The sequence below is a fragment of the Trachurus trachurus genome (genome assembly GCF_905171665.1).
Source record: "Trachurus trachurus genome assembly, chromosome: 14".
NCBI classification, from domain to species: domain Eukaryota; kingdom Metazoa; phylum Chordata; class Actinopteri; order Carangiformes; family Carangidae; genus Trachurus; species Trachurus trachurus.
This window is the reverse complement of record NC_139903.1, coordinates 9,914,897-10,056,682: the sequence shown is the minus strand read 5'-3', so window position 1 is coordinate 10,056,682 and position 141,786 is coordinate 9,914,897. Positions and strand designations below refer to the sequence as shown.

General features: G+C 41.5%; 3 protein-coding genes across 3 annotated transcripts; 1 reads left to right on the top strand and 2 right to left on the bottom strand.

The window, feature by feature from the left end:
- Positions 1–3,956: 3,956 nt before the first annotated feature.
- Positions 3,957–15,753, top strand: p2rx1 (purinergic receptor P2X, ligand-gated ion channel, 1). The gene is made up of 14 exons (XM_083986634.1): positions 3,957–4,226; positions 7,754–7,898; positions 10,239–10,310; positions 10,677–10,746; positions 12,011–12,098; positions 12,283–12,363; positions 13,306–13,447; positions 13,560–13,705; positions 14,478–14,568; positions 14,652–14,717; positions 14,808–14,903; positions 15,281–15,370; positions 15,505–15,549; positions 15,634–15,753. The coding sequence occupies exons 1-14, from the start codon at positions 4,090–4,092 to the stop codon at positions 15,637–15,639; spliced, it is 1,275 nt and encodes a 424-aa protein (XP_083842760.1). The 5' UTR covers positions 3,957–4,089; the 3' UTR covers positions 15,640–15,753.
- Positions 15,754–20,428: 4,675 nt separating this feature from the next.
- On the bottom strand, positions 20,429–74,526 carry camkk1a (calcium/calmodulin-dependent protein kinase kinase 1, alpha a). The gene is made up of 17 exons (XM_083986517.1): positions 74,249–74,526; positions 53,229–53,683; positions 45,227–45,274; positions 43,930–43,983; positions 40,761–40,812; positions 39,472–39,605; positions 35,003–35,039; positions 34,586–34,607; positions 32,230–32,318; positions 28,479–28,678; positions 27,213–27,266; positions 26,929–27,002; positions 25,146–25,233; positions 23,706–23,834; positions 22,636–22,739; positions 21,103–21,150; positions 20,429–20,705 (listed from the first exon to the last, which is right to left on the bottom strand). Exons 2-17 carry the CDS (start codon positions 53,559–53,561, stop codon positions 20,633–20,635), a joined length of 1,539 nt encoding a protein of 512 aa, XP_083842643.1. The 5' UTR covers positions 53,562–53,683; positions 74,249–74,526; the 3' UTR covers positions 20,429–20,632.
- A 9,474-nt stretch (positions 74,527–84,000) lies between these two features.
- On the bottom strand, positions 84,001–111,840 carry atp2a3 (ATPase sarcoplasmic/endoplasmic reticulum Ca2+ transporting 3). The gene is given in 19 exon segments (XM_083987223.1): positions 84,001–84,434; positions 84,770–84,887; positions 86,601–86,718; positions 87,494–87,627; positions 87,982–88,067; positions 88,861–89,063; positions 89,159–89,379; positions 90,333–90,668; positions 91,290–91,607; positions 91,609–91,740; positions 93,698–93,829; positions 94,541–94,643; positions 95,575–95,663; positions 101,017–101,481; positions 101,768–101,853; positions 102,075–102,155; positions 106,643–106,781; positions 107,172–107,276; positions 111,762–111,840. Coding segments are annotated over 17 exon segments (2,754 nt in total). The 5' UTR covers positions 106,731–106,781; positions 107,172–107,276; positions 111,762–111,840; the 3' UTR covers positions 84,001–84,390.
- Positions 111,841–141,786: the final 29,946 nt, after the last annotated feature.

Here is a 141,786-nt window from a genome sequence, read left to right as displayed (position 1 = left end):
AAAAACGTCCCCACGTGGTAAACCTCGGCGCACATGTTTGACGTCATCGAATGTGAGTAAAATTTAACCCGAGTCAGGACTGTCAGGTACAGTCGCTCAAACCACGGGCTACTGTACATTCATGTTTTAATTTATTTGTCATTGTGCACTGTGCTTCAGTGCATTCATTTGAGTGACATATGTTTTTCATACATCGTGAAAATCAAATCTCAAGACTGTAAACAATAAGTGAAAAGATGTAGGCTATATTATGCCAATACAATAAGTAGAAAGCAGTTTCATACATTTTCAGTTTTTTTTTTTCAATTGATGTACAATCCACCCTTCTTATAGCCTAGAAATCTAGACGCACCCTAGCAGCAGCAAAAATATAATGATATAGTCTGGCTTGTCAGGCTACCCTTCTTACAAAAGTTTAAACAATACTAAGGCAGATGACTTCTAAGTTGTAATTGCAGCAATACAAACTCAGACATATTCCATACCCTATAACCAACTAATTAAATAGTGAAAAAAAACAAATATGGACACATCACAACCCCTGAAAATGAGAAAGCACAAGCATAAAGGGAAACACACTCAAAACACAAAAACAACACCACCATGAAAACAGACACAAAAATTTGATACAAGAGTCATGAAGTGCTCTGAAAACGAGCTTGGATATCTTCAACGTTGCAAGATCAGTTGAACAGGTTCTTAATTAACCTTGACATTTACTGTGACGTTACAATGGTAGCCTATGTTCTGTTTCCCCTCCAGTTTTGCCTCCAGCAAGCCCTTTGGTAATCTGAAACAGGCTCCGATGTCATTGTTTGATTCCTGGGAAATGGAATCTGGTCTACCAAGTTGAGATTTGTTGTCTAAAACTAAAACTAAATGCTTTACAGTTTAACAACAGTGCTGCTTCAGTGACCTGTATCACTACATTTGAGATCAATAGAAACAGAAACAGAAGCATTATGGTTTATTAGGCTCTAATTAGTGATATATAGGCCTACCTATCACAAAATAGATAATGGTGTAGGTATACTCACTGTTAGTATGAGAGCGTAGCTGTCACTCTCATTACTCCCCCTGGCTACTTGTGGTGTAGTGTAGCATACAACCAACTCACAATTGAGTTACTACTGTAACATCCCATAACTCTTATGATGTGGATGCAACATTATCATCACTGACATGAAATAATGGCAGCCATGACCATGAAGACAGCCTTTCAACGGTGTGTTTTGACAGCTTATTAGTGTTAGTCAGTTCACTCAAACACACTGAGCTGTTTGAGGGGGCAGTATGCTAATGCTAATATATTGCCAAGGCAGATACTGTATCTACTGTAGAATTGCCTGAAGTGAGACTAAAGGATGCAAATTAGCATAGCATTACATTACTTTATCTTTATTTTCCACCATTAAAGCACTCAGTGTTCACAGCAAGCTGATACTCGCTGACTCTGACACTGCCAATTCTTAGAAAGTTCCTGTAAGTTTTTATTTATTTAACCATGGCAAATTCAAATCACACATAAAAAAGAAAACATGATACAGTCACTTTGTTTGTTTGAGTAGATTTTGTATCAAAGGATGTTAAATCCTCCTTAATGTTAGTGACATGTTGGTGCTATGGACTCTACATTATTATTATTTATCTTTATTTTTTATTCAGCAGGTCCCATTGATAAACATATCATGATTCCCAAAATCATAAACCTCCTGAACATTTCACTTTCATAAGCCACGTGCGAGAACATTTAATTGTCAGGAAATTAGTGGGTCAGATTTAAAGCTGTTTTTTATGTGTCATTTTTCAGGTTCTTGAGCTTTACAGAGTTGGAATTTGACACATTTTGTGTAATCATAATTTATCTTCCTCTTTAATCATTAGCAATTAATCTTATTACTACCACCCTCTCCACCCTGTGGTCAGGGTGTCGACAGTTTTGATTTTGAGAAACAGCACTTACATTTAGAGCTGGAGGGAAGACACTGTCATCAGATAACTCAATATAAGCCTTTAAAAAATAATAATAATCAGGGTAGGGCAACAGGGAAGAATGGGGCAACACACACCTGCATGGCATCATAAACATGACCTGCCCTTTGAAGACAATCATTTTCAGGGTTCTCAACAAGAACCAACATGTTATGGATGCGTTGTTTGGCAACAAACAGGATGTTATGCAAATTGCAGAGGAATTGAGTCATCATGAGTTAAGTAATATGATTGGTATATAGCAATAGTGCTGTTCTACAGAGGTCTGTTCGTTGGTGAGACAATGAGAGCCTTGACCACATAGCTGATGTTCCTTTTCTTGTGTATTTTAGCAGAAGCTGCATCTCCCACTGCAATAACTCCAATAACGCACAGTTCTTCATTACAGAGGAGAAATCCTCTTTCAAATGTAATGAGTGACAGCTATGGACAACCTGTCAGCTTGATGCTGCACCGCTTGGACAACGTGAAAATAAATTAAGATAATCACCAACTTACTTGCTTCATTGATGCATCTAACACTCCATCAACATCGGCCTAAATCCCAAATTCACCACTTTGGTCTGAGATATAATCTCAACTCAGCAATCGGATGGATTTCAAATTTCTACAACTAATGGCTAATGACTGCCCCATCGGCCTCAGCTGCATTTGGTGTTTAGTGCTAATTTGGAAATGTAGCATTATTATCTAAAATGGTGAATATGGTGGTGAACATTATCTCAAATCACTGCTGCACACAAGTACAGCCTCACACGGCTCATAGCATAACTATATGTTGTTGAATTATCCCATAGCTGCATTTGAAATCACTAGTATTAGTGCACTGCATTTACTCTTTGCTGAAATGTATCCATAACATTGGCCTAGTGCCCCAAAAATATTCAAAATCAAATGAAGTAAGCAGTGTGATGTGTGCCCTAACTCTTTTTCCCGTCATACTGATGAAACAAATAAAAAAAGATGATTAGTAAGTGTTTAAAATCATAATATACTGCTCACTCCAGGTAGTCAGGTGAACAAAACAGTAATTTCAGACTGTTTTTTTTTTTTTGTTAGAGTGCAGACATGGCTATTTTATGACAATCTCCAATGTATATTCCTCTCTCTTCTGAAATGCGCTCAAACAGATTTAGATTTGGGTTTTAAACATGATTCAAAAATAAGATGTTCCATTCACTAATCTCTGCAGATTAGAAAACGCTGCACAAGTGAGAAAAACAGTTTTCAGACGGAAAAACCTTTTATGTAATATCCTTATATTTCAACGTATTCATACCGAAATGAAATGGTTCACTTTCATTTTAATTAGGAGTTCTCCACTTCTTCTCCTTCAGGAGTGGAGATTAGAAATGCAAAGCACCTCAGAGTATATGAAAGGGGAGAGTGAATTGTTGAGTGGGGTGAGAAACCTAAACTGTGCCCCCTCACACAAAATGACGATAAAACATAAGAAGGCTTAATGTCTGCATGTCTGGTGACATGAGAGTAGGCAAAACAAGCTGAACTGAGGTATAAGCACTGTGTGTTTATGCTAAGCTTATGTACTGTCTATCTCTGCCTAGCATGCAGGAAGAGAGTGTCAGAGGAGATGATAAGGTTTGATTGCACACACACACACACACACACACATAGAGAGAGAGAGGGAGGTCCGGTGCTTGTATGGCAGCTGTTGAGCTATTTGAACTTGCAACTAAGTCCAGAGTGAATTCCTCAAAGTCCAAATTTAATGTTTAAGAACAGAGAGAAGAGGGGTATAGGCTGCAGTGAAGAGGTGAATAGGAAGGTGCACAGTGACCCTGTGCATTGAGGGAAAGAGAGAGAGAGAAAAAAGAGAGGGAGGAGAGAGTAAGAGAGAGAGAGAGAGAGAGAGAAACATAAAGCAGCGGGGGAAGGAGGAAGTCCAACACTTCAGGACTTTTCATGAAACGCTTCAGACGTCACTTATGAGAGGAGGCAGAGGACCCTCGCCATCACCAGTGAGGAGCCACGCAGAGGCGACCAGGGGGCGAAGAGGAATTGGAGTCTGGGTGCTTATATGCGAGTGGGGTGAAGAGAGAGAGACCCTCCTGTCTGTGGGTCAGCTGGTGAGAGAAGATGAAGAGCCAAATCACCAACGCTCTCTCTGACTTCTTCTTTGAGTACGAGACCCCGCGCCAGGTGCTGGTGAGGAACAGGAGGGTGGGAGTGGTATGCCGTCTGATCCAGCTGGGGGTCCTGGCTTACATCATTGGGTAAGTAAGACTTTTACTTCTTTTTTTTAAATGTTTGTTTTGCTGTTCATTGGGGGCAACAGGGAGATTTGTTTGTGGAGAAGATATGCACGGTCTTACATGTTGCAGCTTGCTTGAAGGGACACAGGCTGATGCAGGCGCGACCCTGCAAATTCCAGCAACTTCTGGCCGGTTCATGTTGTTGTAGTGCATTATAAACAACATTAGAAAAACATCTTATTTGGCCTTTGGAAGCTGCCAAGTTTGATACAATACAGGATACAATCATTTTCCTGATAGTGTTACATAGAAATTACAATTGCGAAATCTGGTTGACGTGATGGTGCAAAAGCATCATTTTTATAATCTGTCCTTCTCAAGTTGAGACAAAAAAGCAGCATGCTTGTTAGCTTACGTACAATGACTCACTCTCTCATACCGTCCACTCCACTCACTACCTCCACACTCTTGCTTTGACATGTTGGAGTCAGTCACTGAGAAGTCCCTCCCAGAGAAGGAGGCATATCTTATCTCACTCCACAGCGCAAAATCTAGGTTTATCTTTTTTTTTTTTTTTTTTCCAGATCAGTCATAGGCTGTTTGTGCATGAGGATGAGTGTGTGCGTGTTTTGTCTTTTTTTTGTGTCTCTGCACCTCTGAGCAGCAGAACCTGAGGAGCTGTGTGTGATGAACACGCTGAGGCATATGCTAACATAGATAACAATCAACCGCTGCCCAATTCACTGCCAAACAGCATACAGACGTGTTACCTTCTGCTGGTGATGTTGATGGTGACAAATGTAACAGAGAAAGACAAATTTAAGACCATTCCCTCTTGCTAATGGCAAGGTTGTCTTTTTTTTTCAGAGGAAACAGCTGTTGATTTAAAACGGTTTTGAAATGTTGACTTGTCTTTGTGGTTCACATTGCATTAATCTCAACAAACTCTGAAGCCAGAAAAAGTTTGTTACGATCATATCTTTAATTTTAAATGTAGAAAACTGCTCCTGCTGCGATAACTGTAATGTCTTTTTAATTTGAACTGTGCACTGACAACGGGGAAGAAAGGGAAGAGCCGCGATGTGCTTTCAAACACTCTCTTTCTTCTGCTATCAAAGCTCTGTGAGCATGACAGAGCAGCCTCCTCTGCCTCCTGACCCCCCCAACCCCACCATCACCTGCCTTTTTCAGCCATCAGGCCACATTAAGGTTGGGCAGTGATGGGCATGAGAAGAGATATGATTATAAAACTGTCCAGATTCTCCTCTTTGGGATGGAGGCAGGAGGCTGACAGGTGGGAGCAGCACTCAGACTGTGTCCCTAAAGGCAGTGAACCAGTGAACCACAGAATCACTGGTTGTCCTGTCAGTGATTGTACATTTCATTTCAACCATAGACTTGTCAAATACGCATGTATTATTTCAGTTTTTGTAATGTAAGTCAGTAAAATAAATTAAAAATTATTGTACACTAATTTTGTGCTAAAAAAAAAGAAAGAAAAGAAATCACATCAACGGCTTGAAAATATGTTATATATTAATTTAAAGTTAATCTCTTAATGAAGCCAAAAAGCTGACTGAGTTAATAGAGATGAGCAGCTTCAGGAAACCATAATGACTGTTATTCAATTCCCATCTTCCCACTTTTAAATTGGCAAAAATGCTGGTCCGCTGTTTGGGTTTTTCAGTGATTAGTTAGAGGTTGATTTTTGTCATTTTAATTTGTGTTCACAAAACGAACACTAATCTCAGCGCTACAATATGGTGGGAAGAAAAAGCCCTGCGCACATCAAGGAGCCTCCTCCCTGCCTCCCCATTCTCCTTCTGTCGGAGAAGATACAGATCTCACTTAGACTGCTGTTTCTGAACATCCCTGCATTATTTCATGCTGGTGGCTTTCTTTATTCTGCTAATGTGCTCTATTTTTCTCCACCTCCCCTTCAGTGTAAGCTCCAACTTACATAATTTGATTTTCTTAACTGATAGAAGTTGTGGCTCTTAGCTCATTGTGCACCTTACTTCACTCTGCAGTTTGAACAATGTCCCACTTCATGTGTTGCTGTAAGGTGCTTCCATTGTGTGCTGACAAATGTGCGCTGCAGTACATGTTGTCCTGTAGGCTTTCTGCCAGGGGATAATTGCTTTTCACACCCTACAGCATATAAAATATTTCACTGTGTGTGTGTACATTATCTGTCAAGTGCATACCAGCTGTTACCCATACCCCCTGGCCGAGCACACAGATTGAGTAATACAATGAGAAGCCTCATTCTGCACAAATCAAAAAGTACTGTGCCCGACTCTGAAGCTGCTTTCTGCTTGATGGGAATCCTTTTATGCGATGAAGGATTCAGGCACTTCTACTTAATTTAGTCAACTGCAGTTTTTTTTTTGCCAGTACAAAGCTGGAATGTGTGATATTTTGGTGAATGATGCAAAATGTCTTAAAAGCAAGAGTTGCAGTAGCTCTCCATTGTATTACCACTTGTCGGACATATTCAGGTCCTTCTCTTATGTAAACATCTTGCATTTATAATCCATATAAATTTACAAGGATCTAATGTAAACACACTGTGTTAGAGATTGTGAATGCAGACACATGGAGCCTCATTTTACCACTACTGCCTTGATTATGTAATAAGACTTCAATACAGGAGGTTAAAACCGCTTTGTAGTGTCTGGGCAGGCTATACGCTACCAGTGACCTGATACTGGAAAGTGACAAGAGAGAGACAGACTGGGCCAATGATAGCTGGTTAGCAGTAGACCTAGCAATGGCAAAACCTACAAACAACTCATTTGAACTTATAATTATTTTTGCTCTGTTGTGAAATATTTTATTTTTTATTGATAATTTGACATCTTCCAATGCAGTCATTTATTTAAATGAACAAAAAACTGGGAGTGGTTTCATATCTAACCATTAATTGTATGTTATATTGTATTAGTCCAAATACCTGAGACCACCCTCCCATTCAAGTGAGTACCTTTGCTTTTAAATTTGTACATAAGTGTATGTCGCCATTAATATGATCAACTATTTTGCAAGAGGATGCTTTTTTTAATGATGAACATGCATTGCTGATGGTCTGATTACTTAGAAATGCTATCTAGTAGCCTGTGCTACCATCTGTGAAACATGCACAGCGGCTCAACCACAACTGTGATCAGATATGTGATATTTCCACTTGAACCAGTTTCTCTATCTTAACAGACGTAAACAACAGTTCACTGCAGTCCTATATGTTTCTCCAGCATTAAAACGGGCAAGTTGCCATCTTTTAAAAAAATATTTATATTATGTCTGCAAATTCAACATGTCCGATTTGTCCTAGTGCTGATGAAGTACAACGGCCATCATGTTGCACAACCACAATCACATGCACATGTGTCCCTCCGAGGTGTGCTTCTGGCATGTGGGTTAGCTGTGCAAAATGTCAACATCACCCATATACATGCCCTTGCCTCAGGGGTTGGTGCTCGTTTGGGGCGGAGTGGAAGTCTGAGATGCTGACAGACCTGACAGGGTGCTTTGTGTTGCTCATACAGGTGGGTTTTCATCTACGAGAAGGGCTACCAGTCCACAGACACAGCAGTCAGCTCCGTCTTCACCAAAATGAAAGGCGTGGGCTACACCAATGTGAATGGAACTGAGAGAGTCTGGGATGTGGCCGACTACGTCTTCCCTCCGCAGGTTGGTCACTGGTTAGCTGAAACCTCTCACACGTGCAGAAACGTTTATTATGCATGCCTCCTCTTCTGCAACTGGTACAAGTCACAGATCATTGCTGAATTTTTATTAAATCTGGGACAGAGTACGATGTCATGAAGTCAACATCCACAGTCTATGATTCAAACTGTCAGAGTGAGTCAGGCTGAGTCAGACGAGAAACGTCAAAACACTTTGCTTCTTAAATAATGCTGCTCACTGGTCAGATTCTGACAAAGTTCAAGGTTTGGTCACACAGTGAAAACATCCGTGTTGGCTTTATTTGATGTCAGATCCAATCACAGAGGTAACTAGGAGTGGCATACACACAGGTTGAAAATTACCACAGCTTTTGACCCTGATGATAATAATATGGCTCTGTCAACATCAAGGTGTCCCTTTGACATCCAAAACTCATTGCGTGCATCTTGTAAAGAACTGAGCAAACAGTCTCCCAAAAGGATCGCTACCCAAATATATTTCTTTGTTTGCCTAAAATGTTACTGGGTCCTGTTATCTGCGGGGAAGAAATAAAGAATACACAATGACGGTTGCCATGTTTGCTTTGAGGTGTGGGTGTGGGCCTTGTTTGATTCGGAGTGGAATTAGCTCTTGGTTAGGGATGATAAACCCAACCAAGATGAAAAGGACACTTTGCTGTAATGACTTTCACTTTGATCAGGTGAGGTATTAATTCTGAAATTCATCCCTTTATCTGTGAAATTTCCTGAGATGGTAGTTATTGTATTTTGGGTTTATCACTTAAACGGATGTTTTCATGTTATGGTTTATTTCGAGAGGCATCTATTCTAACATGCTGTAAATAGTAGCATATTGCCCTGATTCCTGAGTATCAAGAATATTACCTCACATTAGCTTTACAACAGTTGTAAAGGTAGTGTGAGTCCATATAAAATGAACACGTGCCTTTAGCCATGAAATAAACTCCTGTCAAACATAACTTTATAGGTTCTGTTTTTTGAACAGATGAAATTGAGATATGAGCAATAGTTGATCAGGGTTTGCTTCATGGCAGAGGTAGACAGGAACACTGATAATACTCATTTATGTTCACAAGTATGTGGCTATAGGGAGCAGCTTGTGTGGCACAAAGACTAGAAAGTGAGGTGGGTCTGGCTCTGTTTCACGGGGTATTAAACATCTGATAACTGCCCATAAAACATAAAGTTTTGTTCATGAGCTGGTAGGAAGATTAATAGCCAAACTACAAAAGCAGGGTCAGACTGATAATTGCAAGTGTCTGTGACTGACTGAGTGATAGAGTTGAGTGTTCAATAATCACCATGTGACTGTGTTGGACTTTCCCACATTGGCTGTTGCTCTGTCAAATTGAACTGACTTCTATACGGGGTCGTTTACAGCCTGCAGTGCTGCCAATGTAGCACATTTGTCATCATAGACTTAGAGACTGTTTTTTCTCAAAGTTAGAGACAAATATAGCGACTTTTTGAACAACCTTGGCTACTTATGGGAGAGAGTCGTCAGAAATGCCCCCTCTCTCTCTCCGTGTGTCTGCTGTGTTCAGTGAGTGGCACAGAAGCAGAGCAGCAGCTTGTTACCCAGCCAGAGGCTGTGAGAGACAAAATAAGAAAGATGTTCTGTCTCTTCCAACTTTCTCTCTGAGTGATCATACTACCAGTAAATATAGCAGAAATCTCAGCACAGTCTGTGTCTTTAATTTTTGTATGGTACTTGGAAATGGCTTGAAAATAAATAATGTCTGGTAAACCAACAGGCCAAGTCTCAGTCGTTATTTGTCATGTGTTCCATCGCCTGACAACACAAACAGTAAAACATGCAAATAAGAATGGCATATTGGCAGATCGGCTGTATAGATAAACTGAATGCGTGAGCAGAGAGAGTTAGAAAGAAAGAGAAACTGTAAAGTCTGAAACCGGCTGACACTCGGCAGAATGCAAATAGGAAACAATGATATCACTTGTTTATAGCAGCTTCAACGGCATCCTTAATTTGCACATTGACCACACGCAGTCCAGCCAAATATTAGGATTTGACCCTCTTGTTGTTCTCTCAGCCAGAACCAGCCAAGCGAGTAGTCTCCGGACTGTTGGTCAATACTTAGATATAAGCGGGTGGCATCAATCTTTATCCAAAGCTCAGGGAAGCAAAAGGGGGGAAAAAAACCTTTAGTTTTAAGGATAAAAAGTATTTGTGTGAGCAGAGTCATCAGTGAGAAACACACTGACTTCACATGTTGTATAATGTCAACTGTACAGTATGTCATTTGATGGCTTAAATACATAAAAAAATAAAATTACACTTTATTTTCATCCTAAACCACAGGGGGACTCATCATTTGTGGTGATGACAAACTACATCATAACCGAAGGTCAGCGTATGGGAAAATGTCCTGAGGTATGTGAAACTGCTCAAACTTCTTTCCTTTTCATCTTTCCTGCCGGCTGATTTTTTCCTTCCTCTCTGTTTTCTCTTTCTCCCACTGACCAATACACTTCCAAAAATAGTAAAACAAAGCGGAAACTGTGTCTCATTCCAAGACTGTTTGTGTAATTGGGTAATTGTCTCGCTGTCAAATTGCAGAAAGAAAGTCTTTTTAAACTTAATTGCTTCAAGATGACACAAACAGCAGTTTCTTTATGATGCAGAATAAATGCAAAACTGTACTGTACTGAACTTCACATTGTTGCTTTCGATTTCAAAAATGTTGTGATATCTTCACATCTCCAGTTCACTCTAACCCCAGTTTCTTGTTTATCACAGCTCAAAGGAAAGCACAACTGCACCTCACACACAGACTGTGAAGGAGGGAGTTTCAAACGTACGGGACATGGTAAATCCTTACAGTGTGTGACGTCACAGTCCACACTGACTAACCGTCTGTCTGCCTGTGGCCAAACTCAGCTCAGTTCAGATCTTTTGGATTTTCATTATTTTGCTTTGTTTTACCAGAAAGCCCTTCTTAAACTTCTTACAGCCAGTGATTCGGCTGCAATGTACCAAGGGAGGTAGAGTATCATGCCAGGTTATGGCTATGGAGCAGTGTGTTTGCAAAATGGGTTGTGGCTCACACACACACACAGCAGAAACTAAAATACACCAGATCTGAATCATCTCTGTCACTACTAGAGTAAACATCTCAGATGTAATCCATACTTTGCTCTAGTCCAGCATGAAAAAAAAAGGAGATTAAAATCAACAATCCAAGTCTTAACAACCACACACACACGCACACACATTGTGTGCGTATGTATTATGGGTTCTTCATCACTGTAACTAAGTAAAACCCTGCCTTCAGCAAGTACACACATGCGTTTATGTATGTATATTTATACATAAACACATGCTCAGATGATATATTAACTCTCGTGGATATGAGCTCACAAAATATAAGCACACAGAGACATTCAAATCAAATAACCTTCCAGACAAGCCTTTTTTTTTTTTTTATGTGTCCAAACAGTACTGAAGGCAAGTTCAAAGAGCACTTACATAAATTTATTGTCCTCCATCTGTCCCAGGGTTAAATCCCGAGCCTTTCAAGTCCTTTGTGTCCCACATCACCTTCAATAAGACCAGTGTCAGCCGAAGCTTTAGATCTGTCTGTTGTAGACCGGTCAAATTCACCTTGAGGTGCCAGAGTCCCTTTAGAGGCGACATACTGTCTCTATGCTTGTAGACAAGCAAACATAGGAGGGGGGGCCCTGTGGCTAAACACAGTGGTGGGCTGTGGTGAAAGGTCAGAGACTGAAGCAGAGTGACCAAGCGCCTGCTGGAGGAGTGTCTGTCATATGCACATGATGAGAGAGACTGATACCCACAAAACTAATCACATGGAGAGAAGTTCTATATGTTCGGATCACGGCAAGATAAAGGAAACAGCCATGTCAGCATTTGCTTTGCCTGACTTTTTGCTTGCTGCTTGTGATGCTAATTCAAGATAAGATGGAAAGTGGAGGCAGAACATGTTTAGAAACGCTTTCATGTTAAAGCTTGTGCTTTTTCTTTTTTTTTTGGCAGCTTGAAGCACTCCCGTTTCAAGTTGATCACAATGTTGAGAGACTGAACGATGAACTCTCTATATGTTTCTGTTCAAGGTGAAATGACAGGAGTCTGTGTGAATACCACACAAACCTGTGAGGTATTGGCCTGGTGCCCTGTTGAGGATGATCACAACATACCAGAGTATGTGGAGACTGAATTATTCATACTGCATGCCGGTACTGCTTTGTAATGCATGTGAGGGCTGAATTTTTTAGCGATATGGTGCCGTTTGTGGGATTAAAATTATTTGTGATGATTTATGCTGAACATTTGTAGGAGGCTCTTTGACGTAACATGTTCGATTATTTTCTCTTTTTCATTCCAGTCCTCCTCTGTTGATGTCTGCAGAGAACTACACTCTGTTCATCAAAAACTCTGTAACCTTCCCCTTATTTCGCGTCACAAGGTGAGAAACCTCATTCATGTCAAAATACTGAGTTGTTAGCTTGGTAGATGTTACAGATGTGGTCACATCTAGATAAGTAAATACAAAAAAGGTTTTGTCAAAGTTGTTCTGACAAATATGGGTGGATAATTATAAATGAAACATTTTTTTAAACTCAAACAAAACAGAATAAATTACCAACACTTTCTAAATCTATCTATCCCGTGTTTTAAATCTGCTGTAAAATACACTAAAAACATTTTTTTTTTCATCCAGTTTGTTTTTCTTCTCTTGGTAACATTGTTAGGATTCCTTATCCATGAAAATTTTGGTTTTAATATTTTTTGGTGTGGGCCCTGGGCCTTTTTTGTCAGTATGACCCTTGGCTTCAATGTAGCTAATCTTCCTCTTGTCAGCTTTCTACTACCATCTATGGTGTTAGAGTCAGTTTGGACCCGAGTCTTATCAGCTGTAAAACACACTAAAACTATTATTTATCATCCCATTTCTTTTCCATCTCTTGGTTATCTTGTTAGGCTTCTTTATCCATGAAAAGATTTTTGAAAATGTCATAATTTTAACTAGAGCATCTTGTTGTGGAAAAAAGTTGTTTTGTTTTATTTTGTTTAAATTGAGGTTCCTGACAAAGTCAAAAAGTCTTGATGCTATAAACAAATTTATGTGGTACTTGTATGCATTTAAAACCTGAAAACGGGTCACTGGTGACCCGGACACCAGAGAAGGGTTAAGTCATGCTGGGTGAAGGATAACGGACGACATTATGCCCTTTAGTGCAAAAAGCAGTGACTCCCAAATGGTGGCAGTCAACAATATTTTTGGAGACAGAGTTGCATGGCTTCAAGCTAAAGAAAAAAAGTGAATAATATTATTGCTATCCTTTTTATGTAAGAAAAGGCAGTGTTTCCCTGAATCTTTCTCTCTAACATCCAGTCATGTTTTCAGGAGTAATCTGGTGGAAGGTATCGATGCCAATTACATCAGCAAATGCCTTTATGATCCAGACAAAGCTCCACTGTGTCCAATATTCAATCTGGGAGACATAGTTAAATTATCTGGCTTTAATTTTGAGACAATAGCCCGAGTGGTAAGTTTAAACTTTCATCTTTCATTTGTGTTTTTGTATAGTCGTTTTGTTTCCTTTGTTTCTAATGCGGTAATGGGGACTTGTGTGATGTATTATGTGCTCGTCTCGACAGGGAGGGGCTATTGGCATTGTGGTCGACTGGACATGTAACTTTGATGTGGATGTGAAGCACTGTAAACCAATATACAACTTCCATGGTTTGTATGGAAACCCGGATGAGACAGACAAAGCTAGAGCATCAGTGGGATACAACTTCAGGTGGGTGAATACATTGAATTAACACAGCTTCCTTAAACTCAGTTTTACTGGATGTTGTAACAGCATGAAACCACGTGTTGTTCTTCTAACATTTTAATCTGAGTGTTAAGTAGAGAGCTTTAGTGAACTGTTCCCTCATGTTAAACAATTTAGTTTGCCATTGTGCTTAGTTTTGTCTCTTGGGTGATGGGAAACTATCCTCAAATTGATATGCTGTCACTACAGTATATACAGTGGTGTGTAGCCTATTTTTTACTCACTTAACCTCTCATTAAATGTTAACCCTGCTTCAAGTCTGTTGAGTTTTTGCTGAGTACAGACTGCCTGACGTTTATAATGTTTACCCTCCCTCAGTAAAACTGCTTAACATGGCTGCCGAGATTCGTGAGATTCAGTCACTTTGTTTAATGTGCTATGAGCACAGCTTGTTCTCTTTTGTTCACACAAACTGTAGACACACTCATTACCAGGCTATTATTTATATTATGCCAGTTTTAATTGTAGAATATAATTGCACGGGTTGCCTTGAATACTGTGCAGTCAGTATAACCATTCTTCATTAATAATTAGCAATTCATTCATTCTTTTCTAATTGGATGATTCACAGAGAGGATGTGGAACTTTTCTTTTGTTATACTTGCAGTCTAAAGATTTAAATGTCTTGATGTTTTGTGAAATTAGTGTTATTGTGCAGGTTTCCCAACAGATGATGGGAATAGCCTATGTGGAAATTCTTTATCAAAATATTATTGTAATATATTATATATTTCAGGTATGCAAAGTATTACCTCGAGGACGGAGTTCAGAAAAGAACTCTTTTCAAAGTATTTGGGATCAGAATCGATATCATTGTGCAATCACTGGTAAGAACTATATCTGGATATTTTTATTTATATGAATTTCTCAGTAGAGAATTAGGAAGTAACTTACACACTGTCCTTCACAGGCAAGAAAGTTTGACATTATCCCAACGTTGACAGCTATAGGTTCTGGAGTGGGCATATTTGGAGTGGTATGTTGAAGCCTGACTCATACGTACCTGCAATAATTAGCCTATTTACTTTGTAAAACTAACTTTTTTTTTCTCCAAATATTTTTTCAGGCTACTGTAGTGTGTGACTTGGTCTTGCTCTATTTGCTGCCAAAAAGAGAGTTTTACAAGAATATGAAATTCAAATATACAGACACCCAGACACAGGTAAGATCTATTTTTAAATGTAAATTCTGCTGTAATCAGTCTAAACACAAGATGGAAGCAGAGAGACTTTTAGTAACACTGGTCCAGACAGACACAGTGCAGACACGAGGAAAGCTCTCTCTATCTGGACATCTCTTTGTCGGACTTAGGTTCTGCTACACAACAGAGCTAGAAATCATGCTAATACACACACAGGAGCGGTAAACTTCAGCTATCTATCAGATTAATGCTGTGTTTATTTCCATAACATTTGTGTGCACTGCAGAACCATGGTACGGTACAGCCATTTATCTGATAGAAGATGAAATCTCCTACAGTATCTCATCCAGACAGTTTCCCTCTGTAACTGAAACAGGCAGAACGTCTTGTATTTACAGCAAGACAACGAGTCGCTCGCTTTAGACACGAATGCCTATTACAACCTTGAAGCAAAGGCAAGACAAGTCCAAGGCCCTGACCTGGCCAACGTGAGTGCATGTAGAAGTTTAGACAGTGGAGTTTTTATTTTATGTGCTGTGATCTGTGGTGAAGTGAATCATTTGACAAACTACCGACTAAGCTTAACAGCTCCTGTCCTGTGGCTTTTACTTTGATTTTACAGGATCCTGATTCAGAAGCAGGCAGCATAGAGACTGAGTTGTCTAAAGTAAGAGATCTATAATTTTTGTATTTAAGAATAAAGCCCATTTGCTTTTGCGATGCCTGACCTATTTGTCTACTATTCTTATAGAAGTGACCTGAGGACAAACTTTCAACCCAGGCTGAACTGCGCTGGAGCAATACAGTGCAGAAGACCCTGCAAGACAACACACACACACACACACACAAACAGTAAATGGGCTGAAAAGCGATTGGGACTGAAAAAGGACAGCATCCAATGACATTGCTCTACATGCCCACTACTTCTTTTTTGATCTCCAGCAACATATTCTGCCAAGAACATCTTCCCACTCTTAAAACCAACCTGAGTTACTGTGACTCTTGCTATTGATGGTGTAGCTCAGACATACGTATGTGTACTCTTTTGGGTGTAGCTCGGTTTGCTTTTTGTTCATACGCTCTGGGTGTATCCTCCACCTCTTAACTGTTTCCATATCAGGTGAAAGAAAAACAATTTCTGGCACTCGAGTGCTCTTGTGTGTACACAACTCATCCTTCAGTCATCCATTACCTCTGTCATTGTCTTTGTCAAAGCAAGATATACACACGACGTGTGGGCGTGCCACTGTTGGACTGATTCTTCCCTTGTGTGCACCTTGTGGTTGACAATTGAGTCCAATAAAATATGTACAGTGAGATTACTGCTCTTTCTTTTGTCTCACGGTGCAAGGAGTCAAAGACAAAAGAGACACACTATCAAAAGGACTCAAATTTTCTTTCTTTTTTATTGTCTCTGATTATGTGTAGGTGTACAAAAAGCATGCAAAAAATAGCTTCTTTTTATATATTGGTACATATTTACATTGTAACAACAGCATTCCATAGGGATGTGCCATGCGTTTGTTTTCATATGAGCGACTTATGCAGGCGAGTGAGTACATTCAGAGAAATGCACAGGACGACACGAGACTGACATCCAGAAACACAGAGACAGCAGGCACCTTCAACACGCACGTCAGGACAGTCACATAGGAAACACAGCAGCAAATCCAGTCATCCCTGACTTGTATTATGTACATGTCTCGCTCTCCCACAGTCATCCTCCTCCTCCTCCTCCTTTGGATGTAATAACGACCTGAAATCATGAGAAATTAGTCCTGTCACTCACTTCCTGTGCTGCAACTGAGACCCATTCATTTTCCTTCTGTGTTTCGCCGCTGTAACTAAGCTCGAAGCTAGAATGAATTTCAAGTGTGCAACCTCTGCCAATGCTGAACAATCCAGTGATATGTGATACTGGAGTTTTAGGTTTTTAAAAACAGCCAAAATGCATGTACCTTTTAGGACTTTTTACAAGGATGACTCATAAGGTCATGACCATAAAAAACTAATGTGCTGCCACCAATTCATGTAATTTAGCAGGCTGCATCAGCTGATTAATACAGTGTAGTAGTCCTCTTAAAGTGATGCAACTGCCTCGTGCATTTGTAGGTGTAGGACTGGAAACTATGAAAAACAAATAATAAGAAGTTGCAAGTGTCTGAAAAATTACACTAAAACAGATATGTGATGCTGAAATAAAGAAAGAAAGGAATGACAGGACATGTCTATGTAGGTTGACCTTTGACTTGGTCTGGCACACACTGGACTATATACAGTACATCACTTCAGGGATTAGAAATTACAACACAAAAACACATCTTTATAAATGGGGGTGGTGGAAGAGTTCTTCATCTTCCACCAAATGTAATCCATGATCTCTGAGATAATAAATTAATACAAAATAGCTTTTAAATCGCTGTTGATTGGGCTCATGAAAAGACTGACCCTGTGCCCTGAACCTGGCTCATGATGAGATTTACAGTGTTTTAGCCTTATGGATCATTTCAGCAGTAAAACCCATGAGGTCTGCTGTCCCAGATACACAACATTCACAACTCTGTCATCATATAGATATGTGCAACAAAAACAGCTGTTCAAAACCAATGTGGTTGCTGCAGTTACAGCATTTTAAACACAGACAGGAGAATAAGTTACTGGTAAATGGAAACTTGAGTTTTAGAAGTAAAAATGATCAAAAAACCAAGCAGCAGTTCTGTGACATGCAGAGCTATGGCAAGAAGGAACGCTTAAAAAAAAAAAAAGCACAGGAAATTGTGAGAACACACACAGTAAATATGGTCTTTTACAGGTGAACCACAGTTTCTCTCTTGATAATAAACTGTACAATGTGTCATAGCTGGCAGGTACCAGTTGTGTTATATGTAATCACAATAACGTATCGAAGTGGAAAAAGTGCAAATATTTAAATATAAGCAATGTTTTAGCTTGACTTTCAACAAGAACAACTAAAACACGCACACAGGGGTGATCGGCCCGAGTGCTCAGACAGCAGGGGAACGAGCCAGTAATGCACTGATGATTAAGACAACGACAATATATTGCACCTGTCACTGACAAAACGTCTCTGTACAAACACACATATACAAAGCTGGCAACACCTATACATTAAAAGTTAATTCCTTTAAGAATGAGTGTTATGCAGCTTTAAAGCAAATAAAATACAACACATCATTTCATACTTTTTGGTTCGATCAGCCCTTCACTGAAGGTTACTCTGCAAATCAGTACTTCACCTTCTTCACAGAGTTAACAAACACAAGCATCATCATCACCGGGATGTCCACAACTTTTGATTTTAGACAGCACGCACAGACATTTTTGGACATTTTGGGCAAAGATGTTCACTTATCTTAAACATTTCCTGAACAATACAATAAAAAACGGCATACAGATATTCACCCACATGATAATAATATTGACTTTCAGGAGGATTTTGATGCCTCTGTGAACATAAACCCCTTAAACACAGAGGCTCAGTAGCAACGTGTGACATTATTTGCCACCAATCCATCTTCAGTCAGTGTCCTTCGCTGGAGGATACCGAGAGTACGATTAACAGAGGAAATGCAAAGCGCTGCACTCCCTGTTTCTAATCAGCCACACTGGGGACTGCACTGAAGTGGATGGGGATATGTTGTGGTTTTTGTTGTTGTTGTTGTTGGCAGCCTGGGCCTAATCATGACATTGAAATGCTCCTTTATACTGCGGTTCAAGTGATCAGAGCGCTCTGCCAGCCAAACACGCTTTCATTCACAGGATCAACGTGCCAGCCCAGCGTAACGGGAAGAAAGACTCCAAATGGAGTTAGTTATATAAACATGTATCTGAGGCAGAGCTGCTGTGGAGGCAGAAACACTCTCATTGAGTTGAGTTGAGTCGGCGAAAACAAAACAACCCATTGATTTGACTTTTTTCAAGTGAGCCGACCACTTTGACTAACACAACAGACTCATAACACGAAAAAATGCCCTTTCATTCATCTGTAATCTCAACATCACTCAGCTCTATAGGCTCACATGGCTAATTCAAACATCAAAAGGCAGTTGAGGCAAACTAATTATGGACTGTGCAAAAATGACTCGGGTGAGGAGGAGGTTCAAATTGTAAAACTGCACGATTCTTTGCAGCATTTACATTCCATTTGCCTGAATTTGACTAAAACATATTTTGGGTTGGTCGAGCTTGTTCAACCATTTCTAAATAAAAACAGCAAAGCATCAACAAATGCAATATGGTGAAATGTAATTTATATCATTATCTGTTATCAACCTTGTGATAAACATACGTACATACTGTATGAGTAATTATTTTTCACAGCCAGTTTTATATTATATATTATATATGTATTATTATTTTTTCTTTCTTTATTGCTATTGGAAATTAATTCCCCTCATTAAGACCATCATTTGTGACTTTCTTTCCAATCAATCCCACAAAAGATTCTTAAAATATAAATCTGGGTTGGAAAGAAAGAAAGAAATACCCAATGTCTGATCTCCGCTCCCATCCTAATAATTTGTGTACAGTCTGTTTGCCATTGATTAAATTTCATGTGCAAGAGCACACACTGATGTTCAGCTTGGACATTGAGATTATAAATGCCTTTAAATCAGCTCTGCATCCTTGAATCTTGTATAATAAGTTCTGATGTAGCACAGGCTGAAACGTGGACTTAGTTCATAATGCTTTTTTTTTCAGTCTGATCCCACTGGCCATGAAACAGTATTCACTTTCTAAATGCACTATTTTCTGTCACAATGACCAAACAGTAGAGTATGATGTGGACAGAAAGAGACAGCGTTAGAGAACCAAAAGCATCATACAAACAACACATAACAGAGGAGGAGAAGAAGCATGAAATTACTTCTAACAAAAAAATAATAATTACACATCACACGGCGGTAAAGTCACTTTGAATTGAACTCGAGCATAACAAAGCTGCTGCCCTTTCTGTGTGATCGCCCTCAGAGAGCCGACTTCCTCTTCCCTCCCGTCAACGGAGTTCAACCAGGAAGGAGGAAGGACTTCGACCTTTATGACCTCGCTTCAAAAATAAAGCTACGGATGAATGGCACATGTACAATAGGGCTGTGCGACGATAGCAGTGGAGACATCTATGTACAATATTAAAAAGACTGATCAGAAATCAAAAGCCCTCTTTTTCTCTAAAGAGATAATATAGTGTCATTCACATGCTGAAGTGTGTGACGAATATTAAAGAGAAGTTTCTTTTCTCGTCATCAGGCAGTCTCTGATTGACAGGTGGCTGTGGACGAGGATTAACTATTCACCATGCATATGGTTAAAGAAATCTGAGTTTGACAGGTTTTTTTTGCTCATTACAGTGTATAGTAATACAAGCTGGCAAACATATTCTTGTTGTCTTGCAAAACAATAACTTAAACTGGTAATGACCCAGAGAGCTCCTCTCACCAGTTCACTGATGTCAGTAAGTGGCTGAGCAGGTAAAACCAGCAACCATCCACATCAGAAACTGGGTCAAGAGAAGAAAGACTGGAAGCACAAATGAAAGCAAGCCTGAGCGTACAAGTCTGACTGTAAACACAAGCACTGTATCAGATTAAAAACCTCAGGAGTTTTGTCAGAAGCCTGTAGTGTGTAGCTCAACTGAAGGAGATGTGTGGATGAAGGGGTGAGCGCACAGTTGTTCAAGCAAAGGGATGTAAAGGGTCAGAGTTTAAGACAAAGCTCTGCTGACTGGAGACTCAAGACGAGGGTTCGTCCTCATGCAGGTCCTCCAGCTCTCCTTCTCTTGGTCCGTCTCCTGTGCTGCACTTTCTGAGAGAGGAAATAAGAGAGAGAAGAATCAATATCCGTTTTTATTCAATGATTTCAAGCTGGACACCTGTCGTGAAGACAGACAACTGAACCATCACACTATTAAAAGCTTATGCTTTATCTCCAAATGCAGCACACTCAGAGATTTTTTTCCCCTCTTTTCCTCTGACATGATGAATGCAAAAGACACAAAATGCTTTATCCATGAAACACAGCGTTGTTAAATGGCAGCAGCAGGGTGAAGACAAAACGCTCTGAGATGACAGCTGGGGAGGGGCTGATCCATCACTTCTCATGATGGGGATAAGCAGGAGTTGAGGAGTAAGATGATGGCGGGGTGCAACGGCTGGTAGATACGGGACAGACAGCGAGGCGGACTGTACTGAGAGAGCGTTACCTGAGAGAGGGGTGAAGTTTAAAAGAAGGCCGGAAAGGCCACGAGTCCCTGCAGAAGAGTGGGAGAAAAGATGGAAAGGTCACAGATGGGGAGAGGTCACCTCGGGTCAGTGCTGGAGATGACCTGCGTCCTGCACAATCCACCGTCATGACATGAAGGTCACTTTGTCACATTTCAGTGGTAGTGCTGAGATTGCCAGCCAACAGTGATTAAATGCTCAAGGGACCAAGATGTCATTTAAAGGAATAACAAGTTCAAATCAGGCTCGCAGGGAAAAGTTATGATGTATACCGGTATGTATGTTAATGATATATTAGAATATATATTAGATATATTGAAATATTAGTCTCTGCTGCTTTGATTTTGTCCATTCATTTCTAAAACTGTCTCTTTATGAACCCCCCTTTATAGAGGTGTATTAATAAATCCATCATTATCATTATTTCTAGCCATCAATCTATTGCAATTTCAATTTCAATTTCCTTTATTTGATCAAGAGGGACAATGCACATCAACAACACTCCAATTCTAGCCACACGGCTAATTTCCATTGATAGTCCCCCTATACTGAAATAAAAGCAACAGATTAAAGGAGACACAATATACCATTAAGTACAATATTTAAAACCATGGGGCATGTACCCTTTTTTTAATAAAAAGGAAAAAAAAGCAACAACAACAAAAAAAGGTAGAATGAAGACAAGACCTTTGTCTGGGAGGTTTTGTTGCATACTACTATGATAAAGAGAGTGCCACTTGTTAGTCTTTTTTCTTTCATTTGCCAGCAGGGGGCAGTGTTGCTTCAAATATACACGTCCTCTGAAAACACCTTTACCTTAGACAGCAGCTCTCAGCTCTGACTGCCTAGACTGTTACAGGCAAAACCTCGACCTACATAGAGAAGAAATTATCAAAAAGAGAAAAAAAAGAAAAGAAAAAGCCCTCACAACAGGAGATTAGAGACTGTTCCACATTCAGCACTACAGTCGTCCATCTTCATGATAGTGTCTGCTGGACACATAACACAGATTACAGTCCCAAGGACACCAGCAGAACTGCAGGGAACAACTGTAGATGCTCCAGTCTGCCCGTGGCTGTATATGTTAAAGCTGCACGATGGGACGGGACAATCGCTTTCAATCCATGCAAAAGAAAATCCGAGGTCAGCCCGAGGCACTGGTGGATCTGTATCATTATTTGTCCCTCTAAAAGCTGGAGGCAACACACAAAGAAACACTCAGAGAAGCTGTAGGCTCCACTGCATACAATGAAAGAATGAATTATGGTGCTATGGCAACACGAAGCAGCAGCTTCTGCCACACAGGAATGGGTGCCAGTTAACCTGATACAGCAGAAAGACGAGACAGGTGTGAAGAATCAATCCCTGGGGTAACAATCTGAGCAATAAGAACCTGCGGACACGTGTTGGTTTCAGTTTTAGTTTTCCTCTTCACGGATAATATATGCAACTATTAAGTGTGCAAAAGAGGCGTGGACATGCCGGGCAGCTGGACTGAGTGTGTGCGTGCTTACATGAGCAGGCTGCCGGGTGCGGACATGGACCTCTCCTCTCTCCTGGTTGGACATTCAAAGGGGTTACTGAAGGAGCGCTTCCTCAGCATGGCTTTCACCAAGATCTGAAAAGTTCACAATCAAAAGGTTGTTTACCACTGGGAATTCTGCTTGTGCTTGCATGCAGAGGGTAGAGGGATTTCCAAGGAATGTGTGTTGTGCAGGGACTGAAGCAAAACACAGTCTCTGAGATCTCATGGGGGGAATCAACAAGTTGTTTTTGTGCCAGGAACTTCAAAAGTAATGCATGGAAAAAAAAGGGAAACCTCCCTGGCAGCTGAGCAGAGTTTATGAGTAACTCTTTCGCATTTTAATAAGATGGTGGATGGTTTATACAGAAACTGCTGTGGAAGAAATACTTGTCGGTAAGATAACTCACACCTGTAGTGTGTTTACATCTGTTCCATCAGTGCTTTTTATGATCAGCTTGATGTGTGTTTAGGTCACCAGTGTGTGACCACCCATCCAGCTGGAGACTGACGGCTTCAGATGGAAAATTCATCAAGTTGTTACACAACAAAAAACAACAACAATCACAAATATGTGAACAGAGAACAGAGTCTCTTTGTAAGATCTTGTGCAGCTGATTTTGGGATATTTATTCATGTATTCCATATACTGTTTGCCCACCTTTAAAATGTAATGTTACAACAGTAACCTACAGCAGAGATACTTTGCATGCATTCTCTTTTAATGTTTCAACAACATTATGGCATTTGCAGAGTCTGGTTTCCTTGCCTATGCCTTCAGGTTTGCAGTGTCAGTCATGGCCTGCCAACTCATTTTTTGTTTAAGTTTTATCTTTTTTGTTCTGTAAAGATGAATTTAAAAAGGAAGATGTTTATACTGGGGCACCAAAATGGCCTCTCTGGGCTTCGGTGCTCAACAATGAGGAGACACAACCTTGTCCTATATGAAGGTAAACAAGACTGTGCAATTTTCTTGGTCTGTTTGCTTATTATTTTGTCACAATAATGGTTAACAGAGGGTTGGATAAAAAGCTTTACCAGAGGCCACCGAGTGATTCTTACCACGGCGGAGAGGCTGGGAACAAACTTGACTGAATTCTGGATGTCCTCCTCCGTCACCTCCACCACGGAGCAGTGCTCCTCCTCCAGAGGCAAGGGGTCGGTACCACCCTGGGTCACCCACTGGTCCACCTGAACACATATGCACACAGAAATGACATATGACTGTGTCTGAACATACAGTAAAAACCTGTAAAATAAATCTTGTTACCCACAGTATGTTTGTTTGCAAGTGGACATATCTGCATTGTTTCATATTTAAATTATTCAAAAGGGCAATGGCAGTTTTGAATTACACTCTACTGTAGCTCTTGTACTGGACACGATGCGACAGGATGGATTCATTAATAAGCACGGTCAAGTGGCCATGCTGCCGCCTGTTTTCATTCATTTCATTATGCTTCAAAAATCCAAAACTTAAAAGCTGCTGTAAAACAGATGATCCATCAGACTGAACCAGGCTGAGTGGATTTTGTCAAAGTTCCTGCATTATTTATCTCATTGATTTGATTTGATTTGATTTGAGGGCTGCATATTTTCTAACCATCATCAAATCTGATGGAAAGTCAAAAAACAAGTGTCACTGTGTTTTCTGACATCCACAACCTGTCTGTCGGTTCTTTTCCAGCCTTTTCATTCCTACGGGAAACATACACAAACTGTCACGTGTTCATCAATCAATCAAATGTCCATAATCCAGGAAGACACCAGGAGATCTGCAAATGTTTCAAACCAGTGTGTATTGGTATGAATTAATTAGTAATGAAAGAGCAATGGACAGAGATTTAATTACAGTAGGGAGCGTGTTCATGTTAAAGAGTTGCCTACCTGAGGCAACCTTCAAATTCTCTTCAAATTGAATTTGAAATCCCTTAAGTATAGTGTGTTGTAATAATTTGACTATATTTTTCAGTGTATGACATGAACAACTTAACTTCCTGTAGTACTGCAACTTCTCACAACAATTTATTATCTCTATTGACTGGGTTTGTGCATATATGATGGCATAATTACTGTATCTCTTTTGCCATTAACACAAACACAGTGTCTGGTGAGAAACCCACTCACTGACACATGATCAGACTGTGTCATGGAAACACAGTGGGCAACAAGGAATGTCATCTGTTCATGGCTCTGCTTCTGGACCTCCCTACCCTAGCCCTCCACTACTTGCTGACTCAGTATCACCCCTGTGCTCCACGGGGACAAACAGGTTTCGTCATGCCCTGCAGCAACACAACATGTATAAAACAAACCCTGCTGTATGTATCACAGCGAGGTCAGAGTATGACGAGCCACACGCTGCAGAGAGAAGGGCAGTCCCGTTGTTTCTAAATATCAATAGCAAAATTCTCTTGTTATGGTCGTGTTCAACTGTCATCCTGGACAATAAGTAACTAACCCCAGGGTCTTGTTACGCAGCTGCTTTGCCCTCTAAATTACCTTGATCTCAGGGATGGTTATCCTTGTGTCTGGGTTCTTATCCAGCATTCGTAAGATCAGAGTCCGCAGCTCTTCACTGATGTTTGGTCTGGATGAAAGAAGATAATAACGATTCAGAACAAGTTTTTGGAGCTCGCCTTAAGTGTTGAAATCAGTCATTCATGTTCTCACATAAACCTGGTTGATTCATGCATTTTAAATGTCTTGATTATATCAGCGTGTTGAATCTAATTTCTAGTTTCTCCCCAGTCTTATCTTAAAAAAAGGAGCTAGGCCTACTTCCAGCCTCTGATCATATGCTGTCAGAATCCATGCTCTCCTGTTATGACGCTGTATTTGGGACAGAGGGAAATCAATCTGTCAGATACCGTTCCACTTGAGTTGAGTATGAAAGGAAAATCACAGAGCAGTCAAACTGATACCCTTGATTTGGAGCCAAGTAACAAGTAGTCGCTATGATTTTCATACAGCTATACCAAATTCAGCATCAAAACAAGATGGGAACAGATTGTGAGGGCCGGAAATCTGGTCACCAGATATTGTATTGTTACCCCAGAGTTGCGTATGGAAAGAAAGTCATTGATTCCACTGGTCTATATTAAGTAGTCCCTGTTAATGTCATACTGTTATTTCCAAATTCAGCATCATAACAGTGGGAGGAAAGCTAAACTTGTTAAATCTTCAACAAAAACATTGAAATGTGCTGTGATTGTGTGTGAAAAAACTAGTCTAGTAGCAAATGAGCAATTAGAAATTAATAGTGCATATGCTACAGGTGGTTAACTACATTTCATGAAACCTGAGGATAAACATTTGAAACAGTTAGATAATAAATGATGATAAAAAAGGGTTAAAATAAGCAGCAAAAAATGTTTAGACGCTGTCTAAATTTGTTTATGCTAAAGCTAGTGGATAAACGGCTAAAAGAGTTAGCAACCATATGAACAGTACAACTAGTAAGCTTCTAGATAAACACTTAAAATATATAGTGTTTATTAGAATCTCAGTAAAATGTGTTTATACAGCCATTTATCATAATGCCAGCAGCAACAATACCACCACACCTACAGTATAATCTCCCCATCAGAGCCGACATTACAAATAATAATAATAATACTACAGTATCTGCATTTCATTAGGTGGGGTGCTATTCTGTTCAGGGGGAGTTGGGGTTAATGAATGAGCTTTACACACATCCGTAGAGTCTCTTGAGCTCCCGGGGGGGAAGACACTTCCATTGCTGATATGACCCCTGCCCATACTGACACATCCTCCAACTGCCACTCATGGGCCCTTCACGGAGGCTGTGTTTGTACTTCATCAGACTATCACGACAGCCAGCCTCTTTCTGTCGTATTATCTCAGGCTCTCTCTTTGTCTTTCCTGTATAATTCACCCAACAGGGCCTCTTTGTTTTTCTTTAACTGTTGGGAAGAAAGGAAGATAGGGGAAGCGCAGCAGCTTGTGTGTGTCCAGGCTGCTAGTGCCCCCTTGCTTTTTTTTTGCTTTCTCAATGCTTGTTTTGATCACATGCGCCTGACATTTACTTTGTGCTGGCACTGAGTCTGACTGACTGCTGCGCGATGCCGTTCATATTTTTGTAGGTGCAATTTGTAACTGGAGAGGAGAATAAAATGGTTTTGCGATTGGAGATGCAGATTAGAAGACGGCAATCAGTGAAAACAATGACAGCAGCTGTGGACTGGAGGTGGCTGCTGGAGCATTACTGCTGTCTCTATTAATAAAGTGGAGGAGGGAGATGGGTGCAAAAAGATGGACTCACGTTTCTGAGAAATCCACAGGCTTGGTCCTTATCTTGTTGTGCAAAGCCAATATGTACTCGTCAATAAACGGGCACTGCAGGTGAAGCAGAAGAAAGCCGTGAAAAACACAAGAGAAGAACATTGAATTACGACTGTGCCAGGGAGAAACTGTATCCCTGAAGACAACTAGGAAAGAAAACACAACAGCAGCTTCTAGTAGGTGCACTAATAACCATAACAAAACTCATGATACACAGTCCTGAAAGTGCCACTGTGGTCTGTGAGTTGAACGTTTTCCACTTGCCTTTCCATAGACAAAACAGTAGAGCGTAACCCCCATGGCCCACACGTCCAGCGCCTGCAAGAGAGAGAGCAGTGTTGTCAAATCCAACATAACAGTAAACAGAGTGCAAAATTATACTAATAGGAATACGGTGAAAAACAAATACCGTCATTACAGTGACCTAAATCAATACAGGCTGCCAGGGGTGATTCATGGGACATTTAAAGCTTGTTTTCTGGGGATCAGATGCCTTAGGGATGGATGTGTATGACAACAACTATCCATCAGGCTTGTAGTCTTCTTTCTCAAACTAATGCACTAATGGCGTGATGTACAACTGGGACTGAGCGAGTGTCAAATGTTAAGTATTTCACAGATGACTTGAAACTCAAAAATCACAAATGTTGGTGAATAGTGGACCCAGAGCTCTCTTTAAACAAATCCAAATCAGGATGAAAGTGAGAGTAATCAGAGAAAAAGTGGCCACTAAAAATGCATATATTTCTTGAAAGCTTGAAGAAACAGTGGGCAGAGACATTTCAATGGCTCTTAGTCCTGATAGTGTTTTGTCTGCAATCAGAGATTCTATTCTGAGCCCTCTTTCATAGATATGCGAGGTCCTGTCTGGAGCAAATTCATCAGCCCCCAGTGATTACCACCATGGAAAGGATCATGATCTGTGCCAATAAAGTTAGCTATGAATAGGATGACAAGGCTGACACCTGAAGTTTTGTTGTGACTTGTGACTGAGGCAGTAGGTACTGTACAGTAAGGCCGATTCACAGGCCTCCTTCATACTGCTAAACCTCTGGAGGAATAATGTCAATCAGCTCTTCCAGCTGTAATGAAAAATGAAAGCTTTGTGGTAAATTGGTTTGCAAATTATGAGGATTAGAGTAGAGTCCCAGCATTGTGGAAGAGTGGCAGCTTATCCTTCACAATCATGACACATCATTGTTCAATCTTTAAGGCAGAAACTGTTTTGCACAATAATGCTAATCACTGCAAAATCTATATCACGTAAAAACCAATAGCCTTGGTCCAAACTGACAATGGCAATTAGCTCCTCAGATTAGCAGGCCAGCAAAGGTCTGAAATCTCATTTTGGTTTATTGGTTCTCATTTTCAAATCATGTTGTTTAGGCTCACGCCAGCACCTGCAGCTGCTGTAATCACATCAGTTCAAAGGCACACAATCACATACACACACGCACACACACACACACACACACACACACACACTGATAAATCACTTTGTATTAATATATGAATAAGGAGTTTACTCACTTTTCCACTGAAGCTCTTGCGCTGATCTGACAGGGTCTCTGGCGCCATAAAGGCCGGAGTGCCAGCTGTGCTGGAGAGCAAGGCATCGTTGCCCTCAAACTGGTTGCTGACCCCAAAGTCTGCTATCTTCACGTGGCCATCGTCCCCCAGTAACAAATTAGACGGCTTGATGTCCCGATGGACAATTTTCTGGTAGTGCACTGAGGTCAAAGAGGAAGTCATTAGTCAATTTTTTAGAGCTACTATAATAAAGCCAGAAAAAATACACCCTGATGATTTTATTATTCTTGGACCGTTATCAGCATCGCAGCCGAAAATCTAAACTGTGGTGTTGCAGAAAAGCTGAAGCAGTATCTTGGGGGAAGATCGAGTGAATTCAGTAAATTTCACAGCAATCTGCCTCAGTGAGTTCGGTATTTCTCTGTCTTCTCAATCATTCTTTGGGAACCATAAAAAAAAACTTTTATTACTGAAATACCTTATCATTGAGTAAGATGGTGTGAGTCAAAAAATGACAAGCATAAGAATAAATAAAAATATAGAAAGACAGAAATAGCAGTATTTTTCATTTCTACACTTTACTGTTATTGATGGTCAGGATGGCACTAGTTTTAACTTAGACCAGTATTGGGACAAAAAATTACACAACAGACATGATATGGGACAAAAAATTACACAAAATTAAAATAAAAATGTGGGTTTCTTTTTGGCCCTTGCACTTAAATCTAAATGAAGCTATGTGAGAAGATCAGTTGATAGGACAAAGAGCTCCAACCAGGCACTACTGCTCACAGGCCAAAAACCTTGAGGACTGTTTTAATATTCATGAACATCTTGTATTGGATTCAGCTTATCTTTTTTTAACTAGTAACTATAGCTGATAGATACATGTAATACAAACTACAATCTCTCCCTGAGAAAAAACAGGGGAGGAGTGACAGGACAAAGTAAAAGTACCGTAAATGGAAATACTCAAGTAATGTACTGGACATCCAGAATTCAGTCAAGTTTTTTGCACAATGTCACGGTGCAGTTGTCCACATGTAATTCACACAGTACTCTAACATTTATTTGCATTTATATCATAATAAAATGAACTACATATGTGTAATATAGATGTACAAATAGCACGCACATCCCAAAAAATGTAATACTGCGTGCTGGACCAAGTAATGTGAAGTATAGAGTCTGCACACCAGAAGCAGGTGCCCAAAACGTCACATTTATTAAATTTTCAAAGAGCAGCCTCTGGTGTGCTGACTCTATTCCTCATCTAATATAGATGTGGACAAAATTGTTTGCATCCTTTCATTTAAAGGAAGAAAAACCCACAATTGTTGCACAACCTTTTGAGGCAATCACTGCAGTCAGGTGATTTCTGTTACTCTCAAAGAGACCTCTGCACCTGTCAACAGGTATTTTGCCCCACCCTGCTCCCTCATAAGCACACTGCAGGTTTGAAGGGTGCCTTCTCCAGACTGTATGTTTCAGTTCCTTCCACAGAAGTTCAATAGGATTTAGACCAGGGCTCAGAAGGCCACTTCAGAATAGTCCAGTGTTTTGTCCTCAGCCAGTCTTGGGTGTGTTTAGTTGTGTGTTTTGGGTCATTACCCTGTTGGAGGACCCCTGACCTGCGACTTAGAATGGGGCTTTCTGACACTGGGCAGCACATTTTGCTTAGATTTCATTGTACCCTGCACAGATTCAAGACACCCTGTGGCAGGTGCAGCAAAGCAACCCAAGAACAGAACCGAGCCTGATCCATGTTTCACAGTAGGTACAGTGATCTTTTCTTTGTATGCTTCATTTTTGCATCTGTGTACGTACGGTGAGCTGATGGGACTCGCTAAAAAGCTTCAGTTTTGGATCAAACAGCTCCAGTTTTGTCTCGTCTGTCCACAAAGCTTCTGGGGGAATGTCCTTTGGTCATTTACTTTTGTCAGTTTCAAGTTATTTCAGTGACAGTTGTGGGTTTTCCTTTCTTTAACAGAAGGTTACCAACAATTTTGTTCATGTCTGTATTTAGTTAAGCTGTGAGCAGAGCATCTATCTGGTCTGATCTGTAATTTTTCGACGCAACATGTAGTTAAGAAATGACTGTTTGATCTTTGGCTGATTGCTGCAGCGTCAGAGCGATGTGAACACGGTGAACTTCACGTCACCTGGAGCTGAAAGTTAAGTACATCTCTGTGCCTTAACGCTCAGTGGCTGTCTGGAGCTAAGCCCTGGACGCTTCACTGATTGGATAAGTGCTGCCTTCTTGTCTGAAGAGGTCTTACTTAAACCATGAGGCACTCAACTTATTAATGGCCTTGCCGATTAAACATCGTTAGCTCTAATAATACTCAAATTAAAACCACACAACATCAATGACCTACAGAAAGACCACTGTGATACTGTTCAAGCTATTTCACTTTCACAACACTTCAAGAGAGAACAGAGAAAAGCCTCAATTGCCTATGTAGGTTTGTTATGTAAACTTCTATATCATAGGCAAGGCAAGGCAATTTTATTTGTATAGCCCGTTTTTACAAACAGTTTGTCTCAAAGGGCTTTACATGGCATCGTAACAACATCTTCTGTCCTTAGACCCTCACATCGACTGAGGAAAAACTCCATGGAAAACCCTTTTAACAGGGAAAAATATTAAAGAGTAAATAGTTCTAACATGGATATAATAACATTACTTAACATCTAATGAGTTTGAAATGCTCATTTTTCATTCTTGTTTTCATAATAGGATGTATAATTTATTTTTATTTCATAATGTCATGACAGCAGTAGACAGACTTCTCACTTTTCAGCCCCGGGAGTCTAATACTGTTCCTCAGAGAGAGTCTGTGGTCACCTGAGCCGACAGGGGCTTTAACACAGGCTCCTCACTGTGAAGCTTCACAGGTCTAGTTACTTGGGGTGTTAAGTTTGTTCACAGAAGCTGAATTCAAAAATATATTGCTGTTTCTTTCTCCAGCCAACTGTCTTGTTAGTGTAACTTCTTAACCACAATCACACAACAAAAACAAGCCATGTAGTTCATATGCAATAAAGCAGACTTTTGGTGAGGGCATTTCTAAATTAGAGCGCTTATAATGAAATAAAAATAAAGTATTACATCATAATGAGTTAAAGGCTTAAATAATTGTGTGTTTTTTATTATTATTAATTTGATATTGAACATGTCTGGGTCCCATAGTTTGTAGCCACCAAAATTACTGAGAAAATCACTTTTCACTGACTTTTAACATGGTTAATCTGCCCTGCTGCTGTGCCCTTCAGCAGGAAATGTAACCCATCTTAAAAAAAATGTGACCTGATGTGACTCCTGAGGTCTATGTGGTGCAGCCACTAACCTTAAAAACAAACAAACAAAAAATACTGAAAGTGTGTAATGAGTCTGTGGACTCAGAAAGAGGCAGCATTGATCACTAATCATTGGGCTCACGGCCCAGTGAAATGGACCCAGTGTGGCAAATGAGGCCACAGCTGGCAAAAAAAACCATATCACTGAACAGAGGCTCAGTGTTGATGAGGTGGACAGCGTACAACTGCAGCCAGACCCCGAGGGCATGGAAACAGAAAGCGAGGAACACTTTGTTCCTTAAGACAAAAAAGGAGTGCTATTGTATCCGTAGAGCACGAAAACAGCCAACAGCAGGATAGACACTGCACACATGCTTCTAATTTTGCATCATAATGCCTATCATAAAAGGGTATATGTTCAGAAAGTGGAGTGCTTTTATAGGATACTTACAGTACTCGATGCCCAGGATGACGTCTCTGAAGTATAACCTCGCCTGCTCCTCTGACAAAGGATTGTCTGTGGGCACTTCCATCACTGGACTGCAAATCCAGCCAGGCAGGGAGTGGTGGTTGTGCAGAGGAGCCACAGATACACAGACAGAGAGGCAGAAAAATCCATAGATTATGTGTTATCTGTTGTTTCATTGATATGACACTGGTATTTCACTCCAAATGTGAAATGTGAACATTCAAATGAGACGCCCATCCAAACAGACAAACACATCCTGATCAAACAGCACTGACACTCACAATCAAGGCCATTATTTGTTTTTCCTAAACCCAACTGAACGAAAAAAAGAGCCCAGTTGCTGTTTGACATAAATAAAGCACTTTGGCAAATTACTTCTCGGAAGATGTAACCGTGTTCACTATGCATTAATATAAACATTCTGCAAGGCTCTTCTACAGCCCCTGGTTTAATCTGCCTTAAAGGGAATTAAATCCATACCAAGCCTCCAGCTGACTCATGACAAATATATGAATGTAGAGGATCATATTGTTTGAATTAGAGATCAACATTTCCAACACAATCCCATTTTGAACAGCATGAACGAATCAAACTGGATCCGCTCCAGCATATAACCATAAACCTCCACACAGGCCAAGGGCAAATATTTACAGTTGGGCCCCATTGACCTTCAACATACATGTCAGTCTCATTTATTTCCCAGACCCCCTGAAGTCAACCAGGACAATAAAGCTTGATTGGGGATGAAAATTTAATAGTTCTCATAATTGACTAATTATTTCTAGGCAATAATTCCCTATTCTCAGCTTCTCACGTTTGATAATTTGTCTAGACACTGAGCGCAACAAGAACAAGACATTTGAAGATGTTAACTTTGGTTTCAGGGAATAATAATTGACTTTTTTCAATATTCTCTGACATTTCATATATTAAATAATCAATTAATTAATTATCAAAATGATTATCAGAGCTTTTGATAACATATGTAATCAGTGGTTACAGCTTTACGGTTCTCCTGTGATGTGACATTACTACACTGCCTGAGGTTTCATGTGTGTTAATTAAAATTTGAAGCAATGTGGTGGAATAACTTCAGACCAAGGTAATAAAATAAGACAGGAAAAGCCTGTATGTTGGTATGGCATATACACAGTGCAAATTTGTATCAAAATTGAGATCAATCAAATTATGTATAGCCTTCTGATACGTCACCATGGGGGTTAACCTCTTGATTATCTATCTAGCACTTTATTGTAATCCTACTGTTTAGCATTTACAAGCAGTACTCTATGTAAACAACAAATGCTTTATCATATTTTAAAACACAGCAGTGAAGCAGATATAATTTAAATGTTAATGTGACTTAAGTTTATCTAGTATGGGTTGTAATAGAGCACTAAATACAACAGATTCTTGCGTCCTGATGTGGTTGGATGTCATTTATGTATGAATGATTCAATAATAGATGTGTATTCATCAGCTAGACACAATTTTTTGTTACAACTAAAAAAAGGTGTGAATCTACTTAAGATGTTTATTTATATATGAATGACATGAATTAATCTTGGGTTAGGGGTTAGATGATCTTGTCCATAAATATAGACCATCTAATATGTTGTAAAATAGACGATGTCAAAGCAAATCCCATTTCAATCATTCCAGGAATTGTCAAGTGATAATAAAAATGATAATAGTGCTATTACTACTATCTCTTTCATTATAAGTCCTGTTTTTCGGAGGTGGTAAGACAAGTTGTTGCATGGCAACACTATGAATTGCATTCCATGTATCAAAAAAGGAAAAGAAAGTTATTATTATAAGAAGCAGAGGACAGATTAACAGCAGCTCTATTAATCAGCTCAGCTGTCTATCATCTTCCTCCTGGGGGCAACAAGAGAGAATTTCCCCGATTATGAAAAAGCCAACAAATAACAAATAGAGTGTATCTTAGGACTATTTGACTTATTTATCCGTAAATGTGAAATGATGCCAGCTACTCCCTCCCACCTCCGTTTACTTACAATAGCAAAAGGTCTCAGATCATTAGATAATCACAAATTTTTATCGGTGTAGGAAGGAGCAGCTCATGCATCAGGGCCCGAAACGCTTACAGGGCTGACTGCCACTGGTAATAACTGTGAAAACCTAAGAACATTATCAATCCCTTTGAAGCCTGGGATGGAACAAACACCCGCACTGAGTCAGCTCGGAGTAATGAAGGAGAACACTGGTGAAACCAAGGCAGGGATGAAGGCAGGCAGAAATAAGGGGTGGATAGTAGTGGCACAGAAGGGACAGGCTTTACATTATTCAGAAAGAGGACATGTTCTCTACTCACCCCTTACGCATCAGCTCAAACACTGTCAGGAAAAGGGAGAGAGAAGGAAATGGGAACATGTCAGAGGACACAATTTATTCATCCCCTCATTCAGCTGGGTTTGACCACTGCTGCCACAGAGGCAACACCCCCAGCCTCACATTCATTCCCTGTCATTTAATTAGCTGAATGTGCCACATTAAGCACAAAGAGGTTGAAGTTTTACATGAACAGGTGTCCTGACTGTAACCTAACCTGGCACTACTGATGGAGGGTTTCTGCATAATGTGAGAGCCCTGAGGTGGCGTGGAGGGAAGCTAGAGATGATCTGAATTATGAATAAGTTGTATGAATGCTCGTTGGTGCCATATGCCCCAAGTGCCAAAGGCTGAGAGAGAGGGGAAAAAAAATAGAGAGAAAGATTTGGATTTAGCGTACCCATGTGAAGATTGTCCTCCGCAGGATCGTCCAGCACCTGTAATATTAACATAATCACCATGAATGGAAAATGGAAAATATGAATTCAGGACTGAAACACTGCAGAAATGAACAGTATTTTTCTCCCTAAAAAAAAGTAATGAGCAACATTTCACTGTAAGAGGAACCTGTGATGACAGCTGGATGAAAATGACCCTTTGACCTTTCCTTTACTCTCATATAAAAACTGTTTGTCATTCACAAAACAGCAATCACAACAGTAGTGGGAGTTGTAATGTAAAACACCAGCGCTACATAATGAGTGCAAATTCACATTTCTGCACTTGACACTTGACCTGGTTCACGGCCAGATCCAGACTGCCGTGGGGGCCCCCTTTAGGTCCAATTACTAACTCCATTTACTCTAGGTTTAATGTTCATCTCATATTTGTCATGCATTTTTTACTCTTAAATCCTCTAAGCATTTTGCGGCTACGGCTTTTGATATCCTTTTTTGCACCGTTACCATGGTTACAGGTGTCGATCACGAGGTATCCACACAGGCTCAGCAAATCCAGTTAGCATGTCGAATCTCTGTCAAAACCATTCTCTCTAATCTAGTATAGTTGTTCCTGCTAACGCGGCGTTACTGTGGCTCATCTAGCTTTAGCCCTCTTCAAGGTATCTGAATGAAATCTTCCGTCCATCTATCTTAATGTTACCTTTAAATCTACAACACCTGACAGGTAAATAGCTTAGCTTTTGATACATGTCGATGTGCTGTCTGCATGTTTTGTGCGGTATATGAAATTGTTATGCGAATCTAGAGCTATACTGTATAGTGTGTGAGCCCTGCAGATGCTTTCAGGTAGCTAAATAACACTATGTTCAGTCGTTGTGTTTCCTTTTCATTTTTTGATAAAAATGTAATTTAGATGATTACTTATTACTTTTTATTCCATTGTGGAAAATAAAATAAAAACATTTTTGTTATCTACATATTTGAAAATGAGAAAAATCGGGGGTTCGAGTTATGAAGTCCACCCCTCTTCCCTGCTTGAAACTGACTAGACGCTGTTTTATTTATTTTTATGTTACAGGGGTGCAATGATAAAACAAAACAATGAAGACTTTTTCTAAGTGACAATAAAAGTAGGGCCTGCCTTGAAGCACATCCTGTGAGTTAATATTATGCTTCAGTGGTGATTTTTCTTTCTTTTTTTTCTTTTACAAATGTTAAATTAGATTAAAACAAATGAAGCATAGAGCCTTGGAGGCGCCTGGAGCTCTGGGGCCGTTGCCTGTTTGCTGGTCGATAATGCAGCCACTGCCAGGTTAGTGAAAATAGGTGTTCCCACAGGACTACTTGGCCTATATGCTGTGCTATTGCAAGGCAACTGCTCACAGCTCAAAAACAACACACACAGTCCATAAGGAGCAATACAACATGTTGGTAAATTTAAATGGCCACAGCGAAGCTAAGGTCTGCCAAGGACACAGTAGTGGAAAAACAGGGGCAGGAACTCACCTCGAAAAAACAACAGGAACACTATTTACACATGACACTCTCATGGTGTGAAAGAGTCAATAGTTGAAAGTTTGCTCAGATCGTCTTGTATGTGTTTCCTTAGATAAATAGTGTACTGCATAACTCATTGTTTTTCCTCCCTTTGCTCTGAGGAAAGGCACAAAAAGCCATACACAGCAACAGAGCTGTTGTTGTGTGCAGTGCAAACCATTAGTAGCCTTGTCTTGGTACAGTACTTGTAGTTGTTAAACATTGCTAAGATGCATAAAAACTGTATCTTGATTTATGAGGAAATTACATAAAGTGAGCTCCAGATCTCAGCTCTCATAACAACTGCACGCCTTTGCAAGTATGGAGCTGGTTTCTCTGTCTCTTTCCATTGTCTCTTTCCATCTGTGACAAATGACCATATCTCTTTCATCAGTTTTAATCTGTTCCACTCGGCGTGGGCTTTAATGTTTCAAAACGAGTGAAAATGTCTCTTAATAATTAGATGGACTGGACTGCAGTCTCACAGGAATCAGTTGGATATCCATAATGATTCAAGCACAACCCATTTAAACTGATGAACAGAGAGAGATGGCGAGTGGGAGAGAGCAAGTCTTCCTGTTGCCTACGTATGCCCATTATGCAAGTGAGGGCGGCCAAAGATTGGAGGAGATGAGTGTGTGTGTGTGTGTGTGTGTGTGTGTGTGTGTGTGTGTGTGTGTGTGTGTGTGTGTGTGTGTGTGTGTGTGTGTGTGTGTGTGTGTGTGTGTGTGTGTGTGTCTGTCTTTGTTGGAGCAAGCACACAGGAGCACAAGTGTTCAACTTTCAGGTAAAAAAAAAACTCCATATCTCTGGCAAACTCTCCACTTGAACAAGCCAGACAGCTTTCCCACCGACTCCTCCAGCTTAACTCCCCGTCACAGAGATGCTGCCCGAGCCATCTGGCTAAGATTGAAAAATGCTCTGATAATATCGCAAGGGAGCGGCGGACATCTTGAATCACATCTTCAAAGTCGGCTATCATATTTCATAAACAGCCGCCTCTGTAGAAACTGGAATCAATCCATCTTCAAAATTTCCCAACTCGGTTTGAGAGCTTTGGCTGGTGTAAATATTAGAATCTATTTACAGAGTGGAAGCCAGAATATGTCACCTAAATGTCATAAAGGTCCAGTGATATTAGTGTGATAGATGTGCTGCGGGGTAAACAGCCTCTTATTTTCCACCTGTTTCCTGGCAGCACATGGTTTTATCCACCTTTTCTGTCTGACATAACCTGACATGACATAAATACAAAAGCATGAGTCAGGGGCACACGGCACAAAAAGGTTATCTGGCGATACAGTGCTAAAGGATAATCCTCCACTAAAACATCCAGCAAAAGATGGAAGAAACACGTAACAGCAGCTATAAATGGCGCAGCTGCATTTTCCATCTGGTGGTGGTGGAGCTCTCAGAAGAGATGAGTCTTCAAGATTTTCCTGAAGCGAGAGAGAGAGAGGGATGCTCCAGCTCTGATAGCGTTCAGTAGCTTTTTCTGCCATCAGGGAACGGCAGTCGAGAACAGGCTGAACTTTGATCGCCTTGTTTTCAGGGACAGAAACGCCAGACAATATTCCCTGGAGGGACAAAGTGGCTGAGACGACGAGTATGAGGCTGTATCACTGAGTTCAAGTAGACGGTGCAGACCCAGAAGTCAGTCTGAGGGCAGCGCTGGTTCCTTGGTGGCCATGCATAGTCAGGGTAGATCTATGAGTAACCAAGTGACATCTGACCTTCTGGAGTGATTAAACACCAGGCAGGCTGCAGGATTCTGCACCATCTACAATTCATTTTACTGTTCCTGAAGGGAGTACTCCCCAAAAAAAATTGTAGTTGGGGTTGTTTGTGGTTGGTTTGTATCTTTTTCAGTCTTTCATTTCTCTTTTGAATCGTTTGCTTCGTATGTTGCATTTCTTTTTCGTCATTTATTTTTGTATCTTGTCATTTCACCTGCTTTCCAACAAGAAAATGTTAACATTCATGATTCTAACAAGCCGGCTACCTATTACCTTGTGCCTGTGGTAGACACACATACACACACACAAACACAAATGCATATTTTCATCCATGCGTTAGAAACATGCTGAGCCTCATTTGTGAGAGGTGCCAGCGTGACAGCCAGTGTCTGCTCTCACTGCATGCAGAGCGCACACAGATCAGAGGAGTCATTTCTGGACACAGCTTCTGAGTAAATTAACATAATATAAGTCCTTTTCATGTTGCCATGGTGTTTTGCTGTTGATAGACAACGTTATGTTACTGATTTAGTCTCAAATGGGTCATAACTGTGCAAGTGGTGGAGAGGGCCACCACGTTGTTTATTTCAGTGGGCTATAGTTGTCAGTCATGAATACTTATGAATAGTAATGTAAAGCAGTTTGTGGTAATCTGCTATAATATTTAGTATTTTGTGTGCAACGACTTTAACACCTGCTTCTATTCAAAGCTAGGCATTTACACATTGCAATAAATTAAAGGGCAACATTTAACAGCTGCATGGTATTGCGTATTAATTTAGTTGTTAGTTGTTATTTGTTGTATATATATTTTTTTTCTAGGATGCAACATATTGCTCGCGGCGTGGATGTCTGTGTACTCTCGCTCTTCCTAAAACAAAGCTGCTGACCTTGATCGTCTTTCCTGCCCACAGTCTTTCACTGGAGCCACGTCTCAGTTTGCTAAAGGTCAGACCCTCCGTTGCACCATCTAATAATTCAGTCTGGACCAAAGTGGTGGACCTACCCACTCACATTATCATTCGCAGAAGTTTGCTGCTAATGTGGCTAAATACTGCAGACAGCACATTCTCATCTCAATGTGTTTTTTCAGCTTTTTCATTCAGTGAAAAAAAAAAAAAAAAAAAAAAATCAGTCTTCTCCATTAATGCAAATGAAAACATGTCATTAACCATTTCCTGCTGAGAGACTCTTACCTCCACCAGCTTGACGATGTTGATGTGGTCTAGTTTTTTGAGGATGGCAATCTCTTGGTAGACCCTCTCCAGGGGTCCTAATATTTTGGGCTGCTCTCCCTGGGCTGCTTTGGGTCCTCTTGGGGGTGGGCGACCTGCCAGACAGACCCACATAAACCACAAACACAACTTCACTTAAATGATTCATTTGATCATGATTAGTCATGACAGGGAAATCAGATACAAAGATTTATCTACTGTGAGCAACGACTCATGAACTCACATTGACTTGCACTATTGCACTTTGCACCATACTGTGTACATGATGTCGCTGGGTACTGTTCCCTGTCATTTGTAAATTGTATTGTATTTTGTAATTTATTCTGTCCCCCGCATGTGTTTTTCATGTGGGGTCGTGTCGTGTTGTATGTACTGGAGAGCAAACCAAGACAAATTCCTTGTCACTGGTTGACATGGCAATACATTTTCTTTGACTTTGAAAAAAATACAAAAGCAAATATTTTTCAGCTGAGAACAACTTTTTTTCTCACTGTCAGGGACATTGAGCTTTCAATGGCTGTCGGAGAAACTATGAATGGACAAGCTGAAAGCAAAGATTTCACCGTTTTTTCTAATTTTTCTACCACAACAGGTGAGCAGTTTCATCAACTTCATACTAACTCTAACAAGATTTTGTGGATTTGTTTTCTAAATATGAATAGACCAAACATACAGTAAGCTGTTACAAGTTCATTTTTTTCACTGGCAGCAACATAATACCTCTGGAAAAAGAGATCTTAACTTTAAGTGGCAAACACTGCCATTAAGCCGAGTGGTAATTAGCACATTCCTTCTACATTCTCATCCATCCATCACGCTGTTCCTCTTTCGCTATGAAATGTGCCTGTTGTTTGTCTCTTGGTGTTTACTGTCACTGTGTTGAAACCTGGATTTCTTCACACAATCATTCGCAATGCTCCAGACCTCTCTTATAACTGATGTATGTTTTTTTTTTTTTTTTTTAACAGGTATTCAACCTCCATAGCACTACATGTAATTGAGATGTTATGTCAGAGAGAGCAGTCTTTCTGAACACTGCAGGGAACTGTGTGAATGTGTTGTGTGTTGTTCGTGGTTGTGGCCCCGTTGTCTATTCACGTTCAGGAACCTGTGATGCTGTTTTCAGACAACAGACATGAGATCTGGTCTAAAGACATGGGTGCAGCCATGTAATTGTCTGTTGGTTACTTCCTTCAAGCTCGTCACCTGCTTGATTTTGTGTGGATATGATAGAAGAGAGCAGGACTTACGTGGAAAACCACACTGTTTCATCAGCTTCTTCTTGGACACCACCTTCATGGCCTAAGAAAGTGAAAAAATAATTTATCTCATACAGTGTGGTCACATAGAGTTATTATAAAAAGTGAGGGGAGTCAAAATCAGTATTCATTTACAATAATTTATGTGAACTAAAACAAGCAAGTATCAAATAAATGTACCTATCAATGTAAATGGCTCCTTTAAGACATTAAACAAAGAAACATCAGTGCTAAACAACTTTTAACTGCTGGATTTGTTATCTATCTGTCTGAGGCAAAAGAATTAACAACAATGTGCTGCTTCTGGAGATACAGTAGAGGCGAAGAAACACACTTTATTCCATTTCAGTGAGCATAACACAGTCTTAAAATCAAAACACTCCTACAATAAAGGAGAGGGAAATGGAGCAGATCCTGTTTGCAAATCAACATGCCACAACCTGATGCGTCGGCAACATCGTGCTTTTTGACACTTTTCAACTCAGAGATTGGACAAACTTTAAGTCATAATGACATCGCTTTAATGAGGAAGCCGATCATGCATTGGTAGAGGGGATAAAGTAAATGACATTCACTGCATGTTGGGATATTTATCTAAGAATACCAGAACCTCGAGGTCGTAAAGATGTCGGTGGGATTTCAGCGTTCATTAATTCAAGGTGAGGTGGCACATTTTCTATCATTTCACCACAAAGTGTTTTAGTTTCGCTAATAGTATACACATCTGCAACTTCTCTTCTGTTTTTTTTAAACCGTGCTTGCCATCACAATGACAGTGCAGACACGAGCAAGAAAGCAGAACATCCCCTGTACAGTTCACATGGTTTACTGAGTGTATGTCTGTGTGTGTTTGTGCAGACTTGTGAGCGGGTAGTTAATGTGGGTAAATAAACAGAGATAAACAGAGATGGCACAACTGAGAAACTGCAGTAGAAGGGCCCGGGTAACAGAGGTGATCAAGTCACTGGCTGAGCTCCAGAGATCCTGTGTGAAGATGTGAGGAACCATGACTGCAGCACTTCACCGATCTGGACTTCATCGGGGCACGAGCAGCCGGACAGAGACGCACCTCAGTTGAAGTTGGCAAAAAAAAAGCACCTGAGGGACCCTCAGAGAAGTTTCTCTTGACTGTTGAAACAAAGATTTAATTGTTTTGTCCTCCACCTCCACACAGGATCTCAGAGGAGCTCAGACAGAGTGAGTATCAGATTCCCAATCACCTCCATTACCAAAGTCAGTCGTCTGCTGATTATGAGCTCTTTAAATTACTGTCTCCTCCAATCTGAAATGAGCTGTGATCAATTAGTTTTACTTTCACCCCCTGTGGCTGATAAATGGCATCCTCACGATTGGACGTCTGCCAGTCAAGTAGTGAGGAGGGTAATTGTGTGAAACAAGACACCACAACAAACGCATGTGTGATTCATGGACCTTTACTCATCTGCTGTTATGCTGAACAATAAAGCCCCAACTACAATACAAAAATGATTGCGAAGAAATAATCAATACTTTATACTTTATGTTTATCCCAACAAAGTCATTGCCATCCAAAAAAACTGCCCCCGACGGGAACGGGCATCAGCAGTTTTGCATGAATTTACGAAAACAACTCTGTCTTGTAACGTTCTGTTATTATCTCATAGCGTGGTGAATGTGCAGGTCACAACTTGTCCATATTTGTATATTTGATGAGTTTGATGAGGGAAACCAAGAAATCCCATCAGCCTCCGTATTGTAGCTCTGAGCAGCTCACGACTCTGCTCCGCCGTTCTAAAAATAGCTTGCACCGACAATTAAAGGTAACGGACCTACTCCTAAGACTACAATTATGGCAATGGGCCAATTTGCCAAAATGTTGAACTATCCCTTTAAGTACAAGAGTCGATAGTAGCTTGTTTGGAGTGATATTATCTTTCCTGTGTATGGTACTGTACTGTGTCTATGTCTGTGTGTATTGAGTCAGTGTCTACATGAAACGAATAGGCAGGAAATAAGACCACCCTGTCACGGTCCCATTACTCATCTGTTCCACTCCTGATTCCTGTCGGTGTTATTACAGATGAGGCTGTTACTTGAGCTGGACTGCAATAACCTGCAGCCTGGCCCGGTCTATCAGTGTCAGCAGAAAGAATCAAATACAAGAGCAATTCCATATATAACCAGAAGCGAAAAGACAGAAGCTACAAAATCTAAATGGAGACACGAGCTCACTCCACTTTAGATGGGGAAGAAAGAAAGAATGAGCTCAATCTCCGACTTCAGACTGGGTGAGTCTCTGAGGATGGATTCTCTCATACTGCAACACTGTCTCACCATAAAATACATTTCTGCTGAAATTTGCAGGAAATAGGTGTAATTTAGAGAAGGGCTGCATCCTGCTGCACGTCTGACCAGCTCTGTGTTGGAGTTGCGCATTTTCATTCCTCTCCATGATTTAAAGTTTATGTGATCATTCCCTTGTAATAATATTTCACTTGTCTTGTAGGCCTTGTCCGTGTCCTTACACAAACTCCTGCTGTTTACTGTTGGAGCGGCACATTTACAAGCTCCCATTTTAATATTTGGTTGTGTTCTGCTCTGAGCTCTCACTGGCTCCAGTTCAAAAGTACATCTTAAACCCATCCAGAGTTGGCAGCTTAAGTCTACATGACTCATGCAAACACTTTCATTGTTGCTACTGTACGGGGAAGCTTATGTATGTGAAGACATAAAACAGCTTACATGTGGAGAGCCCGAGGTTGCCGAAGCTTTTACGGGAACAAATCACCTTGATGGAAACAGCTGAAATGACCTCATGTCACAGCGTCGCACATATCCAGATTCTCCCCGAGGAGCTGACCTGCAAGCAGTAACCTGAGCTACAGAGCTACAGTAGAGCTGCTTTGAAGATAATAAAGTCTTGGATGCACCTTAAGTGGGACCAGAAGTCACTCTCATTTACACATTTCCTCTTGAGGCGACTGATGCAATTTGAGTGGATGGAACTTACAGCTAAGCTACAAGGTGGAAAGTAAGGGGGAAAAAAATCAATAGCTCTGCTGAGATGAGTGCAAAGCTCCTCTGTCTAGACAATAGATGCAGAGAGAATGGATGAAAGCTCAAAGGAGAGCTGTGGCTGATCAGAGAAAAACTGAAATGTAAAATGATTGCTCGGACTTACATAATGTTTCTCGTCATCCTCATTGTAGGCAAGCTTGACCACGCCGTAGGAGCCCTGCAGTGCAACAACAAAGAGACTTATTTTCATATGGACAACCAGATCACAACGGCAATACCATAAGAAATGTATTAAAACTAAACTATTCCTTGTCTTTTTAGCATATTTCATTACAGACATGGCATGTAATCACTAAAAATCTAAGAAAAAAAAGGTGATAAAGGCGTATTTCATAATGAAAAATGAATCATATGAAATTGAACTGTATTAGGAAAATAAGAGGGATGAAAGGACATTTCATATAAATTGAGTCATTTATTTAATATTTTAATATTTTTTAATATTAAACCCAAGTAGCTGATGCACTGAAGTGATGAAGATTGAGATTCTGCTCAGATTCCTAATGCATCACTTTGAGAACAGACGGCAGCACCATACTGACACAGCGTTTTGAAGACTGCACTGTTTCAACTCAAAAACAACATTTTATTCTTTGGCAGCATAGAATGGCTCCGCCTACACACACATACACACACATAGACAAATACACACACACACACAGCCACGGGATATGATCTTACCATTATCGCCCAGTTTTCCCCCTTGGTTTCCTCTTGGTAAGAACAAACAAGAACCATAACTACTTGAACTACTGATTAAATAAATTGAGTTATATCACTTTTGATGTCTTCCACAGCCAGAATTGCCAGCTGGCTGCACATAAATGACTCAGGATTTAGTCGTTCCTTAGAACAAAAATTTCTTCTACTTTATGGACAGACTTAGATCTATTTGCAGATTTTAGTCAACACTTGGTCAGAGTGTTAATTCTCCCAAGCGTTACTTAATATTCTCTATGTTTTCCAATAACGATGGTCTGACACTCTCGTTTTTACTCTTGTTTCTTTTCTTAATGAGGTGTTTTAATGCCTTTTCCTAAAGATGCCTACATTTTTTTTGTATTCTTAATATTTTGCCCTATATTTCTATCCTGCATTTTATTCTATTCTATTTTATAAAATTGTATTGTTGTTAAAAGTTGTTATTTTATTTATCTATTTTCTATTGCTATATTTTATTTTATTGTTGTTTTTAAACTTCGTGCATTAGTCTCCATGCTTTTTCTTGTTTTACCTCCTACATATTGTTCAATCAAAATGTAAAGCACTTTGAACGGCATCTATTTGCCTTGAAAGGTGCTATATAAATAAAATTTGATTGATTGATTGATTGATATATTTACAGGTAACAAGAGACCAGTTGAAATTTGAGTTAAATGGCAGAAACTGAACAAACTCACCTTTCCAATCTCACTCTTCAGCTTATACTGGTTCAACTGGATACAGTCCTGTGAGGGGAGAGAGAAAACATGAAGACATGAGGAGCTAAATCATCAATATAAACACAATCAGCGCCAGAGTGAGACTGAGTGGTTTGCATCTTCTAAAGCAAAGAGAAGCAGGACTGTCTTTGGTACAGGAACAAAATGTTCCCACTGTGTGTGTGCGTGTGTTGAAAGTCATTTATTTCTGAGATGTAGGTAACGATGCAGACTCTAGTTTCTGTTTACTGTCTTCAAATCCATTAGAGTGCTACCGCTTAAATGGCTGATTTGCAGTTCCATAGCAACCACCAGCTACAGCACAGAGTCAGCCAGGGGCAGAGGAGAGGAGACCACAGCAGGACAGAGAGGAGGGAGGGCATTTCACAGGTGGGGTGGGGGGGTAGGGGGGCAGACAGCAAAGTCAATAAGCCCAAAGTGAGCAGTGATTTAAGTGCAAAAACAACAAGGATGGAGCAGTGGAGAAAGCGGATTTAAAAAGTGGTTGTTTCATTACAGTTGGCTTGGGGTGGGGGTAGGGGGGGGCTTAGTGCGAACCAGAACATACTGGAACATGTCTAAAGGATGAGAGGCGGTAGCAGAACACAGATGTTACAAAACAGCACCAACTCATGGTGTAGGACAGGACCTCACTCACCATCCGGCAAGGTATTTTAGAAAATATGGCATTATATCGTCGGTTACATAACGCGCTGGTTATGTAGCTTGTGCTGAAATGTTCCTGCTGGTGCTGCAGGAGATGTGAGGAGGGTTATGCACTCTAGCTATGATGGTGTGAAGTACTGTGGGCAGGGATTATGACAAAGGGCGAGAGATGGAACAGAAGATTTGCTTTTGTGAGGTGAAGCACACAAGCGCAACTAAGAAAAGAATCACTGTGATTTGTTGAAGAGAGGGATAAAGAGAGAGGAGAAATATAGAGCGATGGAGGATAAAGGGAAAGGCAAATGAGGAGAGTCCGAAGAAAAGAGCAGCAGGAGGGATTGTCAGAGAGGACTTCCATTGGGTTCACAGTTTGCCGGCACATGCTCAGTGGGCGCTGCACTGCAGTTAATGCTCTGTCAGGGCTGATGGATAAAGAGGGCCAGGCAGAGAGCCTTAAATACATCTGTCACAAGCACACACACACAAATTAAACTCAAATGCTCCACTGGGCCATGATATATCTTCCACAGCTTTTTCCTTAAGCATTGTCACGTTAGACTGCTGCTTTACATCGACAGTGCAGCCCTTCCCTCGGTATGTAAACACCTTTTTGTCCCGAACTCTCTACATCCCTCCATCCATTACTCAACTACTGATCAATATCAGTGCATAACAAATAGATCGGTGCCAGTGTACCATTAAGAACTAATGACTGTGCATTTCATTCTCATGATGAATAACGTGCGGGTCTGCCTGCAGGAAGTGTGTAATAAAAAAAGGGAACTTGTGTTTGATCGTATTTAAAGCCTGTAAGTGTAAAATGACTTCCCCATTCTGTCATTTTAAAAATCGATTTTTGATAGATTGGTGGAACAGCTGTGGCAGAATGAGATCACTGCAGAGTAAGGTGTGCAAAGTGCACATGGTTTAAAAAAGAACTGACTTGTGGCACAGTGAAGGAGCATCAGCCAAAACAGGAAAGACAAAACATTATCAAATATTTAACCAGCACACAAACTCTACCGTGCATGAGTCCACCATCAACCACTGCTTTGCTCAACACGAACAGAGGTAACCACATCGTTGACTGTGTTAATGTGCTGTGAAGATATGATGATGGACATTCATTATTGCTCAAGGCAAGGGGATGCCAAAGTTGACATTTCTTTTGCTGATAACTTTAACACACAGTCATTCAGACATGACAGATACACAGCAAAAAAGGCTTTGTCACCTTTCCGGAAGAAAATTCTAGAGAGAGACCGATCTGAATCTGATAAGATATTTTAGTCCTTTTATTTTGACGTATGCTGCAACTGCAGGCCGTTCATACAAAGCTGCTGTGAATATAAATTACAAACAGAAGAGAGACTCATCTGTAAAGCTGCAAAAGCCTACTTTGCAAAATGACCCTGAGAGTCCTCACAGCACTCTGCAGCACAGTACAGTATTTAATCTTAATTTGCCAACTCTCACCATCCATCTGACAGCACTGTAATGACAGTTCTTGCCTTGTCAAACCCATCACAGTATGTCCATTTGTTTTCTATAAAGGACAGATTCTCATTTTTTCAAGTCTTGCCTGGAAAACAACACACACGTACACACACACACACCTTTTTGTACATTTAAATAATGACTTGTTATTGTAACAGGTTCTCCTGCGATTAAGTGTAAGTGAAGGGGGGTCAAAATCTACTGTATGGTCATATTTCTGTGCAGACTAACTCCAAAATTCAGCAAAAGCTATTGAGGCTTTAGCACTGTGAGGAAAAGGACTGTGGATTGCATCTCCATCACTTCAATTGAACACTATCCTTTTGAAATAAATGGGGTTGGGGATACCCATGGGCATCATTTTCATTTCTTTCATAATGTGGTGTTATGGATCCTTATGAATAATGAAGTTTAGTCACATCTTGTTTTGCTTTTGACTTCTTATTGCTAAGTTTTAGTCACATAACAGAGAAGTCATTGCATTATAATTATAGACACCATGTGCACAAAGCAGAACAACACACAACGTGATGAGAAAGTCAGGGGTGAGAATCCTACGAAGTTTCCTGCAACAAAGAGAAAACAAAAGCACTGAGAGAAGCACTGAGAGGCTGTTGTTTAGTTAAACGATTATATAAACAGTATTTCCTCATAGGGCTTGGTGCTGGACTTCCTGCATTGTAGAGGAAGGGCAGATATGAAAACATGTATGTGTAAGAAGTAATCCATGTTCATTGTCAGTAACTGCTGCTACCTGCCTGACAGCAGAGATGGAAGAACTGAAATTCCAAACATGTCAGCTACAACTAAAAAACAAAAACCTTTGCTGCTGCTCATTGCCTGGTATGCATTCCTAACAGGTCTTATGAAATGTCAGTCATTACTGATGTTTGTGCAAGAAAGAAATGTCTCTCTCTCTCTCTCTGTTGTGGCGTATTGTGCAGCCGGCGAGTGCAGGGAAATACGAGCAACATGAATCCTTTTTATGGTTCAGTGCGAGAGCTGCAACTCCATTTTCAGATAGGAAAGGACACAATGACAGGTCTGCGAGTCTGTGGCAGCAGTCTGCTAAATTCAGAGGGGTTCCACATCCTGGCAGATGTCATGAATTTTTAATGTTCACTCTGAATTAGAAAGAAAGTCAGAGAAAAATAGAAATTCAGGAGTCACCCACTCCCACATGATACTCCTACTACTACTTTCCGAGGGTTGGCACAATAACACTGATGTTACATGTTTTCAAATGCATGTGCTCTGAAAATAAATATGCAACCGCCTCTGGAGGTATAGATTAAAAGCAACATTATGCAACTATTTACACTGACTTGTAATGGAGAGAATGGCAAGTCTTTCATTCCCACTCCACACAGTGAATGGCTGTTACTGCTCAATGTAAACTGTTACTTTCAGTGACTTTAATGTTTTGTGAAAAATGCGTTATGTTGCACAGTCCCCACCTGATGACCCTGATGAAGTCTTCAACCCATCCACTCGATATCAAGAAAGTGCCTAATCCTGGGATTGTAATATCAAGTCCTATAAACTCAACTCTTGACTGGTTAGCTCATCTTATAAAAGAGGGAATAGGATCTTAAAAAAGGAAGGAATTCCACCGCACCGACACAAAGGGGTCGTATAAACACTTATTTATTTATTTAAAAAGTCAAGCAGCAACGCGTTTCACCCGTGTGGGCTTCATCAAGCTGATGAATGCGGTGGAACTCCTTCCTTTTTTTGGACTTTATTCCTGACACCACCGGCACCATTGTGAGGTTCTGATCTGTGCTGTGCAAGGCAATCTCCTCCTTCTCAGGGAATAGGATCTTGTTTGTTTATTCTGATTAAAGGCCTAAAATAAAAACAAAACTTTTAGGTTTTATGGAGGCGGTTACATGACATGTTGGTGGGACTGTCTGTGAGTGTACGTGATTCAGGAGTTGTCCTACTGCGCTGCATTTTCTGCTTTCAGCTGCTGGCCAGCCCCAAATAACATCTAAACATCATCATCAGGCATGTGGACATTCCCTGGTGCCAAGCCAACCACTGCCCCAGATATGGATTAAACAGCTCCCAGTGAGACTCCAGGCCACTTCCAAAATTGTTAGGTTTCTGTAACAAGTCAGTAAACCTCTGAAAAAGGCAAAAGCCTTGATCAGATGGACAATGAGGATCTAACCTGGACCAACTTCATTTATGAGCAAAGACTGACTTCTAAAGTGTGGAGGAGGTGCCATGGTAACCCAGTCACACTCATTTTATCCTTCAAGGTCATCTGGGATGCAGGTCTTTAATGACTGGAGGCAGAGTGTGATCTTTCCTTTCTGGAGGAACAATACAAGGACAAATCATTCGGCAATACAACATCTCTTTCCACTGTTACGCAGACGATACCCAGTTATACCTTTTATTAAAGCCGCATGCACTGAAAAGTTTCACCATAATGAACTCCTGCTTATCCAGTGTCAAGGACTGGGTGGAAGCCAATTTCCTCCCAATTCAACAGCAGCAAAACTGAGGTTTTGATTTTGGGCCCAGAACATCACAAACAACAGATACAGTCCTCTCTTGGTTCACTCACTGACAATGTTAAACTTTTTGCAAAGAACCTTGGTATAATTTTCGACAGTAATTTTGAACATTTGAACACCATATCAGAAAGAACACCCAAGCTTGTTTTTATCAGTTAGGATCAGAAACATGCTCAGCTACAATGACACAGAAAAAGTTGTTCACACTTTTATATCATCACACTTGGACTATTGTAATTCCCTCTTCATCTGCCTAAACTCTCACTCAGTTTCACACCTACAGCCTATCCAAAATTCAGCAGCTAGATTACTAACAAAATCAAGAGGGTCCTGTCACATCACACCAATTTCAGCATCACTGCACTGGTTACCCATTCATTTTAGAATACATTTTAAAATTGTATTATTCACTTACAAGGCAATCCATGGTCTGGCCCCAGAATATATTGAGGAACATTTAACTTGGTACTCTCCAGCCAGACCCTTGAGATCAGGGGAGCAAAACCTTTTAACAGTTACACCAGACTGGAAATGAAGGGCGACCGTGCTTTTTCAGTGATAGCACCCCAAGTATGGAACAGCCTCCCCCTCTGCATAGGGTCAGCAGACTCCATCACAACTTTTAAGAGCCTTCTTATAACACACCTTTACAAAAGTGCTTCATAAATAAAAGTATTATTATCATTATTTTATTATTATTATTATTATTATTATTATTATTATTATTATTATTATTATTATTATTATTATTATTATTATTATTATTATTATTATTATTATCATTTATGAGCAAAGACTAACTTCCAAAGTGTGGAGGAGAAGCCATGGTAACCCAGTCTTACTCATTTTATTCTTCAAGGTCATCTGGGATGCAGGCCTCTAATGACTGGAGGCAGAGTGTGATCTTTCCTTTCTGAAGGAACAAGGATGCCGAAAGATCAAACCACAAACTACTGGGGCACTGAGGGTTTATGTTTGCTTACATGGTGTTGGCATATCAACCTCACTGGGTAGAAAGAGCAGAGGTGGCAGCAAGGCAGCCCTCTGTCCAGATGGTTAAACTGCAGACAGACTTAGACAGCTCTAACCACTGCATCAACCACTGGAAAGCACAACAGGTAATACACCAATACCAAGTCCTGTGTGGAGTCGACAGGGACCTTTGCCCTTTAATCACTCCTGAAATCGGGAGTGGGGTCTAACAGCCTGGTCTTATTTGTCATACTTTATGCTGAAGATTTAGTTTGTCCTTGGACCTGAAAAGATGTCTTGATGCACTGATGCATAGAAGTGGTACCTTGGGGTTACAATGCCTGACTGCATCACCAGTTTCACTGGTCATCAGGGCTGGATAGTTACAGCTGTTTGGCCACAACGCCTGCTACAATTCACCCATGAAATCTCTGGTCTTCGTGTGACATTTTTGTTACTTTTGTTACAAGAAAGCCTTAAAGCAGAAGTAAGCGGTATTTTTGTGTTAATATAAGTCTTAAATAGTTATATCTTCCGACAGCAATCACTTACATGAGTGTTTGGACCGAAACACGGGTCTGTCAGTCACTCTGCTCTGTTCTGAGCCGAGGAGAAAACTTTTCTCGTATCCTACAATTTTTATCCAATGAGGAGAGAGAACGGCATGCAGGGCTGTGTGTGCAGCCAAGGGATGCGCCTGAATGTGGTGACGTAGGGACGAGGACTGTTATGGTGCGTTCAAGGCAACTCGTAACTCGTGTTTTTTCGACCTGTGAAGTCGTACCAGTTCGATCTGGTACGAGTTCACGGGTCGGAAGTTACGATTGGCCGTTATAGTGACTTTCACAGGTAAAACAGGTCGGAAAAACACAAGTGGGTTGCCTGGAACGCTACAAAGTCGTAAATTGTGACTTGAAGCTGTAATTTACGGTTTCAAAAGCCTGCCTGGAACGCAGCATTAGCCAAAACGACCGGATCGCTTACTTCTGCTTTAACTATATCCGCTATAATGCTGGATAACTCATGTAAGGTGCTACAGGAGTGACCAACTAGATGCAAAAGCTCTTTACCCCCAAGCAAATTTTAAGCTAATATAACACAATGTAGTTCATCACGAGTCTTGAAGCTTTGATTGTTTCTAAGTAACTGTAACTGTTGAAACATGCACTGATGTAAACATGCATCATGTAAGTATGTATGGTGTATACACACTGTACTGTATACCATTTGGAGGCTATGGGCTGTTCCTCCAGTTCTGATCTGGTGTGCGCACTAGTGTGGGTTCGTCACCTCACTCCATCCTCACAGAAAGTCAAGGAAGCAGGAAATGGAGCCTGCATTTTCATTTTGACAGGGTGAATTTCTTTTCTGAAGTATGTGTAAAGTAGCATGCAGTAAAAAAAAAAAAAAAGCCAGAAATGCAACAGGTATGTAGAGGTTCCTGTATAACAGCCACTGAGGGAAAAACATTCATCAAAGCTGCAGAGCTGATCATGTAACAACCTGATCAGACTGCATCTACAACTACAGTGTGTGAAATACATCAAAAAAGGTGTAAGCTGTCACTGAAGTTGTATCATATTCAATGCAATATATACACACAAACACATGAAGTGTGACATGTGTAACCATGGCAAATCATCAGATGCTCTCGCTCACCACCGCTCACTTCACTATCAAACACCCAGCAGCACAACACTGGCCTGAACGCACACGAATCGCGTACGTCTAATGAAACAGTCAAAAGAGCTCTTGTCAAAGCTCACAGCGGAACACAATGCTCTCACATGTCATTACCACACACACGTGCTAATGTACTGGGCAAGCTGTATTATATAGGCTGCCTGCCCATGACAGAAGCAGGGCTAATGATGTGTTAACATAAATCAGCTAATACACATTGGCATGTTGCGATGATGATGTGCGCTAATGGGGAAACTAGTGTGCAGTTGTGCACACTTTTCTCTCGCATCCCTCTGCCTGTCATGTCCCGTGCTGACCTCTTTCTCCTCATCCTTTAATGAAGATATGACGAGATATATGCAGCTTGTGTAGTGAGGACACATAAACGCAGTGGGGCTGCGTTCTCTGTTTGCGTGTCGCTCCCTGCTATGGTGCCACCTGTCACACCCAACTGCAGAAATTCATGTCCACAATTACAAATCAGAGGAGCGAAATCTGAAGAAAAGATGAATTTCTAGGTGCAAGAAAGATTCTCTGCTTTTTCTGTGTCAGAGTAAATGGAAAATCTAATTCAGCTCAAGTCTTAACAATTTAATGATTATCAATTTTAATAAGATGTAGGCTAAATTCCTCACCTGAGTGTCTGATATAGACACACGTTTAGACTCCACTGTGGGCCTCCGAGCCACACGGGGAGAGATGTGCGTGTAGCCCCCTGCGGAGCCTGACGACAGATAAGTGCCTCTCTCCTGCAGCGACAACTTTCTCCCAGTCAGGTGAGGCCGCGTCGTATGAGTCCTCTTGGCCTGAGCCCCGTCCTGCTGAGCCCCTCCGTTCCTCACGCCGTTGGCGGCCGAGCCGTCCGAGTCTTTCGTCGTCATGGCAGCCATGATGTCCGTGAGACTGCTGGTCTGTTTGTCAGAGTCAGGGTCCAGCCTCTCGCAGCCGGGGTCACTGCTCGTAGCCATGGCGGGTGGGGAGATGGGAGCGGTGCAGGAGCAGGTGGCGAGGAGAGTTCTGGGGGGTCGCCCACCAGCATCAACGTGACCTGGGCCAGCCTGTGGTCGCTTTATTCAAGGTCTCGCCAGAGCTGGAACAGAGGGAAAGGGCCATGAGCTCAGTCAGATGCAGAAAGACAAGCTGGTCGACATAATATGCACATATGGATCGAATGGAAAAACAAATTACATTGATGATGTTAATATACTGATGTTTAGCAGGTGTATCTACAAGGTTTATCACTTAATTAAGTGTTAGTGAACACCCGTCAAATATATTGAAATTTCTTTATTTGGATAAACCCCTTGAGATGTATCATCTTGTTTCCGAGGGGGTCCAAACATATACTGTAGACAAACATGAACTCATCAAACAAACATGTTCTCAAAAAAGGTCAACAATAAAACAAACAAAAGGACAAACATAACTACATTGGAAACTGTAAGAAGGCCACAATGGCCAACACTGAGACTGAAATAACTGTATATAATGATTAACATCAATTCAACAAATCAAAAAGACCATCATCTTCAGTGAAAACAGGAAATATAAATGCATATAAATCATCATTGAAGATGTTGATGGTGTACTGAATGAAATAACAAGTGTGTGCATCTTCTCTCCCACGTCTGACACTAAACCCACACCGTCGGGCAGCAGGAGACACCTGGGAACCAAAAACATCTGAACACAATTTCATGGTAATCCATTTGAAAAAGTCTTGACCAAAGTGATAGACTGATTCCTGGAACTGCTAGTGTGTGACTTTGTCTGTTGTGAGGACATTTATGATTTGCCTGACTAAAGTCCCCCCAAATTTTTCTAACTCTACTCAGAGGCTCTCATTTTGTGAACTGTGTCTTTCTCTTTGATCGAATATAACAGAATTAAGACAGTATAATGGATACTCTGATACCAGACTTAATGATGTGAGCGTATGAGGCTGGTGTTTATAGATAAAGATATTTTCTGAGCCGATTTAGCTCAATAACATCTGCCCTAACTCGCTTATCTTGATCATCTCCACAATTTCAGTTTTCGTTCTTGCCAGAAGCTGCTTGTCACCCAGTATATTGTCACTTCATGATAAACACACACACACATTGATGAGACTGTGAAGTTAGAGTTTGTCTATACTTCCAGCCCAAATCAATGTCATTTTATTTTCCATGTGCAATTTTGTCCCTTGACTTATATCTGGTTTTTCCACATATTGAAGCAAGAGCAGCTTTGAGAACTAAGTTTAATCAAGCAGACGGATCAAAGAAAAATGTCATGTGTGTTTGTGTGTGTGTGTGTGTTCGTGTGTGTGTGTGTGTGTGTGTGGGGTTGGTCTGGAGGGTCAAGTTACCGACGGTAGACATGCGCTCATGAATTGAAATAAATCCCCCTGATGAAACCTTATCCAAAAAGCTGCAAACCTAATTATGCTTTATTCCTTTGGTCATGGCTCTTTGTATCCTCATCAAATGCTTGTGGCTGGGCACACACACACACACAAAGAGATACGCACATAAAAAAGACTGAAGGTATTGTGTACGTTCAGCATGTGTGCACATATACCCAGACATTTAGCGGGATTTGTTTATTGTGCTTTTTTTTTTTTTTTTACCCCCCTTTCATCTATAATGAAAATCAAGTCAGCGGCAGATTGCCACAGAGAGGGAGAATCAAAGCTCTTTCGTGTACGAGGTTCAGGTTTTGTTCTGCAGGTGGAAGAACACAGATATGCAAAGTGCGTCTTGCACAGTCATCCAAGGAAAAGGGCACTTAAATCTCCACTCAAACAGTATACCCGCCGACTGGATGTAGCGGCAGGAATCAAGAGGTTGTTTTCACCACAAAGGGAGCCATCTGGGTTTGTATATATGTGTCATAAAGAGATGCAGCAGACTGAAGAAAAAGTAACACAGTCATACACAAAGTCAGTTCAGTCTGTATTACACAAGAGGTATATGGGCCATGTTATGCTATTCCTGAAGTGTGTCAGGTAGACAGAGCTTCACATTCAAAAATAGGCAAACTGTTCTACTTCGTCCAGGTCGGTCACAGTCACTCATGTGTGACTTTGTCCGACAGTCGGTCCGTCACCTTGGTCATGACTTACTGTAATGTTCCTTCATGAAAACATTTTGATAGCAAAAAAAATTCATAACTCTGGAAAACAGTGGATACTTCTACTTCAGATCTACTTTGTATAAAGTATTTATTTATTTTAACATCAGTATTGTCACTGTGCCGACGCTTCAACTCAAAAACTGCTAGTACCCCACTGACGGTAGAAAACAGCAGGAACAATTTACCCCATTCATGACTTGCAAAGCATTGTGGGATTTCAGTCAACAGGGGATGCAGCAGTGTGACAGAAATGAATATCTGTGGTAGTTCATCCATCTCTATACTGTATATAAATTCTAGAAAACATTTTCCTCACATATCATCATTACAGGCAACATCTGTGACAGCACTGTTGGTCTTTACTCTTTCTCCTACATTTGTCTTTTCTACATTGAGGTTTTATATTTGTAAGCTGCAAAACATTTTTGATGAATGTGCCAGTTTTCATTCATTTTACACACCGATGACAGATGGGGGGGAAAAAATCTGGGGTTGCTTTCCCTTTGGTGAACAACATGCTCTACCTGCTGAACCGCAGCCACCACGAATCTGTGTTGTAATATAATGGCCTGTCATGAACGTCGCATTATGTCACACTCACATGCACACACACAGTCATCATTTGCCCACCGCCATTTGCATATTTCAGATGACTGTTATTCAAAATAAATTCAGACCGCAGGAAAAAGCTTTTCACTGTCAACGTGAGGGGAAGTGTATTGTTTGACTGCTGAATCATTTGAGCAAAAACAAAGAGGGACTGTCATATTTTGCTAATTCTTATCACAACTAGTGATTATCTGTCTCTTGAAACTGGTTTCTCTCTACTGTAGCAGCGTCCAGCCCACTATGTGTGAGCAATATCCTGCTGGAAGTGGGCGGCGGGGGAGCAGCAGTGGACTGGTTATTAATTTAAGCTGCACTGAGACTTTTATTTTGTTTACAGAGGCAGGTAGCCACACAATTTCATTACGGAGGACAAATTTTATATTAGGTTTAATATTTTCTTTCACATTTAACCTTATTAGTTTCCACTGCCTCCATCCATCTTTTCATAGAAGTAACAGAGATGAAATTAAACACTAGTCTCGGTTTACACATGGTGTGACTGTTAAATGTCTTAGTGTTAAAGCTGCAAAACAGTCGCCACACATTTCCCTGAAAGACCCTGTCCTTATTTTCACTGTGTCATTTCTCAGAGCTGGGGAAAGAACCACAGGTTATTTTAACTAAAGTGTTTCACACTTTTAGTTCTCTTGTATTGGTTTTTGGTTAGGTGGCTGAAATAACAGCCTCTTAGCACTAGCTCAATACATTTTCATGTTTTCTTTTCAACATAGACTATGTCAATTAATATCCCATTTTCTTTCTTTAAGGTTTTTACACATCTTAAAAAAGGTTGGTTGCTAAGAAGTGGCTTAATGAGACTACAGAGGTCAGGTGTCAAGGATGTTAAACATCATCAAATCCATCTTTGCAGAATTGATGACTTAAGACTACTTTTGCGAATAACTGTATTATTAACCTCATAAAAAGAAAGACTCTTGTAGAAGAGGTTATAATCACAAGTTAGAGGGTTCACTGTGGTGACGTTGAGGACATGTGACATTGGTGTTGTTAATGTGACATTGGTGTTGTTAGTCTAAACCTAAACATTAGTAACGATAACCTGAATCCTTTTGTTGATTGTACTAAGTCTTGAAAAATCATATAATTGTTCATTTGTGGAGATTATCATGCTTAACAAAACATTTATGTTTCATAAACTTGTGTTTGTCACAGAACTTATTTTTCGAATTTATTATTATTATTATTATTATTATTATTATTATTATTATTATTATTATTATTATTATTATTATTATTATTATTATTATTAATAATAACCCAAAACTAAATGTAAAACACTGACTTTTTGTTGAGGGAACCAGGGTACTTATTTTTCAACTCTGCCAGCATTGTTCAAATTGACAGAAGTGCTGAATAGCTTATCTAATATGATCACTTTTTAGCTTATTAGCAGCTGCTCAGAATGTTGTTTATAAAAGCCATTAAGCCTTTCTATCTTCTGGGCTTTCTATCAACCAAATGTGCTGCTGCAGTGACAAATTTAAACATCTGAAGCTCATAAAGCCGCAACAGATTTCTTTAATTAGGTAAACAAACCGAGGAAAAATGAAATGGACATGTGAAACATTAAACAACCTTGAGAGCTGCATCTGAATATGAAGTGCTTTCAATAGCTGCTATTTTTCCAACTAGTTCAGATGGAAAGAAGCTTCAGCAAAGCCAATTACAGTAAGAGGAAAGAGAGAGAAAGGGAGCGGGGTCACAGGGGCTGAGCAAATGAATCAATTTGGCTCCATTAGAAAACCATTTTCACCCCTAACCTGGTTTCTGTTTGCCTCCATCATCGTTCTGTTGTGTGTAAGCAGGGACAACCAAGGCCAAAGAAAATCATTCATCAAGTGGTTATTCCTTTATTGCCCTAGTGTATTTTGATGTTTATTTAGATGTTTCTTTACCTCCTCCGAGGTCCTTGACAAAGCAGAATTGCAGAATCTACAGATTATATTAAAGAGAGAGCAGAGAGGCCCATGGTCTGACCTTGCAGACCTGCTTTATAAAAATGAAAAAAAAAATACAGTGTTTACTCATGTAGCTGCAGCAGAGAGAGCAGGGAGCATGGTGGTGTGTTGGCAGCATTTGGTTGACAGTGACACTTTTTTTTTTTTTTTTTTTACTTCTAGGCAGTAATACCTTTCTTTCTTTCTTTCTTTCTTTCTTTCTTTCTTTCTTTCTTTCTTTCTTTCTTTCTTTCTTTCTTTCTTTCTTTCTTTCTTTCTTTCTTTCTTTCTTTCTTTCTTTCTTTCTTTCTTTCTTATACACAGTTTTATTTTATTTTCAAAGTAGTCTTCCACTGTGAAAGTGAATATTTTAAGTGGGGTGCAGCCACCCACCTTGTCCAGCAGGATCCAAAGCAATCAACACTGATTGCTCTCTGATTACAAAGATGTGGTGAGAAGACAATCTGTATAATAGATTTGCATGGAAAATGCTTTTTCACATTTGCTCTGTTGTAATATCTGCGGCTTTTGCTTGTGTGACACTCGTGACAGACTGAATTCCTCAGGTGGAACAGAGCACATATTGATGTACAATATACACAACATTAACCCCAGGACGGATCAGATATTGTGCAATATCTGAAGGTAACCACAGTGCACTGCAGCCAGAGCCACCCTGTAATCATCCTGATATTGTTTAGTGACAGAAAATTCCTTCAGTGCTCTAGGAGCCTGTCCAGGCCTTGGTAATGTGGGTAATCTCCTTCAGAGACCAGTGTGGAGTCATGCGGCCATGAGGATGGTTTGATCAACCAAAATCTTTATTAAATGTGTGAAAGCTTTTCAGGATTAATTTTGTTTTAACATTTAATGTTCTTCAGGCACTGCGTCTCTGCACATTCAATTTGTAATACAATAATGTACGCTACATTAAAGTAGGTCAATATTTACAGAGGTGGAATGAGAAATATATTGGTAAAAAACTGCAACAGCACTGAACACTTGGCTACTAAATCCTTCTTGGGTAACTTTGTGTAGTACTTTCAACTTTTGTACACACACAGGAGAGCTCAAATATGTCAATATGGGGACCACAGAGGTGACCAGACATAGAAAGAGGATAATAAAAGGAGGTAAGAGAGGTCAAAGGCTGCTGGTGTGCCAAATTCAGTTGGGCACATCGTAAAAGGTTTGTGCAGGTGAACTAGAAAAAAGTGAAAGGACCTGGCAGAGGATGGTGAAGAAAAACCTTTTTATGGCAGCACAGCGAGTCAAGAATGCTCTCCAGGATGTGGGCGCATACGCTTCCTTCAACGATGAAGAGACGGCCCTCTCTATCAGCCTCAATCAAAGTGATGGGAAGAGAAAAGTGCGGAGAACAAAAAAGAACAGTTCATGACCTGGAGCCATCACCTCATCCATCAAACATAGCTGAAATGGAATTGGCACACTGTCATTTATTGACAATTTCACAGCCAATGGAAGCAACAGGATGAATGCAGAGGTCGACAGGAGAGAGTCAGTGCTCAGATTCAGCCAAATGCATCAAAACCCATTGTACGGTATTTCATCATTCACCAGTACAATGTTCACAAACATATACACACAAGGTCATCAGAGCCTTTTGGACTAAAGAAGGAGAGAGAAAGACAGCTGCCAAGACTTAGAGGAGGCTGCATGAAGGTCTGAGTAAGAATCACCTATAAGTGTGTGTTGATGTTTGCAGTTCTGAACGTTTGCCACGACATGTAAAACTGACTATGCCTCCCTGTTATTTCCATATTGATGCAAACCTGCTTAAATCAAAGCTGAGACCTGCACAGCGCATCACTGTTCGAGGCAGACCAGAGGAGCACGCTGCCACATAATCTCGCAGTACAAAGTAAATGTCAGCTGATCAAAAGAAATGAAATAGGCTGGGTCTTATCACGCGTCTGGAAGTACAAGCTCAATCTTTGAGCTTTGATCCCTCCTGTGCCGTACAGAAAAGGGCAAATTGTAAACATTTACAGTGCCGCTGGAGGAACTGCGCAGCTATTACCCCGATGGATCTCTGTGTATAACCTGAGACTCTACTGGATGCCACTGCATCTTACTCCTGATCAGATTTTAACATCAATTCCAGGTCCATTATAGACTTCCCTCCAGTGGAAGTGCACAGATTCATCTCCAATAAGTCTAATTATAGGGCACTGTAATTACATTAATTCAAATTGTAGGGATACACTTTAATGGACAGTTTACAGATACAAAATCTTGTCTTAATGTGCAGCCATTTTGATGTCAAGCCAATCGTAAAATAACAAGGAATCAGTGCTCTCCGTCCATCCAGTATTAGTAGTCTTGGCCGAGTGGGAGCAGCGTTTATGTAGTTAAGCCATAATAAAAATCTCTTCTAATAAAGATCTTGAAGGCAGTGAGCATCTTGTTAAAAGGTCATAAAAGAAAACGCTATTTTATGTCAGAGTTTTACAGACTTACACACACACCACTCCCATCCATATTCAATAACAGGCCACAATCAGGCCAAACTAACACATCCCCTTTGAGCTTCTTGATATCAAATCAGAGCTCTTGTACATTTTCCCTCCCTGCTGCTCCACTCTCCCCGGGCCCACAGGTTGATTAGGCCTTCTCTCCTGGTGCCTTCTCCTGCCACATTTCATCCTACTCAAAGGGATAGGTCACATTAACTACTGAGAAAATAAATGCAGGAAAAAGACGAGAGGAAATCCCAGCAGGGACGTTACCTAGCTGCTCCTGGAGCATGATAGAGTGAGTCTGGGGAACAGCTTGGATTTGCATGGCTTTTGTATGCATGCACACACACGCACGCATGCACGCACCTGCCCACAGAAATAAACCCAAACACACACAATGATTTTTTTTTCTAAAAGGATTAAGGGAGACATTTCATCCCCTTATACACACATACACACACATGCACGCACACACTTGAGAATTAGCTTTTCCTCCTGTTGTGGTAGCAAACAGTTGGCAGTGATTATGCTTCATCATCTTTGACTGAGTGAGCCTCATTCATATGGAGCAGAGTGTACAGCTTCTTCAAGGCCTCTGGAAACAGTGAGAGAGCATAATAATCAGCTATGTACTGTGATCAAGGGAAACTGACAGCACCATGAATGTTGATGAATATATCTAATGTCATAGACAATGTATTCTTTGAGTCAATAACAGATGCCGAATGATGAGTAAATTTCTACAATGCATAAATGTTGGTGTGGCATTCACTCAACCGCACCAGTCATGGTCCAAAGTGATGGGCTGACCAACACTGACGTCCCAGATCTGTCCCAAAAACTGTAACCATGCACACACTTACCAAGAATGCCAATAATAGCTCAGCATTTAAGATATTTATTGTCATATATAGTTGGCATAAGAGTAAGTTTGAGACACTTTAGCTGGTTAGGGTTAGCTCTTATCAAGCTTGCAGTAAAGTCAGGGAGGCATCCGATTGATTCTGACCTAATTCTGCAGCATGATGACCTCGAACACGCAGCATAGTCACGAAGAACTATCTTCAGAGACAACAAGCACAAGGAGTCCTGCAACAGATGGTCTGGACTGGCAGCCACAGAGACCTGATCTCAGCATCACGGAGTCACTCTGGGTTCACATGAAGAGACAGAAGATAATATGACAGAAGAGACTACGACTTCAGCAGTTGAAGCCTTAAATGGTACAAAGGAAGGATTAGGTGAAGTCAACGAGGGTTTCAATGTCAATGTAAACAACTACTTGGTTGATGACTTACAAACCTTGGTATCGTGGGGACATACTGTACTGTGTCACTAGATCGTCTGATACTGTGTTAGGATAATGCTCTGCTGCAGGAGCTAGAGCAGTATGTTGTGTCAACCTGGTTAGAAAACGAGTAACAAAGACGGACTGTGTGGTCAGAGGTTCATCCTACAAGATAAAGAGCCGAGACATTAGAAGAAAAGAAGAAATGTCGACTGTAGAAAGAACATGTCAAAAACCTTGATTTGATTTATTATCTATTTGTTCTAATCTTTATTTTCAGAGACGCAAAGATATTGGATGTCACCTTCACAAACAACAGGAAAAAATTGGGATTCCCTAAAAGATTGATATTATATCAACAATTTAATACCCAAAGCAAACAGCTCAGACTGACTCCTACAGGGACTCAACTTTTCACATGACTGATGATAAACAATTAGAACTGGCAGCACAGACAGTTGATGTCCATCAGCAAAAGCAGCTCCACAAAATCAATCTTTAAACACAGGAACAAACACTGTAATTGCTATAATTTTCTCTGTGTAGCAGGTCACAGACTAATCCCTGGAACTCTTTAATTCAATCCACAGGATTAGCAGGCACCTGCATGAAACACAACTAGCTGTAAATGTAAACCTGTTTAACACATTCTTGTGCAGCCAATCAATGCGAGGTGCTAGACAAAACAGGCAGCAGCTCTTCTCCCGCGGCTACAAACGGGACGCGGGGCTGCATGAGCAGCAATCAATCTGACTGGACAGAAATAAACTCCGGGACAATCTCAACCAAATCCAGGGCCACCCCCCTCTGAGGTTGGCCGCCTCAAGCAATAATAAGCCCAGGATTACACAGGATATAAGAGTGCAAACTGGCAACTTGGATGAGCCAATTATTTCTCCTCTACTCACACTGACAATGAGGCTTTGGCTTCCAGCGTGACTGACCTTCCAGGAATTTTAAAAATGTCGCCTCGCAAGGGTCCGTCTAACGAGGACAGACCAGCCCAGGATCAGCCCCCCACCCGCCCACCTCCGGGCAACTGGCAGATGAAAACTGCTCTGCTCATCTATGATGAGGAACCACTATGTACCCAGGTTGGGCGGGCCTTGACGGTGGCCCCACCCTCCGTCCTTGTGACACTACTCAGGCTGCCTGGCTGATGGACCTGCTACTACTTCATAATCTATATTTAGAAAGAGTTAGTAGCTCTGGACTCTGGCTGGATGGGATAGCAAGAGAGGGTGAAAGAGTTGATATATAATCGTATATAATTTAAAAAAAAATCCTATTCAAGCCTTTTCATATCAGAACGCTGGAAAACTGCAATGATGTGAACCTGAAGAGGATTAATCTGTTGCAGCTGAAAATGAGAAGCCATCTATCTTTTCCACAGGGAGTCGTACTCAGCGCCCTCTAAATCCCCCAGAGGGGCAGAATATCCCTGTGATCTCTATCCCTTCCCGCTGCAGTCAGAATAACGTGTGGTCAGGTGGCGGGCACGCTTCCAGGTCAGTCCTGATGCACAAATGCTGGTGCTCTCTGCAGTTTACTGTCATCTAACTGATCAACACGGTGCCCACCAAGCTGTGAGCTGCAGGCAGGAAACCAGCTCTCTCTGCTCATCACAGACAGAGCAATGAATCTCTGATGTCAGGACATTGATGTTCCTTATTTTTTAAATATGGACATGGACAACAGGGCAATTTTATACACAAGATTTACACTCAGCAATCTTATCCATTGACAGTGACTACATTTACATGCACAACAATACTCCAATATTATAAGATCATACTCCAAATAAGATATTGGTAATTGTTTTAAGACATATTGAAACATTTATACACTTCTAATTGCACCAAATATTTCCACTATTGTTTTCGCAGCATTTTTCAGCAGTTGCCAGCTTGTTGGTGAAGCATTGCCCCGGTTTATGGCTGTTAAACTATAATCTGTAAACTAATCGAACCACAGCTACCTCTAAAGAAATATTCTCTTCAGTCTGAATTTGTGAACTCCATCCATCACTGCCCTTTCCCAGCAGTCCTGGCTGTGAAAATTTCATCCACACTCTCCGGGGTTATAGACATAAATGGCAATCCATCATGTCTCATGGCTCTACTTGCTATTTCCTCTCATTCTCATCTGCTTTGTTGAGCATGTGAATGGGAAGTATAATAGCTTAAAATAAAGAAAAAATGCAACGCTAAAGTAAAAGTGTTCATTTACATAATAATAAGTCATGTCAGACTGTTAGAGCTGTTAACGCTGCTACCATATTCAGAATATGCTGGATCACATGTAAACTCCTGTAGCTGACGCACATGTAAACACATTATTCTGACTACTGCCTTAACCAGCATATGGAAAATAAAATACTGATTATTTGGAATAAAGTGGCCAAACTAAAGATGATAGGAATCATTAAAAAGTAATAGTCCAAACTCCATCTCCTCTGATTGATCTTTTTCTGTTTTTTATTATAGCAAGTTTAATAGTCTAGTGTAGTGTACTCTTTCATGCACATAAAAATATGGCTGAAAGTATTGTAAACACACCGAGTGTTTTACTGTTTCATATTACACTGTTGTTGTTGAGTTGTTGGCCCAAAAGGAGAAAATTAGAATCTTACTTGGTAAAGATTTTATTGAGAAATCTGTTATGCAGGTATTTTCATCAATTAAAATATTTTAGACACTGAAAATGTTGACCTGGTGATGGCACAGCAGTCACTGGTCCTCATGACAAATCTACATCACCATGGCGGGCAGGACTAAAAACACAAATGAAGTCATATATGTATGTGGAAGGTGTTGAGCTGATTTAATATATTCTGAGAAAACACAAGCAGGTACCATTGTTGTCCTAACACAGCACATAGGTTTTTTTTGTTTTTTTGCCCCCAGGGTGTTTTTCTGCATGTGTGTGGATGTATTTGTGGTCTAACAAGTGTTACCTGATTGCATGAATGTAGGTATGTGAAGTGCAAGGTCTAAAAAGTCAGCATGAACAAAAAGGTGATGTTCACTGCCTCTCACTGTGGATAATGATCTGATGAACTCAGTCATCAGCATAATTACACTTGTCAAGTAATGACCAGTTATCTTACATGAGCAAAGACTAGTCAGTGGTAACACGACATAATTAAGTGGTTTGTTAGTGACTTGTTTGACTCATGACTCTCTGAGCTACTCCAGTGTTGCATTTCAACACTTGAAAAAAGAGATTGAAGCACTTTTTTCAAGCTAATCTTCTATCATTCTATCATGCTACTTAAAACATCAAAACAAAACGGTAATTTCTTTAAGCTCTTATCTCTCTGGATCAGCTTCCTAAATTTGAATTTGGCGAGAAAACAAACTTGAGAAGTTGCAGAAACAAAACCAGACTTGAGGCTGTGCTGTGCTCGGGGAAAGGTCACGAGCAGAGGAGCATTGCCAGCAACAAGCTGCTGGTATCACAGATGAAGCAAATGTTTAGCCCTGCAAACCTTTGATGACTCATCCTAATAACATTACTCCCCTCAAGACAGAGAATGATTATTTACATATTTTACAGTTCACTGGATTTAAAATGCTCATTTACATGTTTGATTGTGAAGTTGCACATGTGCAGCTGTGACACTGACTGAAATTAAGCTTTTTTCCGCCATGATTGACAGAAGTTTAAGAGACAAAGTCAAATCAAAGACAAAAAGGTCTTTAACTCCTGCACCTATCAATCAATTACCTAATCATCAATTATTATTTTGAGGAACAGTTAATCATCGCTTTCTCTGTTTTATGCATATACTAAATATCATTGGTTTTTAGGCTGGTAGATTTTTTGGATATGTGCAACTGTTCTCTAACTTTTTTATAGCTTGAACAGTTAAAATCAATGAGACAATTATTTTGTCCTCTCAGTGCTACTGGACATAAATCTTCTACAATTGAGCAACGCTTCATTTTCCGCAGTCAAAAAAAGACTTGAAACCTAATCCACTGAACTCAATCTCTGCATTTTAGAAGCTGGCTTTTTACTTTTATAGAGCAATTTCTGACTTCTCTCAGAAATCGTCTGATGTGTCAGTTATGTTTTTCTTCCTGCAGCGGGAGGGCCAGAGAAATGCAAGAATTTCAGGACTCTGGGCTACGAGCCTCTTTCTCCTCTCATCAATAATGTTGGAAGCAGCATTGAAGAGTCTCTTATTCTCCACCCTGGTGCAAGCTACAAAGAGAAATTTAGATGTAGGAGCCAGGAGAGTGGATTCGAGGTTGGTCGATTCTTGAAAACTGGAATGGATTTGAGGAATGGTTTGCTCACAAAAATAGGTTGTTTTCTCAAAAGGAGAGCACCGGTTGTCAGCTGGCCCAGGGTCAGGTTCTGACTCTCATACTCCTAAAGGATTTCAGCAGAAAAGACAACCAGCTCTTTCTCCTCCATCATCAACACAGAGGAATATTTCTGCAGTGTAGAAATGCTAAAGCGTGTCATATAGAGAAGCTGAAGAAGGGAGTACTTAGCAGAGGTTTAAGCTCCTTCTTTCACCGGCAGTTCTCACTAAAATCACAAACCTGTCTTTGGAGGCGATTCCTCCCCCAGTAACACTGTCACTGCTAAGACAACCTGCCAGTTCCTCCTACACCGCCACTGCCTACATACTTCATACAGGCAGCTAAAGAAACTTTTCTCTTTTATGTATTAATTAGTGATTTATTTTCATATTGTCATTGCAGATGGAGAAATGTTCCTACATCTGGTGGATAGATACACACAATGATAGGCCTCTTCAGTTACACTGCAGTGTATGCTGAGAGTCAACACTGATGACACCACTCAAAAAGAAGTGGGCACCACTTGGACGCAGGTGAATCAAACTTGTTTCCTGCAGAGCAACTGAGCAAATACCCCTGCATTGATCATTCACAGGTTTCAGTGCATGTAAGTCAGTAATATACTGTAGACCCAGACAGAGACTAAACCCAGACACCTCAGAGATGAAAGCTGTCCCTCACTGTCCACAGCCTCCATAAAGGAATTATGCACAACACCTGCAGCATGCCACCTATCCGCACTGATGTTTCCTTCCTCCCCTTCTCCTGGCATCTGTCACCGACTCAGTTTGTATCAGACTTACCTTCTTGACAATGATGGCAGGAGAATGTATACAGTAATTGGATGTAGCACACGGTCATAAAGGAAAGTAGTGGACAAAATGAAGTTTTGATGAGATGACGGCACTCGATGAAAAGCTATCACAATTATTGTCCTGAGGGGAAAATAAATGTCTGAAGAAAAATTTCATAGCAATCCGTTGAGTAATTTCTGATGGCGAGCTTATCCCTGTATATGTCGCTTGAGGAAATCTAAAACCATTAGATGATTCATCCTCTGAGGACCATAAATGTCAATATAAACTGTAATGGCAGGCCATAAAATAGTTGTTTAGATATTTTTGGCATGCTCTGCCAGACTGTCGAGAGCCAGAAGCTACAGTAGAGTGTGTCACACACCCCCTGCTGTGTGCAATACACACCTGGTCATAATACAAAAACAATTAACAAATCCACCCATGTATCACTCTGATCAGATGTAAACAAAGAAAATACCATCTGTTGATGCATATTTCAACACTATTATAAGTAACAGATCATTGCAACACGTGGGTTGGGTGGTAAACTACAGTACAAAGGCCTCTGTGAGTGTGTGGGCATTCACTTGAATTCACATAATTAAAAATAGAGATCACTGTACTACTGTATGCATCATCAAAGCTCAAATCAATAACTTTGTGCATTCAAACTGAGTCCATCCAAACAGAAATGCAATGATGCGTGTAACAGAGACTAACCTGCAGACCAAGCGGGCCTGTGGCTGTGTACACTATACCCACTGGAGTTTTCTGTGACAAGTGGCAGCAGGGGGAAAAGCTGGTGTCAAGGTTTGAGGAGGAGTTTCGGACAGCACACAGACAAGCCTCTCTGGAGGGCAGACACAGATTCAACCAGCCTTCAGTTATTCCAGTTAGCTCACCAGCCGTAGGGAAATAACAGCAGAACTCTGGGGACACGCAATCAAATAACATCTGGAGCTCCCAGGAGATTTAGATATTAAAAAATAATTTAGAAATACGATTGAAAGAGATTTAAGATTACTTGTCTTTTCTAAAATTGCACAAAGACGGCTACAGTGTCAGTTCACAGGCATATACCAAAGGTCGGGCAACCAACTCAAAGCTCTGAAGCAAGTCTAAGAACTCCAAAAAAACAAACAAAAACATTAGTAACAGATTAATGAGCACTTCATTTAATTTGGTTTTACTTTTACCGCCTCATGCGCCTCCTCAATGTGTTCCAATAACAGACATTAACTGGTGGAGGCTACACCAGTTGGTGTCTCCTCCATGCTGGTGCCTCATACACAGACTAATGAGGATGGGAGAGAAGTGCAAGTGGGGTGGAGAGCAGGCTAGCACTTGGACGAGGTTAACTAGAAGATCTGAGAACCCCCAGAGTCCTTACTGCTCGTGCTTTGAATAATTAAGGCTAATATGCAGATGCGATTGTGCGCCTGGCACAGGAAAAACTAATGAGGACCTGTAAATGTATTCATGTATCCACTCCCAACAAAACATCCAAAAACATTTGTAACCGACTCAGCGCACTTCAACAATGATGTCTCTTTTAGTGACAAGAGTTACACAGGGAATATACTGTAATGAGAGTGTGAAAGATGACTTTCAATCACAGCAGAATGCCTACTCATCAAAATCACTATTTTATGTTTTATCCACTGGGAAACAAAATATCTGTACCATCATCCAGAAGATGTTGAGATTCACACAGGTTTAAATTAATATTCTGACTTGTGTCTGTCTATATTTACTGGAAAGGTCAGAGGATCATCCAGGATTCATCCTCCGGGGACAAAGAACAAGCTTGTTATCCAACAGGAGCTGCATGATTCCTATCTTATCATCATTAAACACTCTTTTGGTGACATCCATCTTTTCACCTACAGTTAAATGAGAGGGTTGCTTTCAGCAGAGTGCTGCCCTGGATCCCTGACACAGCTCACAGTAAGCATCACTGTTTATACAGTATAAACAACTCAGAAATCTTACAGGATGACAGCATGATCCGTTTAATTGTGGATATTTAAACCTGTAACATGCTCAGTTCCTGATGACTTAGTCAAATCTGCAAAACCTAAAAAAACAAACAGGTAAAATACAGGCTTAACATGCATGAGCTGATTACCGCTTATTTTGAGGTATTTAATTCAGCACTAATGATGCATCATGTTTCTGATCCTGCCCGTCCTCAGACTATTAAGCACCTGTCAGTACTTTCTCTGTGCAGTGTTTGTCGTCTTTACTTCAATAGGTTGATGTTTGGTTTTGTGCTGCTCTGTGAGCATGAGAGGACACACTGATGCTGCAACAGTAAAATAGGAAAATACTGGATTTAGTACAGGAGAAAATCTGCCAAGCACCGCAAAAGCCAGTGTGAATCCTGCATAAATAAGCATGAGAACACACAGATAAAAATGCAGCCTCACTCTCAGCACAGGTAGGTAGCTTGAGGTGAATTATTTTATTTTGAACATACGTATGCATAATGTGTCCAATTGTCTGTGTCACTGATTTCTCATGGCCGATTATGTTTAACAGCTCCTCTAAACACTCAGGTGATGTGAAGAAAACCAATCCTTTTTAAATCCTTCAAATTCACTGTTTGTATTGGAATAACAACAAAATAATGTATCCACAAGAGCGTAAAAATGAAGTTCTGTCAGGACCACTATGTCAAAATTATATTTATTTACTTGCACAGTTTTATTTGGCGGTATGGTACTGTTCTGGGACCCCCTGCTCTTCCACGCGCTTGCGTGGAAAGCCTGAGGCAGGAAGAGCACCTTCCTGCCCTTCACGAGCCATCATGAACGGCATAAGCAGGGAGCGCAGCAGCCAAGAAAACCCAGACAGAGCAGAGCAACCAACAATATACAATGACAGGAGGAGCTGGGGTGGAGGTGGGTTGCAAAAAAAAGCCGGCAGAGGAAGCAGCAGCAGCAAGGGAGGTGACGTCGGGCTAGAGCAGTTTAAATGCACGCTCCGAATGCAATTCCCCAATAGGAAGCAGCCACGGGCAGTCAGCTGAGCCATCAGCTGATCTGCACAGGTGAAGACAGTTACGCTGTGCTGATTAAGAGCTTGACGTCATGGCCTGCCAGAACTAACGCTACGCTTAATATGTTAAAAATCACTTTTATCAGATTTTCACTGTGTTTGACTCCGGCCCTCAGGGGGGCTGTAGCCCGCCCCCGTCCCCACTCTAATGGTGCTGACTTATCAAGCCTAAATGATGAGAGTTGCATGCAACTGCAACTTGTCTGATCCTGCAAACAGAGTCTCGATCTCTGTGCATCAGCATTCCTCCACTCCAGCAACAATGTGGAAAATGCGGAGGAGCTTCGACTGCGACTTCCTGCGACACTTACAGTACAAGCATACAGTATGAAGCAATGAGAACTGTGTGGAGTCAACCCCGGCCATGCCAATCCCCTCTCGACTCTTTGCGTTTCCTGCCCTCGCTCTGAGGGGAATAGGAGATTGTCACAACTCCCCGAGAGTCTCCTCACACAGCAGGGACCTGACATTATTAGCTGTTGCTCAGTACCATCTGTGATTTCAGCACCCTGGGCATTTTTCCGTAATAATGTACATTCCTTGCGCGTCATCATCAGCTAACATTAGGAGCAATGAGGTGACAGGACGACCTGTTTCTGTGACCTCTGACAGTCTGCTCACCACCATCACCCAGACTGAACCCATGAGACTGTGCTAATGCTAGCCAGACAGCCCCTCTCTGTGTGATTCAAGTTGGCTCAAAACAAACATTAGCTAAGAGTTTGCAGGTATAATGTTCACCAGGATGTCATTTAAAGTCATGGGACCAGCAGAGCTTTAAGAAATTCAACCTGAGGGAAACATAAACTAGGCAAAGGCAATGCTATTTGTATAGCCCATTTTTTACAAACAGCTTGTCTCAAAGGGCTTTACACAGAATCATTACAGCATCCTCTAACCTTAGACCTTCACATCGACTGAGGAAAACTCCCAAGAAAACTCTTTTAACAGGGAAAAAATTGGAGAAACCTCAGGGTGAGCAACAGATCCCTCAACCATGACGGGCAGACGTGCAATAGATGTTGTACACAGACAAGGAAAACTACACGTCAGTCCATCCAATAGCTGTTGAAAGATTTCAACCTGGAGCTAAATGGCTAAAGGGAAACTGATGGGAATTTCCCCAGGCTCTAGATTGGGTGAAGACTGAAAGACGCCTACATTTTGTTAGACTTTTCTTCCGTCAGACTTGATACCAATTTGTAGCCTGGCTTTCTGTTATTTATCATCGTTGAGATAACTCCGGTGACATCATCAGGGTTATCTCCACAGGTGATGGAAATCTCCACGAAGAGCCAGAAAAGATTTATTATACAACAATTTTCTTTATGCAAGTGGAGAGTTCAAGGATTAAATATAAACCTCAAACTGAGGACTGAGGCCCGATTTGAAAACAGCTTCAGATCACTGATGCGGTGCTCTGTGCACTTTTGACAAGCAATTCACAGAGATGTGCGTCAACAGGAATGTTGACTTGATGGAGAAATTGCTGGATAATGCTGTGTGAGCGTCAGCCCCCCCTGCAACATGGAGCAAGCACACACACGCACACGCACACGCACACACACACACACACACTTGATTGATTCCATTACAGTGGAAGTCGACAAACACACCTCGAGAGCTTCCAGGAACTGGAGGCAGATTCCAGCGAGGAGGTGGCAGATGAAGCGCTAACATTACAAACAGAAACACCGGTGTTACGGCTGCTACTCTTTTCTCACAGCTGTAACATGAAAGCCCGTTAGACATCAAATAAACAGCACTTCACTGCAGATTCCACAGGGCCGCGTGTCTGAACTACACAGACTTTAAAACAATTGAGTCACACACATTACTAGTTAAGTCTTAAATCTTATATCTCAGAGGGAAACCAAGTGTCCACACTGCTCTCCTGCAAATGTGTTGTCAAAATGACTCATTAACATTGCTGTGTTCAGTGACATTTTACTTTAATTATAGGCTGTCTTTTAGTGCTGCATCTGTGGAAATTATAACCTGTGGTTTTAATGGATGCAAGACAAAGCTTCAAACACAACCACAGCTTAATCCCTCTAGATCAAGGTCACACAGAAGACCTCTACTTCCATCCATTTTAGTGTCTGTAAATGTGTCTTTGTGGCCAGCTACAAACACACCAACACACACACACACACACACACACACAGACACAGACAGATGCATTCAGAGGAGCAGCCCTGTGATGATGATCACTTTATGATAAATTAAGATTTTAAATCAGACAAATATAAGAGTCCTCTGGTTGTCATCTATGGTTTAGGAGTATTATCAATTGATATGAAAGCTGAAAATTGTTGCATTAGGAGAGACAGCAGTGAACAGCGGTGTTCACCAACCAGCACAGACCAACCACGGAGCAGAGACGCTCCCTCTTCAGTCTCTGATCTTCAGAGTGAAGCTCGACATAATATGGGTGAATGATGTCCAGAGGCCTCTATGTGAAATTGTTTAGGAGGACATTTATTAAAGACATTAATATAGTTAGAAGAACAATATACACATAAATTCGCACAAGGGCATGTGCACACTACACACTACTGATTTCTGTCATGACAAGTCTTGTTCAAATGATTTCCCAGAGGGGCTGGAGGAGCTGGGAGCTGTTGACATGTCCTCTTTGTCAGTGGCTGGGTCGTAGCTCTGGTGCGATTACCAAAGCCCACAAGAAGAAGTGTTAAGGGGGTTATTACAGCCGTCAGCACATTCAGCAGCGCAAAGTGTCTCAGAGAAACAGAAGTGATACTGATAGTGTTGCTAATATACACAAAGCAACACAGTCGTCTTGAGCAGGAAACATAAACCATAAAGTCAGAAATATCAAAGTCATATTTTCAGTCATGTTCTCACAGAGGCAGCCACATGGGTGGGTTAAGATTAGAAAAACCTCTTTCTCTTGAACCTAATACAGCACTGTTATGATTTCATATTTCTGGTATTTAATGCTCATAAAGTTGCATACAGTATGACCTCACAAGAGGAAAGGGAATGAAAATGCAGTGCTGGGTAAAGCCTCAGGCTGTTTCAGCTGAATATTTTAAAATCACTACACTATAAACAAGCCAAAATTGGAACTGGTTTTCTCTTTGCTGACAAACACTATGCAGACAAATTCATTAGGCAGAGTTAAGAGGGGGAGAGGAAGAGGTGGAGATGCTGCAGTAATTTGTTGCATGTCATTCCACTACTTGCTGATTGTTTTTCAAGGTGCGGTACTGGAGGAGTCGATTCAATTTCAAGTCATCCTTCAAGTCACTTCAAAGGACAGATTGAGCCCTGTGCCTCGCAAGTGAGGATTAAAAACAACCTGTGAACGGGGTAAAATAAGAAGCACTTCAGGCTGACATGAGGCCATTGTTTTAAAAAAGACACCAAGTTGCACTGGATCAGTGAAAGCCACCGAGGAAAACACTCTTTTTTTGGTGGATTTTAAACAGAGTTAGACTGATCTGAATGAGATCAAAATCATTTGTTGAACTGTATTGAAAATCTTCTTATAACATTTAATTTGCATTTCTTAAATTCAAATATTTAGAACCGATTTGAAAAAAGATTTACCTGGACAAATTCCTAAAGAGCACACTCCAACTGGGGGCACCTTATTTCTTTCAGAGGTCAGTGGTGACCCCAGAGCCCATGTGTGTGTCAAGCACCACAGGTAAATGCCCCATAGACTGGGAGGCATCATCATTTCATGTCAGTTGCATGACACAGATCGATGGCACATTTCTGTCGTGCATGCATGCGTGCTACTGTACATTTCAGTGCAGCTTCCAATCTCACGGTGCAAAGTGTACACCGGTATGTAAAGTGGTTAAAAAAAATCCAGTGCAACAAATTGCAGAGGATGCACTATCCTATTGTAGGCTACCCGCCGCTGCAATTCACTGAGTGTCAATAAACCCCGTGCAGTGGGATCCATCTGCATTGCACAGGAGCATTTTCACGTCCACTTGACACAGCACCACTTGGCATGCACTCGAATTGAGATAATCTTCAAAGTTTCACTTACCCAAATGAGCGCTCGGGCGTGTTTGAGCCCCTTTAAACCTTTCAGTCACAAAAAAGGAGGAGGGGGGGTCGATAGGGATGTCCCGTTTGGACGCGCCGGCGCCTGTTCGCTTCACTTTGCTCACAGCTGATCATTCACACACACTGAAAGAGAGAGACGCGTCTAGCAGGGACTGCCTCCGGTTAGATGTGTGGCAGGATCAGCCGCTGACCTGAGATGTGTCCCATGTTTCACACCCTCTCTTCCGGAAAACACGGGCAGCAGACCAGCCCACACTCACAGTGAAGCCACGCAGAGTGAAGACACCCAGCGGCTGAGTGTGTTCGCACAGCCCCTACACTACACAGCAGCCTATTGTTGCAGCGCTGCAATGTGCACGGAGCAGCAGAGGGGCTGGCCACAAACACTCCTAACACACATTTGACTGACTGCTTTGGTCGCACGTCGACAGCTCACAGATAACCCCAACTTTTATTATTCGACAAAGAATCAATCCACGGGGTCCTAAGATCCGCCATGTTCCTGCACCATGACCAATATCCTGCCATGCCTGCACTGTCAGCTACTGTACTATTTTATATTATAAAATAGTCTATAGCATAGCCTGTGTGATGAAGTGTAACATTACACCTGTACTGACTTGGATCACACCTATGACACAGCTGGAGTGATTCTGCTCCCCCATTACAGACTGGACTGACCACAAAGTGAATTTTAGAGAGGAGGGATGTGTCGGCAGCGCCTCTACAGGCCACTTTTATACTGTTTTATCCAATTGACAAAATTCACCTGGGCGTCTCAGTGATTAGTGAATCAGTGATCTCATTACTCAGGCACCATTTTAGCCCTCTGAATATGCAGCAGGCAACAAATTCATCATCCACAGCTATTAAAATCAATCTGTTAACCTTTATTTCCTATGGGAATAATTTGCTGAGCCTGCACCTAGCTCCTAGTCACAGGCTACATAGCTACATCTTAGGCCTGAGCCCAGATGTTGTCTAATACTGTGAGACAGAGGGGCTACAGACTGGATTTAGACAGGTATGCTCAGGAATTTCAAATACATATATATATTAGATATATACTGTAGTGCAAAATGAAGGACCTTCTCCGTGTCATACATCGTTGGGATCAGATATGAGCTGTTGAAGCATTGAAGGAAAATCATATAAATGACAAACATTGTAAGATGGCATATTTTGTGTGCTACACTTAAAAAAACTCCTTTGTTAAAAAAAGGTCCAACTGTATCCCTACTACTGTGAAACAGAGCATTTAACTCAAGATGATGCTCAATTTCTTGGTAACAGCTGCAAGCATATACAGTACATTATTAAATGTGCATTTTAATGACATTCGACAACATTTCTGCCAGTTATCATGCATGAATATAAATGATACAAACATAACAAACAATACACTTTATACTAGAGAAACTCCCAGGTGGGGATGCACTGCTTGCTGTAATTGATGGAGAGAGCCTTGAAACAAACATCTACAACCCAGTGAAGAGTCTTTTCCATTAGCGTAGCCTGAAATAACGATGAAGTGCTGGCACATCATCATCTCTTCCCCAAGGCACAAAATGTACTGGAACGTTTGACTGGTCTCTGCATTTCTACAGACTCTGCCGTGTTGATTCCTGCCTGTTAATTACACATAGCCACTAAATGTTGCAGTAGCTATATGTGACATTTAAGTTTTCAAGCTTATTTTGTGGAAATAGACCACTGATTACAAATATTTACATTTCAAAATATGACCAAATGCAAAGGTATGAGCAATTTTCATATGATTTTTCAGGTTAATTTTGTTATTTAAGTCATACACACCAGAACCAGATCATAATATTTTTGTTACTCAGATTTGGTTTTGTATGTACCGCTGAAATGTATCATTTGTAGACTTTCACAATTTGGTATTTTTGCCTTTCAAACATTATTTATCTAAATGACCTTCATACTGTAGGCTACTTATCAAGTATATCACATACTACAAACATCCATTGAAGTAGACAAACTAAAGTTGCTCCAGACTGAATGTCGATAAACAGCCTGTGGGACTCCTCAGTGGAGTTTTCCTTCTCCCCTGCAGATGGATGGAAGAAAACGAGTTGGCAGGGCCATCAGCAAAATACCTTCAGCAAACAATTCCTGCATTATACACTGTCCTGCATTAATATTTAAATAGTATTTTATACTGGTATTTCTGAAGCTGTATTTCTGACCTCTCTGCCCTGGTGTTGATAAAATACTGCTAGTAATGCTGAGTAGACCTGTCCAGGCTGACAATAAAGTTATATCTACCAACTGATTCTTTGTTGGAAAAGTCTGAAATACAGTACCTCAAAAGTATCTAAACATATTACTATTTCAAGTCTGTCACTACTAGCAGTCCAGTTTTCAGCAAGCTTTGACATTGCCTCAGGATAAAGCTGCTGGATGTGCAACTCACACACATAAGTGTCTGGAAAAAAATGATATGGTTCTTGCAGGAAGACCCTGAATACTAAGAAAATACTGACTTATAGTTAACGGCCAATTGAGAAGCTATAGTTTAATGACATTTTATCATGTTGCATCCACTTTATGTTGTTATTTTATTTATCTATTTTACTTATCCTTAATTTATTTAGTTGGCACACTAAAGGGTAATGTAACTGTTACTGTTTCATTCATACAGTATTAATGAATCATTGAGTGTTTTGTTTTGCTCTTCTCGTGAGGGAAATTTTGTTTTGTATTTTGATTATCCTCACAGAGAACGCCTTTTGTTTGATTGACTTTTTCCTTCCTAAATAAATACCTTTTTCTTATATCTGAGTTGTGCATTTGAGTTCACCAGTTTGGTGTCTGAAGTCATTACATAACTGAATTAACAGCAAACTCTAAAACCATTTAGACCTATATGGTGAACTTACCAGCTAAGGTCACTGACATTTTACCATTTTACGATCCCTTTATTTATCATTGAGTGTGTGTGTTTTTTTTTATAGCTGTCATATATAAATGTGGTTCAATGTTACTTCCCTTTAAAATGCTGATGTATGAAGTAGCATGAAAAAACAGCACTCAGTAAAAAAAATACCTGTGTTTGAGTAAAAGTACATGTGTACAGTAAATTTTACTGATGTCCTTGAGCCACAGCACTGTAAACACTTCCCAGTGTATGAGACTATTAATCAGCAGTAAAAGTGCAGAAACTGCTGGACCAAGCGTGTCGTGGTTTTTATGGGTGCTGTAGCCTTTGAGAGTTGTCTCTCCTCCCTCCAGCAGCCGTGGGGGAAGTTCATAGCAAGTTCATTTAGTTTCTTGGCAACAGCTTCAGCCACAGAGCACAACACAGGCTGACACCATGGGATAAGGGGCAGAATGTCCTCCCTCTCAGCACAATCCCCCCGAAACAACCCACAGATTTTAAATGTTTTCCAGCCTTTTCTGTCTTGAGGTGCTCATCTAGACATGTGACCTCAGACGGCCCTCTGCTCTGCACAGCGAGCAGCCTCTGCTTGTTCTCATATGAGTCATCATGCAAATCAGCCACAGCCAAAGCCTTGTATGTGCATAGTAAGAGTGGACGCAGCAGGCCAGTATGATGTCTGCATGACCCAGATCATGACCTGATCATTCTCAGAGATCTGTGACCCCAGTTCGTGTCAGAGCTTCATCCTGGTTCAACAGTAGTGCTGCTTTAATGAAACCAAGTGGGAACACAAAGTTCTTCCATGTTTTCTTTTGCTAAAATAAGCAGTTTATAATTAACAGTGGTCGTGGTTAGTTTTGGGAAAACATGGCACAGCTAAAGATAGAAAAAAAAGGAGAACGGTCATTAAAACCCTCGTTTAATCTCCTCTTCATTTTTGCATTGATTTTATTTGTAATTTTAAATGTTGCAACAGCTCAGAGGGTCCTAATCTGCACAAAATCCAGAGTGTTGTTTTTTTCTTTTTACATGACTTTCATCTCTGAAGAATTATAGTTAAAAAATACTTGTTGGCAAATAATACTCATCACAGGCGCTTTTCACGCTTTGTGCTTTTGGAGTGCCACTCATATGTTCCTGTGACTTTAGCAGAGCCTCCAGTTTAATCAGAGGAAATCTTGCACCCTATTGTTACAGGCGGTGTTCATGCTGGTGTAGAATTAGCAGCAGAAAAAGACACAGAATCCACTTCAATTAAGATTTAGACAGAAAAAGAAAGCACCTCCTCTCCTCCAACACTCTTGTCCCTGTGTGTGACCTTTCCATTGGTTTCACTATTGCATTAAGTTTTTATTTTTTTCCCCCAGCAGCTCCCTGGCTTGTGTGTTTCACTGGGACACCAGCCCTGCTGAGTCTCCTGCATCCTCCTGAGGCTCAGGGTGGAAATAATGGCCTAGTACTAATGAGATGCTTTTCTATTCTCCCTGCAGCCCTTTGCATCCCACCTTCACTCCAGGAACTTCCCCCGGAGAGGGCGTGTGTCATTCTCACATTTGAGGAAGCATGAACATAGCATAAGCAAGAACAAGGGGTTATGCTGTGTTGGTAATTTGTATGAAGACAGGCAGGTGCAGGTGCATGTAAACAACGTTGAGGCTGCCAATTAAAAAGCTCCATGCAGACCAAGTGCTGTCTCTCTGGTTCTTGGAGAAATCATAGAAAAAACTCCATATAGCCTATTTGTTCCTGTGTGATGGACACATTTCATTTCCCCTTGAGCTGATCTGTTTGTGTTGACATTGTGTGAGCTAATACAAACAGTTCACACTTCTTGTAAAGGATGGATGCACATTTCCTACCTTGTCACAGCTGGACACTTTCTAGCTATACTGTACATGGAGGAAAGATGGTGCATGGCTCCACCTGCTGGTCTCAAAGGTTCAGTGCACACAGACACGGTGTTAAAGAGATTTCATACACTTCTGCCAACGTTGTTCTTTAACTGCAAATTAAGTGATGCAGTGATCACAGCTTTAAGGCATGCATGCAAATTCGAATTACTTCAGTTTTTTTGTTTAGAGAGAGGAATGTCAGCCTTAAAAACATTTAAAATAGTCAAATATATACATGGGTGAGACTCCATATGATGGAAAACTGCACTAAACAATGTAAAACACATGGTAAAACTGTTTAGACGGTCATGGTAGTTTTATTTTAGCCTGATTTTAGCCAATTTGATCCTGACCGCTTGGTTGCTACCTTTTTATTTAACTTTTTTTTTTTTTTTTTTTTTTTACATTAAGTGCAAAACTGTTCACTTGTGTTCAGAGTGGATCACAAAAGAGGAATGGCTATATACTTAACACTAAAAACAATGTTTTTCTGTGCTGAACATGAGTTAAAAGTATAGAAAAGTAACAGTTTTGTAAAGTCACACTTTCAGGTCAGTTTGGTTGTCTAAAGCGATATTCTGAGTATTTAACACATTTAGCTTCTGTGTCCTCTGATTTGCAAACCAATTGCAGGGGGATTTTTTTTGTTGTTGATTATCCTACCTACATTATTTACTATTTGTGATACTTTGTGTATTTTTATGTTCTCTTTTTGTAGTGTCTTATTATTGTTACGTTGCATGGAAGTTATTTAACCATAATGTAATATTAACATTGTAAAATTATACTGTATGTGAGTTTGGTGTGTTTGTGTTAGTAAAACTGTTTTTTGTGTGTTCGTACTTGTCTAAACACTTACTGATAAGTAATACATTAATCCTGTGATCAGTTTTCTTTATGGATGATTGGTTACCTTTGACTGAATCTTAACTATAAACAGATCTGATATTATTTATAAAGCCTCAGTTTGTTTTCTGATCTCACACCAGTGGAAGTCCTTTGTTTCTGTCCTGCACTGTCATCCGAAAGGCAGTGTGCCATTTTGAGAACACAGCACCTTTTGGAGCATGTATTGATGTTTTTGGGTCACCTATTGTCAAAACCGGATGTTTTGTTTCCCACATTCAATCAAAATATGTATAACCCCATTCCCTCTAACAAAAACCTGCGCCTCGTGGTGTCGAGCTATGCAGATCATTTTATCTTGTGTGCCCAGTTTTCAGTTATCACGCTCTGAATCCCCTGAATTCAGTCTGGGTTCCTCAAAATTACATTAGGAAAACAATTTGCAGGTTACTCTGGATAATCCACAAAACCTCACTGTCAACAATTCTCCCTGAAAGTAGTTCCACATAAAGTTGTTTACACAGAGAGGGAGAGAGACACTGTTGCATAAAAATCAGACGACCACTGAATAAATAACAAGATAAATAATCTTTATTTCCACGTCTTTGTCATTTATAAAATTATGTGTCCACAATTAATATTAACAAGGCAATACAGAGAATCCTTTAATTTCTCAGAGGTGGGACTCAGGCTCTAGAGACTGTTCACTTGTCTTTACAGACAATGAAGAAAGGAACCACTGGTCAAACATTATTGATATGAAACTGATCACTCCTTCACCATTTGGAAGGGGAGGTTTGTTTTTAAAGATGGCAGATGACACCGAGAACCACGCTGGATTGTCACGCGTCTCTAGAGCCTGGATCCTCACCAAGCCCTTCAATATACAGTCAGAAAACTTCATAAGCCAGGATTCATCACTGCTTATCGCTCAGTGTAAACCAGACACAGTTCATTCACAAATTCTTGAACATTCTCACACCGACTATCACTGACATGATCAGCGTCATCATCATTAATTAGCGTAAGCATGACTCTTGTCTATCTTTAAAGTGATAACGTCATATTCTTTTCCCTACAGTAAAAGACACCCCAGTAACTGTAAAAACCAAACGGGAACAATGAAGAAACAACCTTTCTATTCTACAAAAGGAAAAACAAAATGTGCTCAAAAGAAACATAAAAAAAACATTTTTTTTTCGCAAGTCTGTCTGTTGTTGGTAAGTAGATTTAACTGATGTAAGTTATCAAAAATTAAATATTATATACTGTATAGGTTATTATTACAGTAACAAGGTTCCATGCGATCGTATTCTCCTCTTCTGTACAGAGTTGAGGAGTCAGTAGTAAATAACAAGGCTATACAGACCTATAGTGCCCGGTGGCCAGAGTGCCAGCATGTTACAGAGCCATGGAGCCCTGGGTCGGGGACAGGTGGTCTGCTGGTCTGGACAGAGGTGCCACATTGTTTTTGTCATGGAGGTGAATAAAAAAAACCTTAATATCACTGGACGTGAATGGCTTTTTATGTCAAGTACAATCAAAATCAAGCTGTTGGGATAAAATTAAAGGAACGGTCCACCCTTAAATCACTGTGTGATGTTCAAAGCATGTTGTTTCTGGTGATATGTTATTGTCTTTTTAGTGTACTTCCCTTTAATTATCATCAATTTCTATTGGAGGGATTTCCTCCAGTACTTTACCAGCCATGACCCCAGAGAGCATGTGGAAGTGGAAATAATCTGGACTCAATGATGTCATGTTGTCTAAGTTTGGCTGGTTTTCCTCTTGGGTAAAAGAAAAACATCACCAAGCAACAAAATAGATGAATACAACAACAGAGAGTACGGTAAGCAACGGCAGAGTGGATGCTGGAGATTTTAAGGATGGATCTACCTTTAGATTCTAAACCATGCTCTTTGTCGCACTGCAGAAACCTGTCCTGCTTGTTGAGATAACGTCAGGAAGCAAGAAAAGGGAGGAGAGAGAATAAAGATCTGCACATTGTGTCAGTTTAAGATTTAAAAACAATCTGCATGGATCAAAACAACACTTTCATATTTTCTCAGTTGATCAGTTTGTTTATAATACATCTGAAAACAGTGAAACATTACATTATCCATCTCTAAATGTCTTGTACCAAATACTAAAAATATTCAATTTATAATGATGTGAGAAGTTAATTACAGTAATTGTCACTTTACACCAACTGTCTAATGTTTGCAGCTCTAACTTGAATATAACATACAATTAAATTTGCTTGATTAAATTGATTAGATGCAGTTGACACAATGTGGAGATGTTATTCTTGTTTCTGATAAAGCACCGGTTTTTTTTTAATGTGCACACTCTCTTCTCTCCTGTGTGGAAGCAACAAGAGACCAAAAACACCCCTGACCCAGTCCCCAGAGCACCAGGGCCCCCGACACAAAACCCATGATTAAGACTTAGAGACACGATCCACTACCCCCACCCCCCCACCCTGCGGGTTCATTCAGTCAAATACATTATTATTTAGTCATTATAAAACAATACCCAAATGAGTCGCTAAAGCACTGAAAGAGCAGTTGGAGCTGAGGGAGCAGGGCGCGAAGCACAACAACAACAACAACAACAACAACAACAAAAAAAGGGGGTTTCCTATTCAACATGCCTCAGAACCAGGTGGACATTCAGAGTCTGTAAGACCGCGAGTGATCAGAGTCCTCATCACTGTTAGGGCACATAGGAGAGAGTGGTGGTGGTGGGCGAGAAGGTCATTAAAGGCGAGCAGAAACACATTCATTTGAACCACATATTCCATGTGGAGGTGCAGTGGGCTGTATAAGGCATGGATGTTAAATGTAATCTAATATATAAAGAATGACCAAGCATGACAATCAAGCGGTTTACTTGCCAATCCTTAACTTACTTTAACTACATCTTCTGTGCGATTCAGTGACTGAAATGTCTTATCAAGTCAAATTAGACGAATTAATTCAAGTAAGGCTACGTAAAAGCACACATATCTTAGCACTGGAGTGGGGTTAGAAATAACAGGATAAATTAAATTAAAGGCAGATTGAAAGCCACTGCATGGAGCGTCAACTTGTTGTTTGGATCTACCTTTAATTTAGATATTTGACAGCTAAAACTCCAATGGCAGTGCAGCAGACTGAAATTAAAGTGAGGCTAAACAGGACCAGCTGGGTGGACTGGCTGACAACTATATTACTTATTATGCTGGTTTGGTTGCTGTTTGACATTTTTATTTCTTTTCTTTTCTTTGTTTTTGTTTTTGTTTTAGCCAAGTCTGTGAGCTGACCTCAGCTCGTCGAATCAAGAGCTGAAGCAAGCGGCCAAGCAGCGTAAAGCTATTCACACCTTTAGGTGGAGTGACACCTCCACACACACACACCCCCCCGACTCAAGAGCCCGATAACTTCACCCCAGGGGCCCACAGCTGCCTCCTCGACAGAGAGCAAGAAAGAGAGACAGAGACGGACAGAGAGAGAGAAAAAGAGAGAGAGAGAGCAAGACAGGCAAAAGGAGAGTAGAATTTGACCAGCAGGAGTTTGTTTGTATGTGGTGAGAGCGAAGACAAAGAGCGGTGAAGGAGCAGAGATGCAATTGTGCTGATGAGGCGGCGCTCCTGCAGAGCTGGCTGCAAGTCACTGCCAGTAGTGTGGGTGCCAGAAGTCTGGGCAGTACCTCAAGATAATGCTGTTGTGGACACACACAGGTACGATGGTTCTCTGCATTAGTCTAATACACACTCACAGACACACACTCACACACGCAAGCATGTCGCCTTCTTGCTGATGCTCTTCTCTTGCCAGCATGAAACTCCAGTCTCTTCTTCTCCACGACAGGCTTCTCCCTCTCCTCTCCTCTCCTCTCCTCTCCTCTCCTCTCCTCTCCTCTCCTCTCCTCTCCTCTCCTCTCCTCTCCTCTCCTCCATCTCTCTTTCGGTCTCTGTGCTGTTTTCAAATCTGCCCCCTCCCCTCCCACCCCGGTTAATGTCAACCTCCGTTCCCCTGTCCTCCCTCTCCCTCCCTCCCCAAAGTCCAGGTACCGCACCACTATGTTTTTACTGCGCAGTCAAAAAAAAACAAAAAAAAAACAATGAGCAGAAATCTTTAAAAAGCAGAGCCCCGGGCAGTTTTATCCTTTTTTTCTGCAGTTGTTTTTCGCTCTCGCAACTATAAAGAGCAGATAAAGCATCTGCCTGTTCACACACACACACACACACGCGCACACTCACAATGGTATTCATCCACTCACACACTCATACAAAGCCATACTTGCAGGAACACACATGCTCTCTTTCTTGCGCACCCATACTCATGCAAGCCCTGCTCATTGCTAGTGGTGCTAGTGGTGGTTTGTTGGACATGCAGGAGTGGGGGATGAGGACAGGGGAGAGAAAAGGCTCCTAACTCATAAAGGGAAGAGGGTAGGCGTGTGTCTAAACTGTGTGAGCGTATTGAGGGAGAGGTCTTAGTCCAGCTGCCATCTCCTCCGATATTTCTTCTCCTCATCACCTGCCAGAGGAAACAAACAAGAAAAAACACATTATTAAACCTCAGCACAGTAGAAACTAGCATGGTTAGTCTACGAGTTTCTACTGGAGAGAGAAGACATGAAGAGGTTGGAAATCGAGTACCTTTTTTACAGAAGGTGAGATAAAAAGTATTTAGGCTGAATTGAATGAAAAGGCAGAAGAGAGAGAAAAAGAGCAGAGCGGGCTCATTAGTAAAATCTGACTTCTCAACATCATGGTTCATCACATTTATTGATTTTAATAAGCTACGCCAACTTTAAGTATTTCAGAGCATGTTCGTTATTCACTGGAAAAGTCAAAGAAAGAGGAACGTACCTTCTAGATGGTTCCTGGAGATATATTTCAGTGCCTCGTCCAGGAGGATGACTGGGATGGAGATCTTCAGGACCACAATCCACTGGGACCAGCGCAGGGGGGTCACCTGGAAGATCAACTGCAGGACAGAGGTGAAATCAGAGGTTACACAGGGAAGATAGCGTGCACTGGGGCCTTTTCTATAGTGGCTCTGGGATGTCATCGTACTGCAATGAAATGACACACACTAGCAAAAAGAAGCCCAAATAAACACATGCACAGCACTTAGACAAAAATGATGTAAAGTCAGCAAACACAAGCAACTACTGAAAAACAACCAAATATAGAAAACAGAACCAAATATTGAACCCTGTTGCAAATACTAACTAAACACAGAAACACACTGCAAACACAGAAAACACAACCAAATATAGAAATGCTTCAGTTGCCCAGAGCTCAACAGGAATGAGTTACAGAACAACACATTTCCTGGGGACACTAAAAAAGTGACGAGCGTGCTACAGTATATATCCATATATAGGCCCATTCCCAATGGCACCTTCCCTGTAACTCCATGAGGGATTAAAACTGTTCTTCTGTCAAAGCATCGAGGACATGAGGGCTCTCACAGACACTCTCAGCCCTTTATGCAATACTTTCCATATGTTCGCATTTTTTGCAGACTGTGCCTGAGGGAATAAGTTCATTATTGCGTTGTTGTGACATCCTGATTACACGCAATGTTGTCATGGCAACGGCAGTGGTCAACAACAACCACCACAAAAGGAAGAAGAGAAAAGAAGTTTAAAAATGAACAGCATAAACACTGCTGATTCAAGGCCAAACAGTGCGTAGTTCGATTAGAGATCTAATATAACTATTCAGTTTGGAAACAGGGAGCAAAGGAAGGGAATAGAAAACGTAAAATCAAATGTCCCAAACCTTAGATTATATGTATTATGTTTCGCCATTGTTAGAGATAATGTGAACTACTGTCCTATTCCTCTTTTGAGCATTTTGATCCCTTGCAGCCTTTCACATTTAAGCTGTGATATCAGATACTGTACAGTAGCTCTGTGAGACCTCAGAGGGGATACTGGGAGTCCGTGTTTAAGACCCCTGGAAACTCTGAATCCAAATGTCCACTCTCTGGACCGTGAAGGTGAGGAAATGCTCCGTGACATGAGACTTTTACAACTTCATGTGTTTCCACTGATCCAAACTGACTTGGACGTTTTTTCTTCTCCTGAATGGTTCTCAACGGTATTCATATTCATTTATATGCACGATACATGATCAGAAGAGATCTGGTCAGACTGTGCAGTAAACTATTCCCTTTTTATATGAGTTGCCAAAAACAATGTTATATCAACAAAACTGAGCACCCTGAGGATCCTCTAAACACAGATGGACAAAAAAACAACATTTGCTTGAACAGTTTTGGAGACTTGAGTAATGACAAAATGTTCAGCCACTTCATATTCTGCATGTGTCGTATGAAACCTCACTACAATTATTAAGTTATACTGGAAAAAGGAAGAGAAAATGTCTTCGTTTAAATGGTGAACAATATTGTTATCTATCTATTCTACAGTATATGGTCATATTTTGCTGTTTAATCCACCATAACTCATATTCTGTTGTTTGCAGTATATTCTGTGTCTGGTTGTGTTTTTGTAGTGAGTTGAACCTTCAAGGCCACCACACTTTTCCTTGATATTTCTTGTCTTTAGAAACAACAGTCATATCAACATGCAAAGAAGAATCTGCTTTTTAAAAAAAGCTGTCACGAATTTGTATCATGAGTATTATCAGTATTATGTAAATGAAGCTCAGTGTCCTGTGCACTCACCGGCAGAGGCTCGATATAGAGGATTAAGAAGTGGAGGGACAGCGAGAGGATGATGGCTCCCAGCAGCCAGATGTTGACCCATGGAGGCATCCTGACCAGGGACTGGTTCTCAGACAAACTGTCAGGGAGAAGTTTTAATATATCAAAACATGTTGACATTTTAGCTGCTCAACTTGACATCAGGGACTTCCATGGACGTCATTCCATCATGTTGCAGAGATCAAACTAGACGTTTCAGGGAAGCTCACAGACTAAGATAATTACCGCTAGTCTACATCACAGTCAAACACACAAAGAGCTGACATTATAAGAGCCTCTTTGCAACTAAATACGCCATAACAACAATTCCCCCTCCTGCTAGCAACTGTGTAAACACGTCCCCTCTTGGTTCTGGACAACTTGCACTCTCATTGGTCAGACAGCCTTTTATTTTAACCTTCCCTTTCTCAGATTCTTTCCAAAATGAGACATTAGCATTTGTTTCTATAGGGAGCTACTGACAGACTTGCTCCATGAGCAATCCTGGCAAAAACACACAGCACAGTTTTTCCTTCATACTACTGTTCCCTTTTATTTTCTGTCTCCTTTTAAAAAGAGCATTATTCCATTTCTTAAAATCTGTGGCTGCGTCTGAGTCTTTTGCCACATTCACCATATTGCCGTTATAAACAGCAACATTAAGTCCTTTCGCTGTGAATAGAACTGATGTTTGTGATGGATGTGTTTTTCTGACATGGAAAGTATGCCGTTATCCATCAGACGCCTCTGTAAATATTTCTCGGAGGCATGGCAGTATTTTGTTGGATGACAGTGTCTCTTCTTTTTCATAAAAATCTGACAGCTGTGACATTTGAGGTGTGTTTACCTCCGCATCATAACAGAAGATGACTGACCTGTTGAGTGCGTTGAACATTTCGATGGTGACCAGCACAGACAGGGCCATGGTTGTGGGGTAGCGGGACTCAAACACCTCACAGTCTATGTTCTGGAACATGGGGTTCTCCTCAGTGCACTGCATGAAATGTCTCTGTAGAGAGAGAGAGATAGACAGGAGTTAGTGTGTATGTGTGTGTCACCAGGAACCCTGTGACCTGGTTTGATGGAGCTGAGATGTGATGGGGCAACAGCTGCAGCACCTTGGCCTTGTTCCTACCCAGTGTGCATTCAAACCACATGGGTCTCACTTTCCTTTCTATTCCTGTACACTGCTGGGATCACCAAACATCACTGTGTCCAACAGCAGGGAATGTAAAGGAGACATGCAGGGTGCTGCATATCAAAACACCCCAGTAAATAAAACCCTCTCCTCTGAGGACGGGGACGTGCTGCAGCAAACACAACGAGGCGGACTCAGCACTCTGAACAATGCTTTGTAACTTACCAGCTGATAGAAAGTCACTTGTGGGCCTTCTTCATCAAACAGGTACCACCATGTGGCAGCACCCACTGTTCCCAGACCCACGTATCCTACAGGAAAAACAGATACCAGAGAAAAAATGGAGTCAAATATTGTTGACATTTGCTGACATTTACTTGTCAGTCTGTTGCCTCAGGAGCTAAACTTGTTCCTGCAGTTTACTGTTTGGTTTCCAAACAATGTTGTTGTAATAGTCACATGCAGGGTTTGAACTTGAGACTTAGAGTTTAAGAAACATTGTTATGCATGATTAGATATCCGTTCTATTAACTTGTGAAACAGGACTGTCATGTATGCCACAGTGGAAAGATGAAAAGCAAACTTCCCAGCTAGCAAACTTATTCAAGCAAACACATCTTGGCAAAATGTTGCATCTCCTCTAGCTCAAGATGTACTGTACAGTACTGTATGTGGATTGGCCCAAGTCTGGCCCACATGCAGCATGACAGATGCTGCTTCCACATCTGGACCAATTCTGGCATACAAACAGAAAATCTTCCTGGCCATCAGCCACCACTGGAGAATAACAGCTGGCATCAATCCAGATATGGACTCACTGTACATTGGCCAAACATGGGCCCAAAGCCTGGGCATACATTGGGCCTGAAATTTCACTTTGCTACCTACAGTAGGTTCTTGTAGTTTCACTACAATAGCTGCCATTTCCCTCTGAATCATGAATCACCTTAACTATCTAAAGCCAACACCTGTAATGTAAATGTAAATTTGCCTTCTTGCAAGTTTTATGATTTCTAGACAACAGCCATGTCTATGGAAGAGCTGCAGTGACATTAAGTTTTCATGAGTTTTCTACATTCAAGCTGCTGAAAGAGCTTATTTTACCTCCAATGGCCAGGTATCTGAAAAAGAGCCAGCCAGAGATGAGAGGCTCCTTGGGGTTGCGGGGAGGTTTGTCCATGATGTCCAGGTCTGGGGGGTTAAAGCCCAGGGCAGTGGCCGGCAGCCCGTCAGTCACCAGATTAACCCACAGCAGCTGCACAGGAATCAAAGCCTCTGGGAGACCCAAGATGGCCGTCAGGAAGATGCTGAAGGACGGAGACATAGAAAAAATGTCAGCTGAATGAGGGTGGAGATAGTCAGCATGGTGGCTTTATCTCTGTGTGCTTTCCTGTTCTCTCACCAGACGACCTCTCCCACGTTGGAGGAGATGAGGTATCTGATGAACTGCTTCATGTTGTTGTAGATGGCTCTGCCCTCCTCCACAGCAGCCACGATGGTGGAGAAGTTATCATCAGACAGCACCATCTCAGATGCCGACTTGGCCACTGCGGTTCCAGAGCCCATAGCGATGCCGATCTCTGCTTTCTTCAAGGCCGGGGCGTCGTTCACACCGTCTCCTGTCTGGGACAAGGACAGATTACTTAGTCAAAAAGAATTAAAATCAAACCTAAAAAACATAAGCTACATTCATTTGCAAAAATCAAGACTTGTTATTTGTTTCAGAAATATTATATGAGGCTGTAACATTAACTAAACAGTGAGGCATTTTGTAGACAAGAGTAACTTTCAAAGAACAGGGGAAGGTTTCTAAGGATAAGAAAGTTGGCTAAGAACAAAAGCTGAAATAATTTCTAAGCTGTTAATAAACCAGTGTCATGTGGTGTCATTACTCCTCAAATGTGAGTCATTCACTCTTTAAATATTCAGCCTGCATGACTTTTTTTTTTTAGAAGATTAGTATGCTTTAAACAGCGATGACTTTAACAAACTAACAGTGATTGGAGACAAACTGCTGTCTCATTATGTAAAGTCTCACTATCGTCTCAGATCCAGACGGGATTAAGCTAAAGCTGAGCAAGAGAGAGATGTTTATCTGCGGTAGCTTGGCCTAAAGCCGCTTTATACTAGAATGAATGGTGAAGTCTGTCTGACAGGCAAATGGTGATATTGTTGTCTCCCTCCCTCTCTTCCTCCCTCCTCCCCTTCAGATCAACCGCTCTTCTGAGACGCATGTCAGATAGGAAGCAGCAGAGCGGGCAGCAGATGACAGCTTTAGATAGCAGTGTCTGAGGGAGCAGCGTCAGAGAGACCAGAAACATGTCAGGCCTCACTGGCCTCTTCTCATGCATCCTCGACAAATCATTCACGTAACGCACAGCACAGCAGAGGGAAGGAGAAAATGCATTTTTTTTACCCTTGCTAGAGACATAAGGGAATCCAGAGAGACAGCACACAGTTTTGTAGGAAGCAGAGAAAAGTTTACGTAAGCTGAAGCAGAGTGTGTGTGGGTGCCAGCGCCAGTAAGAGTCATTAGAGCTCTGAGTTGAGCAAGTTGCATCATCCCCTCTCCTCACCATGGCAGTAATCTCATCAAACGACTGCAGGTATCCCACGATTTTAGACTTGTGAGCCGGCTCCACGCGGGCGAAGCACCTGGCCCGTTTGACGGCTTCTCTCTGCGCCTCCTGTGGAAGATCGTCAAACTCGCGGCCCGTGTAGGCTTTGCCCATCACGTCCTCCTCCTCCCCGAAGATGCCGATCCGTCTGCAGATGGCCACGGCCGTGCCCTTGTTGTCTCCGGTGATCATGATGACGCGGATGCCGGCCTCGTTGCACAGTTTAATCGAACCGATCACCTCCTTCCTGGGCGGGTCGAGCATGCCCACACAGCCGACGAAGGTGAGACTCAGCTAAATGGAGAAGAAAGATGGAGAGACGGGTGTTGAAAACAAGGAAGGAGCTGTTCCAGCAGACAGGACAGAAGTGTAAAAGATTTGTTTTTTTAAGTGGAAAGAGGTTTAATGGCTACTGTGATTCAAACAAAAGAGAGTTGTCAACTGCAAAGTTAACAATGGTACATGATGGTACAGCTTTTGATAATTATGTTAGTATGTTGTACATACTCTGTTTCTTATGTCTCTATTTAAAAATCTTGTTTTGTTTTTTTATTATCTTGCACTGTTTTTACATTTTACATTGTCTTCTTTTATCTTGTGTTGCACAGTGGCCCTGTGGGAGCACCCTCAATTTCGTTGTACCTTGTCTATCTATCTATCTATCTATCTATCTATCTATCTATCTATCTATCTATCTATCTATCTATCTATCTATCTATCTATCTACCTACCTACCTACCTACCTACCTACCTACCTATAGGAGATGTTTGCCTTTGCCTTACTAAGTAATATACAAGGCTCTGGGTGGTTTATAACACCTCAGTTTTACATTGCCAGGTTAGCCAGGATTTTGTTTAAACCCTGAAAATGTGAGTGTCCTGAGCCGAATAAGATGTGTAACTAAGGTCCTCTACCTCATACTCTGCAAACTTGCTGGCGTTCTCCAGGTCCATGTCCTCTTTGCGTGGTGGGGTGTCATGAGTGGCCAGAGCCAGGCAGCGCAGGGTGTCCCTGCCTGTCCCCCAGTCCCTGATCTTAGACAGCAGCTGGTCACGCAAGGCCGGGGTCAGCGTCACCTTCCCTGTTCCCACACGGAGGTACTGACACCGCTCGATCACGCTCTCTGGAGCGCCCTGAAGGGACGGATTGTAATTGACACAAACAATGGTGAAAATGGAGTTCAAATGGAAGTGATAAAAAGTATATTTTTCTGTGTGTTTGTTTGTGATCGTGTCTTTGGGTTCGTGCCTTGATGAACATCTTGCTCTGGGAGCCCGGTTTGACGGGGGTGCAGTAGACAGACATGGACTTGCGATCGCGAGAGAACTCCAGGGTGAACTCCTTCTTCATCAACTGTCTGATCACCTGTTGGATGAGAGGGAGGAAGAAAACAGCGAGAAATGACAGAGGAGGAGGAGGAGGAAGAGGAGAAAAAAGCAGAAGAGAGTAGGAGGTGGAGAGAGAAAGCGTCAGAGCTTGAGCTAAGTGGCTGCGTTCGTAGGCAGCTGTCAGGCCAGCAGCCGTGGGTGACTGAGAGGTTCGGCCGAGCTAGTGACAGCTGAAGGGTGACACTTTAAATCAGCACTTAACCACCTTGTCTGGATGTCTGGCTGCTTCCAGATGTCTGTGTCCAACAGCACTTAAAGTTTGTGTGGACCTGCTCGGGGACAATTACCAGTAACAACTGGAAGTACATGTACATGGCAGACAGTAACAAAAAAGCTCATGAATAAGCCAGATCATAACAGGTTTCATATAGGAACAGAGCCTATAATCAACCCTTTCCCTTCCATATGGTCTGTATGTATTGTCAGGTCTTGTTCTACCAGTAGGTGTCCCTCTAGTTCAGAGTCTATGCTGTGTCCTCGTACACAATGATGATGCTCAGTGTGTGATGTACACACACACACACACACCCTGTCAGGGGGACTCTGAACATCTGATAGATGTACTGAAATCTGTCAACGTGACAAACTTGTCTTCTCTATCAAGCAGAGGAAGCAGTGGGAGTTTGTCTTGGCATGCTTGGAAAATTCTGTGCACCCCGAAGAGATTTAGAAATTTAACAGTGCCTCATCTGCAGAGTCCTGCATTTGTGAATGTATCTGTTCATCTAATTATTTATCTATCTATGAATTTATGCACTGGGCAATAAGGTGGTCGGAGTCAGTGTCTTCCATTAAGTCTCTACTTAAAACACATATCTTTCATTTAGCAATCCTTTTACCTGAGTTGCTGATTTTCCCTGTTTCCCACTGTCATTTACCTGTTTGTTTCTATACAGCCCTGCCAGTTTTATTGTCATTTTAATGTTTTAGTGTTTAATCATATTCCCTGTGATTTTATTTTCTTGTTTTAACTGTTATCATTATTTTCTCTATGAAGCACTTTTCATTTGATAGATGCTCTATAAATAAAACGTATTATTATATTATTATTATATTCAGAGGATTAAAATAAACTTGAGAAAGCATTCATTGAGACTTTATCATAATTTAATCTCCAGAGAAAGTTTCTGTTGCTGAACTTTGTTCTTCCTGAAAGTCAGAGCAGAGGTTTCAAGCTGCAGCCACAAGTCAAACTACTGCAGCAGGCAGGCCTGCTGTCTTTACTGTGGCTGTAAATTAATTTTGAAATATTGTTACGGCTGACATCTTAAACAAAACAATCACGTGCTCACACCCTGAAGTCAAACACATCTGTCCGTCGTCTATCAACAGCCATGTGCTTCATTAAATAGTCCTTGAGCCGCACACTGAACCCTGACCTGCTGACTGACTGTAAGTCACTCCGGATAAGAGCCACAACGAAATGCTTAAATGCAAATATCATCTCACACAACTAAGTACAAGAGGGGCCACGCTAGGTCATGATGTCGCCCCCTGTGCAGCGTGTAACCAGGGAAGAGTACAGTATGGTATAATGAGGGCAGTAATTGCAGTCTCAGTGGCACATTCCTGCTGAGAGTGCAGAGCCTGCAGCACATCCACCACTTACAGAAGGAAACAATGTTCTCACTCCAGCTGAATGAATGAATGAGCATTAATATTACACAGACATCCAAACATGTAATACTCCACATACAGTACGACACAGATTTAACATTGTGGACACCAAATATAGACATATCACCTTTTTTATTTCACAACTTCTTCCTCAATGTATCTATTGTTCAATGCATACGTCACCCATAATGCAACTTCACCAGTGACAATTAAGTTTGAAAGTCAGGTGCATCTTATTTAGCCTGGACTCTCTTGCCTCAAGCAAAGCTGAGGAGCAATCTCCTCCACACACACACACATTACCACATGTAGCTTACCGAGTTGCAGGCTCCAGCACGCTCCACCTTGCTGAGTCCATTTACGTCAGTCTTGAAGACGTTCATCTTCTCCACCAAGGTGGTAAGGGCCGTCTCTGTGGCTTCACCCACCTTCTCATAAACCCCTTTGGCCTATGAGAACAGAACACAGGGAGGAAATTGAAAGAAGAAATGAGAGCCGTGTGATACATTATTATGAGCACTTTTTAATGAAGTCATTAAAAACAACTGCAAAGGAAGCATGTTGTGAGCAAATCTGCGGGTCATTCATCTCTGCCTCCACAAACTTTGAGTCACACACGCGAAGTGGTTTTAAACGTGTGCCCTCGGCAGGTAAGAAGAAGTGGAGAGGGTGATATGAGGCTGTAATAGCGAACCACACATCATTTGTTTGTGTGAGCAACCATAGACAGCACTAAAACACCTCACACCTCTGCAGAGCTCTCTATCACATTCATCTCACACCGATTTTATTCAGAAATGTACACAGAAACAAACCATTTACGAGGACACAAACAGTTAGTCTAGGGAGGATACTGTACGTGGAAGCTGAGAGGAGCCGTTTCCCTGGCCTCTCTGCTCAGCGCGGTTACCATGATAACATGGTGATAACAAAGAGGTGAGAAAGAAATCCAAACCAGAGAAAACCATAGAGTAAAATTAGCTCAGCTGAACATGAGAAAGCTTTTTCTGGCATGTGTGTGAGTGTGTGTGTGCATTTCAGTGCTCTCTTTCATGAAGTCTTTGCATTTACTCCAAGTGTTACAGGTTCATTTGGCATAAAAACATAGAAATTACACCTCTGTGCATATGTATGTGTGCATGCGTGTGTGTGTTAATGACCTCATTGTAGTCCAGTGAAGAGTCATTGCACATGGAGCACACAGTGGCCAACTCCAAAAGTCCATCATAGTCTCCACACTGGACGGGCTTCTCTCCTTTCAGTCTAGAAGGGAAACAGACACACACACAAACACAAACACAAACACACTCGTCACTCACCACAGCTGCACACGAGGGAAAAGCGCTTCACAGTTCGCTACACCTCAGACACAGTAACCTCATCCATATTTATGAGCAGGGAAGATGTTCAGTTGTTTAGCTTCCCAGCGTTGACTGGTGAAACAGCGGTTGTAGGGTGGTTGACAGTGTACTTGTGCGTGTGTGTGTGTGTGTGTGTGCGCACGCGCTTGTGTGTGTGCGTGTTCCTGACAAGCACCGTTGATTGCATGACAACCATGGATCCCTTCCCAGTAGAGACTGCAAACGGTTGCTAGTGAAGCTCCCACACAATAACCCACACTCTGCTGTTATGAAATCGACAGGTTCACGCAGAGTCAGAGTGCTGTACTCACCAAACAGCCAAATAAACAACATGCATACGCAATGAACCGCACAAACCCTTCTCCTACATGATGACCAGCCACCTACCTACAGTATATTCCTCCACAAATCCTGATTTACTGAAATAGAGGAATCTTTCTGACATGGCAAAAATCAGAGCAACTGTGTTCCCCAAATTCACTCTGCACTTAACTATAACCGAAAAAGTATGTAATTCATTAATACATTAGGAATACAATCCAGCTGAGGCTAAAAGTGACAACAAAAACTTAGGTTTAACCGACCACATCCCTAGTTATCACTGAAATATGCATAGCAACTCATAAAAGCACAGATAAACACATTGTAGGAAATCATTAGCAGTGATGTAATACATCCTGGACCACAGACCCGATCACAGGTTCCTTGACAACATCTATTTGTGTTTTTTACTTGATGTCAACCAGGGGAACACCCCTTTAATCTAATGAGGCATTTAAAGTGGACAGATGTTCCCTAATAGAAGAAACACATGTTTAAATGGTGACACTTACATTTGACCCTCTGGGGCATAAGTAGAACCAGTTATAGAGAACTCATGAAGGGAGCAGTTTGAATCTTCCACCTTGTCTGCGACGAACATCTGGAGAGGAAAAAAAGACAAAACACAAACAGAGGCGGTAGTTAGGTAATTAGTGAGAGCTGTGGTTGGTCCTTGTGTTGCTGTGGCTGCCCACCACTGTTAAACAGTAAGGATGGATCAAATAAAGAAATCTGTGTCAGTCTTTCTACCCTAACCCTGTAAAAAAAAAAAAAAAAAAAAAAACTTTTTAGTTGCAGTGGTGAAGGAGAAAAGTAAAGACAAACTGACTCTGCTGTGGACTGAGAAGTAGCTTAACCAACATGAGAGTCACAGTCATTACAGAATTGATCGTGAGTGAGACTTTGACTTGAGTTTCCATCAAGTCAAACTATTTTCATTCTACATATAAAAACATTAACCTGGAATTACAATACAAATGTAAATCTCGTTCATCTTGATCTAATTATGTCACCTAATAAACTATTTAGTTAGCCTACTGTTAAGTGTCAACCTACAAATAGGTGATACTTTGTGGGTCTTCATCACTTCACAGGTTATTTGAACTGTCAAAGTGTGACTTTGGTATTTAATGTGACAATAAGTAACTATTCTGGAATAAAATGAAATATTAAAACTGAATGAGCAGTACCCAGTCTCAACAAATGACACAAGGCTGTAGCAGAAAAACCCCTACAGTAGGTGTATTCAAAATGAACAAAGGTGTGTTTTATTGGTGATAAATTCTGATAAATTGCATGTCCTTGTGTTGTGTGGCTCACACAGGTAATAATAAAATACCTTGGTTATCTCAATAAGCCAATGGGAAATGTTGCTAAATCTTAAACGGCTGAATCTCCAAGTGATTCACAGCGACTGCATTATCAGTTTCCAGTTCACACATTACTCCATGGTGTCAAAACACACTTTGTAAACAATGAAGGCTGCATCTTGTGTAAATACTGAGAAGAAGGAGGCAGCTAACAAAGACCAATTACTCTTGCCTTTCCTCCTCATCTGCTTTGGATAAAAAGAAAAAAGGTTATAAGTCATTATGAAAATCAAACAGCGGCTGTAAACAGGAAGTACTCTGCCAAGTGGCACAATGGTCCGTGAATGGGTGGAGTTCAAACTTTGAACAATGACTGAATTTGGGCAAGAAGACTTTTTCCATCCCCTGACAACCTGTGCGTGTGCAGCCGCCCGTCACCTCTATCCCTATTGATTCCAAACACGCAGGCAACACGGGAGTTGCAGCACTCCTGTCTTGATGTAAAAACTTCATCAGTCAATCACAATCTCACACTACCATGTTCGCTCCAGTCAACTGCAGAAAAACACAGCAAGAGTTAGAGGAAGTGGGAGAAGGAGCTGGAGTCCCAGAGCTGTCCAAAGGATTTGCTTTGTTGGCTGCTTTGTTGGCAAATCTTCTTCCTGAAAGTCCCTCAGGAAGGGCAGTTCACTATGTACCGCTAATACTAATATATCGATAAAAACAAGGAGGCAGTGCTGTGGCTGGTTGTTTATAAGACTGGGACACACTCTCTGCATCAAAACACACACCCCCTAAATAAATTGCATTGATTCACAACTGGCCGACAGCCTGCCCTTGATCTCCATTCCTTTGTCAATATTCACTTTTTTTAATGACCTGACACTCCAGTTCAGCAAAAAGTAAACAGTCATATAAACACAGTGGGAAAACACCCTGGTAACTTAGCTCAGCTCAGTTTGAGACTCCATTACGTCCAGCTGATTGAAGAGTTAATGAGGCAGATATTTTGTTAAATGTGATTTCCCTCTCGATTCTTCTTTAAAGTGTGTGTGTGTGCATGCGTGTGTGTGTCACCGACTTAACAGCACCCATCCATTTAAAAAGAAACACAAAATTAATGATAGACCTGAGATGAGGGGCAGCTGGGGTCCCCGCAGCATAGGAGCCTAAAAGGTACGACGCAGCCTCTTAATGGGGTAATTATTCCTCAACATCTCTCTGTGGCAACAGCGTTAACTACATTTAGTCTACTGCTGTAGTCTAGTTTGGACAAGATGAAACGCAGTTATAAATAGCTGTCATACTGAATCATGATTATAGACTCTGAGATTATAGCTTTTGTGAGAACATGCAATTTTGCAATTGTAATTTTTGACATCAACAGTGTTGACGTTTTCCTTAAACAGTGGCAGAAGTGAGAGGGGGATTCAAAGCTGTAGCTGCATCTGAGTTTCACCCACCTGTGTGTGCACCTCTAAGAGTCGATCAAAAACAATACAGGTTTGAGGAAACAATGTGATTTGTTGTCTTTCTGTTGCATTTCTATAGCTGCTTACTCTTTCCTGTTGTATTCATCCACACTTGCTCTACCACTGGTAACCTTGGGTGTCACCAGAGAAACCAAACAGAGTATGAATATCTGTAAGGTCAAAGTTGTTTTCTTGTTTCTTTCTTTGCTTTTACATATTAGAACAAAAGATTAGCAGATATTAGCAGGTTAACATGTTTGTGTATGCAGGTTTAAGCTCCATGCATGTGTTTGTCTTACAGTATGTCAGCTGAGAGCTTGGAGCTGAGTAAACAGGGACATTTAACATTTTGTGCATGATGTCTATTTGTACTGTTCTACATTTAAGCTCCATAAATAAACTTTGGAGAAAAAAAAGAAAAAGCCACATTAGACACATCAGGTTGACTAGATTGGTGGTGGTTCGTTAGGCTTTTGATTGCTCTATTCAATCAAAAAACCTGCAGCTGCAAAGAGGGACTGGGTAATGTAGTGCTATTTCCTGCCCCGCTATTCCCTGGGTTTTCATTCACTAATTTCTCATTTTTCATCTTGATGTACTGTCTCTTTAAGGATTTTTTTTTAAATTGCCTCACCCTTCCTCTCAATTCTTAATTTGACAAAGGTCATCAGGCTCACTCCTCTCTGTTCCACAATGCTATAACAAATCACTAGTCAGCGTCAAGAGTGCCACACAAAGTAGAGCCTGAGGAATACAATAAGGTTGTTCTTTCATCCATGGTTAGTTTCCCTCGCCATCTGATCCGCTGTGGTCTCCAAGGAAACAGGGCACAGTGTGATCCATGTGACTCAGTGGTAGTGGCGCAAGTTTGTATTTTTCTACACCCCACCACCGAGTTTGTGACGAGATGAATGGTGAGTAACCCTTTTCATGTCTGCGTGTTTGTGTGCGTCTGCATGTGTGACAGGAAGAGGGAAGTACAGTGTCAGGATACAGAAGGGAATCCCTGGAAATCCTGCCGATACGGGGATACCCCCGAAGCAAGGGAGACACATGGCCCTATCGCAGCCACTGGCTGGAAACCCATCCAAGAATAAGCACAGATGGATAAGCCTGGGCAAACATTTGTGTAGGCATTAAACCTTGACACACAAAAAACCATAAAAACAGAGTAGATGCAGGATGGAATAAGTGCAGGTTCAACAACCACGATAATGACTATCTCCAGGAAACACAATGATAAAAAGAAAACTGCAAAGAGGAAGTTTGATTTGTCTTTGCCCTGTAATTGTCATACGTAGCCACAATGAACGTTGTTGTGCTAAACTGTGGGTTCCCACCTCGGCTCCACTCTGGCTCAGGCTCCATGTCGCTGCCCAAATGCTGCTTTTCTTTTGGCTTTGAACTATCAACAGCAAGACCTGACCTTGATTAAAGCTCCAGACCTCGTGTCTGTGTGGTTAATATGTCTGATACCTACATGGATCCAAATGGAACCAAGAAAACCCAGTATCAGCCTTGATCATGTGGTGTGTCGTCATCATAGCACAAGAAAAATACTGCAAGTACTGCTGATGAATTACATTTAATAATAATTATTATCATTAGGATTGTCTGTTGGCTACAGCTCATCACTGATGAGGGAGAACTTAAAACTATTTCTAGAAATCAGTCTTTGAGTTGCATAATCAAAAAAAGATTATTGTAATTTGCTTCTATGACTTTATTCTAACATTACTATAGTATATTATTATATTATATTGTAAACAAAGCTCTTTTTGACCACAGCTGCTTGTTAACTGGCGCAGCTGTGGTGTTGGTCTGCTCAGTTCTGTTCAGATAATTTCCCTGTTGAAAACTTATTTTTTCATGTTTTGGATCGAGTGGGTTTTCCATGGCTCCGATTCAGTTCCTGTAAAGTCTTGAAAAATGATGCCAAACACACTAGGCTGATGTTTTCTAAAGACTGTGGTAAATTCTAATACTGTTAATGAATAATGAACAGCTAACAACAACAACTAACCAGATTCCAATAATTAACCTTTGGGTAATCTATAAACTACCTCCGTCTCGATCTTCTAGTGGGAATCTCTAAATGAGCAGCCAACACTGTCCTCTTGAGAGCAGGTTTGTGTGGATACGACTCCAGTGCAGCTGAGTAACTCTGAGGTCATTAGAGCTGAGAGGTGAGAAGACAAGAAGTGTTAACTGAAATTAGGCGTGTGTGTGTATGTGTGTGTGTGTGTGTGTGTGTGTGTGTGTGTGTGTGTGTGTGTGTGTGTGTGTGTGTGTGTGTGTGTGTGTGTGTGTGTGTGTGTGTGTGTGTGTGTGTGTGTGTGTGTGTGTGTGTGTGAGTGTGGTGGCAGAACTCCTAACAGGAGCCAAGACAAACACCACGTTGGCATTTACTCTGTGCTTGGAGCAAAGATGACTGGTAACACATACACACACACACACACACACACACACTGACAGACACAAAGGAAAGGGTGAGGCCGTGAGCTAGAGAACACATATGAATACCTGAGGATAAGATCTTTCTGTTTGTTGTGTAATTTCATTAAATATGCACCATTTATACCCTGAAATCTGCAGGACAGTTCAGGATGTGGATAACTGTATTGTGACTGTGCTGTATTGTGACTGTATTGTGTTTGTTCAAGCGACGTGACCTTTTGAAAACCTTCACTGTGTGTGCATGTGTGTGTGTGTGTTGATCTGTAGCTGATATACCGTAGTGTTCAGGGCGCTGCTGGGTCATGCCAGGAAAAAAAAAAAAAAAGAAGTACTGCTGTAGTACTGCACCAGCAGCTATCTCATACCTGCCAAGTGGAGGTAAACATTACAACACCACAAAGATTTTCCATCCTACTTTAAGCTCCCATTGCACGAAAAGAAAGATAGAAGTGCACGGACGAGGGGAAAAACAGAAGAAGTCTCAGAGATGGATGAACTGTGGAGACTTGGCATCAATAATGAACTGCACACGCTTGTAAAAATATCACCACAACTTTTTCAAAGGGAGTTCCCAGAAGCTTCTTTAGAAGTGTCAATCAAATTATAGGATGTGGAAATTAAATGATTAGCCTCTCCTCTGGAACAATTTAGCTGTGTGTCTGCGTGTCAAACAGTCGACAATAAGCGTGTTTTCAGTTTCCTGGCCGCCACTTACTCTGCACACGGACATCTGGTTGGTGGTCAGCGTGCCCGTCTTATCTGAGCAGATAACAGAGGTGCAGCCCAGGGTTTCCACGGAGGGCAGGCTGCGAACAATGGCATTTTTCTTGGCCATGCGACGCGTGCCAAGGGCCAGGCAGGTGGTGATGACGGCGGGCAGGCCCTCGGGGATGGCGGCCACAGCCAGGGCCACGGCGATCTTGAAGTAGTAGATGGCCCCTCTGACCCAGGAGCCGCCGTGGACGGGGTCTCCGAAGTGGCCGATGTTGATGACCCACACGGCGACGCAGATCAGGGAGATGACCTTGGAGAGCTGCTGCCCGAACTCGTCCAGCTTCTGCTGCAGCGGGGTCTTCTCCTGCTCCGTGGCCGCCATCTGATTACGGATCTTACCGATTTCTGTGCTCACGCCTGTAGCCACGACGACACCTATGGCCCGGCCTGCAGCAATGTTGGTGCCCTAAGAACAAAAAAAAGAGAGAAAAAAAAAGAGTGCAGGGAAGTGAAGCAGAAAAACAGATCTCTCAGTTACAGAATCAGTCATATTGCCAAAAAAAGGGAAGAGTTTCCTCCGAAATGAGCAATGAATCATACACATACTCACATTTAGCAATCTCAATAACCAGTAAAGTGATATAACCTACAGTGATATTCAATGACGTGGCTAAAAGTCAGTGTTATATCAATTCCTGTTATGAAGCCAGAAAGTAAACATGACTCAGGGAGCTGCAGGGGTATGTTCTTACAGAAAACAGCATGTTCTTTTTGTCCTGGTTGACAGCTCTGGGATCAGGAACAGGGTCAGTGTGTTTGATGACGGAAACGGACTCCCCTTAAGAAAAGAAAACGACACAGTTGTACATGATTAGATCTGCAAGCGTGACAGGTGATAAGTTATTAGACCAACATTGTTACAGTCACAGACTGAAGGGTAGAAACCACTACCACAGAAAGTTCATGCAATAAAAAGGTGCAATAAAGGGGAGAGTGTGCTCGGTCCGAGTTATGAGAAAGCCTTTAAGCAGGATTTGTTGAGGGAGAGAAGAGAAATACCTGTGAGGATGGACTGGTCCACTCGGAGGGTGGTGGACTTTATAGAGGTCACTCTGATGTCAGCGGGAACCTTGTCACCAACTAATGGAAAGAAGGAAAAAAATAGGTTAAGAGTTTACAGCTTTCTACATTTCAGTACTGCCATTTAGCAGGTTTAAACATGTTCACTGACTTTGGATAGCCTGTTAACATGCTAAGCTGCTCTGATAAGTGCTAATCACAGAGAATGAGGCTGATGGGAATGTCATCAGTTGTGCAGGTATTGGACGAGCTGAAATTTTGACGCCCTGAGAGACGAGGAGACCATCAGGTTATTGGATATTGAATATTATTAAGATGGATGGAGTCAGAGGATTAGAATTACAACACATCATCTGAGAACCATGAATGTTTGTACAACCAAAACTGCCTTGCCAAGAAGGATGCTGTTAGCATACAGACACCAAGATCATCCAATGGGAGCCAACGTGCCCACCTTATACAAACAATATACAGAAAACAGGATGATTGAGGAGGACACTGTCCGTCTGATAGGTGTGACCTTCGGCCTGTGTTGAATTCCTCAGAGGAGTCTATACATACGAGTGCAGGTGCAGATGAACACTTAGTGACACGCCATCGAGAGTCTGTGTTCAAACACTAAATCCCTGAGCAAAGAAACATCAGTGAGTTCAGTTGCAACTAAAGAGCGGCTCAATACAGCCTCAATGGAGCCACGTTGCTGTTTTGAAATGATTGATTATTTCGCCTCCTGTTTGTTCTCTGCTCTCTAGATACACACAATGTCCTCAAACATGTCAGACATACACTGTAGACGAAGCCGGCACTAAATTCACAAGATGCCTGCATGTTGTCTTCTTATAATCTGTTTATCAGGGCTGCATATTAAACTCGTACTTCTTAGCCAGAGCAAAGTATCTAATGCCCCCAAAACAAAATGGTTGTGTTATTACTTCCTCTTTGTCTGAGCCCTACGATGAACACTTAATGAAAATATTTTCATAAAAGCAGGGCAGAGCAGGCCTGTGAAAAATTGATCATTTGAGGTAGTCAATGGCAATCATCCCAGAGCTCAGGAGAGGGAAATGACTCAAAACGCCAAAGACAGATGTAATATTCTTCACGTGTTTCTTTCCAGCAAGAGCGAAAAAAGGAAAAAGACTTGATCATTATTGTGAAATAAAGTGTCTCATTAATGCCAACTCCCTCAGTCCTCAGCCGTCAGTGCTTCTCAACATTAATCACGACCAAAACATGGTCTCCCTGTGAGTCCATTAGTGTTTTTCAACGAGAGAAAGCTTGGACATCTTTTTCATTTTCTCCTGTTCCTCCTCGCTCATGAGCTGAAAAACACTCAACAGGCAGTATGTCTTCTATCGCAAACTGGCGTCGTGCCGATACGTTCCTGAGCGTTTGTTTCATGCTTTCTTCATTTCTCTCCATCATCTCCTTCTGAAATTCGGAGCTCTGAGACTGAAAGGAATTTTTCTTTCTCCTGACGGGACAGAGATGAAAAGAGCTAGAGAGAGAGAGAGAAACGAAGAGGCCGTACTATGTGCAGCTCGATTGCCTGCACTTCCATTTCTGTATTTCTCTACCTTTCTCTGTCTGACAGCCATGGGTTGTGAGAGAACAACAGTGGGAGAGGCGGAGGGGGAGAGAAGTGTGTGGTTTGTTTGTGTGGGAGGTGGCTGGGGGCTACAGGTTCACTGTAGCAGGACCGGCTGAGGGCAGAAAAGAGAGGCTTTTCAAACGCCTACCCACAGACTCCTGCTCCCCTATCAAACCTTCACTCTGCCACGGCCTCCCACAGACACTCTCCATCTGCTAGAGGAGAAATCTAAATCCTAATACAGCCACATTGAGCTCAGATAAGCGCCGTTATAAATATTAGAAAGATCTGAAATTCGTCCGGCTGTTATTAATAGTGATTTGGGTTTAAAAGCTAGAAAGAAAATATTTTAAATCATCATTATCGTGCATAACTGAAATATAACACATGATCAAAGTCAGCTGGTTTAAACAGCCAGAGCTCCTTTTCCATTTGCTAAAACTGGACTCCAAACAAAATCTGAGTGTCTTGCATAATGTACTGGCGAAGAGGTCTTCCTTCACATGCAGGATAACCGTGACTGGTTACTGGGAACGGCTTGGTGTGGAGCAGCTTTCAGGTCCTGTGTAAACCCTCTAGAAGTTCCTGACAACCCGACCGCTGCATCACTCACATCGAAGAAAAAAACCTAAAAGAAAAAACCCAGGAAAGTTCCAGTGGAGGCGCAAAACACAACTGTGTCGTAACCGTGGCTGGCATCGCCGGAGAGTACCTACAAGAAGGCAGGCGGGCAGCGGCGCTGGAAACTTGAGTAAATATATTTATGTTCTTTTCTCTCCTCAAAGGCACTTGTGGTCAACAGTGTCCTTTTCCGAGACCTCCATACAGTTTATTTTACCCCCTAACATCAAGTTCCCATGGAACAACCACGGGCTAATCTGAAGCACAGGAAAGCCTGGGAAATCAATGTAGGAAAGGAAAATATTAATTTGCTTTCTTTGTCACAGTATCCCTGCATATTTCTGTCAGGAGGGTGTGCTTTAAGATCCCTGACACACATATTTTCAAGTGAGAGGAGCGTGTGGTGCGGTACCTACCTCAGCTGTTTACCCCTGTTTAAAAGTGCTTAGCAACAACGTTATGTCAGACTGAACCCAGCGCTGAATAAATGACTGTGTATATTTGACAAAAAAATGCAGCAGAGTGCATTATACCGCTATCAAGCCTCCTCCTAAAGTAAACTTTGACAGTAAAAAGCATTCAGTATTTAAACTGGAGTTGATAAGTGCCTCATCTTCTGCAGAGTTTATATCCTCTACTGTACATACAGCACTTGATGAATGGTGAAGTGAAATAAATAGAGTTGGAGGAGAAAACCAGCAAAATAAACAGAATGATTTGTGTTTTCTAACATAAAGTAAGATGTAAACTGAGCTCATGACACTTTTTAAATGTCCGATTTTGTTTGATCATTGATCAACAGAGGATGATCTAGCCTTGGGACCCGGGTTTGTTATCCTCTGTCCTTGGCCACTCCCCACAATGGGACAAACCAACATGGCTCCACTCACAGCTGCTGACAGCCGGCAATAATATCAGATCCCTTGTTCAAACAGCAGCTGCTTCATTTGAAGTCATATCTGTCTCCTCGCTCCTCGCTGTCATCACAGGTGTCGTTAAACCTCAACCCCTTGTGAACTTCTGCGACACGGGGAGATGAGCCCCCGCCCCGGCGCAGGAGGCGTTGTCATGGCGACGCCACCGGTGTTGACAGCGATGGCGATGGTATAGTGGCGGTAGATGGGGGTTGAGTGGAGTCATTTTTTGGTACTTGTGCTAATACCTGTGTGGACTTGTCTGCTTCTAGCTGTGTGCGCACGGATGTGTGATCCAGGACGCCGGCTGTAACAAGCCCAAAATTCCAGGCAAGTGCTATCTGTCACACACAAACACACACACACACACACAGAGGGAGGGGTGCGCCTTTCTCATGCAAGTAATGCAAATTAGACGCTGTAAACAACAAGAGAAACAATTCACTAGATTTGATTTAATTTTCTACGAGCAGAAAATGTGCAACTCTGACTTGTGTGTGGGAGCCGGGCTGAGAACCCCTCAGTGATCGTTACTTGGATGGATGATTTAATTTTCATTTTTGAAACCTTGTGCTTAAATCAAATTGAGCCAAGGCTTCCCTGTAACCAGCGCAGCGTGAATAATCCCTCTCCTTGCCTCTCTGTGCTGCGCTTATGAATGAACGCTGTGATCTTTCATACACTTCCTGAGCTCTGCCTCCTTTCCAACACACACACACACACACACACAACACTGCGACCGTCTGAGACAAATCACTAGTTGTGCAATTGCAGAAGATTACCCTCCTCAAGCCAGTCGTGTCGACGGTGAAGTGATCAGCTCGGTGCTGCGTGTGTGTGCACGTTAACTCTGGCACACACGCACAGATGTTCTGGAACCAGAGTGACAACAAGACTATTTTTAGCGAAGGCTGCCCACACATGGGCGAGTATGCAGCAGGGGGATTTGTGTGTGTGCATGTAACGTGGAGGAGAGGAGAAGTGAGTGAGTGAGGAGCTGACAAATATCCAGCAGTGTCCAGGTGGCGAGACTGACAGCATGGAAAGCAAAGGGGAAAGGGGGGGAAAGCTGTGGAAAATTAAACTGGGCCTTAAATGTAAGGGGTGACCACAGCCACTTACACAGAACCTCACACACACACAAATAGACACAACTGGATAACGGCCCTGGCACCTGCACATCCAGAGAGAAGACTCTTATGTAATCTAGTCTGAGATATTCCAACGTTGCTTCCAGAGTCATGAATCGGTGGCATAGGCTGTGAGCGAGTGTGTGTTTCTGTGCTTGGCAGTGGCAAACACACACACACACACACAGGCAGCTGGGTGACAGCAGCAGCGCGAGTCCACCGGAGGTTGACAAAGCATAAATTAGTCTCAGTGAGTGACAGTTTCGCTGGATGCAGGCACACACAGCTTACCTGCCACCTCCACTATGTCCCCCGGGACGATGTCTCTGGCTTTGATCCTCTGGACGGCCTTGCGATTCATGCGGTACACCTTCCCCATCTCCGGCTCGTACTCTTTCAGGGCCTCGATGGCATTCTCAGCGTTGCGCTCCTGTGTCAAAGTCACATCAATTTGTTAGTAAATCAGGGTTTTCTGTTTTACAGCATCATGAAAACAAAGTCTAGTGGGCAAAAGAAGGAAGTCAAATTTACCATTCATAAATATACAATACAATACAAATGAATCAGGATGTTCTCTTGCATGATTTGTTTATGCTTTGACATGATGCACAGGCTTGGACATGCAGCTGTAAATAAAAGGTGTCAGATTGAATTTAGTACATGGATGATCCTGCAGCAGCCGGTAGACTGGGTAATTTATTTATCTTTCTTGCACCATCTACTTGGCCATTGTTAGCCCTTGTAACCATGAGAACACCAGCTGAAAAGAAACATTACACATACAGTATGCAGAGAAACGGAGATGAAGAGGGTATCTCACCTGCCAGACCCCAATAACAGCGTTGGCAATGAGGATAAGAAGAATAACAATGGGCTCCACAAAGGCCGTGGTTGTCTCCTCTCCCTCCTCAAACAGAGCCAACACCTATATGAACATAAGAGAAGACACAACCTGAGTTGACAGATGTATCACTCTGCTGCAACTCCTTAGCTCAAGGACAGCTTTCTGTGAAATACATTTTGGGAGGAAAAAATGTCGGACTGGTGGTGCAGGAAAATCTGGAGACAGAAAATCTGACTGAAATAGTATTTTGGACAGAGGCTGCTCAGTTCCAGTAAGTGTGTGCTGCTACAGCCGAGGTTCCCAAGTTTTGTTTTTCTTTTGTGTGTGTGTGTGTGTGTGTGTGTGATGTATCCCCACAGCTGTGTCAGATAGATTTAAGGAACCCTTCACTGACTCATGTTTCATGTTCATTTTAATACATTTTTTTTACTCTGGTGTTGTTAAAAACTAATTGGTTGCATTTGCATTCATATCACACCTTGTCCTGACAGCAGCTGGATACAACTTTTATCTATTCAAACTGTTCTGCTCATTTATCCGTTACCGTTTGCTTTTAGTTTAGTATTTCAACTTATTCATCCTTTACTTCTGCTCATCCTTTCATTTGCTAAAAACCTTTTCATGGACAAATTCCATTAATTGTAAAACATAGTGTTCAGGTGTTTAAGCTGATATTTCCATTGCAAAATGATGATACTGTGATAATGATGATATGAGCTACTACATACAGTACAGTAACCCCTGGCAACTACAGAAATAACTCTGATTGGTGATCAAGTGTGGCTCAAATCACATACTGATCTAGTCACAACTATACTGAAAACACAAAGGCTGCAAAATGACCACAGAGTCCAGGCCTGTCCTGTTGGAGGCTGTGAGCATCTCAGACTGGAAATCACAGAAACAGCATGACACTGCAGAGCAAAGTGAACATTTCCATCGTCAAGCAGGAAAAGCTGCTGCTTTTCTCCTGCAACAGTGGCTGAGGGCATTCAAAGTAAATGTGATAAAATAACTGGTCTAATTTGTATTTGTCGATCTAATCAGTCAACTGTGTAATACATTTTAGTTCACTTTAGTTTAATTTTGAAAGTTCATTAATACTCATAAAATGGTCAAAGATTTTTAAATAAATGAAAACAAATGAAGGGTGTATTTAATAAATCATTCTGAATAAAATGTCACATCTCTCACAAACACACGCACACACACACACACATACATAAGTAATGACAAAAGCAATAAAAGTTTAATTTCAAAAATTAAATCTTGCAGGAAATTAGATCTGTGGGGAAATAAAATCATCGGGATTCCACTGAATGAACTGAGCAAATCGAAAACAGTGTTTTTCTTTTGAAGCAGTTAAAGACGTTTTGCAGGACCATGTTCTGGAGCCCAGACTGGTACCAGTACATCAAAGCTCTTGGATGGTGGGGGGGGAAAAAATCACACACAAATGAAGATTTACATACAGTAAGGATTTTGTGAGTTCTTATTTTTCCTGTGGTGCTCGGTCTTTCAGTGTGATGGCGTACCGGAGCCTGAGCCATGCGTGGTTTGAATGATGCAACAGGCACCAGCTAAAATAGTGAGAATAATATGAGTTTTAATGAATCAAATGCTCTTTCGCCCGCAGGACAGAGACAAGCATATCGGCCGCCTTCCACATGTTGAATAACTTTCCCACTGGTTTTCCCTGCAGATTTAAAATAACTTCTCAAAAAAGGAGAGATGTGAGACAAGATGCAACTAATGATGCAACAACATACGGGTGTGACAACATCAATGTCTGAATGGTGAAATATTAAAAGTGTGTGCACTCTTATAATACTGTCTGACCTTGTACAGTGTCTGTTTTTCTGTTTTAGCACCACTTGTTTGTTTGTAATGTGAAGGCTTCAGTCTTTTCAGGTGATCTCCTCCACTGTGAGGTTGGTTACTTCTGTGTTTTCAGCTCCTAATTCTGTAGAGGTGATGTTAAGAACTCACTGATATTATATATTACAAGCAGAGTGGCTGAAGTGACCAAACAGCCTGCAGGACTGTGAGCCAGAATGGATTTAAAGTAAGAGAAACTAGGCTATTTTATATTGGGTATTATGTGTACACATTCATTTTTTTATTTTTTTATTAATAAAATGCATAATACCAAAGGACTGGAGGATATTTTACAAGGATATGTTACATACTTATTTATTTATTCAGATTATAGCTGCTTTAAGGCCATGCCTAAAAATGTCTACAGACTCCCAAGGAACGTAGGTTGCGCGGTTCACAAGTTGAACCAACTAAAAGATCAACAATCAAGTTGCTCAGTATCTATAATATACTATTGAATCACTTTTATGTTACTATTCTTTTTCTACTTCTCTGTAGCCAGATGTAATATGGAAACTGAATACTAATGCACTCTGCCGAGCAGTCGGAGATGGTTGTTAGTCTATGGTAGCAATTATAATGAGCAACAAAATACATCTTCACAATATTGTCAACAGGAAAAAAAAGCTTGCAAAACTGCAACACAGAAATGACTTTATGTTTCCATTATTTTCTGAATGGCAGAGACAGAGAGCTTGAAATGACTGCTCAGAAGAAGGAGCAAAGAGAAAAGAAGAGATGAAGTGGATCTATGTTTCAATGATCTGATGGGGCTTATCGAATGATAAAAGAGTATATTCTCCACAGAGTATTGAGCAGCAGCGTGTAAGTTACGGCAGCCTGAGCCCGGTCGATAGCTCATCATTCCCCATCATTTGGGACGGTAAATCTCCCTTCTGCCTGAGCTGAGATTGGAGGGCAACGGTGTCAGGCCTCTCAGAGAGGTCCGACACTTCACACAATCAGCTCACATTCAGAGAGCAGGCTGAATACCTCACTCCTACTTTCAGATGAATGGGATTTCTTTTGGCTCTTAGAGATTAATGAGAAAATTTAGTTGCTTACTTTCTGTAATCTGCAACAGCTCCTGCACTGTGTGTGGAAATCAAAACTTTATCAAAATAAAACCCCCACTCCCTTTATAGCTTTAAAAAAATGCACCCCACATGCATAACTCAACGCCAAGACACATGCCAACAGATGGCCCATTATACCCGAGCGTATCCAGGGTTTTGGAACATTGCACAGAGATAAGAGGGGTAGAAAAAAATGGAAAAACACATTTTATTCATATCAAATTGATCATAAGGTCATCTATTAAAAAAACATGCCGTAAACAAAGGAGGTTTGAGATACGATTCAACTGTCACTTGACTTTTGACGTCCGTTCCTGCACTTTCTTGGAACTCCTCAGAATTAACTCCACTTCACGTTGTGGAAAAACAAATAAAAGATCAGCCGTCTTTCTTCCCTGAAACTCAAAGGGAGGAAGTGCACTGATTGTTTCAGGTGGCCACGGTGGTTTTCTGTGTGGCTCTGCACTGCACGGCTAAACCTGCCACAGAGCTGCACATCAGCTTTTTGCTTCGGTAAAATGAAAACGGATACATTTTTAAGCAACAAAGATAGATGGTTTGATAAATTGAGGGGCAATTAAAAGTCTAGCCAGCTTTTTGCTGCACAGTTGGTGACATACGATAAAGTGGCTTAAACCCTGACCTACTTTGTCTAGTAAAACTATTGTTGTTTTGACAAAAGGAAGCAGGAGAGTCTCACCGTCTCAATCTGATATTCAGAATAATAAACAACAAATGATTCCCAGGTTAAGGTTTAAATTTCATTTCCTGGAGATCAGATTTGTGTGGTTATTTTTTTTAAAAAGCACTGCACTGGAGTGAATAATATTTTTGATTTAAAGTCAGATCAGGTCACATGGAACTTTACTTTAGTCACTCAGCTGAAACCTCTCCATGCAGCGATGACACTGTGAACCATTAGGGCCTGTGCGGCAGTGGAACAGGGGGCCGTGCTCCACTATAAACAAGCCTTTTAAAGTAAGGAAAGCTTCATTTACATAAGGAAAAGTGAACCCACGCTGCAAAAGTCCTGCAGTCCCAGCCCACGCCGGCACTCAGAGCCTCTCTCCAACACGGGGAAACGGCTCGAGAAGATATATCGTGTCATATACATTTTTAGAGCAATTTTCCTACTTTCAGAAATAGAAGCAGCAATTCCATCCCGAGACACCGGGGACGTGCTGTAATAGATGGAAAAGTTATTATGCAGTCAGGATTCCCCAACTCCACCCCTCGTCGACCTTCACCGCCCTCGGAGGGCAACCGGGGTCACAGTTGGAGGCGCTGCAGCGAAGGGAGGGAGGTTTTTGATTGATAGTTTTGTTTCCAGTTCTGATGAAGTGCTGTTCCCTTCACTGAAACCATATCAACACTGACTGGAAAAGCCAGTAATGCACAAGTTTCCACATGAAAAGGGACCACAAAGTAGGTTGAACAGCCTTTAACAGGGGAATAAAGCTGCCTAAAGCTAATGGAGCAGTTTATTAGGTGGCAATTTCCTGGCCAATGTCCAATTTGGGTCTCAGCTCCCATAAGGGTCCATTTGGGAATCAAGATCACGAACAAATACAATGGGAGCCGCTGGCATTTTAATTAGCTGGGTCGTACTTACAAAAGAGACGCAGGCAGCTAGCAGCAGGATCCTGACTAGGAGGTCTTCAAACTGCTCCACCACCAGCTCCCACAGGGACTTGCCTGAAATATACATAGACAAATGACCATCATACACCTGAATGCACCACAAAGGAGTGAGTCCTCCACTGTAAAGGACTAAAAGTGTGACTTTATACTTGAGGGTGGAAAAGGAAGGATCTACAGTATATAATGTATCAACACTAGCTATCTCGTGTTCTCTGGCAGCTGTGAGGCAAGACAATCCTTGTATTTACAGAAGAGAGGTGGTGTGTGTCTATGGGTGCAAAGCTGCAGCAGAGTATATACTCCCAAAGTTTACCCCTCAGTCTACACAGAAGAAAAGATCCTGGCTCAAGACACTTAATCAGGTAGTAAAGGGAGGAGGATTGCAGCTCGCTGGAAAAATCAATATTTACCTTCTTCAGCTGGGAGCTCTGTGGATGTCACACCACGCCAGTTGTAAAAGAATCGAATCGGTGGAGCCGGAGAAGATGGAGAGAGAGAGAGAGAGAGAAAACACAGTTAATACATTTAGTTAAACACATCTGATTAACTCAGCCTGACTTTTCAGATGCAGGTATACGTGTGCAAAGTGCTCTGCAGAGTCGTGCCGCTTGGTTATGATGATTAAATGCTGCGGCACTGTTGTTTTTTCAGGCTGCAGTCTAACTGTGATGACGACTAACATCTAAAACGCCAAGATAAGAAACAAATAATCCTTCATGGACTCTTAACACAGGATGTTTTAAATTCCACCTTCAGTGCAGCTTCGGGCCAGAATCAACTCGGCTGTATAATGAGTCAACACAGACATTGTCATAACAAACAGCTTCTTAACCTTCTTAACAAGGCTGTTTGATCCAGTATGAGTGGTGCTCTTGCAAGACAGAAGTGAGATCGTCGAGGGTCTGTCTGCCCACAAATCATTTCAGATCAGTAGGAAAGGGCTCAATGCGTCTTTGGTGAAGTTCTTGTGAAATTAACACACAGTTCGTCAAAACTACCCTCAGTTCCTTTTAGTCCATTCATATTTCTTTTTATACACAAGTGCAGGGCTGCACGTTTCTAAAGTTAACATTTGATTCAATAAATGTCAAAACTGTTTAAAAAAAATAATAAAATCCCTGGTGATGGAATATATAAATACGCTAGTAATTTCTCTCGTTTTAGCTCTAAAATCATCACCATCCAGAGTTATTCATTTTTCAGGTACTTGAACTTTGAGTGTTTCCATTTCCATTTTCACAATTTTATAACTTTAATCAACTGCAATTATTTGAGAACTGAAATCAATGTTATCTACTTTTCAGGTCCAGAGTAATATTACAAAATATATTTAACAATTAAATGATGAAGATAAAACTTTATTAACCTTTTGTGGAAATTCCCATCAGTAAATTAATTAAATAATCCCTATCTTTAGCAGCACTATTACATTGATGTACACATTAACCCATGTAATAGTACAATAGTGGAACACAGAATATATAATTTAAAATTGGCCATTCTGCATGATGAGCTTTTTACTTTTGGTAGTTTAGTACATTTTTGATGCTTTAAGGTAATTTCTTTTAAACATAAATGTTGAACATACATTGGCTCCAACTTCTCAATGGTGAGAATTGAAAACATTTGGGTTTGAACTGTTAGTCACACATAACAAGCTGTTTGTCATTACTATTCAATCAATGCCGTGTCATCTTCAATTAACTGAAAGAAATAATTGAGAAGATGGAAACAAAAATAGTTGGTGGTCGGTGCTGTGTCTGAAATGACTTTCAGAAAAAAAAGGTCTAGGCAGCATTTAATCACAACTGTGGTGGTCATTGACATTCATAATGCAGCCCCAGTCTGTTAACTGCTAGAGTTTATTTTCAGTCGTAGCGGTCACTGCCGAAGCTTCCTGCACCAATTCCCCCCACTCCCCCTCTTTCTTTCTTTTTTCTTTTTTGCATCAGTCTGTGTGAAAGTTCCCACGAAAACAAACCCAAGAATAAAAATGCATTGCTCTTTTTGTTCACATTGTCTTTTTATTTTTTCAACAGCCATTTACAAAGAATAGCTGCAGTTATTTTCTCCTTTTTTTTGCATTTTGAGACAAGCCACTCTGATTTGATTACCAGAACACAACACCCACCACACACATGAGTCACTGGTGAGAGTAGAAAACACATCAGTCATATTCTAAAAACATTTGAAATGACAAGTACTGTTGATCAGTGTCACCATAATGAGACACAGGCGTGCTTAGTCACCGCGTTTGTCAGGTCCTCATCAAGTCCAACGCAAAGCTACGACCGAACAGGTCCAATGTAACAAACAACATCCGTCACATCTGAAGAACGTGATGATAACGTCTGATTGGCTTATTTTCAGCTCAATTTTCTGCTTCGCAAATGTCTTTTTGTTTTGTTAGGATTTCTCTCAGGAAAAGTGGGTTTTCATACATCCTGACAACACAGAATAAACAACATTATTATTCATTGTTCTTTGTTGCATAAGACCATATTCAGTAAGAAAAAATAAAAGCTGTGAGGGAACTTGAATTACAGCATGTATTATAAAATGATCGAGGGAAAGCAGCTATATTTAGGATGCAGTGGGCTGTAACCCTAAATGACAGCAGTGTTCTCAGCGAGCAGTGGAAACCTTGTGTTTCCCTGCATGTTTTGACCAGGCCGTGCTACACGAGTATCAAACGTGACCCTGTGGAGAAAGGGGCTGGAAAGAGGAAGGCCCATGACGTGAGCCCAGAGACTCCTTCCAAAAACAAAACGCTTGCAGGCACTCACATTACACACGCCACTGGCAGAAAGAGAAATTATTTCACATCATGACTGTTGGAGTCAAATGTGTTTCGGAAAGAAATATGGAATTTTTTTTTAGCCCAATGAGATGAAAAGGTTTGATAATTTCTGGTGGAATAATTTACTTTATTTTTGAAAGAGGGGGGTTAAAGTGATCGCTGCTGTGCAAACAGGTTTTTCAGAACTCAAACTTTCTTTATTTTACTAAAGCCAAGAACTTAGATCCAACACCGTCTTTTAGTCTATTTTAGCATCCTGCGAGGACTGTCCCTTGTGCGGAGGTCATCTCACAGCTCAATGAATGACCACCCTCGGCCTGTGTAACGTAGCTGATGAGTCATCGTGAATTAACTTGCTTGCTGTCTGGAGGGTTTTCAGAGTTCAGGTTGGACACAGTCACAGGGGACTTTTGGCTGCACTCTGCCAGCAGCAGCAGAAATGTGGAGAAGTGGGTTCTGCTGTTTTCCATGCTCCACCAGTCTGACATAAGCCTGTTTCCCCATTACTGTGCCTCCCTGGTTGTATAATGTTTTTTATGGCAGACAGGCTGGCTGCAGCTCGGGGGCAGGAGACAAAGACAGACTGACTGAAGGGACAAGGGAGACGAGAGGGGAAAGAGAGAGACAGAGAGCAAGAGAGCGAAGGAGGGAGGGTTAGGGCTGGAGGTGTTGAGCGGGGTTCCCCCGCTTCCCTCTGCCAAGGATTCCCTCACAGTCATCTGGGCTGTGTCAACCCGAGGCTTGCCCAGGCACATTCCTGAATACTGACTTCACCTCTCTCTCTCTCTCCCTCTCTCTCTCTCTCTCTCTCCCTCTCTCTCTGTCCCCACAGCACCTCCCCACCTCTCCCCTCCACCCTCCTGGCCCAGACAATGAATAAAAGAGCTTGTTTACACACAGCAGAAAATCCAGCAACGCAGAGTAGAGGGGAGACACTTCCTGGAGACAGTTGCCAACAACAGCAAGGAGCTGGTTTCTGTGTCCAGAGAGTCAGGAAGCAAAGCAGGAAACCGGTCATGCATCTACGTATACCTATCAGCACCACGAACCGTGTTCAGATAGACGAGCTTTCACTGCAAAAAGCTGCTCTTCTCTGTCTCGTCTGACTGAGTCCATTAACAAATTACAGCCTGGATTATTAGGACCCCCAGTAAACCTCACATCTGAGTGTGGTTAAGCTGTAACAAGCTAGAGTTCAGGCTGTCTTGTGTAAACTACAAACACGAGAAAAGGTTTAGCAGTTACCATGACAACACGGATCACGAAGGATACTCGAAAACAAGCAGAGTAATGTGCCGGGGTCTGTCAAAATTTACCAAGAATAAATGTTATGTAATCAGCAGGGCCTCGATGCAGCACGCTCCGAATTAAAACGTCCGCACATGCTGATGTGAACGAGGGGGTTGTTCTGGCCACCGCCGGCTGGTAGTCGGCCTACATACACAGTTGCCATGAGCGATAACATGCAGACAAGCAGACACACCTCCAAAGAAACAGCCAGCTGAAGTGTTACATGCAGTAGCCTACAGCTGCATGGAGGTATAGAGTTGTGCTGCTTCAGTAAGTGGCTGCAGCTCCGGGATCCCACTGACCACCAGAGAGTAAAACAGGCCTATAAATACCATGATGGTAACTCCTAATGACACAGTCTACTATGGCTGCATATATCCGCTCACTCTCCTAATGTATTCTCCCACCGGAAAAGGTCTGAATGCATTAACCATATCAAATGTGAATTAGAAATGTACCCTATTCTCCTCCCTAACCTTATTATCTCTCTCACACACAGAGGCCATCACAGGTAAACGCAGAGGAGACGTCTGCGCCCTGACAGAGTCAATGTTTCCTTCATTTACATAAATGTCAATGGAGGGTTTCCCTTTCCTAAGGAAGTCATACACAGTCGTGTCAAGTGGGTGAGTGTCATCAGCAGCTATCTTTAGGCGCCCCGCCGCCCTCGGAGAAGCCTCTCTGAGGATCAGTGCTGGAGCAGAGGAGGAAGTGGTACCAAGTCACTAATCGCTCCTCTGCAGCATAATGAAACAGGGACATGGAGCAGAGACATGCAGCTACTCTTCACTCACTATCAGCCCTGAGTAAAAGCCGCTGTTTTCAAATACTTCACTCAAACAGAGCACGCCCATCATGCAGTACAATGGTACTTTGAGCTAGAATGTGAACATGGTCACAGTGACAGTGCTAATATGAAAATGTTTGTTTAGCAGGTATCATGTGAATGATAGCAGCCATCTTTGTTTGGCATGCCACTGCCATGCTAGACTTTCCCTACAAGCACAACGGGGAAAAAACACAGCTGATGAATTGGGCTGACACCAGGTATGTCGCCATAAACCAAACTATTGGGCAAACTGAAATGTGTACCGTAAATAAAAAAAGAGTTCATCTTAAAGGGGAGAGAATGAATGTGTTTACACAGTTTCATGGCAATCTGTCCTTTAGATGCAGGGATATTTCACTAATAGAAGGGTTTACCCTGTGAAGATGCTACAGAAAACGTCACTGGATCATCACATTCAATGTGATCCATCTTCTGAGAGCCATGAATGTCAGCGTTGAAGGTGGTGCCAATCCATGCACTACTAGATGCTGAGATATTTAAAAGAGAAATTATCTGGTGGCACTAGGAGATGAACCAGTGTCATCTTCTGGAGACCATGAACGTCATGGAGATATGCATATACAGCTGTTTATTTCTGTCAAATTCAAATTAATATTTAGCAGCTATTCAAAACTGACAAGTACACTCCCAAGCTGATATGACATTGACTTTTGTGCGCACAAATGCCGCAGACACAAAGAGGAAATACCACCAACTGTCAAAGTTACACTTAGATTATCTCTTCTGAGGCTCATCTCTGAAAGATTAAATGTCAGAAAAGGAAAATAAGTATCAAAGTTTAGATTTGATCTCTTCTTGCCAATTGATGAAAATTACGAGATTCAACTTCATGGCCGCTGCGGCTGCCCATTGGCTGGACGGTTTCTGAAAAAAGAGACTACTACTTTATCTGAAATCAGATTTTGGGCAATCTGATCGGGAAATTTCATTTGCCACAAACATTCAGATGCTTCAGATGCCAAGAGCCATTATGGGGTGCTGGAGATTATTTAAGATAAGACATCTATGTTTATGCAATGGCTACTGCTTGTTGTATAGATTCAGGTTTAAGCAAGTGCACAAAAATGATCGTCTTGTTTCAACACAATACTAAAGTATGATGAGTACTGGCAAGTTGAAGAGGAAAAGGAAAAGGGCCTGTCAGCTGAGCAGGACATGCATGAGGTGATTAGCACAGAGCTGATATCTCTTCAGGGCTCAGAGCTTCCTCTTTAGGGTCACAGCTGTGGAAAGAAGCATTTTTTGAACGTGTGAACAGGCCAATGAGAAGAATGTCACCTGGCCATCCAGTCGCCAAATGAAGAAACTAAATGCTGCAAAAGATATTCGCCATATCCCCAAATGGGCTGATATATCTGTGTTAACACTGTGCTATTTATAGGCTTTATTCTAGGTTTAGAAACCAGAGCGATACTTCTATCCAATCAAATGCCCTGCTATTGAACAACTTCACTGATCAAGCCCTGAAGCAATGGAGGCCAAAGGAACGTGTGACAATTTCAGATGTTGGGAAATTAAATATAGAAAACCCTACCAATGCTGAATGTATGTCATTGAACAGAATGACCCAAATTATACTTTAGTATAAATCTGACATCTATCATTCAATAAATCCTGTGAAAAGACCAAAAGCAGCAATGGATTGATGCTATGAGTAAATAACCAAAGCCTGAGTCTGAACCGTGACCAACCAGGGTCCATCACATGTGCAAAAACTGAACTAAACAACACATCAGGGTTGCATGATAATAAAGAACAAACCTAGGTACTAGGTACCTAGCTCCATACACACTGAATTGCTGCTGTAAAAAACTAATTTGTGCAAAAACAAAAAAGCTCAACTGGAAATTCTCCCCATCGGTCCTTCTTTGAGTAAAATATTGAAAAAACAGTGTTTTGGTGTCATTGAAAAAAAAAAACTACTTCGGTTGGAACAAATGGGTTTACAGCTGAGCGCCACAGGCAGCGTGGGGAAGATGTCAAATTGTAAGACACAAGCTAAAACAGTTTTTACTTTAATCTTTTAATGAGATTTTTTCACAGTATCAAAAATATAAAATCTCTTCCACTATACACTGTAAATCCTTGTAACCCTGACACCTTTTGCCATCTTATCTTGCAAAGTCAGAAATGGTATCTGTTGAAAATTAATTTTAAAAAAGTGCCAGCAAGGCATCTGAAAAAGATTAAAATGAACAAATCAGGAATTGATCAAAAGTTTGTGTCTGGTTGGAGTTTGCCACAAAGACTGACATTTAAAATGTAGAAGAGTTTGGACATAAAACTACTTATTATGTTGGAAAGGAAAAAAAGTATTAATAACATTCAAGTATATTCCTAATAATGAATTAACCAACAGGAAGGAAAAAAGAACATTTTCTTCCCGACAGCTTGTTTTCTTTTAGCTAAACCTGTCCAAGTGAGGTGAAACAGGTTTATCCATCTGATCCAGGCACATGACTTTTCTAGTATTTACCTATTTTTTCCAGACACACAACATACAAGTAATTTGGCTGCACAGACAGCTCATCTCCGTGTGAGTGCCTTCAGGTTCAAGGTTCAAGGTTCAAGGTTAAGAGTCTTTATTATCCCCAAGGGGCAATTCGTTTCACAGCGAGTAGCAACATACAACAAACACATCCAAAAAAAAACATTCAACATAGATCTGTTCACTTCATGGTATACACTGAAAGCAGACACATACTGTACACAACATATGCTCCCACTTCTTGGAACACAAACACATCTCCACAGTGGACCGGACGGTGTTGTAGCACAGCGTCAGAGCAGCAGAAGGCAGCAGCAGCAGCAGCAGCAGCAGCAGTGCGTTCGGCATCGGTGACTCAATATCATCTTACTATGAGGGCATGATGATGACTGACAGATGAAGAGGTGGGAGAGAAGAAGGCAAGACAAGTGACAGGCCAGGACAGGATCACAGTTCCTCTGAAGACAGCTGGGCAGGCACGCACACAGCCTGAGGATGTGACTCAAACGACTTTTCTAAAAACTTAACTCTCCTTTCTCAACCCACGTTACTTCCAACACTGTTACCACACCGCACTTTAACGCTCAACTGGACAGTTTTCCAAGTGACAGTGAAGTGGAAGCCAGCAACCCCTGATTGAGGAGTACACCGCAATATGTCATCAAGAGTGTGTTGGTGTGGAGGAGGAGGAGGAGGAGGAGGAGGAGGAGCAGGAAGCAGTCGAACGTCTCTCGTATTTCAAACGCGGGAGCGAGTAAGTCTGGCTGCTTTTATGTTGCAGAACAGGAAGAGAAACAACACTGCACATGCGATCCCACTAGAGGAAGTTGTAATTATTCGTAGCAAAGCCCAGGGTGAGGAAAGTGCAACACCATTGCATAATTTACCAGTGATGGTATCATCTACTAGTCGCTAGCAGCAAAGCACTGCAGCAGTCACAGAGACCAAAACGCTCTCAGGGTTACTGAATGTCCATCTTTGAGAAATATAATAAAATCAAATGACAAGAATTGAGCTTGTGAGTGAATCAACAGAGAATTAATTTTATTACCATCAGCAGGTATTGGGTATTGGCTATGTTGTTGGCTCTAAGTCTCAAACGCTGGACACTGTAACATGATAGTACAATGATATGCGGTTCTATGTTGTTTAACCTGAATATGTTGCGTAATTGTGCTTCTCTCCTGCAGGGTGTGTCAAGTTTTTAGAACCATGACTATTTTTTTCAGCAGTGCAACACAATTTGAAGTCATATACACTTCTTCATCCAACCTTCAGTCCTTCAAAGTTTAATCTTTTGGTGCCTGCTACTGGAGATTAAAGTGCAAAATTTTCCAAAAATGTTAGAAGAGGAATCAATAAACTAACATCTCCTTTTCCCTGGACACACCTGAGTGTCAGCGCCTGTGAACCCCTCCTCAAAAAGAAGAAAAAAGTTGATTGCTCATGGGGACAATGCGCCCTTTTACTGACACTTTCTAAAAATGAGCACACCGTGCCTTTGAAATCGAGGTTGTGAGGCCACAGAATACAATCATCGAGCACCACAAGCTGTAACAGCACACACATTGTTTGTGCACCCACACACTGAGCATGTGTGTCTGTGTGTGTCTGAGAGAGGGAGAGAAAGACAGACAGACAGAGCGACAGAGAGAGGCCTGTAACTTCCTCTATTAGAAACACATCTCAACCTTGAAAGTGTCAAACCGTAGTGAACTGCGGTGTTTGACAGTAAATTAGCAAGATTCCTGTAATGTGTGTGTGTGTCTGTGAATGTGGTCGCAAATAAGAAGGAGCTGCCAGTGGACCATAAATGGCAGGTGTGAAGGAAAGGTTTGCCGCCACCTCTCTGCAGCGGAGAACGTCCAGATGTGGCAGCTATACGCTCATTTTTGTACATCTTAAAAAGGGATCAGAAAGCCTCATGTTTTGTCAGTGAGGTTTCTCTGTCACAGTACATGAAAGTGCCAACACAAAGCCAGACGCCTGGACACCACTTGCCTATTTCAACTTATAGTGTCGCCTTGAAAAAACACAAATTTGATGTGTTTATCATAACAGACAAGAATATATACACTCTACTTGAGGTTGCCAAATGTTAAAAATAATAATCCTATACCAAGACTTCAAAAATGTTTCCACCACATTAGTTATCTAGAGAGGAAATTAGGCGGGACAAACTCACAACATGTGTTAATTGTGGGGTTGAGGGGCCAGATAATGTACCAGCGGTGTTTAAACTCCCTCATCCACCACAGAGATCAAGCAACAAATCGAGTGTGAAAAACCTGTCCCATCCCACGGACGAGTGTTACATCTGAGTTAAACGTGTCGCGCTGTCCTCCCTGCATGTTGACACCTCCTCCTGCAGACACTTGATGGTGAAATGAGAAAAGATTGAGCCACTTATATCTCTTGTTAACCTTGTCGTGCAAAGTGACACACAAATGCTCACACACAGAGCTCCGACGCACTGTGGAGAGTTTGTTTGTGGACATGTTGCTTTAGGTTAATGATCCTTCTGATAATCAGATCCTGCTAACCATTATGCAGAGTGAAACAAAGTGCATGCATGTCAGCAGGAGCAAGTTAATCGTACCACCCGCAAACTGCTTTGAACAAACGCTCCCTGGAACAAAACACCAAAAGCTCACACAGAGTCCTTGCAGTCGACTACAAAGTCTGCGGTTTGTGTGCAGAGGGGAAGGAGCCGTTCAGCAGCTGTACATCACTCTGCAAATGACATGCACTAAAATAGCAAACAGACCAAAGCCAATTTAATGCCATTTTTCCCCTTTTTTGGCATGTGGAGGAGCAGCTGGAGCGGATAACCCCCGTGCAACCGGCCCCAAAAAAGGAAAAAGGGTATTCCCTCCCTCCATTTATCTGCAACACGCTCGTATAAGACAGGAAGTTCACAGCTAAAAGCGAAAGAGATGTTATCTGTGGCAAGACGTTGCTTTTTTCCATGAAGTCATCACGAGCCCCTGGGTAGAGTGGCTAGCTGCAACAAAAGGGCTTCTGTTTGACTGGCACAATGTGCGGCTCTACTCCACAGCTTGGCCACACATGCAAATGACAGGCCAGGAGGGAAAGGTGTGGTGATGTCAGGTCCGAGCTGAACAAGAATATACTCTCCAAACACCAGCTGAGTGTAAAAGATGGTGAGGAATGAGATGGTCATATGTAATGAAATGATCCACACTAACAGAAACTAGAATATCACCTCAAACACACCTGATTAGTAGTAATTCTACTTGCTCGGTTACAGCTTTGAGAGCAAAAGTGAGTGTCTTTTTGTGATCATTATCACCCCGTCTATTTTAAAAGATGTTGCAAAGCCACTTCCCTCCTGTGATCTTGTAATCTGAACTGGAAAGTATAAACCATGTGTAGAACAACTGCTGAAAGTGAAAACAGGTTGTTCAAGATTTTCTGTTTCATTATCTTCAGCTCCTCATCCTTTTCCAGCTCAGTAGACTGAGCCTGCCTGCCTGCCTGCCCTGCACTTCCTGGTCCCTGCATGACAGCAAGGGATGTCTTGTCTTCACACACTCGAGCGCGCACACACGCACACTCTCTCTCTATCTCTCTCTCTCTCTTTGGACACAGACACACACGCAGCAGCAACAGCACATTCTGTGTCAATACTTGGTCAGGGAGAACTACAGTTCTGTTGTTCGATAAGCTTTTCTTTGGAACCACACTTGACATACTTTCAAACCAGCCCTGACATGCGGTGACCTCGGGGGACTGGTTCAATGAAAAAAAACTCGCTGTGGCTGAATTTAAAACAATCGATCAAAGTTTCTTTGCACTGATATCCTCCCCGTCCAAATGTCTCCCGAACCTGTGCGACGTTGCGCTGAATGATTTCAACACGGGCATGTGCATCAGTAAAAATGTGCCACTTACATTTCCACTGACTGACTGTGCGCCAGAGGGATTTTTTTTTCTTTTTACGCGCACGAACAGCCTGAAACACAACAGCGGCAGGTTGGATTTCCTGGCCAATGAACCCATATAAACTGTAACACGCGCCAGGTATGAAGTGAAATGAAGAAAAAAATGTAAATATACAAAACTACTCACCGTTCGGTCCATATTTCTCAAAATGGACTTTGACTTGTTCCTGAGTCAGCCCAGTGTTTTCGTTCACACCGAAGTTGTCTAAAACTTCAGTCGCTGATTTAGTGTGCGCATTTTCCATCTTGTTTGGACGGGGCTTCAGATGATCAGACTGAAATGCATGTAGTATCGAAATGCATGTATTGTGGCGATCTGAGGGCGTGTGCGTGCGTGTGTGCGTGTGTGAGTGAGGGAGGGGGGTGAAACGGCAGTAATTTCCACCGATGGACGCTGAAGCGGCTGGGTGTCTCGGGCGGTTTGCTCTGTCACCTGTCCACCCCTGAAGAAAACCTCCGGATCCGCGGTAGAGACGCTGTTGTTTCTCTTTTGATCGACTGCCGCTGCTACTTCATCTCCATCTGAAGGTGTGCTGTGTCTGTGCCGGGGCGGACCGCCTCTTCGCTGTTGAGCACTCCCTCCCGCGCTCCCATTGGCTGCGCGTACCTGAGCGGAGGGTTCAGCTGCTTCATGCAAACACTTGTGACTTCATCTTCCTTAAAACAGAATCCGTATCGCTGGCGGTGCTCGTGTTTTTTTGACACAGAACAGGATAATAAAGGTTATAGTTTGTGTTCATTGCAGGGAAACTGTTGCTGCTGCGTGGCGCCAGTGCAGCCTTTGCAGTGCTGGTTGCATGAACTGCACCGTGTGGGCCAGGTGCACAGATGTCATGTTCACTCAGTCAGTTAGACCAGATTTTGATTTGCCGTGAAACTAGTAAGATGAAAGTCAAACAGGAATAATTACGGTTCATTATGAACTTCAAACTACAGCAGTGCCCCCAGGCAACTTTCCACAGTGACGTTATCCTCATGACTGACAAGAGAGAGGGAAACATGGCTTCTAATTTGTGGTTTGGTGAAGACCAGGCAAGGTAATAAAGTTTCCATTGAACACATTTAATCAAGCAAATAAGTGTTTTTCTTTTTTTATATATATATTATATTACTAATCAGGTATGTTTTTAGTTTGAAAAATATTTTGATAATGTCATATAGATTTAGTCAACACACACAGAGAGGGAACTTGATTCAGGCCATTGGTTATTTTCAAGCAATATGCTGGTAGTTACAAACAATATACAAGTAAAATACTGCTCAACCATACACATGCATGCACACTCACACACACACTTACACTGCATACTGTAAAGTAGTAAAGCATCACCTATGGGAATTATTTGTGCATTGCAGTATTTGTTGATGTGAATCAGGATGCAACAACTACAGTATCTGAAGGACCAAGAGTAGCTGTGGCATGATGATACTGGTCAGCTGTTGATGAGGTTGATGGCCCCGGGGCTGGTAGTTCTGGTGTTCAGGATCCTGTTACGCCTGCTAGAGAAGGTTTTCTGGACTGGGTGGGTGTAATAATCTGAAATGATCTTCCCTGCCAGTTTTCTGGTTCTTGAAGAGTCTGAGTCCTTGTGTGTGGGAAGGGGATGTTTTTTTCTACTGTATTTGTGTGGGGCATGAATTTTATTTGATGACTCGGGTGTAGAACTGGACCAACAGCTCCTGTGCAGTGTCAGGTGTCTTTATTTGCTGTAGAAAGTAAACCCACTGCTCCTTGAAACCTTATTTGAGGAGTTCTCAACGGTCTCTCAACGGAGGTCTTAGGGAAATTGAAGTTCACAGCAACTTGAGGGCTTTTGGAGGTTGTCACAGCTGAGATCTGTCTCCAAAAATCCACTGTTTTCTGCAGGTTGTCCCTCACTGCACCAGTGCATTTTTTGCACAACATCGTGTAGACTCATCACCTTCACCATTTTGGATGAGTCTGATGATCGTAATGCTGTCTGCAAACTTTCACTGAGGGTCAGAGCATCCCTGAGGAACAGTATAGCAGAAGTGACTTCAGCCTCACTTGTTGTTTCCCACCTGTCAGAGAGCTGCTGATCCTCTTCAGTGAGCTGCAAGAGTTTAGAGGATTGCGGAGCTGAAGTCCACAAACATAATCCTGGGGTATGAATCTGGGTCCTCAAAGTGCTGCATGATGTACTGCAGTCCTATGACTGGTGGGTAAATTGCAGGGGGTCCAGCAGGTGTTCTGTGATGTTCTTCAGACAGGCAAACACCACTCATTCAAAGGACTTCATGACCGCAGGCGTAAGAGTAACAGGCCTGTCATTCAGTGCTGTGATGGAGGGATGATGGAGGAGCATTTGAAGCAAGAGGCGACTTCACACAGCTCCAGAGATCTGATGAAGATCTGTTGGAAGATTGGAGCTGCAGTGTCTGCAATTAGAAAGGCTTTGTGTCGCCAGTGAATTACTGAAGCTGTTTGGTGTTTACCCAGAGACCATTTGTTAGATTTGACATTATCAAAGTCAACACCCATGAAAGTTACTCCTGACATCACACAAGTTATTGCACAGTTGAGAGCAGATGGGACAATCCAAGTTTAGTGTGTTTTTTTTATTTCAAGTAATTGGTGAGCTTATCTACTGAGAGAGAAAAGGGGAAAGAAAGCGGCATCATGCAGTAATTGCTGGATCCGTGCATGTACAAGCAGCAGCTAATTGGAAAGAGGGCTCAGACATTTGTGGAGAGCAGGCTTGTAGCCAGTGTTAGTTTTAATGATCAGAGTAAGATGAAGGGTGAGTCTGTGCTTTGTTTGGTAGTTAAGAGTGTCCTTGAGTCTGGCTCAGACAGGCCAGAGAAATCAAAAGGTGTAAATAACATGCTAGTAGTTTTTAGTTTTTATGGTAGTTTGTTTCCTTTATTTACAGGATAGGCTACAGCACTTTTGCAAGCAGGAAGTCACATTTTAAACAACATGAACACACAAATTAAAAAATTGGATCGTACAATATCAACATCAGCACACATGTTACACAAACACGGCAAAATATGATGATGTTGGTGTTGTTTTTCCACGGGGGAGATGACCTGAGAGTTGAATGTTGCACAACAGCAGCTAAACAGCTGGTCACACACTATGACAGCTGTGTTCCTCGTCCTTGAAGTCTTATCAGACTGTCCTCCCAAGGACGTCTTCCGCAAGTCCAGTCCTCACTGTCCTGGTTCTGAGAAACAGCGTCCTCAGGACCGTGGTGCTTGGGATGTTTGCCAAGTCCAGGTAGAGGACAATGTTTAGTCGAAACCAAAATAAAACGTTATTATTGATAGCGCATAAATGCACCATAAAAAATACACACCAAGACTCAGAAAGTAATAGTTAACTATTGCAGTTACATCACGTAGTAACAGCACACGTAACATTTACTTTTACTTGAGACACCATGACTGTGGGTGAGGTGAAATTAATCACTTTTATGAATCTATAATTTATGACAGATTATTTTAAGTCACTCTCCTTGTTTACTGTGATCTAACACATTCACTGTGGCCTATTCTAACACCTTACACCAGATAGAAATACACAGACAGTGTGCAGCAGCACATCAAACTGCTCTCTGCCTGTCACTTGAAGCAGCTCACATCCTGTGAAAAACTGATCTCTCATAGCATCAGAAACTCGTTGAAAACTACTCTCATTGTACACATTACTTTGCATAACATTTACGAAGACCCTGTGGGACTCGAACTTCCTGGAAAACTGTCACTTCCTGGAAAACAGAAAAGGTGACCTCATGCAACATGAACAGTAGGTGTTAACCTAAACCTCCAGCCAATAAAACCAGCAGAAATGTCTGATGCGCCCTGCCCCGTCTGTGTCTGCAATCAAATCAAACCCCCTGTATCTGTCACACTGACGTCCTATTGGTTGAAACATTTGAATGATATCTAACTTTGTTTTGTCCTGTTTGGCTTCTTCTTTTTTCTTCACCCCTGTGTTATCATGATAGATAAACATCTAGCTGACATCAATCTGTTATACATGCGATACATATAAAACCAGAGTTTACAGAGTTTAATGAAATCTGGCCATTCATTGTTGATGGAGGAAGAATCAGCCAACTACATGCAAGTAGGGAAACTGGTGCTCCAGATTTCCCTTCCATCACTCTATCCTGAGTGTAAGGTTACTGCAGCACGATCTCCCCACAGTATGCAGATGCTGAAATGGGTCTACTGTTGGAGATCACAGGAGCTGGACTGGGACCTCGTTGGGCACAAAGTATAAAAGGAACAAGGTGCTCCAATTCTGTCCTCACTCACAGCTGGCCTCCTCTCTCACTGTGAAAAACCATGTATTTATATCTGGGGCTTACATAACTTCCAGAGCTGCTGTCTGGAGGATGGTACTGTAGCTGGCTACATGAAGTTCTTGGATGCTAAGTGCCTACAAGTGCCCTCTCACTTGCTTTGGAGGTTGTGTCTTTGCCTCTGCGTCAATATTCAGATCCAAAGATTTCTATTTTTAAATCCAGACCTCACTACAGTTATCCTCAGATCCCCAGCAGACACTTGCTACAATCACAGGCTCCATTTCTTCTGCTCGCTGCCCACTCACATGCACAGTCAGTGAGATGATTGTTAGTCATCAGCGGTATCAACTAACAAGTTTTCTTTAAACTTGTGTTTGTGTTATGTGTGTGTGTGAGTGTTTCAGCGCTTGCATCCGCCCTCACTGTGACATAAATTTCGCGAGAACCCCTTCGATGCCAGAGCTCTTATGAAAAGGAAATCCCCACCCCGACCCCCCTCTCTGGCTCGCTCCCTCTTTCCCCTCAGTGGCACACACTGGGGGACTGTGCTGGTCTCAGCGCCAGTCACACAACATTTTCCACACTGCACTGTCAGCCTTCCAATAGCATTTGCCTTGCTCTCCTCTCACTTGCAGATTTCATTTGCATGAGGGAAATGAGCTGAGGCCTCCCAAGCATAAAAAAAGAGATATTTCCCTCCACCTTGCACGTGATGGCTCGTAAACCCACTGTGCATCTAAGACAAGACAGGTCATTCTCTGTGCACCTGATGTGAATTCAGGTTTTTTTTTAAACACTTCTTTGAGAAACACTCAAAGAAGCACATCTGATTTTTTTTTCTTCAGAGCCCGGTTCATCTGACATCTTTATGCTGCCTGTACAAAGGACCAGAGTGCCGGGGACACACAGCTGCTGCTGCCATTGACTTTGAATCAAGGAGATGTGATGTGAGTCAAAAAGCAGTCTGGAGCAGCTGCACTTGACAACAAGCCCAAGTGGCAAGTTAATCGTGCCCGGCCGCCTCGCCATTAATAAACCTCTCCCCCCCCCCCCTTTCCCTCGTTTCTCCCCTCGTCTCTTCCCCATTCAGGGGCTCTGCACATCTGTGAGAAAGTCATCATTTCACAGTCTGGTGCAGCAGGATGCCATGCCGCCTGTCAGCCCCAGGAAGAGAAGGGAAATGTTTTATATCAGGGGAGAACCGTCTGCTTTTATGCTGTCTTAATACCAGTGTAATATTATTAATACAACCCTGGAGAGACGTTTGAAACAGCAGTGCATGCCAATATCAAATATCCAGTAATAAAGAGGCATTACATTTTTAAGCATACAAGGTACTTTTCAATGGATATAGACTCTTTTTCCCCTCACATGGAGCTCAAAATAGCCTCCAACTTCTGTTGTGTGGCATAAAAAAAAAAACATGTTACAAGTTGCCTACTTAAATCATCTGGCACAGAAGGTGGGATATTTTTATGTGGTTTACACCTTTAATTGGCCTTAATGAGGTAAATTGTCTCATGGCTTGCAGTAGAATCATTTCAGAGAGAATTGTATAGGAAATACAGAGTTAAAGTGCTTTTGTGGGTCAGTTGGGGGATGGGGTGTAGTAGTGGGTGGGGGGGGGCACCATTATGGCTGCCAGACACCAAACATCTAGTCAGAATTGGCACATCCTGTTTGGACGCAGCTCAGTGGTCAGTGCACCACCTGGATATCATGTCAAAGAGATGCAGCCATGCGATGCAGACGAGCCGTAGATGTTGTCTTCCTTTATTCCACACATTTATCTTCCTTGACAAAACTTGGCGCCCATAAAGCCACTAGACTGCTAGGTCTATTATGCTAACGGTGGCTATGTTAGCCTAAGTGGTAAGCCTGCAGAGAAATGCAGAGAATTTTTTACTTGCAGTCTTCAGCTACTGACAGTGGCATCACTTGCAGAAATGAACCAGACTTCACTCAGCGTCACAAAAAGGCTTTAATACAACTTTGTCATATACTGTATGTAGCTAGTTGACGCCCAAGACTGTGTTTGGAGGGAATTGCAGTGCAGAACATTTGTCTCTAGTATGCGATTACCAGTGGTTTTTAATAGATCTGATATTTTGTCAACTATTCTTGATCTGTTGAATCAATGAGGCCTTTTCTATTGGTCTTTATTAATGTTGATACGTGTTTTTAACATAATTAAACTGCACAACCTTTGATGGCCCACTGTCTACACTTGTCACCATTCATTTTCCTCAAAGCCGACGCTTAAATCACATGCACACAAACACACACATACATACACATGCATGCACACATATACACACACTGTCATCATCGACGCGTCCAGGCAGGCTGACTATTTGCTACTCAATCATTTTTGTGCAGGGTGAGTCACAGTGCGATGACGGGGATCATCCTGTCAATCAACCTGTCTGTGATAGAATCAAACGCTGCATATGAAGCAATTATCCAAGTCACTGAAGATGTGTGTTTAATAGGCAGCCCATCCCAGGCCCGTGCTGAAACCACATACACGCACATGCACACACACACACAAAGGGAGGATGGAAACTATGACTTTCACCTGTATTAATACAAGATATCACTTGTTCCTCCCACCTGATGCTGAATGATTTTGTGGTTATCAAATAACCAATTAACTCAAATTGAACTAGGTTGACAATGATGGCCATTTAATACATATTCATGCATCTTTAATCATAGTACAGTAACAATGTATTAAATAACAATGTGAACACAATGTGAGAGTGTGAAAGGCGTCACTTGTAGTGACACACCAGCTGAGAGTTATTTTACATAGCTACTTCAACGCACAGTTTTGCACATTCCTCTTTTATACCTAATAAATCACCCTTTGTCTTTGTAGATTCATATCTCATATTCTCATATTTGTTTTATTGTAATACTTTTAAGACATTTTAGTACCTTCATCCTAAAGTGAAGGGACTGACATCTACATCACCATGTCATTATTCCCGTATCTGTGCTTTAGTGCTCACCTTACAATCCTGTGAGCTCATAATCACATCATTGGTCTCTCAAGCAAAACCTTGTGTGCGGTCAGTCAATATAGATGCTGCATTTTGAGAAAAAGAAAAAAAGAGGACAAGATATATCATGTTAGAGGGAAATATTTCAGTCAGCTTTTTCAGAAAAAAGGAAAACACTGCCACATGTATTGATGGACCGATTACACTTTGTCCTATTAGTTTTTAAGGATCAATAGTGTAGACGCTCATCCAACTCACTTACCCAAAATCTGGCTTCTTTTTCTCGTGTTTTTCTCCAAATCTATCATGTGTTTGGACACCCTTGAAATGATGCTTAATCTTCTCACCTTCACTGCAACCTGTGCTGACTACTTAAGACGTGACAGAATTGATTAACTGGGACTGACGTGTTTAATCAATAACGATGAATCTGAGCGGCTTCTGCTTTTAGTTAGAGGGCAAACAACAGAGTTTAATGTTCTCATGTCACAAAGATGTACAGCTTTGGGCTGAGCCCGAACATTACAAATGAGAGAATGACTTTGTGTATCAGAAAGTACATTTACACTGAAAAGTGCTAGATTTTCAAGCAACCTGATCTAAAACATATGGATCTAATACTCTACCGCTTTTCACGTCACCTCTCTGAATCCCTTGTCACAACTATACGGCTCTAAATCAACAGCAGCGCCGCTTGAAAGGCAGCACGAGGGGAGAGACAGCGACGGCAGTTCACAAATATAAAATAACTGAACTGTCCTCAGGCAAAGTCAACACTGAATAATAAATGTTGGTGCTATCCCCCTGTCTGGATGATGGATTGAATTTTGCATTCAGGATTTGCTCTTCTCGCTTGTCTTATGGCGATACTATTAATAGCATTGATGATCAACCTCTAAAGGCTGCGTCTATCTGCTCCTGAGCTCTACACAGCATTAGCCAGAGGCTGCTGGTTTGACAGGTCATCTACACCAATTAACTCCAGTACGAAATGCTGTCAACAGGTGCAATGGTTTCAGAACTTCGGGCTTTGACGTGACATTTCAGCTTTTGGTGTAACTGTCCAGACAAAACAGTGATGATGAACACACTCACAAGTCAGTTGCTGAAACAGTTTTAAGAGCAATTTCATGATAAATTAAAGAAAAAAGAAATGAGGTTTGAAGAATTACACTTTTCCATGCAATGATAATTGTTTCTTGAGAGTCAGTTCAGAAGTGTGGTCTCCCCTGCTGCTTCCAATCATTTCTCCACACTGATCATCACAGAGGACAGACTAGGCCATTAAAGAGGATCAAGTGCCGGGTCGCTCATTCCCCCCAAGGGTTTTTATGTAAATTACCAATGAACACGCTTCTCCACATCACAACAGACAGAGCACAACAACAAGAGAGGCTGTCACTTCCTGTCAGACAGCTCTAATTACCAATCAGTGACCTGGGAAATAGACGGTGCAATGGTGGGGAGGTGGGCGGTGGGGGTGAGGGACAGAGAGGAGCAGATGATGCACAAAGCAATAACGGGAAGAGTCAAATGAATGAGGACACCGGGAGCTGCTAACAAACAGACTCTATGTAGGTGGCAATTGCTCCTCACTTCGTCCCCGCATGTGTCAGCCTGCAAGCGCTTTTCATTGTGTGTCAGTGTCAGTGTCGGCGTCATTTCTCCAGTTTAGTGACTGCCTGGGTGAGTGTTATTCCAAATATTAGCCTCAATTGACATGCACATACTAATTACAGCTAAATGTTCCATTATGTTCACCAGCTAGTTGCTAACTTTGTCTGTTTGTTGACTGGTGCTGGGCGTGTGGTCCACAGACAGTTTTAAGAGCTTTTCATGGTGAAAGCAGCAGTTACAGAGAACCAACACAGTAAACCAAGACCAATAAAAAAAAAACAGTAAAGCAAAAACAATTCATTAATTAATTAGATCTGGGCTGAAGAAGGAAATTCTGTCAGGTGGTTACTAAGTTGTGTTTACTGTTTGATGTTGGGGCAGGTAGGAGGACACAGAGCATGAAGTAATGCCTATAGATGAACTATTATGGACCTGAAAACCAAGACAATGAGCTGAAAGCTGCTGATGAAAGACCATTGAGTGTAGGAGTGTGTGTTCATTGCTATGGCTGACTTTCATATTGCACACATTCATTTCATCACATTCATTAAAGTGATATCAGTTACAGACACTTAAAAAACCAAAGAGGTCGGGTTTTTTTTTTCTTTCTTTTTTTTTTAACCATCTTATATGACCCATACAATTCCTGAAATACCACACTTATACCGCCATGCCCCGGACATAATGGACCTCAATTGTCATGGTTACTATAATAAACAGAGCAACTGTTGGTCACTAAAATAATAGTCAGGCTATTTTTAGGTTTAAGCACTAAAAGTACTTAAGCGATCTCGATTTTTGGTAACGTCATTCTCCCGCATGTCCTGTGTTTGACTGTCACGCACACTACTATGATCGCTAGATGTTACCTTAAAAAAAACCTAACAATGTGCCATGAAATGCTGTTGAACGTGGACCTTTTTTTTTTTTCATACTTGGGGACACTCTTTTTTAACAAGACTTTAAATATCTTTAGATGACAGTATTTATCTGCACTGTAAACAGCTGGGTTACCTTTTGCCCCAGAGAGTAGCCTACTACAGTAAAAGCAGCTGCGTTCAAATAAACCTGCGATGTCACCCTACACAGTAATAAGGTACAGATGAAACCTATGCATGATGCAAATCACACACACTTTGTCCTGTGAGACAGAAACCAGTGCTGTTGGTCACATTTCCTGACATGTACTGTTTCAGCTTTCTGGCAGGAAAGAAAATCTTATTAGTCTTTCTGTACTCAAAGTTACCATGGCTCATCATTTTGTGTGTGTATGTGTGTGTGCGAGAGAGAGATTATGTGTGCATGGATACCTGTCTGAATGAGGGTGCTGCTGTGTCCAATGGTGACATTGCTCTTCCCTCCCTCTGATTGTTTTTAATGAGGCACAGATGGCTCCTCACTGTCAGCATCTCTTCCATTCATCATCTTTTCATCAGTCTACAGTGTAACAACACAACATAGAGGACAAAAAAAGCGCTGGTGGCAAAGTGCGCAGGCCCTTCACACAGGGACTTCCTTCCCTAGTGAAAGTAAAGGGGTGTTGTTTAGTTTCCACTCAGAAATGAGTCTGGTTTTTTTTTCTCGCTCAGACACAACATCACAAACACTGTCAGGTGGAACAGATGGGCGAGGATAGTAACTCGTCAGTTTGAATATCAACACTTCCCCTTTTAGAATTAATGTGCGACTTCATTCAAATGAGCTGAGACAGTCACACTTCCTCTGTTTGAGTCCCCCCCCCCCCCCCCCCCTGTCACCAGAGTGATGTTTGAAGAGCAAGAGCCACAGTGGGACAGGTTTCAGTTCAGTTCAGACTAGTCCTGCAGCAGCAACATCACAGTTCAAGAGTTCGCTGGATCTTATTACAGTCGTGCAGTACAATAAACAATAAGAACAAGTTTCCCTGTCAGTTTAACCTCCTGAACCTCATGAAACACTAGACACAGAGGAGGAAAAGGTAATTTATTTTAATCTTAGTAAACCAACACATGCTGCAAAATAATTATATGGAGATCTGTTTGCATTGATTAGCTTTTTTTTTTTTTTTTAATCTAACATTTTTGCCCTTATTTATGCAGGATAGTGGAAGTCTGATGGGAAATGAGAAGAGTGACGTGATCACAACGTACTGTGTTTTGTTTCATTGTTCGGAAGTATTATCAGCAAGTGTAATGTAAGATTATAGCAGGCTATAGCGGCGCTGAGGGCTCAACATCCATGCAGCTGGATAGGTGAGTGGGTAATCCCATTGATTTTGAATCAATGGTCCGGTCTATATGGACATATGGCTATATTGCCTGGGTCAGCAGGCAATCTACTAGAGAAGAGTTTATTTTAGGGCCTCGCCACTGTCTCTCTTTGGAGAATGGAGACTGGCAGCAGCTTCAACCATCCGTCAGCTTAGGCCAATGTCTGGCTTCTTTTGGTTTGGTCTGGGTTGTGTCTCGTCGTGCAACATGGCTCTGCATATTAGAAAGTGTTTTGAGAGAAAATAGTATGGTGGGGCCAGATACATAGGTCAGTGGGTAACACCATTGATTTTGGAGTGAGAGGCTGGCTAGTATGTTGTAATAATGTCCATCAACTACTTCATAGATGTCTCCTGTATGAAAATGCTCACCTGCTGTCAAAGTTTGTGCACAACTGACAGATGTTTCCTGGGAACAAGTTGTGAACACAACATGAACATACAGTATTACCACCTCTTACACTTATAAAGCAAGCCCTAACACTAACCCTGCATAGGAAATAAGTGGATTTGATCAAACATCTCAAACAGTCCCCAGGCTAAACAATTTTTATCTCATGCAACTGACATCTAATAAATACTGACATGCAAAGACACAGTACAGCACGTGTCTTTTCAGCAGCAGTTGTAACTTTTAACCACACTTGTGAGGTTTGTTTGCTTCTAGTCATGTCTAGAGAGTTACAGTAAGGGAAAGAATAACAGGAAGGGGAGGAGCGACGCTTGAAGGCAGGTGCATCCAAGATGCAACAGACAAAAACTGTTGGAAAATACAGACCAGTTCTTAAATAAATACTGAAGTGAACAGAAAGGTTTTGTCACAAAGGGTCTGCTGGAAGATCCAAGAACATCTCGTTAAATTACAGCATGTTTAATATCATGGTGGTATGGTTCAGGAAGTACACAGCATGTAGAAATCAACAGCAAACAAATCAGTATTTGTAGGATTGATGGTTATGTCTATCAAATATCAGATCTAAATGTCGCCAAATGTAAATGCACTGCACATAAACAACCACATAAACAAAATTACGCCTTCTTGGACAAACATGCAAATCAAGCTGACGACAGCCCGCTCTCACATTAGTGCAGTCAAGTGGTCGGCCAGCTTGTAGCAAAACCAAAACACTAATATAGCAAAGGGAAAATTACTTTAGCCACAACTATGTGAAGGAAATGAAAGTCCAGTATGAATGTGCACACCAGAGAAGTATTTAATGACAAAAGTGACAGTGCAGCCTTGTGACTGTGACAACTAGCCTACCAGACTAGAAGCCACAGCATGTTGATTAATTTAACACCTGTTTGCATGCTCATAACTTAGTGGCTCAGGCAGCATGTTGGTCGGACTGAATGCTACGAGCATGCTAGTGGTATCCCATTTTGACCTGTTCCTTGTCCTAAGACAGGATGAAAAATGCAGGAAAGATTTCTTAAATAAACCAAGGCTTCTAACCAAGGCCGAGCGGTAAGACTGGTGGAGCCTGATAGATATACTTTGACTGAGCAGGAATTCCTATGAAGTCACCATTCAAGCCTGTTGGGCCAGCCACTCCAAGCAGATATTATGCAGAGTCAGGTCAAGCCTGCGAGTGTCTGCTCTTTGCTTGGCTGACTGGAGAATTTAAAGACAGCCTCGGGGAGTGCTAGGACAGGGTTAGAGAGAATGGTGTGGCCTCTTACAGCGCCCAGTAGATTTATGATTGCACACCCTGAAACCCACTCCAGAGCCTGCATGGTGACATTTTATATGAATGGCACTAGGAGGAGCGTCCATCCAATACATAATACAGTGGACTGCAGTTTCCCTAATAAAGTAAATGCCCCTGAAAATTCCAGGTTTTATCTAAACAACTCAAATTTCCAATAACGTGTGGGTAGAAAATGGTTTATCTGCCTGTTATTTGATAGGGCCACTTAAAATTCCTCCATGGAAACCATTGAAGCTATATCCTGTGATTGACAGAAAAGAAATCTCACCGCTATATAGGCAAGAGCACACCTGACAGACAAGCCAGCAGCATGCTCATTATGTTGTGGATTATAAAAACTGCAGAATGAATTTAAATAGTTTGTGTTTAAGCATTTTGGATATGAATTACAAATAAAGTGACTTTTATTAAAATAAATGCCTCTTGCATTGTTGAGGCAAATACAACTTTTGTCACATCAGCAGCATCTTTAATTCATTATTCCTATTTGTTTCCAACCTTTCTGGAAATTATTTTGCACTCCTCTCATTCAGATAATTTGTATGTTTTTGCAAGTCTCTAATGTAAATAAATGATTTGCCTCTGCAGATATTTTTCTTAAGCATTCAGCTGCTTCTGCCATCATCTCTTCTCTGAAAACTGTAGCGTACTTAATCTACAACCTCACTTTTACTATCCAAGTTCTCCTGTGAAAAGACACTTTTCATCACTTTGTCATGTCCCCGTGTTGCTGTTGTATATTACACTTTTTTTTCTCAGCACACAATGATGTAGTACACTCTGGAGCTGCTCCATTCAAGATGACAAGGACATTAACTCCATAAACACTTTGCCAGACTAATTCAGCTCTAAATCAAAAAGTCATTAATTTATGGCGCTGCCATTCTTTCCAAATGAGAAAATACAGCCTTTAACACAGAAAATAACATCAAGTGCTTTTACAGTCCTCTTTTTCACCTTTGTTTCTTACTGTCAGCTCTGTGTGGAGCTGCACAGCAGAGTGAAAACACAGCTCACGGGTGGAAAAAGCGTCCTCCCCTGCCTTGTTCTGGCCAGAGACATGAGTGTGAGTTTGTACCTGCTTGGTGCTTGCCCAGTCTTACTCAGGCTCATCGTCCGAGGGATGCTTCCCCTCATCAGAGGCCTTGCTACTGAATTTAAACAGAGAAAGAGGGAGACAGAGCAGAATGGGCAGCCTTGTAACGCTTTAATGAGCTGTCACGCCATCAGACTCAGACAGATAATTAGCCTTGATAATTTGTCATGTCATGATATCACTGGGCGGTTCATCTGCGCGCCTCTCTGTGGACTCATCACTGATGATCTCAGGCTCTCCAGCGGACATCTGCTTGTCTTCTGGCTGCAGGTTCAAGGAGATGGAGGAGAGGGAGAAGAGGGAGAAGAGGAAGAGAGGGGGGAGTGATTGTGATGGGTCAGAGATTAAGCAAACGGATGTTGATACCTCGGGGATTGCTTGTCCTCTGGGAAGTCTCACTCTTTTTATAGTCTCACTGCATGGTCGACTGGAAATGCCAGTGAGATCCCACACAGTCCACATGACACCTCATTTCTTCGCCTTGAAAAGGAACCCGAGGCAGCGCTCATGTTTGCATTTTAAGTGCCGAGAACTTCCCATGACTTTCCCCCAACAGTGTCCAGATTATTCAAACAAACATGTACCGACTCTCAGGAGGAGGCAGCTTGAGAGAGTCACTGTTTATCTTGCCGTTATCAGGGATTAATGGCATTCATGACGCATCCCTTGAGATTTATGCAGTGAAGAAGATATCGAGAGAAAGTCCACAAGAGAAACACGCAGTCATTGGTTATGTAAAGAATTTCACAAATGCAATGTGAGAAAAGCAGCGAGCATACCCACAAGCACCCGTGTGAACCGTCCGTGTGTGTGTATGTGTGTGTGTGCATACGGTACAAACACACACACAGAGGCATAGTGCTGCATAAGCTACGAGGAAGATGAGAGGCTGCATCTTGTCTGTGGGTGGGACAAGATGAGCAGACAGTCCATGAGCTAAACAAGCTGTGAGCTGAGCTGGAGCTTTCAAAACTCCGGCCCGAGCTCCGAAGAGGAGGAGGAGGAGGAGGAGGAGGAGGAGGAGGATCAGGGGAGGCAGCACGGAAACATGGACATACTCCTCTCCTCTTTTTTTTATTTTTTTATTTTACAGTTCACCTCGTGTCCATCTGTGTATCTCATTCTCTGTCAAACACAAACACATTTATTAACACAGTGGGTTTCCATTAAATGAAATTACATCCAGCTCTTATTTGTCCTAACGTTTTTGTTGGCTGCACATTCCAAACTGGGAGTCACAAGTTTTATTACTAGAGAGGCATGCACACCATGAGCTGAAGTACTTGTAGTTCATCATGTTTTTGCTTTTGTGTCCTTATAAGCTCCTCTTCCCTGGTACTAATGCTCCTCATTATCAGTGGTAGAATCGGACTTACTCATTTGAGAACACTGCTACTTAGGAATATATATATATATATATATATATATTATAAATCTTTTTCCTTTTTTTTTTGAAAGTTGATTAATTCTGCTCGTACACTACATTTCAGAGACAAATGTTTTTCTACTCTACTTTATTAAATACAAAATGATAGAGGAATATGCAGCACCTTGGAATATTAATGAAGTCACTATATTAAAATACAGCAGTACTAAAAAATATTCCAGAAATATATCAAATGATCTTACATTAATAAATGGAATCTTGCATAATGAATAACCTGTGTAACATTTTGTAGGAGACTGTTTGCATCGTGGTATTGTTCTGAATACTTCTTCCATTGTTCTTTGTATGAGATAGATCCTGCTGGCCACCAAAGGTCACTCGTCATAAAATTGGTGGCTGATGTTGACAAAATGGGTTGGTCAGCAGAGTTTCAAGAAGTCTCAGGAAACATGTCCTGTTCTCTGTGTTAACATTGGTGAAAGACAAAGGACATGATTCTGTACGTGTCACACAGTGGATCTGTCTGTCTTGATCTTAAACCGTTTTTAAACCTTCAGTTTCCACAGTACCCCTCCACTGCCGTCTGACACGCTTTCTTTCATAAGGTTGGTAACACTTTACAATAAGGGTCCCTTAATTAACGTTAGTTAGTACATTATTAAGCATTAATATATAAACTAATGTGTTAATTAATGCTGAGTAATGCATACATAAGGATAACTAATGACATTATTCAACTTTTAATTTATTAACTAACTTTGAATGTAAACATTAATTCACTGCTTACTAATAGGCTGTATTAATTAATGTGTTTCCTAACCGTAAGTAATACATAATAATGATTATTAATATATCTGTAAACAGTTAATTAATGCTTAATAATGCACATAATGCATGCAATAATTAACTAATGTTAATTAAGGGACCCTTATTGTAAAGTGTTACCATAAGGTTAACTTTTTAAAAGATAGATGAAACTACATCCACTGATTTATTTTCATTGAAAATCTACATGTGCAAACGTTAGCAACTGCACACAAGATTTTTCCTACTTTACTGAAAAGTCGGTTCTCAGTGCACTGGAGATTTTAAGTTTCCACATCACTTGTCGGCTGCAGGGACCGTTTTCAAACCAGTTGTCATGTCGTCACTTGCATGTCCACATCCTTCACAGTGAAGAGAGACTTTAACCTCCATTAACAGATCAATATGAAAACAATCTCCTGGTGTCAAACTGTGCACATGTATCAGTCTGCTGCACTGTGAGGATCACACATCCAAGAGGCCAGATCTGGTTTTCTTACTGTAATATGCTGCTTCCTTTCTGTAGTTAGTGATTTGCCCAAACATCCAATGGAGTAAATGGAGTTTCTTTTCATGTGTCCAAAAAGATTAAAGTAAAATTACTGTTTTCACAGGAACATAGCTGAAGGTCCATTTTACAAAATGTGAGAGGAAATGACACCTGAGACACCTCGAAGAGAAAGAAACAGGCTGGACTATAAATAACACCACGATCTGCAGCACAAACATACAATTAAAATATGAAGTGCACATTTTCCTCTATTGTTGCTATTGATGTACTGACAATACACTCTAATATTTTATACTCACCAGATGAGCCTTGCAAAATAAAAGATGACTATCACAGATTAAACAGAGCTGTGGATGTTGTTTTATTATGCTTGTTCAGTATGGGATCATGATGAGATTATCATCAACAGGTGCAGAAAAACGTATTTTAGGCCCCACTTGCACAATTTTATTTCAATATGAAAAACAAATATATTAAAGAATAACAGGCTGTTCATTTGATGTGCAGTTGACAGCACACCTCAAATAGTACACATGGAAACCAAACAAAACACTGAACATGGCACCTTCAACTTTTGGACACAGCAGCTTTTGCGAACATGAGCACCACAGATCCCAAAACTGTAATTCTGTCATGAAATGAAATCAGATTTCACATAACTCAAAACAAGACAGTGTTGCAATACACAGAGGAATCCTTTTCTAATCACACAAATGATATTTATTGGACACTGTCCTTCAGCTATAGCCGGTCAAATCATCTCAGGCAAAACAACAAAGCAAAAAGATCAGTGGAGTAGAGAATATCCTGGCAATGAGAGGACAGCACGTTGCTGATGACAGAGTTAACAAGCAGAACAGCAGCAGGTTTATTCCTCCAGATGGGAAGTAGCTCAGGAAGCAGTGGTGAGTCTGATTAGGGGAGAAATTACTCATCAGCGGACCTGACTATCATCTCTGGTGTCTCAGGCAGGTTCATCCTCTCAAGTTGCTGAAAAGATGAAACCCCCTGAAATACGAGCAAGTTTACATTCCACCTTACATATAAAATTCAATTAAGTAAATACTTTCACTCTCTTGGTGCTTGTTTACACTGGTTGTCAACTTGGCTTAGGACCTGGCTGACAACTATATGACACCATAAAAAGGAAGATATTAAATATTCTCTGGAAAAATGTTGTGTAATGAGATCAAATAACTTTTTTAACATTCTTTCAGAAACTCTAGAATAGAATAGAATAGAATAGAATAGAATAGAATAGAATAGAATAGAATTCCTTTTATTGTTATTGAGCAGTGAAGCACATGATATGTCTCTATGATCTCTCCCTGATAATTTAAAAATATAAAAGTAATATACAAAAAGTTAGGAATTTTTAGTTTAAGTAAGTAGAGTACAAATATATAAAAAATTGCAGCAGTTCAAAGTGTCTAATGGGTGTGCAAGGTCTTTGCAGATGGATCTCGCTTTCCTGAGGCAGTGAGTATATGGTACTGTTATGTCCTGCAGTTTGAGGAGCTGGAGCACATCTACCATACTCGCTCTATGGATCATTCTAATAAGAACTGTTACACTGCTATAATGTACTCCTGTTCCCACACATTGCACTTTAAACCATTTTCCACTTTCTCCATGTATACCTGTGTGGTCAATAGCTATGTGTATGTGTGATTTGGTAAACTATAGAGTGCAAAGTCCTCTAACACCTTCACAGAGCTGGCACACGCTGGAGCTGTTGGTGTTTCATATTTATACTATGTCGAGGAATAAATCATTGTGTTGCAAACTCAATGCATTAGTGAAACATTCAGTGTAGGCTAGAATGTGAAATCCTGGATTTATAACACTGACAAATACTAACTCAAGACTGGAGTTATCAAACCTTTTTTTAGCTATAGTACTGTAATGTGAAAGGCATCTTTCAAAAAGATCTCAGAAGGATCAAG

Bases quoted from the DNA above. Each gene is read 5' to 3' on its own strand.
- p2rx1 (XM_083986634.1), top strand. From the start codon at position 4,090: ATGAAGAGCCAAATCACCAACGCTCTCTCTGACTTCTTCTTTGAGTAC. The intron at 7,899-10,238 runs GTTGGTCACTGG...CCTAAACCACAG, and splicing joins ACTACGTCTTCCCTCCGCAG to GGGGACTCATCATTTGTGGT. The intron at 10,747-12,010 runs GTAAATCCTTAC...TTTCTGTTCAAG, and splicing joins TTTCAAACGTACGGGACATG to GTGAAATGACAGGAGTCTGT.
- camkk1a (XM_083986517.1), bottom strand. From the start codon at position 53,561: ATGGCTACGAGCAGTGACCCCGGCTGCGAGAGGCTGGACCCTGACTCT. The intron at 43,984-45,226 runs GTGAGTTTGTTC...GTTGCACTGCAG, and splicing joins TGAAGAGTGAGATTGGAAAG to GGCTCCTACGGCGTGGTCAA. The intron at 20,706-21,102 runs GTAACGCTCTCT...TTCCTCTCTCAG, and splicing joins AAACTTCACCCCTCTCTCAG to AAAGTGCAGCACAGGAGACG.